The sequence below is a fragment of the Ammospiza caudacuta genome, chromosome 14, assembly GCF_027887145.1.
Source record: "Ammospiza caudacuta isolate bAmmCau1 chromosome 14, bAmmCau1.pri, whole genome shotgun sequence".
In the NCBI taxonomy this organism is placed as follows: Eukaryota; Metazoa; Chordata; class Aves; order Passeriformes; family Passerellidae; genus Ammospiza; species Ammospiza caudacuta.
The window spans coordinates 13,874,731-14,013,412 of NC_080606.1; the positions used below are offsets into that span (position 1 = coordinate 13,874,731).

Consider the following 138,682-nt stretch of genomic DNA (forward strand, 5'->3'; position numbering starts at 1 on the left):
AACAAGCATCAAATTACAGTGGTACAAATTTCTCTGGGACTTCATCTCCCACCTCCCTGCTCTGAAGTATGGTACAAACCCAGCAGCTGTAAAAGCCAGCAGGTCCCCTCCATGGGACAGGCACTGCAAGGGGAACTGTGAGTCTCATGACACTGTGATGGCCACTTGAGTTAGTGTGTTTTTGGGAGGCAGTGTCCTTTCAGGGCAGAAGCTGAGCTTTTCCTTCCCTTCTGGAGCAGAGCTCAGCACATGAGCACAGTGCAAGGAAAGGAGAAGTTTTCTGCAGAACTCCCTGTGACTTTCAGAAGAAAAATGTTCTGTTGCCAACAGGTTTTACTAGAAACATGGAAAACATGCTAAAGTAAAATAAAGAAATAATCACACACTTGTTACCCAGGGAAAAACACCTCAGCACTGGAGACAGGCTTCTAATGTTTCCACTCTTATGTTACTTGTGACCAAAGTCCTGTTGCTGCCCTAACTAGAGAAGTGACAACATGGAGTACATGGGGGCTGGACCATCTGGGTCCATCTGCTCCCCCTTTCTTAGCTCCTGTTGCCTTCTTCCTCTGTATCTTCTCCCAGGCTTCATGTCTTCTGAGGAAGGTGTCCAGACCTTGTCAGAGCAGATCAGTGCTGGGAGGAATCACAAGATGGAAAAACCCTGGTGTTACATACTCAATGAGTGAACCTGGAGCTCAGAGCTTTTAACAGCAGGAAATCTTGCACGAACTACCAAGCTAATTGAAAATGAATGAGGATTATATTTGGGGGGAAGGGAAAGGAGAGTGCCATGTCATGTGTTTTGGGCCTAGATTTGCTGAGGTAAGGATGGGGAAGCTGAGAAATTTTCAGTTCCCTTTTCACCCAGTACTGACCTTGCACCATATGCTACTGCCCTGCATGAGCATGGCTGCAGCTCTCCATTCCCCTCAAATCCTTTGTTCTGCACCACCCCTGGAACTGCTGATGCCAGCAGCTTCTGCAGCATGAGGTCTTCAGGGCTGGCTGCCGTGAGTCCCACAGGGACAGACTGGATCCTGTCTGCCTCCCTGGAGTGCAGCCTGGCAGCCAGCACAGCCCTCCCTGCATGGCTGTCACCATGCTTGTGAAGCCCTCACAATATAGGCAGGAGATTTTTTTTCTCTGATCTTTCCCAGCTCACATCCTGCAATTCAGAGCTGTTAAGGTAAAAGTGTGGCTCTACACAGCACTCAGGCCACAAACAGCAAAGTGACCCTGCTGTTAGGCTGCTGACCCAAACAGATGATTCATGGCCTTGTGGGTGAAGTCAGGGCCCAGCAGGAGGGTGTGTGTGACATGCTCAGCTGCTTCCCCATGCTTTCCTTGCTTCACCCACTGATATAAAAAAGCCAGTAATTCTTACAAATTTGGTGTGCTAAAGCCTCCCTGCCAAGTCCCTGGAGGACAAAGAGATGCTGGATGGAGGCACAGACAGAGAGGACAGAACTGACAGCAGCACTGCAGTCCAGGCAAGATGCAAACAATTAACAGTGACAAGGCAAATCAGGCTGCTGAGTGACAGTGTACTGTAGGGAATGCATTGCAGCTGAAGGCAGGAATTGCATCTACATGTTGCACAGTAATCACACAGATTGACTAACATCCCCCAGAGTAAATTGGTGTCAGCCTGTTGTATTCAGAGATTATCCAAATGCCTCAAATTTCTATTTTATCATGCCTCTGGCCCCCATACTGTAAAAATTAAATGCCAGCATTTCCTTCTACATCAGTTCTTGTTTTCCAGGAGAAAACCAGTGGGTGACAGTTCAGAGACTCATTCTCTCTCTCTGAGCACTGAGCTCCATTCTGATAGCAAAAATGGCATTCCTGGGACATCAACCTCCCCTCTGTGGTCCCTTTACCATGCTGTAACAACAACAACAACAAAAAGACTCAAGCACAGGCAGGATGTACAACCAGTATTTGCTGAACTGCAAAAGCCAGAGGATCTCCATTTCCAGCACAATCCTGGTTCCTTGCAGCCTGGGATGTCTTAACAGGAACACACATTGGAGAGTATCCCTTGCTAGTGTTACTGACTGGCAGCATTGCACAAACTACTCTTGGATTTACAGGCCAAAGAATTTCATGTTCTCACTCCTTCAGATCCTTTCTTCCTGCCCTGGGTCCTTCACGTTGCTCAGAAACAACTTGCTCTATAGAAGTGGGCAGGCAAACAGTTGGCTGGGGGTTTCTGCTCCTGCAGGCAGGGCCTGGTCTGCCAAAGACCAAAAGGTTATGCAGCTCCTCTGGGTTAAAGCAAGCAGTGAGAGCAGAACAGAGGGACAGCAGGAGGAAGAGTTTCCTTCTGCTGAGTTCACTATTCAGTACCTGCAGCCCTGCATGGCTGCTTATGTGGAAAAGCTGGTACTTTACAAAATTCCTTCTGTTTCATACTGAGATTCCATTGCAGTCACAAGGTTCTCATACTCAGGGCTTTTCCTGTCTTTCATGGTGGTCTTTTCAGGGCTAGAGTACATTTCCTCCTGTTGGCACTTAGCAGGGACTTCCACCTCAGGCTGCAGCAGGGCGACATCTGCAGTTCTGCAGCTGGGACAGAGAGACAGAGTGAGAGGGGACAACTAAAGATGGCACTTCATTTACACCTTAGAGACAAGATCTACCACATAATCTGTGAAACAGCAAAATTCATACTATTCTAGTGAGGGTCTGGGGGGCTCTGAAAGACACTAAAAAGTGTTGTTAAAAGAATTACACAAAAAGAAGCTCTGGTTAACAGTGGTACTATAAACTCTCGTGGCATTATGTTATACTCTAAAGTTACCAGTAGACAGTCCAGCCTTTGGAAAGTAAACACCAGGATTATTTGGGAAAAATTGCTACAGATGGCTGTGGCGTGTCTCTGAGTAGGAAAGCAATATGAAGGTGTTGAAGACTGAGATGAGGACAGGGCAGAAGATGTGTTTGTATAATCATATGCTAACAGAAACTCTACAAAGTAGTACTTGGCCAAGCACTAAGACATGTTTCTTATAGAGAAAGGCAAGTGTAGAGGGAACTTAAAGGAAGAGCTGAAAATTTCTGTCTTTTACTTTCCTAAATAATGGCAAAAATTTCCCACAGAGAACAGGTTTCCCATGGCATGTGACAGGCACAGCAAAGCACCCAGAGTATCCTTCAGTTTTTCTACCATATTAAAGAACAGTCTGGCTATCTCCTGCGACCACATGCTAAGTCCTCATGTTGCTAACTAAACTGCCAAGGTCTTCAGATCCTCCTCCTGTAAGGCAAATAAATCTTTGATTTTCCCTGAGCAAACAGGCTTTATAGGAACAGATACCAGTACAGTGCCCTCCGTCTTAATGCCCCAAGGAGAAAATTGTACTCACAAAGCAACTTCATAGAGAGGTACTGAAAAAGAAAAAAAAAAGAATCTAAGGTATGCATCTTGCTTTATGTGTCATAGAACAAAGCGTTTTTGGGAATAACCCTCCCACAGGCTTCTCTCTGGAAGGGATCAACCAGGGATGGCAATGATGGGGATGGGAGCGATGGAGATGGGAGTGATGGGGATGGGAACGATGGAGATGGGAGTGATGGGGATGGAAGTGATGGGGATGGGAACGATGGAGACGGGAGTGATGGGGATGGGAGTGATGGGGATGGGAACAATGGAGACAGGAGTGATGGGGATGGGAGTGATGGAGATGGGAGTGATGGGGATGGGACTGTCCCTCCCGCCCGCCCCCTTCTCCCGGGCTGTCCCACCGCCCGTCCCGGCTGGGTTTGTCGCTGCTCACCGTCCTTCCTCCGCCGCCGCCGCCAGCAGCCCAGCGCGGCCGCCAGCAGCGCGCCCAGCGCGGCGCCGCCCAGCGCGGCCGGCAGCCCGTACAGCAGCGGGGACGGGGTGAGCCGCTGGGAACCTGCGGGATGGGAGAATAGTGGATTTGTCTTTATAAACAAGCTGTGGGGCTGCTGGCAGATAAAACTAGCACTGGGAGATAAAAGAAACAATGGGGAAGATTCCACTGAATTGATGAACGGAAAAAGGTATGTGTTTTTGCCAATAAACTTTAGGTTGGCTGATAAATTTGATGTTGAAAGATGAAAGAAACAATGGAGAAGAAAAAACCCTAAATTCCATAAGAATTAAAAATTCAAAGAGAGGGTTATACATTAGAGGGGAATCTCTGGTATCAGGCGTATTGGGAAGTTTGTACCTCTCAAGTACCTCAGCCAATGGGGAAAGAGAGAAGGGAAATGTGGCTGGGAAATTGGGATAAAAAGAAGGCTGCATCCTCCAAAAATGTGAGAGATCACAGGGGAATGCCCCATGGCCTCTCCCTTTATTCGAATAAAGTGAGTCCTCTGTCTCCTTTTTGGACATAAACCTCTGGTATTTGTGGATTAACTTTCCTAATGGGGGGGACAGTGCTGTCACCACAGCCAGGGGACACGGTGGCTGGGAGCCGCCACTTCCCCCCTGCTTTGGACAGCCTTTAAATCCTAACTGAGAAGGGGCTGAGGCCACCTGGGGGTTCAGCACTTGCTGGCAGTCACTGAATGCCGGGATGGTTCAGTTTGGAAAGGCTCTTAAAGGGATAATCTCGTTCCACACCCTGCTGTGGGCAGGGACACCTCCCACCAACCAGACACTCCAAGCACCGTCTGACCTGGCCTTGGACACCTCCAGGGATGGGGCATCCCTGTGTGAAAACAAACAGCAAACTGCAGGCTGCAAACACCCCCACAACAGGCATGTGGGCAGGAGTCAGGAGTGCAGCTCCTGCCTGGATAAATGCCTGGGATTTGGCATTGCAGCTGTATCTGCCACAAGCACAGCAGCCAGATGTGGAGCTGGTCTGGGATGATGTTTGCCACCCTGCCCTTGCCAGTGCATTTCTGGTGTTTTCCAGCATGAGACTCCACTCACCTGTGTCTTGGAAAGGCCCCACTGGAGCAGTGTCCATCCTGGAGACCCGTGTGATTGGGACTGGACCTGTCAGTGGAGAATGGTGGATGCATTGCAGCCCCACTGGGCATCAGGAAAATGGGGTCTGCTCTGCCAGCCTAGACTCACCTGTTATCCTGTGTGTGTCTTGCCAGCTGGGGCAGCATTTGGCACTCATGTCCCCCTCCCTGAGCTTTGCCCCACAGGTTCCTGGCAGCCCTGGCTGATATGATGCATCATGCCTGGCTGCAGCATGGCCTGGGAATGCTTTGGCTTTGCCCTGCTGGCACTTCCCCAGATTTCCAGACTTCCCTCTCTCTCTCAGTCTCCTCGGGTGACTCCCTTGCTGGCCTGGGGGGCTTTGCCATCACCTGCACCATAAACTTCTGAGGTGTGGAGGCCTGTGCTAGGTCTCTTTCCTCAGGTGACCTCCTTCTGAACCTCTGCAGCCTCAGCAGTTCTGGTCCCAGGGGGACACAGAAAACATTTTCTTGTCCCCTCCCATCATCAGGCACATTCTCAAGTAGGGGTGCCAGCCTCTGGTGCTGCCTCTCTGGGTAACAATCAAGACACAATTCATACTCAGCATAAGCATCTGATCTCGCTGTGGAAGAGCAAACTCCCTGCCTTGGTCTTCTCCTGGCACAGAGGTGAATAACCCTGGCCTGGGCACTCACCTGTCACTGTATGCTCCATGTCACTACTGTCTTCCTGACTGGTGGTTGAGAGGTGTCTCCCCGTGGTTCCCACATTCCTCTGCAAGGCTGCTGTTGTTGTGGGCACATCTGCAAGGTGAGGGGGAGGAGAGGCTCACACAGGAAATCCACAAGCCCTCCCTCAAACTGCTGTCCCTGGTCAAGTACATGTTTTCTGTTGGGTCTCAGGAAGCTTTTGCAGCACTTGTGTCTGCCACTGGAGACACCACACCTGCCTCCCTTCAGCAGCTTCTATTCAGGATCAAATAACAGGCAAAAATACCCTTCAGAAAAGAACCAAACGCAGAATATCCCATCCCATATGATCTGCAGCTTAGGAAAAGGCATTTTCAGCAGTGCTAAGACGCATACAGTCCCTCCTACAAAGACAACATATTAGCCCTGCAAGGACTGGAAACTGAGGGAAGGAAGATCTACTTTCAGATACATCTGAGTTAAAAATTGAGGCATATGGACTGAAGTTCAGTAGGGTCAAGACTCTGTTCCTCAGCAATAAAACCACATCCAAGCACTGGTGGCACACTGCCCCAACACCCCTCCCCTGCCATCAGCTGCCACCGCTCTCACCCTGACCTGTGGTTGAGTGGAGTCCCCCCGTGGTTTCCACATTCCTCTGCAAGGCTGCTGTTGTTGTGGGCACATCTGCAAGGTGAGGAGAAGGAGAGGTTCACACAGGGGTCTGACCACCATGGAGATGCTGCTGTGGTGCAGAATTCCCCAGGCGTGGGAGCAGGAGGAAGCAGCCCCGTCCCAGCAGGCAGGAGGGGGATGCTGTGCCGGCGGCGCGGGGCAGCAGCTGCAGCACCGAGCCCCGTTCCTGTGCTGCTCCCTCCAGGGCGGCACTGCCGGGAAAAGCACCCAGGGCTTCACCAGAGCTCCGTGCCTGGGAGCTCAGCGGGCTCTGCCTCTCTCCCAGCCACTGGGAGGTGCCTGAGCCTGGCTCTGCCATCAGGGGCTTCACAGCTGGGCTGATCCAGTCACCAGCCAAAGAGAGCTGCAGGTTTTCCACCAGGCGCCCATCATGGAATTGAATAGACTGAAAAAGGCCTCTGAGGCCATTGAGTCCAACCTGTGACACACTGTCCTGCAGAGCCTGGAATGAAGTGCAGTGTGTCTCCCTGAGACACGCAGCCGGTGGTGGGGAGCAAAGGCCAGCTTGGTTTGTTCTGCCACTGAATTATCACTCCCTTCTTCCTGCTTCTCCAAATAAAGCCCCAACTCCTTGTCTAAACTTGCTGAAGTGCAGTGGGTAACTTTATAGAGGCAGGGAGAACTTCAAAAAACCCACAGAGGAATAAATAAATGAGTGTTTGAAGTAGAAATCCCGTTTTGCATCAGAAAAGAGCAGTTCCTCAAAGAGGAGGAAATTGAACGGAGGAAATGCAGCAGGACACAGGCTGGAGGCAGCGGGCAGGGCTGTGTCAGGGCGCTGAAGGCGCTTGGCATTTCCTCCTTGCCGGGCAGGGCAGGGCAGAGGCTGCGGTTCCTCGGCCCCTCGGCAGAGGGTTTGCCTGGCCGGCACTCACCTGTGACCGTCAGGCGCACGGCATCGCTGCGCTGCACGGCGCCGGCCCCGGCCCTGTTGTGCGCCTCGCAGAAGTACGTGCCGCTGTCCGAGGGCCGCAGGCTGCGCCAGGCCAGCTCGGCCCCGCTGCGCAGGAGCTCGGCCGTGCCCGCCGGGCCGCGGCGGAACCAGCGGTAGCTGATGGGAGGGGAGCCGCCGGCCTCGCAGCTCAGGCTGGTGCTGGCCCCGGCCGGCAGCGTCAGCCCCGGCTCCGCCGCTCTGATGATGGGCTTGGTGGCTGCCACTGCAACACAGAGCACAGGGGGGCCGGGTCACGGAGCCCTGGCTGGGCTGGCCACGCTCCCCCTGCCGCAGCAGATCTCGCTCCCGCTGGCGGTGCCTTCCCCGGAGGATTTAGCTTGGCTCTCACATCACCTCCCTGCCCAGGATGAGCTGAGGTAACCTGTGTGTTAATCCAGGTTGCACCAGCTGTGCCACCATTGCTGCCGCCCTTTCACAAAGTCCTGCTCTCTGGGGTGGGTGGCCCCCTTGCAGAAAGAGATTTTTCTAGCACACATTGAGGATGCTCGGGAGGAGAGAAGGCAGACTTGGCTCACACAACACCCACCTGCTACAAGAACCACAGAGATATTGGCTGCCTGCACAGAACCAGACCTAGATATTATCTCAAACATCATGGGTTCAACTGGCCCATAAACAGATCCAGCTTGGGGTGTACACTAACTGGCTCCCTTCCCCAGTTCATTCCTACACCTCCATGTGTTGGGAAGGATAACCAGCACAGCAAGGGAGGCAGATGCTTCAACCCCCAACCTAGTGTGGTGTGAAAGACTATTCACACCAACACTGGTCCCCCCACCTTCTTTTGGTTTAATCTGGCTGCACAAGAGCAGGACTTTACTGCTGGATTTACCTTTGACAACTTTAACTATAGTGGTCACCTCTTTTGTTATCAAGTTGTTATCTCTGGACCTCCAGACGATTTGACAAGTGTAGTGTCCACTGTCAGGCATTTCAAGGTTCTGAATGAGGAGCGAGGCATCCCCTGGGTTGTGCTTTGGGACGCTGACTCGGCCTCGGAATTTGGAGAGCAGGATGTGGTCACCAGTGCCGTCCCTGTGGAAGATGGTGGAGGTGCCGGAGCCCTGATCCACGCTCCAGCTGAGCGTTTGCTGGGTGAAATCTTCTGTAGGCACATAGGTACATGGGAGAGTGGTGGATGCCATCCAAGTGCCCGTGACCTGGTGGACAGTAGACAGATCCAGGAAGGCTGCAAGGAACAGCAGTGGAAGGGAAGAAATGAGAATGCAGCAGAGGAGGGAAACGTCCTCCAGAGAGACAGGACTCACCAGTGCCAGCACCTGGCCAGGTCTCAGATGTGCTGCACACCACAGCACCGAGCCAGCCCACGTCATCAGACATGGGGAAGTGAACATCTGCCTTGACCTCATGGCTATTTTTATTGAGTTTCTCTCTGGGCACTTGCCAGTTCTTAATTCTTTCTCGGTACAGACAGTCTCCTTGTGGGCAGGAACATTTAGGGGTATTCCCTGCAGTACTGAATCTGGAATAGGAATGGTAGACCAAAATCTATCCTTTTGCTTTAGCCTTGGAAAATTTCAGACCTGACCCAGATCAGCACCTGCCAAGTGTTCAGGTAGGCACAGGAGAAGAGTGGGCAGATTTTCTCCACACATTCTCCCAATTTCTCAGGCTGCCTGCCCATGGATCCCACACCTCCTCTGGCATGTGCCTCTTGTAAGTAGAAAATCACCTGAATTTCATTTGACTTGGCTCATCTCTCCCAGTACCTCTTATTCTTCTCCCCTTTCCCCTCCCCAGAAAGCCATTGGTTATATCCAGCAGCTTTAGCTCACAAGAAGTTGGTTGCGAGGCAGATCCCAGTAACTTGCAAAGCTGGGTTTTTTATGAAGAAATGGGTAATACATTTCAACCCAATTTTTTAAATGTCAGGAGCAATCCTATGCTTTTGTATACAATGTGTAAGAACACTTTTCTCCTATTTCCCAAAACTATCCTCTGCTGCTGCCAGTGTCAAACATGCCCTGAGAAAGGGTATATTCAGTCAGGGGAGTAGGAACTGAAGCCAAGGTCCCAGTCCCAGCTTTCCTGATGCAACCAGAGAGTCACTAGGCAGGAGATACCAAGAGGAATCAAATGTGCCAGCACCTGCTCTCACAGCTCCTCTTCTTCCCAGGGCCATGCTAACAGAACAATGAGGATGAGTTATTAAATTTAGAATGCATATTCCAGCTTCACCAAGACTGTTTTGAGAGCTGGACACCACAGTGGGTCCCTGCCAAGGGTCCCAAAAAGCTGTTTTCTGCTCTTGCCTTGGGGCAGGGAAGATGACTTGCCCAATACTGCCCCATTTGCTGCACTCTTGAAAGCACCTCATTGTATCTGATGCCAAAGGAGACTCTCATGAATTCTCAGGCTCTGTGGATAATACAATAAGCTAAAGACTTCCTAACTGACTTGTCAATTAAAAGATTAAAAAAAATAAATGCTATAATTCAAAAGATTTTTGCTATCCTCTTAGTACTCTGATTGTTTTTCTTATACATGGAAGCATTTACTCACCGTTGCAGCTGATGAAAGTCATCACAAACACCACTATCCATCCAACTTTTCCCATTCTCCCAGAGGTGCAGGTCTGTCCTCCTTTCCCCAAGAGACTCCCACCCTCCAGGGACCAGACTGCAAGTGAAGAACACTTCCCTTTATTCTGTTCTTTTTCATCTAGGATCCTCTTTCTGAAACATCACGAGTCCATTTCACTGCTGAGTTAGGTGGAGGGTGAAGGAAGGAGAAAGGCTCTATGGAACTTTCCAGTCCCATTTCCTGTCCGAAGGAGAAAGGCTCTATGGATCTTTCCAGTCCCATTTCCTGTCCCCATTCTCTTCTCTTGATGCACCAGGACCCAGCTGCCTTTCTGAGCTGCAAGTGCCCATTGCCAGATCATGTTGAGCATCACAGACTCTCCCAGCTCACATTTCTCCTGCAATAGTCCAGTTCATGGGCAAAATCATGTTCTGAAAGCACATATTGTGTTTGACAAGGAGGTGACTTCTGACTGGCAGCCAAGGGACATTCTGAGTGTGCTCTGTAGGATATCTTTGAAATTATTTCCAAGAATTATCCTGTGTGATACAGGATTGATCTGTGCTTACTAATTATTACCACAAGGTGAAGGACTTACAGAAAGATAAGAAACATGTAGAAAAGCAAATCTACTGACCTAGTGAATTCTGTTATAGGTGTTAATAGTCAGTAGAGCAGCTTTTTGGGATTTATTCAATAGCCATGCCTTAGCACATGGTTCTAACAGCTGCAAAACAGTATCTTTGAGCAGGAGGCAGATGTGTCTGAGGGACAGGGAGCTGTTTTCTACTGAAGATGGGAGAGAAAGGTAAATGGGATGGTTTTGCCACAGCCTCATCCCATCACAACAAATGCCTGTCTGCTGGGGCTGAAACATTCACCTTGCAGGTGAAGCCATCCCTGGAAGTGCTGCTCCATGGCAGTGACAGCCTATTCCCTCTCTGCTAGAGTAATGAGAGCTGGAGATTATCTTCATCATTTTCCCAGAGTCAGGAGGGTAATGAGAGCTGGGTGGATCTCATTTCAGTCCCAGGCAGAGGCATGCCCACCCGTGGCGCCCGTGCAGACTGGGATTCCAGGTTCCACCCTGCTGATCTCTGTGGTGGAACTTCTCTGGAGCAAAAAGCTAAATGTTGTGCTGCAGGACCTGGTGTAAGAAATTCATCCAGGGCTCTGAGAGCCACCACCAGCTGCCATCCTGCTGAGGAGGATGATGGGGGCAGCCATACCCATTCTTGTCTATGTAAGACATTGAAACTTGATTTTTGCTGACTTTTCTTCTTGACATCTTTGCTGCAGCTGCCAGTGGGGTACCAGTGTACGTGGCCTGGATCCATCTGCCCATGCAGCCCCTGAGAAGAATTTAGTAGTGTTTGAGTCCTGCCTAAAAGCAAGCAAACAAACAAAAAACCACTTGTTAAGTTGCTAGCTGTGTCAATCAAAGAGGGAAATGTGTCAGCTTTCATAGAGATGATTAAAACCCAAATCTTTCCACACTCTGATCCATAACTGGCAGTAGAGCCTTGTCCCAGACAAAGAATCTCCTCCACAAAACAGTTTAAGAGAAGTTGGGTTTTGGGGAACACGCCCTGAAAGAAGTTGAAAACCCAAGCTAAAACTGCTGATAGGATTATTTTTTGAACCGGACATGCAAGACTTCCTGAGGCTCTAATTATGCAGGATTAAAAAAAAAGACTATTTAACTAAAGCAGAGATGAATAACTGTAGTTCCCCAAATGTGATGTACATGACATCTTTCTCTGCCTGGACACGGACACAGCTCCCTGAGTCACACAGTCAGCCCATTCTCCCTTACTGAAAGGACTCCTCAGAGTTTTGTATCTGAACACAAGAAGAAAAACCTTCAATGTCTCAGCCATGCTGGCTAGATACCTGGTTTATTAAAATGCAGTATTTTATTCCAGTGTCTCTGCTCTGGGTTTAACTTGCTGCTCTCTCCCACGCAGTGCTGCAGGTGAGGCACTGCAGCCTGTCCCCCAGGTACCCACCTTCCTCCCACACACAGGACAGGACATTCTCTCCAGTGTCATTTCTTCAAGTGGCACAGCGCAGGCACTCTTTGTTCTGCCATTTCTGCTGCTCATCTTGGGCAATCTGCAAGTGACACAGTAAAGTCCCCTGGTCCCCCCATGGTGACTCAGACCCTGTTCATAGGGACCAGCTCTGCTGAGACTACATCTTACATTCATCTTCTGACAGAATTTGCCAATGGCCACAGAAGTTTGCTATCATTTTTCTGGTGATGAACAAGATTCTTAGCATTCAAGGAGATGAAATTCAATACTCAACTATGAGCAAATAATCAAAAAAGTAGATAATCTAAGAAGAAGGGTCTTAAAGTGCTCTTTCTCAACCATGTGCACTCAAAAAAGAAGCAATTTTTGCCTTAGACTTTCTTGTTTGGTCCAGCCATAGCTAACTGACAGATCTGACTCAACAGTGTATTTTGCTAAATAGTTTTTGGATGTCCCTCAGAAGCTGGTTGTGTGATCTCCCCCAGCCATTCACACCACAGTTCTGTCACATCAGATAATCATAGAGTCAGTCATCAAAACATGTCCTTGTTCCATTTCAAGAAACAGAAATTGGTGTAAATTAGCATTTCCCCTTAAAGCTTGTGTGACAGAAGAAACATGATGTACAAGTGCTCTCTCTGAAAAATTCACTTCCCTTCCCAGGAATTCCCAGGTCAATGACATTAGTTCTGGGTTGCTTTTAGCTTGGCCAAATCCTTGTAAACAGCTCCTGATTCCAGGAAAGTGCCCCATGTGTTCGATGCCTTCTGAGTTCTCGTTTCTTTCCTGGTGCTGCAGGTGGGCTGCACTCCCCAGGCACCACAGATGTCCCTTACCTGCAGTCACCACGCACCACTGCTGCTGCTCCCTGCAGGCTCACTCAGCACCAGCTGAGGCTGGCTTTTTGCAGGCTGCCCAGCTCCTCCTCCCAGTGCTCTGCAGAGGCTGGCTCAGCTCTGGGTTTAGTAAATCTGCTGCTCTGAGATGTGTCACAGACACATTCTATGAAAAATCCTTTTGTTAGGATCTTTTCTCCTGAGAAGCTGAGGGGCCTCAGAAACAAAATGTAAACAATGATTATCGGCTGCTGTGGAATGCAACAGGTGCATCTTTGATTGGTCTCATGTGGTTGTTTTTAATTAATGGCAAATCACAGTCCAGCTGTCTTGGACTCTGGTCAGTCACAATATTTTATTATCATTCAATTTCCTTTTCCTTTTCCCTTTCCTTTCGATGAAATACTTTCTTCTATTCTTTTAGTGTAGTTCTAATATATAATTTTCTTTTAATATAATATATATCATAAATAATAAATAAGCCTTCTGAAACGTGGAGTCAAGATTCTCATATCTTCCCTCATCCTGGGACCCCTGTGAACACCACCACAGGGATGAGCTGCTGTGACCTCAGCTCATCCTCTGCCACTGCCCAGGGTGCACAGCAGCTGCTCTTCACCCCAGGTACACCCCAGATCAAGCTGGACCTGGACCTTGTCCAGCTGTCCCACAGTGCATGCAGACACAAACCACATGGAGACCAGAATTCATGGAATTATTTTCAGTTTAATGAGCTTGCCTTACAACAGCTGTATTTAATATCATCAGCTCCTGCTGCTGGCTGTCCAGCCAGGATAACACTGCTGTTTAACCACACTGGGAGGGCTGCATTGCCTGTGGCTTTGCAGTGCAGCTGGAATGGAGTGATTTTGGGGCAAGCTGTGGGATTCCTTGCAGCCCTTACCCATGGGGTTCCAGCAGTGAGAGCTCAGTGTGACTGAGCACCCTGTCCCTCAGTGGGACACCCTGCATCTCTGCCTTCCCTCAGTGCTCCCTGCTCCTCTGGCTGGAGCTCTGGCCACATCAGAGCCCTCAGATGAAGAGCTCTGCGGGTCATTCCAGGTGGCCACATTCCCCCTCCAGTGGCCACAGCAGTCAGGCTGAGCTCAGGTGGATGGGCTGTGCTCCAGCTCCTGCCACATTTCCTTCCCACCCCTCTGACCTCACACAGCAGAACACGCACTCACACCTCTTTTCTCCACATCTGCAATAAGCTGCATGTACATGTTGGCAGTTTTCTCCATGACAGCACCAGTAGCTGCCATGTATTTCTTTTTCATTCAGAAATCAAGATTTCAGCCCTTGATTTTTAAGTATATTGTTAATAAAGAGAAATAAAACTTGTAGCACAGGAGAAAGGATAAGGTCATTGATAAGTGCCTGGTAGTTTGTGCATTCTGATGAACTTCTAATCATTAATTCCTCTAATTTCCCATTAGACCTCTGGCTCTCAGCCCTGGATGAGCAGCACTGTGTTCCACATTTATTTCTGTGTTGCATACAAAGAAGTGCTTTTCCTTGCCCCTTCGAAAGTGCTACCAGATAATTATCATTAATTTCTGCATCCTTTTCAGAGAAGCTGTAAACAAGCTGTAGCCTCTTCACCTTCTCAGCCCTGACCCCCATGGGCACTCTTTGCTCATTTGTTTCTTCTCTTTTTTCTAAGAGACTGTTGGCACAGATGTGGTTTTGTACCAATTATTATTCTTTACAACATTTCTCAGTAACTTTTCTTGCTCTGCTAAACCCAAGATGAGGCCAACATGCACACATAAGTTTGTGACATTCCATGGACTTTATAGTACCACAATCCAGGTTTTTGACCGGAATACCTTTCCATTAGCACCTCATACTCCGTTTGAATTCTGGTGAGTTTTGAACTGATGCTCAGAGGCCTGCAGATGCAGAGCTGTCCTGAGTGTGAGTAGCACAGCTGGGGGCCCATTAATCCAGTGTCTGTGTTACCAACATTTTGCTCATCCCTTGGGTCACTCCCTCTGTTTTACACCTGCCTGCATGGCTTTAATGGGACACAGAATTGCCCCGATTGTTATAAAAAGGTTCCTCCATAACTCTGCATAACAGATTAACTAAGGGCAGTAGAAATTATTCATAACTTACCCTTCAGGCCTTTTAAGCTGGGAGGAAAGTACTTCTTGAGTATCTAGTGTGGGGCTGTGAGTGGCTTGCTGGCATTCCAGAATGAGCCAGTTGTGCAGAAACGCACACAGCAAAATATGTGAGGCATGTGTAAGCAATCCTACTCCAGACTTATGGAAAAGTACCTAATTTCTTTCAAATATCCATCGTGCACTTAAAGAGAGAACAGAGAAGATGAGCTCAGTAAGAAAGTGCCTGGTTGCAGTGCCAGAAGCAGCCAGAGCTGTGGCCAGTGTGCCTGGACCTCACTGCAGGGCTTGCAGGGGGATCAAGGGCATCACAAGGACAGCAAGGACATTCCTGCTTCCTGCACTGCTTCTCCTGCTGTGGCAGGTTCCTGAGTTTCTCTTGGCTTTAATCTGCCTTCCATTGTTTCTAAAAAATCTGTTATATTAAATCTGTGCAGCATCAGGTGGGCAGGATGGGGGTCAGCCATTCCCAAGCCAGCCTCATCCTGCCCTGCTCACCCATGGGGAGGTTACACTGAGCACCCCTGGCTCTCCTCCCATCACACAAAGGCTGCAAACACTGCTCCTTTGGGACAGATACAGCAGTAAGTTCAGTACAGTACTCCTAGCCTGGGATCTGCAGCATTCAAAGGGCTTTAGTGGATACAGGTGTGAAAGGGAATCAAGGAAAACAAAATCAGAAATTCTATACAGCAGTCTGTAACTGAAGTTCCTGCATTTTCACTGCAGGGACTGTGGAGGGAGAGCAACCACTGCTTATCCAACCTATTTGTCAGGGGCAGAAGGGAAAATAAATATGTATTTTGCCTGGGTGAAGGTGCTCCTCAGGACTGGTATCTGAAGAGCATTGCTGGGTCTCAGGAAGTGTCCCCTACTTCATACTCAGATTCCTGGGCGTTTGCCACACAGCCAGACACATCCTTATTTACTTCTTCAGAGACTTTGCTTTCCCCAAGCTCCATCACATAGTGGTTTTCAGTGGCAGAGATGGGTTCCTCATAGTGACCTGTGCTTGAGGAAGCTGCTGCTCTTGAGTTGTGGCTGAAATTAAAAAAAAACAAAAAGAATAGCAACCAGAGTAAACAAAGCATCTCCAACCATCAGGATTTTGACAGTATTACAGTCTGACCCAAACCTGGGTAAACTTAGGCCACTGGACTATGGCAATATTCTGAAGGAGAGAGTTTTGTCCTTTGCTTTCTGGTGGGCATTGTAGCAGCATCGCTTCCAACCCTGAGAAAGTTTCCAGGGAGAGGCAGCAAAGGGCATGCAAGCAATGGATTACCACCATTTCTTGCAAAATCACCTAATTGCTGAAGAGAAAAAATATTTATAAAAAATATTGGAGGAAGTGTAAACTGAGAACTGAAAACAGCTCACATCCACTGTCTGGCTTATGGTATCTAATATTTTTAAAATTAAGGTAGAGCCTCTGAGGAGAAATGTAACCACAGCATTTGTTCCATTGATCAGGGTTCAAATGTTCTTTAAACTGCTGCCTTACACACTGCTAGGGAGGCCCAGCACTGGGATGCTGGCACAGCCCACTGTAATACTCAAATTAGCAGCACTTGATACCTAGAGAAGTGGTTCTGCTTGTATGTTTTGACCAGATTATGAGGCTTTTCAGTAAAACTTCCACAGGTTACAAGTGGATCAGGATGTGAAACCTGAGTTTAGAAATAGTTATAACTTCCTTCCTAGCTATGGTTAGAAGAAACAAATTCAGCCAGGGATGTTTTCAGGATAAAGCAGATTATAACCAGTGGTCTCCAGAAGCAGAGTTCCTTTCCTTTCACTTGCATTTGAAAAAACACTGGGAATTTAGCCTTGGAAAAACACAGAGAATTTAGCCTTGGCAACCATCTTCAGTAGCCTCCCCTGGGCTTAGGAGTCAAAGAGCAGCCCTTGCTCTCTTCTACAATTCTGATATTGCCATGAAAAAGGTCTTTCTTCTACATTATTTGTTGCTGTGGAAAACCCACAAGCCATTCTACAATGTGCTGTTGAGCTAACTATGAACTTCTTCACCCAGACTGCTTAAGGAGGTTTTCATTATGACAGCTAATACTATTTATTTCTGCTCTGATACCTCCCCCCAGGACCCATCAATGTGCCAGAGAAAGGGTTATACTCACAATTTTACATCATAGACTTGAGCTGGAAAAGAAAAATCAGAATTTTGTCAATAATTTATATTTACATTCCTTAAAAAAGAATTTGTTTAACTTCTTGGTTTAAGAAAATGACTTCTCAAGACAGAATAAAAATAACAGCCTTGGATATCATGTCAAGTGGGTGATGACTCAGTTTCCCAGGATTCAGTCCAAGAAAACAAAAACAACTCAGCTATCACACAACTGGGTTATTTTGACCCAATGTCAAAGATAAAGTTGAGGTTAGAAACTAGAAGTCCACAGTTTCCCTATTCATTAGAAGTCAATAAAGAACAGTTTTGAAAGTAGCTATTCTGGATTCCTTTAAAAAAAAGGGGAAGAAAAATAAGGAAAATGGTAAAATAAATATCTGACAATTTTATTATTAATTGGTAGCATGGAGTCGTAGAGGGGTCATTAGTGAAACAAAGGAGAAAATGAAGTCTGTGGGATCTCATAACTCAAAGCACATCTGTGTGCTCCCTGCACAGCTGGTGAGGAGAGGGCTTCAAGGAACATTTGGTCAAGGGGTTTCTGAGCATTCAGTGAATGGATCCTGTGATCAAAGACCAGAGAGGAAACAAATTCACATGGAACAGGGAGAATTGACAGTGACCTCTTCCCTGTGGGTGCCAACTGCAGGAACAGCTGAGCAGCACCTGCTGCCAAAGGCTCTTCCCAGCAGCAGGGCAGGATGAACCCTCCGCCAGGGACTTTAAAGATTTGGAACTGTGAACCTGGCCAGGCAGGTGAGTCTGAGCCCTGGGATGTCTGTGAGGAGCAGTGGGAAACAACAATCCCAAGGCTCTGTGGCAGAGTGAGCCACACACCTTGGGATGGGCTGCAGGGCAGGGATTCAGCTGCCCCAGAGCCAGAGCAGGGATGGAGGGTACAGCTCAAGTGCAGGTCAGAAACACCAGGGCCACTGCTGCCCCAATCCCACAGCTGGTGCATGGAAGACCCTCCTGGCTGCAAGGACTTCTCTGCCTCTTTGGGTCTCCCACCATCTGTGTCATCTCCTGCCTGCTGGTGGCTGCCAGCTCTGCTCCAGGCCCCAAAACTCATTAAAGGTAAAGCCATGCTGGGCATGTGTAAAACATTCAGCTTTTCCAGAACATTCTACTCACCTTCTTTGGGCTTTCTAATGCAAGCGATAAGAGAGATGATAAGGAAAACCACAGCACCACACACCACAGCAATCAGGATGACCATGTACAGGGACAAGCCAGTCCTCTGGAACTCTGAAGCAATACAACAGAGGGATTTCAGACAGGGGAGCCCTCCTGGGTGACAGCAGCAGCAGGGACATGACATTCACCATGTCCCCAAGGCCAGCCCTGCCTGAGCACATGGGGCTGTGTCCCCACAGAGCCTTGGTGCTGTGGTTGTGAGTGGTGTTATGTGTCCCAGCACTGTGTACACCTCACCAAGGGACCCCAGCTGTACAGACAGTGTCCATCCCATGCTGAGGTGCCCAAGGATGTGAGCTGGGCAGGATAACTGCACTGCATGTCATGAAATAAAGCTTGCCATTCAAGGATGCTGCTCAATTCTGTATGGGAAGTATCTAAACCATTCACAATGCTGCAAAGCTGGAGGATGTGTAGATCTGCTTGAGGCACACATTGAGGTTTTTCTGCTGTTTCAACTTAGACAGTCCAAGATAAAAATGGACTGACTGCTCAGGAACACAGCAACAATTCTCTGTGCCCCATATGTCAACATTTTTTAAAATTCTTCCATAAAAACATCCAGAATCTTTAAAAGAGTCACCATAAATTATCTGGGTCCTTAGAGAACAGCTGTTAATGCAGTTTGAAGCTAAAAAGGCAGAATACTAATTTTGACTACAGAGAATCTGATTTGGGCCCTTAATCTTTTTCTCAGTTTGGTTCTGCTCTTACCCTGAATTGTTTCATTCTTCCCTGGATATCCCACACCACTCTCAGAAGTTGTTGCTGTTATGGGCAGATCTGAAAAACAAAGATGAGTTAAAGTCTGACATTGCATTTCCAACCTCATTTTACCACCAGGAGATCTGGAAATGGAGCTGTAGGATCAGAAGAGAATGCCTCCAGCCCCTTTACAAGGCAAACTGCAGAAATAAGCACTATGAATACACTATAGAGTGCCTGTAGTACCATATGGTCATAGAATGGATACTATATGTAGTATATATACATACTTATGTATAACCAAACTGCATAGACACACACCAGGTACCTGTGTGCATTTGCATGTCTGCACACACACACCTGCAGTAGTGGTGGGGCCCCACAAAGTCCAGGAGATTGCTGAGATACCTCCAGACACCAGCTCTGTTTCAGGTTTTACTGTAAGAACAGTCAACACCTGTCAACAGCTTCCCTCAGCCTCCACAATCCCCACGTGGTTGCGGGGGCACCATAAATGTAAATGAAACATAATGCAACGAGCAGAACCGCTCTAGTCCAGGCAAAAATGCCCACATGCCACAAAAACAAATGGGAAACCACAACGCTCCCTCAAAACTGCTGTCCCTGGTCAAGTACATGTTTTCTGTTGGGTCTCAGGAGGCTTTTGCAGCACTTGTGTCTGCCACTGGAGACACCACACCTGCCTCCCCTCAGCAGCTTTTATTCAGGATCAAATAACAAGCTAAAATCCCTTTAGAAAAGAACCAAACGCAGAATATCCCATCCCATTTGATCTGCAGCTTAGGAAAAGGCATTTTCAGCAGTGCTAAGACGCATACAGTCCCTCCTACAAAGACAACATATTAGCCCTGCAAGGACTGGAAACTGAGGGAAGGAAGATCTACTTTCAGATACATCTGAGTTAAAAATTGAGGCATATGGACTGAAGTTCAGTAGGGTCAAGACTCTGTTCCTCAGCAATAAAACCACATCCAAGCACTGGTGGCACACTGCCCCAACACCCCTCCCCTGCCATCAGCTGCCACCGCTCTCACCCTGACCTGTGGTTGAGTGGAGTCCCCCCGTGGTTTCCACATTCCTCTGCAAGGCTGCTGTTGTTGTGGGCACATCTGCAAGGTGAGGAGAAGGAGAGGTTCACACAGGGGTCTGACCACCATGGAGATGCTGCTGTGGTGCAGAATTCCCCAGGCGTGGGAGCAGGAGGAAGCAGCCCCGTCCCAGCAGGCAGGAGGGGGATGCTGTGCCGGCGGCGCGGGGCAGCAGCTGCAGCACCGAGCCCCGTTCCTGTGCTGCTCCCTCCAGGGCGGCACTGCCGGGAAAAGCACCCAGGGCTTCACCAGAGCTCCGTGCCTGGGAGCTCAGCGGGCTCTGCCTCTCTCCCAGCCACTGGGAGGTGCCTGAGCCTGGCTCTGCCATCAGGGGCTTCACAGCTGGGCTGATCCAGTCACCAGCCAAAGAGAGCTGCAGGTTTTCCACCAGGCGCCCATCATGGAATTGAATAGACTGAAAAAGGCCTCTGAGGCCATTGAGTCCAACCTGTGACACACTGTCCTGCAGAGCCTGGAATGAAGTGCAGTGTGTCTCCCTGAGACACGCAGCCGGTGGTGGGGAGCAAAGGCCAGCTTGGTTTGTTCTGCCACTGAATTATCACTCCCTTCTTCCTGCTTCTCCAAATAAAGCCCCAACTCCTTGTCTAAACTTGCTGAAGTGCAGTGGGTAACTTTATAGAGGCAGGGAGAACTTCAAAAAACCCACAGAGGAATAAATAAATGAGTGTTTGAAGTAGAAATCCCGTTTTGCATCAGAAAAGAGCAGTTCCTCAAAGAGGAGGAAACTGAACGGAGGAAATGCAGCAGGACACAGGCTGGAGGCAGCGGGCAGGGCTGTGTCAGGGCGCTGAAGGCGCTTGGCATTTCCTCCTTGCCGGGCAGGGCAGGGCAGAGGCTGCGGTTCCTCGGCCCCTCGGCAGAGGGTTTGCCTGGCCGGCACTCACCTGTGACCGTCAGGCGCACGGCATCGCTGCGCTGCACGGCGCCGGCCCCGGCCCTGTTGTGCGCCTCGCAGAAGTACGTGCCGCTGTCCGAGGGCCGCAGGCTGCGCCAGGCCAGCTCGGCCCCGCTGCGCAGGAGCTCGGCCGTGCCCGCCGGGCCGCGGCGGAACCAGCGGTAGCTGATGGGAGGGGAGCCGCCGGCCTCGCAGCTCAGGCTGGTGCTGGCCCCGGCCGGCAGCGTCAGCCCCGGCTCCGCCGCTCTGATGATGGGCTTGGTGGCTGCCACTGCAACACAGAGCACAGGGGGGCCGGGTCACGGAGCCCTGGCTGGGCTGGCCACGCTCCCCCTGCCGCAGCAGCTCCCGCTTCCCAGGACGAAGGGTTTAGCTCGCCTTTAGCATCACCTCCCTGCACAGGATGAGTTCAGCTGTGCCGCACTGTAGCCATTATAATTGTATAATATATAATATTATATATTATATAATTATATATAATAATATAAAAATATATAATTATAACATTATATTTTATGAAAAAGCCTTTCCTTACGAAGTTTTCTCCTGAGAAGCTGAGAGGCCTCAGGAACAAAATGTAAACAAAGATTATCTGCTGCTGTGGGATGCAACAGGTGCATCTGTGATTGGTCTCATGTGGTTGTTTCTAATTAATGGCTAATCACAGTCCAGCTGTCCAGACTGTCTCGGTCAGTCACAAGACTTTGTTATCATTCTTTTTCTATTCTTAGGATTTCATCAGAAGGCTAGCTTTCTTCTATTCTTTTAGTATAATTTTAATATAATATATATCATAAAATAATAAATCAAGCCTTCTGAAACATGGAGTCAGATCCTCATCTCTTCCATCATCCTCAGACCCCTGTGAACATCACCACACCGCATGGGTGTCTGCAGCCTCTGTGCCCCTATAAACCCCCCACACTGGACAGAGGGAGGGCGAGCACATGCTGGTAAAATTTAGTGAAAGAACAGCAATACAGTATTCCTGGGACTTCCCCATTGCTGCATGCCACTGGGAAACATCGAGCCACTGGCTACAGATAGAGCCAGGGCTGAGCTGGTCCTTGAGGAGCCACAGGTCCTCCCTGAGCTGCAGGGTGCTGTGTCCTGGGCAGAATTCCTCTCTGACCTATTTGCTGTTTCTTGCTGGAGGCTGACACTGATCAGCAAAATGCTTCTGCATGCAAACATGCAGTCACTGCCTACCTGCTGTAATTCCCAAAAGCCTTTCTGAGCCAAGCCTTTCCCTCCTGAACAGCCTCCTTCCTGGATTTACCTTTAACAACCTCCAAGCTGGTGGTGATCTCCTTTGCTATCAGGCTGTTGTTGCTGTCTCTCCAGGTGACCTGGCAAGTGTAGGTTCCTTTGTCAGATATCTCCAGGCTCAGGATGATGAGAGACACATTTCCTGGGTCATCCTTCGGGATGCTGACTCTGTCTCTATACTCAGACAGGAGAACCTGGTCCCCGGAGTCATCCCTCCGGATGATGTCACCTGAACCCTCGTCATGCACCACAGTCCAGGTGAGGGTTTGCTGCACGAGGTCCTCCACAGGCACATAGGCACAAGGCAGAGTGACAGAGTCCTTCCAGACACCTTTGATCTCACTGGGGCCACTCAGCTCCAGAAAAGCTGCAGGAGGAAAGGAAGATGAAAATGAAGCCACAGAGCAGCCAGGGTGAAGGCAGCTCCCAGGTGGTGAAGCCCTAGCAAGAGCATGGCAAGGAGAGCCCACCAGATGAGAAACACCAGCAGGCAGTGGGGAGTGTGAGGGGTTGGGCTGCCCAAAAATCAGTGTGGCATGAGGATGGGAGGTGGCTGATGGCTGGGCTACTGACTCCTGCCATGGGGGCAGCCTGGCTCTCCTGCTCTGCCTGGTGCTTTCCTGCCACCACCGGCCCTGAGAAGAGCACAGGCTCAGAGTTATCCAATAACTCAGGCTTGGGGGAAGGAGCTGGTCTAAAGTCCAACTTGCAGCTCTCTGGTCTCAGCCAGTGTCTGCCCCCAACATCTCCCTTGGGCCTTCTGAGGAACAGCAAAGACTTCACTCCTCCACTGCCTCTTTCTGAAACACACCATTCTCTCAGCCTAAGCCGAACATTAGAAACTTAAACCACTGGGTAAAGAAACCAAAAACTCTTTTCCCTGTAAAAAAGCAGCCCATTGCCTTTGTGCCAGTACATTTCTCTCACTCTGAGGAGTGAATCTGAGCTCTTCCCGAAGCAGAGCTGCCCCTGCCCAGCACAGCCAGGGCAGGGCCCCGTGCCCAGCCCAGACTCACCATTGCAGTGCAGAAGGGAGCTCAGGAGCACGGCTGCTCGCAGCACCATTCCCATCCTTCCTGCAGGGCTGCTCCCCCTCCAGCCAGGCTGATCTGCCTTTCCCAGGCTGGAGTAAATCAGGAACACTTCCCTGCCTGCACTCTCTCTGCCACCGAGCATCCGGGACAACAGCTGCTGGTTTTTCCTTCCTCTTTATCAGAAAAGTGTCACAGTGACCACCAGAGGCGTGGGCAGAGCGGAAACCCTGAGGAAGGGTGCGAAGAAGAAAGTTCAGAAATTACATCTACGTTTTTTTGTATGTTCTGCTGAGTGTGTTTTTGCCCCTTCTGTTTTTATTTTTTTCCCCTTTATTTCTTTTGATTCCCAGGCAACCATTTCTTCCTCTTTTCCTCCTTGTGTTGCTTGCTAACAAATAAGGTTTAACATGAAATTACACACACCCACAGGTCTGAGAGAGGACTCATAGGGAGCTGAACCATCTAGGTCCTCATAATTCACTTTTTCACCAGCTTCTGTGACACCCACCACTATGCTTTAAGTTAAGGATCATGAAACCCTTTAAATCTTTGCATTACCAGTGCAAGACAGATTGCTGTAGACCTCTTCCAGCTGAAATACTCTATATCATTTATGAGAGGATGAATTCAGGTATACAGATCTAAAGCCAAAAGTTTCCCAAGAGCTGCAGGCATCTGAGCCATCAATCCCACTGCATCTCACAGATGGATCCTCCCTTCTCACAGAGCAATTTAGCTGCTTGGTTTAATTGGTTAATTGTTTTTAATTACAAGCCCTGATTGGGGCCATACATCCCTCCAGTGCCTTCAGATTACTTGGGAAACAGGTGAACATGGAGATGCCCAGAGAGAAAAAGAGGAGCTTGTCACAGTCAAAAATCTTTGAGACCATGAAATCATGGTTTCTTTACTGTAATGATATATTACTATTCATTAAATGTTATAGTTAATCTCTATAATTCAGTAATTGAGCACTAGCCATAAGAGAAGTATCTGTTTTTCACTGAAATATCCCTTTCAAGGGATTTCACTGCCTTTTGCTGTTTTCTACAGCTCTCAATTTTTCTTCTGCTCCAGTAAAAGAATCTCTTCTGCTTCCTCACATTCAGCTGAACTGAAATGAGCCTTTGCTGTTGTTACACCCAAATTCAACTAATTCAATGCAGCCAACCAAATCCTAGCCCCTGGTGTGGACACTCTTGTAGTGCTGGAGGGACATGGTTTGGCTCTGCAGTGGCACAGAGGGATCCTCCCTTGTGACCCTGTATTCCTCCACCAGAAATCTCCCATGAGATGCCAGAGCAGCCTGCAGCCACTGGGACAGGGGGAAGCAGCAAAAGCTGCCATGGGCTGCACTGTTCATGTTCTTCTTGGTTCAAGGAAGGAAAAGACCACGTTAAGGTAAATCACTGCAACTCCTTTGCAGGGAACAGAGCTTGCTGGAGGAGGGTAGAAGCCTACATTGACTTGAACTGAGTCGAAGACAGTGGTTTGGCTGGGGTAGAATTAACTGTCCTCACAGTGGCTAATATGGGGTTATGTTTGCATTTGTGCTGAACATGAGGCTGACAATACAGAGATATTTTTGTTATTGCTGATCAGTGTTTACACAGAGCCAAGGCTTTTTCTGCTTTTTGTATGGCCACACTGGTGAGGGGGCTGGGGACACAGGGGAGATGGGGAGGGGACACAGCCAGGACAGGTGACCCCAACTGACCCTGCCACATGATAGCATTGAAAGCTGGGGGGAAGGAGGGGGGACACATGGAGTGATGCGTTTGTCTTCCCAAGCCACCATTACACGTGATGGGGCTCTGCTCTCCTGGAGGTGTCTGAACACCTGCCTGCCCTGGGAAGCAGTGAATGAATCCTTTGTTTTTCCTTGCTTGTGTGCCAGCTTTCACTTTCACTATTAATGTCTTTATCTCAACCCAGGTGTTTTCCAGCTTCTACCTTTCTAATTCTCTCCACAATCTCACTGATGGGAGAGTGAGTGAGTGGCTGTGTGGTGCTTGATTGCTGGCTGGGGTGAAAACACAACAGGAATGTATCACTAGCAGGATCTGGACCAACCAGGAAGCTGAAACTCAAAGTGTGTGACTAAAAAAGATGTGTAGGTATTTTTTCATGTAATTACATTTACCCTGTTGGTTGGGGGGAATAGCGGCAGGAAAAGTTTTATCCTTTATAAAATGCAGCACCAGGCACCTGACTGTGGCAGCAACCCCTGGCTTCTGCTTTGGGCATCTGTGATACCATGATGCTGCTTTTCAAAACAAGAATCTTGTTTTAGGAGACAGCAAAACATTCTGAGCATGGATGGATGAGGTGGCATCACACAGCCCAGGAGAGACAGAGCAAAATCAGTTTTTCTTGTATTCTGGAAAGCTGTTAGCAAGCACACAGGAGATAGGAGCTGATGGCAAGGCTCCCACAGTTGGTGTGGGCAGGGCTGGGTCAGGACAGCGCGAGAGTAGATCTGAAAGGAGCTTGCAAGAGGAACTTGGCACTTTGTCAGTCTGCACCCACCACGCCTGGGAGTGTTCTGTGGATCCCCAACAAGTGAACGATAAGGGAGAGCAATCTTTCCTCCCCAGACACAGAGATAAAGCCAGGAGCCAGGCAGCAGCCACAGGCACTGATGTTGGACAAGGAAGGAAGCTGCTGCTGCAGCGGGGCCCTGCGGTCACAGTGACAAACTGGTGACACCTCAGGCTGCAGAGGGGCAGGGCCCCCACCCAGAATGGCACAGGGGCCTGGCCATGGCCCTCGGGCACAGCCTGGGCAGCAGCTGCACTGGGCTGCAGATTCAGCCAGCTTGTCACAGCAGAGGAGTCTGTCCACAGCTCCACATGGCAACTCCACGGCTGTGTCCTTGTCCCTATCCTGAAGAGCAGCATGTGCTGTATAAGATCCTTTTCCTTGGCAGTGGAAATGATCAACAGCTCCTTACTGCAAGGAAAATCCCACAAAAACTGTAATGCCAGTCACCCTGGGCAGAGTCTGCACAAGGGTGCCAGATCTGGGGTCTGCCTGATGCTACAGATGATCTGGGCTGTTCCATTTCCTTCCTTCCATTTCCATTCACTATCTCCAGTGAATATTTTAATCCATACCTTATGGAGCTGAGGGCCTTTCCTACTGGGGTCTGTGGTGAATAGGTGCAGGTGTGCCCTAAATCTGGTGTATTTTTCAGCACACATGGTATTTTGAGCTTTCACGTAAACTCTTTTGAAAAACCCAGTCCCAGGTGCTGTTCTCCCATGCTCTGGAAACAGGCACCAGGCTTTCCTCATCACCCTCATCCTGAACCAACAGCAGCTGTATCATGAGACCACGCCCCAGGAGCATGAAAGGTCTTAATTCTGAAGAAATCAGTAAACAGGTTTGAGAAACACTGGCACAAACAGGAACACAAAGAATGTACAAGAAACAGTAATCTTTTTGCAATTCTTGAGTTTAATTACTTCAGCATGTGGTTTTTTTTTGTTATTCAGTCTTCCCCTTTCCATTGCAATCTTTCTTAGGAAAGTTGCACAAATACTTTTCCCAGACCTGTACATGAACCAGACACATAGATTTACAAACTTTTTTTTTCTTTTTGCAATTTTTGTAAGCCTTGGTTTCTCAGCTTCTTAAGAGAGAAAGTGTATTAAAAACCCATGATGCACTCAGACCCAATACCTGACAGTGAGCTGCGCTGAGGGGAGATGACTGAGACAGAGGAACAGGACACTAATCCATCACAGAAATTACAGTCCAACCAGTGCAGGGAGTCAGAGGCACAGATCAGCCTCCCAAAGAACTCTGCTGTCTGCACGGTGCTGTCAAACAGCACACCACAAAAGCCTGGTTTTCACTGATTCACTCTTGGCAAAACTCTGGCCTTTGGGAAGGAATTAACAAACCAAACCTGACCTGGGACAGATGCAATATGCTCACCTCCCCCTCTCCCTTCAGCTCATGAACACTTGAGACTATTCAGCCCTTGACCTCAACAAGTCAGTGAAAGAAAGACTGAAGGCTTGAATAAGACAAACTTGACAAAAGGCAATTCAAAAGATGGAAACGAGAAGGGTCACGAGGTAAGAACAGGTACAGAAGCACAGAAATAAAATCACACTGAAGGTGTTACACACTCAGGAGCAGGACCTTCCTCTGCAACTCAGATTTGACAGTGAAGCACAAATCCAATGAAGTTGGGCCAGCACAGGTAACATGCATTATCTAGCAGGCTTCAGAATATCTACCTTGGATTCTCAAATATAGAAGAGCTCAGCACTTATTAGATCAGGAATATTAGAGAGAAAAAAGCCTGCAGGTAGCCTGAATTCCTAAAACTGGAAAAAATTTAATGTAGTTGTGCTGGCAGGTGATATTATCCAAGGGGGTTTCTACCTGCATCCAGGCCTCTTGCAGCCCCAGCTGTCACCTCAGCACAGAGCAGGTTTGTGTGGGCTGGTGGAGCTGTGCCAGGCTTGGAACCAGCACACACCCTGCTGCTCCACTGACACTGGGGCTGGGCTCCACAGGGCAGCTGCTCAGAGAACTTGGGAAACAGTGCCAAAAGAAACTTTGGGGAATGACTTTTTGGTGAAGTAGAATAGTTTGTGTAAATCATTGTCAAAAGACTCAGATGCATCTGGTTGATTTGGCTTTAAGATTCCACGGGCAGAAACTGCAGTGTGAAACCTGAGTCCATACAGGGGCAGGGAACAAAAGCTGCTACCAGCAGAGACACCTTAATGTGAGTCAGTGCAAGGCACCGCAGGGCTCCCCTTCTCATTTCAGGGACAGCTGCTGGCCTTTGCTAAACATGAATCAGTCCTAGTGACTATCTCCAAGGACACACAACCTGTGAACTGGGGGCAGGTTACCCCGGAACTGCCATGCAATGTGCATGAGAAATCAGCACTACACGGGAGGGCAAGCACGTCCTACCACAACTCCTACAATCCAGGGCAATGGATGTGTGCTAGCATGTTAAAAAATAATACTCCACAGTTAAATGTCATTTTCCATAGGAAAAATGTTCCCTAAACCTAGGAGCAAATCTAGGAGTATGAAAGTAATCTAAGCAGATGCAAACAATCGTAGCCAGTAACTATCAAAAAAAGAAATCTCAAATTAAAAACAAAATTTAACAACAACTTAATTTCAAAAAGTAGGCAAGCCACCTATTGAAGCAGACTCTCCAAAGAGTAAAACCCAGGTTTAAAATATTACACACCACATTACTATCCAGCTAATAAAAACAAACACCACCCCCCAACAAAAAAACCCAGCCAAACTTTACAAACAGGATACAAACAGATTTCCTCTTGCAATAAGAATATTGGATAAAAAGTTATGGAATACACTGTGGTATGTTTACAGGGTTGTTGTTCTTCCCCTCTGTCTGGTGCCTTCACTCCACTAGCTCTTGTTGTTGTTGAGCTTGTGTTCAGTTCTCCCAGATGTGCTCCCTGCTTGCAGCAAGAGAACTCCCATTTGTCTGTGCAGAGCAGGGTCCCCAGGAGCAGGTGAGGACCCAGCTCACACTTTTTGCTGCTTCACTCCTTTGATGGTTATTCCATAGCACTAAGCTGGTTACAGATGTTCTATGAGTTCAAGAAATTTCTATCTCAGAGGCCTCATCTATGAAGTTAGCAACAGGACTGAGAAGCAGGAGTGGAAACAGTTTATACTCTCCATTCCCATCTTCTGGGAGGAGAGGTGCATCACCCATTCCCAGAGTGTCCAGAGGCTCGGCCTGGCTTGCTGGAGCTGCAAGTGGCACCACAGTTCCACTGGCTGATGGAGGCTGGAGAGCAGGTTTCTCCTCCAGGGGAGGCAGCAGAAAGTCTTTGGGATCCTCTGCCTTCCCTGCAGCTTCACCTGAAGGCAGCTCTTCAAATAAGGAAAGCAGAGGGTTGGCCCTGTACTGGATCAGCTGCATATCTGAGGGAAAAACAAACAGTTCAAAGTGTTTCACCACCTGAAGGCTCTTATTCAAGGCAAGGAAACCTGGAGAGGTTGCTTCAGACTTGGTGCACAACAGGAAAGCCCAAGCTGGGCTGGGACAAACCCCACACCCCATGGCTGTCAGAGTGAAGCCAATGCCCCTAAGCCTGGAAACATCAGTGCCTGAAGGCCACTCCAAGCCCTGACTCCCACAGCATGCAATGGCAGCACTGCAGGGGAAACCTGAGCAGCTCTGCCTCTGGGTGATCACAGCCTGTGCAGATGTTGCCACAAGGGCATTTGCAAATCTGCTCCTCACTGTGGCACTCGTGTCACGTTTCCATATGAAAAGGGACACAGGATGGGACCCAGGTTTTCAGTGTGAAAAACCTCAGGGCATAGGACGGGCCTTTAAAGAGTGAGGCATAACTTCAAGATCAGTGAAACAGCACACTCTTCACAAAAAGCTTAAGCCCAGACCAAAGGAGCTATTATAGGCTCCAACAATTCCATTTCAAGATACAGTTTGCAAAGAGACTGGAGCTGCCACAGAGCTCAGTGTCCCTTCCTGCCCACCTTTGCTTCCTGCTGTTTCCCTCTCACTTGCTCCCAGACCTTCAGTGCTCTCTGCCAAGTTTGCCATCTGAAACAAAGCAGACAGAGAGTTATGACAGAATGTTTAACAACAACAAAATGGAAGTCTTTACTGACTTTACTGGTGAACAGAATTAGATGTGAAAGGAGGAGGAAAGAGAGATGGAGCAACCAAGCAGTGATCCTGTCACTGCACACAAAAGCCTGCACACAGCAGCTCTCAGAAGGAGGCAGAGTGAAATACAAACTTAATTTACTAAACAAAACAAGTTTCTGACTAGCAAATATTTGTTCTACCTTCCAAACCAGAAGTTTTATTATAATGGGTCTTGTTGGGATAACAGTTAAACACGATTTCATCATGTAATTGAATTCTGCAGGCATTGCTTAAACACAGCTGCATTTTCTATCAGTTGTAGTCAAAGCTCTTCTGACTGGGAAATCCTACTTTAAATATTATTTCAGGACTACAACAAAAATAACACTTGCAGGGCTATTTTTTTAGTAGTATGAATCAATTTTAGGAACTGCACCAAGAGAAGTAAGTTTGTGCTGAACTTCTGTGTATCTTCTGAAGAAATCCCACAGAGCTATGCTCAGAACAACTACAGTATATTGCATTACAGTTTTCATTTAGTACTTTTCTTTTAGTCTTTCTTCAGACAGGCATTCCAAGTGTATGACTGCACTAGGAATGTAGGACTGGAAATTATCATCTTGAGATCCCTCCTAAATTCCAACAAGCCAACATTGATAATTGAAAGCCTGGAGTCAGCTGGATGAGATGAACCAGCAGTGTCACCCTGTGCCACCAACCCTGTTCCCACCCTTGAGCTGCATCAAGCAAGGTTCAACTCCCAGCATCACATTTGTCTCCCCAGCACAGAAGTCAATCTTACTCTTACACTTTCAATACCAGGGGGAGTTTCCATCAAGTTCATATCCAGGGCTGGCAGCTCCGGATTAAATGTCTGAAAATAAAACCAGATCATATGTCAACCAATGAAGTTCTTGAAATAAAACTGCAGAGAACTCCTGAAAGCACTGCAGGACCCAGTGAGCTGCTCCTTCCACTGAAGCACAGGGACAGTGGCACCTCCATGGGCCTTCAGCTGGGAGCTTCAAGCTGTGGCAGTAAACTGAGGTCACAGGAGGAGAAAAGGTCACCCCATCTCCCAGTGATTCCAGGAGTACAGCTAAGTTTCACTCCATATCATCCAAATGGATCAAATACAAGGATGTATGTCAGGATGTGATGGTATGTGATTAGGCTTGAGAAGGGGAAATGAGGCAATTTTTTTCCTTTTTTCCCCTCCCTTCAGTTCTGTAGAACAGACCTGGAAAGACTCCCAGTATTACCTTGTACACTGTGAACACCTATAGATAATTCTATTTGTAACTATTTGCTTTTCAAGATGCTGCTGACTCTTACCCATTACAACATGAACTAAACTAGCAGCATTTCATGGCACAGCCTGAGCAGTATTTCTCAGAACAGTGGGAAGGCACTCACGTCGCTGAAGGCCTCGGCACTGAAGTTGTACTGCTTCCCTGACAGCATTGCCTGGAGCTCTTCAAGGCTGGCATCGATGCAGTTCAGAAAATCCTGAATTTCCTCTCTAAAAACACAGAATGACATAGCACTGTAAGGCACAGCTGGCAGGCAGAGCTTTCTCTTGCTCCACAGGGCAGGTTGGCTACAATCCAGAACAGCCAAATGGATGAAATCACATTCCCACATCACCTTTCACTCCCAGTTCTTTGAGGTACAGGTACAAGGGAAGGCTACCTGAATAGCAAGCACAGCTACAGCTACCAGGTCAAAAAGCAGCTCCTCCTTCCACACCTACTTCCTCCCTCATTTGAGTGCCTGCTGAATGTTCTCAGATCCCAGCATGTGCACCAGTATCTGTGTTTAAACAAAGGTCTGATGGCTTTGCCCTGGGACAATAAATGAAAAGCAAAGGGCTGGAAATATTCTGGGCCTGAAGGAACTCCACCTACTTTGAAACATCAGCTTGTTGCCAAACTGGACACGTTTCCAGGGACAGTGGGAAGGACATGAGGGACAGTGCAGAACCTGAGAGGCACTGCAGGCACAGCGCCCACACCGCATGTCTTGCTGTGCCATGAGGTGCTCCTGTACTGAATTCCCTGCATGAGGAATGGGCAGTTCCAAGGCACTGCCCCACATCCTGCAGTGCCAGGAGGGAAGGTACAGCAGGGCCTTCAGACAAGAGCGCTGGGACATCACCCCAGACCCTCCTACCTGCTGCAGACCACAGCAGAAGAGCTGCAGGAGCAAGGGTTAAAACTCTGTCCTTGGTACAGCTCCCTGCAGCCAGAGAGGGGCAGGAACCCACAGCCTGCACCCCTGATCTGTGTGGTCTGACAGGGCACATGGGAAACAGCTTTGTACAAATGAGGGGCAGAGGAGGAAAGGTACAGTGAGATGACCACCAGGACAATCCACCACCAGGAGCAAAGTGCCCACAATGCCAGCCTGAGATCAGTGCCCTGCACCTGCTGCTTGGCAGCACCTGGCAGTGACAGCAGCGGGCTGACGGGACACACTGACATGCACCGGCAGTCAGGCGCACGTGTCACCATGAAGGTGACAAAGACACTGGCCCTTTCTCAATGTGTGATGCCAACACTTGGCTTTTTCAAAGGTGTAGAGAATTCACTTTGTCAGTGACAATTCAAAAGCTAATTCCTTGTGTTGTGCCAAACAGCACACCCTCCAGAACTCTAACAGCATCCCACGAGGTGACAACAGCGTAACACCTTTCAGAAACAAGTTCATACCTGTCCAGCAAAGGATCATTTTGGTTTCCAGAGCTGCTCTCATTCAAGATGGAGTCAATTACTGACACAGGGTCCTCTGGAGCAGTTGGCTGTGCAGTGTGGAGCTCCACAGCAGCCGTGCCTATTTCACTGGGTTTGCTGACATCGTTTACAGGAATTGATGGGACAGGTTCTGCACAACTTAACTCACTTGGCTGTGATACTTGACAAAGAGGTAAGCCAGGATCTAGAGCTGCCTGTGGCTCTCTAAAATGTGACCCAAACAGAAACAACACAGAGGAGAATGTATCAACTGCATTACTATTCATTTCAGGTTTACTATCTCAAATCTAAGTAAGATTAGGCCAGTCAAGGATTCAAGTAACAAACTGGTTTTTAGAAAAAGCAGCAAAGTGGCAGATGAAGAATCTCTTACTACAGCTTATACAGAGACCATGTATAGAGCAAAATATCTCTTTTTCCCAGGTCAAAAGCAGCAATATAGTATATAGGAATTAGGCAGGAGGGAAACTCCTAACAGACAGACTCTAGAAAGAAAAAGATTACAAATCAGATTCCATATTTTACTCTGGGCATTAACAACTAAACAGTTTTCAGTAAAATCTCTTGCCTTCCCTAGGATATGATTAGTGAGAGCAGTATTGAAACTGGAGTTAAAACTGTACATCTTGATTTGTTAGCAATCTATATACATTTTCGATTATTAGAAACCTATATAAGCATTCAGGTCCCTGTTCAGTTGAAAAGTCAAGTATGTGTTCATTTGTTGAATAGACAGAAAAGCCTCAGCAAATTAAACCTGCAATGCCATCAGCCTGACAGGCCTCCAGGGACTCCTGAAGAGACATGAGCTCTGACAATGACCAATGCTACATGCTGCAGAAGAAAAGCCTACAACAGGCCTGTCTTGCACAAATGGACATTCAGAGAGCCATTCTGTTCCCCAGAACCCAGATGGATCATCAACATTAACAGAACTACCCAGTTATCAACCCAAGCATAAATACTTTATATATTTTGGACATACCTGGCTCTGCCACTTGTGTGTGCCACAGCAAGGAGGCCATTGGTGGCATTTTCCAGGGTGTCAGTGATATCTCGGATTATCAGACCTGTACCATTTCCATCCTCTTCAGCTGCACTATGTTCAGAAAAAGCCATCTGCAGACACAGCACAGAACGAGTAAACCACATGCTCTGACCTTTTCTCATACTGAAGCCCCATTCTCCTTGCAGCTTCTCTTTCCTGTTCACATTTTATCTGTGACCAGTTGCACTGATTTGCACAATTTTACAGCCAGAGCGTTGCTCTAAAGCTGCCCATTACAAAGGGAGAGCATTTGATTACCAAGTTAGGATATTTGTAGCTATGAGGAAGACTGATATCACTGTGTTTCATCCTGTCCAACCCACTGCCTGTGTCCCTGGGGAGACTTACAGCTTGGCCACTCTCCACAGGGATGCGCACATACTGACGGCTGTACTTGGAGGGTGAAGCACCCGCAGCATCCGTGAGAGACCTGAGACAGAGCAGAGCTTTAGTTCATCCTGCCTGCCACAGCAAGAGCTGCAGCACTGCCAAGGACAGGCAGCAATGGCTGTCACTCCTGCCTCCCAAGCAGCCTGGCTTTTGGGATTGTGTGTTGGGCAGGGTACTGCAGGCAGCCTGTCCTACACACACTGTGGTTGGGAAGAAGTCAGTCACATGTGCACATTTTGTGATTTATCATTTCTGATAACTGCGCCCTTTGGAATTGAAAATGTACAGAATATTCCCTTCCCACCTCTTTTAGTGATAATTATATTGTGCTTGACTGAACTTCCATCAGCTTTCTCAAGTTTGAATATAAAAGTGATAAAAATACCTGTCACACAATAGAAGCTGATTTATACCTACAATTCACATCTGGCACTGGTCTGGGACCTATTAAGTAATTACCTTTTTCTTTTGACCCCAACAATATAATTTCCTCGCATCAAACTTAGTATAAATTGAAGAATCTAAAAGGAAAGACAAAAGAAAACCAAAACCAAATGGTCAGCATAGCAATCCTAATAATTAATTATTAATTCAGATTTTACTATAAAATGATTTAGTTACATGACAGAAATGAACAGATATTTTAAAAAAACATTTGCAATTATATTTTAAAGAAGAAAGCAAGAGTTACAAACTGCATAGAAAAATTAGCTCACTTTGCACAGTTGGCTTTTTTTTTTTTTTGAAATGCAATATAGCAGCACAAGTCACTAGAGGATTCCAGACCAGAAACAGCTGAGGAATAAACCAGAGAAAATTTTTTCCAGCGTGCAAACTCCTACAGTTTCTGCGTTCCAAGTTCACTTCTCAAGTGGTCTAAGTGTATCCTGGTCCAAGATCTTTCACAGACTCCATTCCATGTGCCTGCAATCTCTCAAGTTCTGGGCTCCTGTTACCATGCACTGTCTCCACACACTGACATCCTACTATGACTTTTCCTTAGTGCTTTGCTCGTGGTTCTTTACTGTGCTACTTCTGGGACACTCAGGAACTGTGACCATTTTCTTTATGCTGTATTAATACAGCCTGTTCAGCTCTGTGTCATTTGTCATTCTACATAAGCAAAGAATGCCATGAAGTATCACAGAGGCAGGAATAAGGATGGTAGCACTGAAGATGCTGCAATGGTACCTTAGACAGCAGCTTCTGTTGTTGACTGTGCTTCTGCCTTAGAACTGCCACTTCTTTCCACAGGGCCTTATTTTCTCTGCAATGCAGAATAAATCAGAAGACAGAGGATGAACAGAGTTTACTTTATATGCTCTAGTTTTACAGCTTTTAAACTTTTAGAGTACCTTGCAGAACCAATGGCAACATTCCCTCTGTGGATAACTAACCCTCAGTTAATTCGATCCACTAACAAACTCTGGGTTAACTTAACTCCATTTTCCATCAGCAGCATGAAACACTCACTTAAAAAGACACCCTCATCCTCTGCTGCTCCACCAATAATCTTGATCTGAGGTATTCCTTCAAAGCTTCAAAGCTGTTGAATAAGGACTTTGTGTTACACTCAGCCTGTTTCCAAACACTGATAGCCTTGGGACAGATCTAAAGGTGGTGTTCAAAGGGCTTGGCTATTTTTTTTTTTAAGGAACAGAGAGAGAGAAAGGTATCTCCTGGACTCTGGTTGATATCTGCTGGCAAAGCAATGACCTGAATGAATTATCAGTGCCTATATGAAGGGGATCTGAGAGAACAGAGACAAGGATGTGCAAAGTCCACTTCCAGTTGGAAAGAAAACAAAACACCAATTGTCCCTCACTGCATCCAACCCTGTTTGTATTCAAAAAATGAAATGCTTTTATGGACCCAAAAACTACTACAGGTGCTGGCAACCAGAGTGAGATCTCAAGGCAGCCAACGAACACCCAGTCTAAATCTCCAGTCTGTAACTGAAGTACAAAACCAAACAAGATTCAGAATGTTGTGTGGGGTGGAATGGGCACTCTTAGGAAAAAATATGGCTTCACCTGTTTCCAGTTCAAATGAAACCCGTATTTAGCCAATCTCCATCAGATAAAAGCAACACTCAATGCATAAGCACCCCAAAACAGCCGAGTCTACCTCTTCATGTTAGCCAGCCTGACATCCATGTTGTTCTGCTGCTCTCTCATCTCCTGCACCTCAGACAGGACTTTGTGCAAATCTTCTGTGCAGACCTTGAGATCCTCAGTTCTCACTGCAGACACCTGGAATAGGTACACACACTTTACTACAAACAGTGCATGCTCCTTGGTGCAGGGAGAGTGCAGCCAGTCTGCAGGGCAGGACCAGGCCCCATTACAAGATCAGGTAAGGCTGCAATTCTTACATGGCACAAAACACCACAACTGCTACAGGTGACCATCCTTAGGACAGGCTGCACTGTATGAACAAAACAAGATGCCAATGAAAACATGAGATTAGCACTTTGTACCTGGAGAGAGTAGATTCCTGACTGTAATTCACAATAAAAACCACTGACTGTAAAGGGCATTCCCTGGGGGTTCCCTGCCAGGCCTGGTGACAGTTTGCCCTCTAGTGTCACAGAGTGAACACCAGCCAAAAAAACCCCACAGCTGACAGTGGAAGAACAAGATGATCATATTCCTTCTAGGTGTGGGTGAATCTGCCAGCAAAGGAGTAACAAATTTCCAGGAAGTTACCAGGAGATAAAGGTGTCTAGTTAGATGCATTCTACTCAATCTGAAAATTTATCCCACACCAGGTGAATTGCAGAGCCCCCTACTGGTGTTTCCTCTGCTACCTCTCTACTCAGTGACATTCCAAAGTTATGGAGACTTGGCTGCAGCAGGAAGAGTCCAAACCATCCTTCTGCTCACAGCACAATCTGTGAATGCTGCTGCTTCAAACGATGGTGGAATAGCCATCAGAGAGCAAAATGTTCACCATCCCCTTCCTGCACTTCTAAATTAAACATTTTCCAGTTCCTTCACCACCTCTCTCTGCAGCAGAAGCATTGTTGGCTGCAGCACAATTCAGGACTTGGAAAAAGACAGGTCTATAGTGCATCACATGCATATGTCTGAGTGACACATCCAGGTTTTGTGGGCATAATTTTGAACATCATTTTGCCAAATACTGACTATAATTGAGCCACATGGAGTAGTACCAGGTGTCCCTCCCAACCTACAGCCTGCTGGGAGTTTTCTTGTTACTCTGCTAAATTCCAAGGAGGATGTGAAAGCATCTCAGGTGGATTCCATGGGGGAGGTGAAAACACCAATGTGGTATTGGCCTGCTGAGGTGTGAGGTAACTCCTGTGCAGGCTGGCTCACACATCTTGTCTTCCAAAGGGGAGTGGAATGGTCAGAAATGAACCAATGGTGTTATAAACCAACATCCCATCCCTCTGTGCTGGAACAGAACACAGCTATTGTGCAATCACTTCTCAGACATGACTAATTACTTTCTTGACACAATCCCATGGTGCAAAGGATGGACTGAAGGGTCTGACAGTTCTCCTCCCTGTCTGCAGTCTAGATGCTCTGCTGTTTGCTGCAGTTAATAAATTATGCTAATGTACACGGGGTGCATCCCAAATGGAATTCAATGCTGTCTGATTTCTCTTCACATCACCCCTCAGTGGGAAGACAATGAATATTTGTAGGAACTGGATAGAAATTCCAAATGCAGCCAGCTGGCCTCCAAAAAAATTTGGCCAGTATAAATTTTGCCCAAGCACAAGGAACTGCTCTTCACAGTCCCTAACTGGCTAATCAGGGTGTCCAGTCCTTGGGTGCTGAGGCACTGGCACAGGCTGCCCAGGAAAATTTGGCAGTCCCATTCCCATCCCTGCCTGGATGGGGCTTGGAGCACCCTGGTGTAGTGAGAGCTGTCCCAGCCCATGGCAGTGGGTGGAACAAAATGAGCTCTAAGGTGCCAACCCAAACCAGTCTGGTATTCTGTGAACACACACAGGGTGTCTGCACACCAGCAGAGCTAAAAGTGGAAGGGAGGAAGTAAAGCAAGTCCTGCATTCAAACCTGCATTCCAGACAGAGGCTTGAAATACGGTCTAGAGTCAATACTGGAATATGGCCCCATTCCAGGCAGTAGAAGAGCAAGGAAATTAATGACTGCTTTACCAAAAAAATCACTAACATTTTTTGTGCAACAAAGAATATCTCTCACCAACCTATTCAACACTTCACACGAATATCCTTGGCACTGAGCAGAGCTTTTGTCTTTCCATCTAGAACACTCCACCCAGCGCACCGCCCCTGGGGCACATGGTGCCACACCTGACGTCAGGGTGCACCTGCCCTGCCAGGCGTGCAGGCTGGGACACGCTGGGCACACAGCAGGGGGGGACAGGCCCCAGGCAGTGCCACTGCATCGATCCTGGCTCCCAGCAGGGGCAGCTCAGTGAGGAATCAATCCAAACATCATTGTGCCTCTCCAGCCTATGCTGGGCTTTTATTGCCCTGGGCAATGCAGCCACACCTGACAACAGCCTAAAGAAAAGATCCTGCTGTTCAAATGTCAACGTGATGTATCATGATACTCTCTTCCTCAGGATATTATGGGCTGTAATGTGCCAATAGAGGATAAATATCTGTGCAGAAACAGGTCACACAAGGCCTGAACAGACAAAAGAAAAGCAGAGAGTGCTCATAAGGATGTAGCTTAGTGGCAACACAGTTTTGGAGGAGCAATATAATTTAAGCAAACTCATCTAAATGAACTGGTTACTGATATCTCTGCTAATTTTTAATGAGTGCCAAAAGGGAATGTATTTTTTTTTTTTTTCTTATTTTACTTTGTGCCTTTCTTGGATCTGGAGATGCTGACAGAACTGCAGACCATGGTCCTACCCCAGTTCAGAACCAAGAGCAGGGCAGGTTTTGTCTAAGCACTGGCACAAGGAAGCCCAGCCAAGCACTGGCCTGGCACGGTGAGGGAGCTACCTTGGCTCCCATGGTATTTGCTGGCTGTGTTTGGAACACCCATACAAACTCCTGATAAGCCACTTTTTGTTACCAAGTGAAGTAAACATGTGCTTAGACTGTACCTTGCGCTTGATGTTCTCCAGTAAATGTGCCTTCCCTTGCTTGAAGAAAGGGTGCTGGAACTCAATGACTGAGCTTTTCTCTGCTGTAATGATACCATTCTCCAGAGCAATCACCTTCCTGAAACCATCTGTGGAGAGGAAATCAACAAAGCCATTTCTTGCAGTTGAAAGCTGACTTGGAATACATACAGCTTAAGAAAGTCCAATGCTACCAAAACACCCACTGCACTACAGTTACTGGGGGCAGAAACTATGAAAAACAGCCAAGGTAGCCTTCCTGGTGCTCAATGCCAATGATTTCATTGCTCTGATTTTCCCAGCTAGAGGATATGTCCACTGCCTGCCCCTGGCAGGCTGCACAGCAGAGGCCAGCCATGAGCAAACCATCACAGCCACGTAAAAGCCTTCACAACAGTTAGTTAGAAATTAGATTTACTTTGACATCTTCAATAGAATCATGTCCCAGTGGATGCAGAGGAGTGGTACACTTTCCCTTTTATCCCTGACAACCATGGTCTACAGAATAAAGGAAGGCAGAGAAGTTAATTCCTTGCCTGCCCATGCAAACACCTGCAGCAGAGCAGCTTCTACATGCTAGACTGCCTGCACAAAGTAAGGCATTGCCAGTTCTATTTCCATCACTGCTCAAACACCACAGGGTAGAGATGCATGATTCAGCTGACAGACCAATCCACGTCTCTCCTCAGTCAAGGTTTTAACACAATTAATGCACTCCAACTATTATTAGAAAGCCAGGATAGATCCAGCAGGAAAAGCAGGCTGCCACTACATTCTACAGCTACATAGGAATATTTACTTTTTTTCATTTATCCTGGCTACAAGGGAAGAGGTGATTGTTTCTTTGGATTATCCTGTCACTCAAGTGATGGATCTCACAAATACAAGCACAGGACAGGAACAGAAATATCTACCCTCTGCCCAGAGACTAAACAGATGTGCTACAGGTTACAAAACTTACACAGGCATCAGCTAGAGAGATCAGGCAAACCTTCTGGGCAAGGACAGAGAGCTCCTCCCTCTCAGTCTGAAATTCTAACTAAGGCAGCACCTCCCATGCTGTTTGTGCCTCCACCGGTTCCAGAAGCTTCTGCAGTTACTCCTGTTGGTTGCTGCAGCCCTGCATGCTGCACTGTGCCCTTGAGCCACCCTCACTGCACCTCTCTGCCTGGCCACACTGCACATGTGCTGTGCAATGCTGCCACACAATGCTCTCAAGTTGAGCAGAGAAAACATAATGAGAAATGTAGTGCAGGACTGATCTGGTTCCCACACAGCAGAGCAGGCAACAGCAGTGGCAGCCCCAAAATCCAGGCAATTATTTTTTTCACATTCTAGATGTAAGGGTGCACACACAACCTCTTCTCCCTGGGTACACACCTATTTGCTGCAAGAGCAATGCTGGAGCTCAGGGAACCTCACACTACCTCCAGGCACCAGCACATGTTCTTGCAGCTGATACTCTAAAGAACTTGGAGCTAAAACACAAAACCCCAACACTAAACCACGCTCTACTATCAATCTTTTCTTCTGTAAAGCAAACTGAAGTCCAGGGCTTGGGTTTTTAGGGATGAAAAACTTGCCAAGTCCATTTGCTTGTTTAAAGAAATGCAAACCAAAGCCCAGTAGCCATGAACTTGGCAGAGGGAATGCAGAGGAAGCTGATGCTTACACATGTTGAGCTGCCGTATGAAGCTGGAGATATTGTTGTGTTTGAAGTACTTGGGGAGCAGCTCCTTGGCAAATCTCTGCTCATCCAGAATGCAGAAATTCTCGCCATTCTAGGAAACAAGCAGAAGCAACAGTGAATGAATAGCACAGCTTTTCTAAGGTGTTGCTCTTAAGTGAAGATCATAAATCAGCAAAGACTGTTTTGACAGCAGAGAAAAGCAAAAGACTTCACCAAGTGAACAGTCTGTGGGAACACTTGGGGCTGGACTAAAAAGTGTGAGTTCAAAAACACAATTACATAGAACACTTCTATTGAACAGGCAATTCTCTTAAAGCCCTGACACACTGATCTTAATCCAAAGCAAAATTTTTCTAAAAACTCACTCCCTTTGTCCCAAATAAACATAAGCATTGCACAAGCCCAATGGAATTCATGCCACTAAAGAGATTGCATCTCCTTTCATCAGCCTGCCCAGCTCCTGACAAGATTCTTCCATTGTATGTGCTATGTCATCACTAAAAATAACCACGTAACGTTGCTCAGTTACCGAAAGTTCAGACAACACAACCCAGCGGTGACCAGGGGTAAGTGTGACACCAGCAGTGCCAGATTTTTAATATGCCCAAGACCAAACTTCCTGGAAACAGGAAGAGCTTTTTGCATCACTTTTATATTGTTCATGAAGAGAACAAAAATACTGCGTTTCTTTTCATCTTTGTCTTTGTAAAGGGCAAACGGCTGGGAAAAAAATGGAGAAAACCCCTACGGATTTACAAATGACAGGGAACAAAACTAAACACAGTGCGCGTCTGGGTGCCTGGTCAGCGTGTCCGTGCCCTGTGCCCGCGGGGCACATCCGTCCCCGCTCCGGAAGGAAAGCGGGCAGTTAATGGCTCCTGACGGCGTCCTTGCCCCGCTCGGAGCGCTGAGCGGGGATTCGGGGCCGTCCCCGGGGATGTCCCACTGCGCCGGCCCCGCCGCCACCGCGGCCCGCACGTTGCCGGGGGGGCCGGGCAACGGGGGAGGGCCCGGCCACGGCCCCGCGCACGCCGGGCCGCCCGCACCCCCGCGAGGAGGGCGGGGAGGCGGGCTGGGCACGCTCCGGGCAGCCGGGGTCTCTCCGCCGCCGCCGCCCGCCGGGCTCCGCAGCCCCGGCCCGGCGCCCCCACCACCCTCGAGTCCTTCGCGCGGGCCTCCCCGGACCGGGCCCGAGCGGCCGCCTCACCCTGCTCCAGCAGATGACGTCGTCGCTGTCCGGATCCTCCAGCAAGGCCCAGAGCTTGGCCAGGAAGCCGGGCACGGCGCCGGGCCCGGGCGCGCCGGGGGCGGCGGGGCCGCGGGGCAGCGCGGGCGCCTCCCGCATCCTCGGACCGCGACGGGCCGCGCCAGCGGGGACGGGCCGCGCGCCGCCGCGCGACGCACCGGGGGGCGGGGCCGGCTCGCGGAGCAGCCGCTGATTGGCGGGAGCTGCCAAACCCCGCCCCTCGCCCCGGCGGCCGCGAGCGTGACTCTTGTTGTGCTCCCGGGGGAGCGCGCGGCTGCGTGACGTCACCGCAGGCATTTAAAGGGGCCGCAGCCACCGCCGCCCCCCCGGGAGGTCCCCGGGGAGCGCTCGCCCGGTGCCGCCGCCGGTCCTGCCCAGCAGGTGGGTGCTGCTGGCCGCGGCTCCGCCCGCGCTCCTGCCCGACTTCCCGGGGCTCCCCGCAACGGGAGCGAGCCCTGGGCAGGGCGGGGCGGGGCAGGCAGGTGCACGCCGCGGATCGGGCTCCGCGTGCGCGGCCGGGGCGCGGCCCGGCCCGGCAGAGGCGCTCCCGCAGGTGCGGGGCGGAGCAGCCCGGCCCGCCCTGTGGGCGGGAGCGGGCGCGGTCGGCGCTGCGGGGCCGGGCTCGGTCAGCCCGCGGAGGCAGAGCCCCTTTGTCCCTCCCGGGCTGGTCCCCGCCGTCGCTCCCGGTCCCGCTCCGCAGCCCCGCCGCGCCGCCTCCCGCTCCGCACGTAAGGGATGAGCCGTCCGTCCTCCTGCCTTCCTTCTGCTTTCCCCTCGCTCTCGGGCTGTGGTTTCCCTGCAGTCAGGTGTCGGGGAATATCCGTGCATCGTCTGCCTCGGTCAGATAGGAGTTGGATCCCATCACCCCGCCTGAAATCTGATTTCCCTTCATTCGCGATTCTTGTGCTGTCGGGGACCCGGTATAGGGCAGTCCTGGGGAGGATTCTGCTGTAAAGTACAAGATTCAGGGATGGATATAGTATAAAACTTGAGTTGGTTTTGGTTTTCTTTCTTTTTCTTTCCTTAATCAAGGCAAATATTAATATCAACAAAAATTTGAAACCAAAAACTTTTGAAACTAATTTAGTTACTTTGACGTTGCACTAATCGAGTAAATAAATGGTGATTAGTTACAGTGAAGGGTATGTGAGCACCGACTTTGTGACATCTGCTACCTCTCCATTCAGGGATATTTTTTGCTGTTCCCTAGAATTACCCTAGGGGTGTGTGCGATGTTGGTCAAACTCTAAGCAGAGTCCAGGTGGGACTCTTGTAAAGCCTTGGGAAGGCTGTGCCAGAGACCTGTCCTTGACTCACCCATGGCAGGGCACAGCGCTGGTGGCTGTGGGTGAGCCCGATGGGCGCCATGCGGGGTTCGGGGCGGTGAGCTGGGCTCTGGCACGGCGGGTTTGTGTTCATGGGCAGCTTTCCCTCCCAGCCTGGAGAGCCGCTGCTCTGCCATGCCGTGGTGCTGCCCGCACAGACCCCGGCCTGCCCCCGCTGCCCGCACAGACCCCGGCCTGTCCCGGCTGCCGGGCCTTGAAGAGGCCGCCCCCGGCGCCCGGAGCGGCCGCGAACTTTGCCCTGAGTTGACACGAAGGCCGCAGCTTGGGCTGAGTCAGGAGCATCCCGCTGCCCTTCCCTCGGGCTGGGTGGTGGCAGGCTGAGGGCTGCTGCTGCTGTTTCTTTCCGTATTGTTGTCACCATTGCCTTTTCCTGGTCTTCTGCCGTGTGAAACAGCACAGGTATGGCTTTCCAGGCTCCTTCCTTTGAGCCTACATTGGCATAGAATGAGTAAAAAAAGGTGTTTTAGCTCCCTGTGAACAGCAGCAGGGAATAAGCTGAGTGGTGTGTAGGGTGGGCATGAGCTGGTGTGCTGCTGTTGTTCCCACGCCGCTGAAGCTGCTCTGAAGGGGCTGTTCTGTACCTGAGTTTTATCAGGTCTATGACCAGGAGCTGCTGGTGGAGCCACTGGAGCAGAGCAATGCTGTGTTGATGGATCCAAAGCATCTCAGATTTAGCTCTCCCTACAGCTCCCTTCTGAGAAAGGAGGGAAAGATGTCTCTGAACTTTGTCCAATTTATTGACTGTTTGGAAACAGTAATTCTTGATTATCATTCGCTTCTGAGAATAGCACAGCATGTTTGAAAATCAAGAAGTGAAGCTTTGAAAGTGCTTAGTCCTTTGCCATGTGCTGGGGTTGAATCATGTCTGTTGGGTGTCAGATGTTAGAAGATGTTTCAAAGCAGCTCTGTGTGATGCTGTGCTGGCTGAAAGCTTACAGAACTTCCAGCTTTGCTGCAGACAAACCTTACTCGTTCATGTTGCTGTTACAAAGACAGTAAGAATAAGTAATGACAGTCTCTTTATGAAAAACCTTTGCCATGGTGCTGTGTCACTGTCCCTTTCTGTATGAAAAGGAAAACTGATTCTTCTGAGTTTTCTTGTTAGGTCATGCTTCTCATTCTGTTGCTTTCTGTTTCTCTCTGCAATTCTGAGTTGCTGTTGCAGGTCTCAAGGGCTGTGTCTCAACAGCTTGTTTAGGTGGGGTTTGTTTGCTGGCTACATCCAGCTTTGTTAAGGATATCATTGTATGAGAACTTCTGTAGTCATTTTCATGCGATTTTTAAATGCAGTTTAATCCTTCCTTATCTTTTGGTGTAATTCTACTGCCCATATTGCATCAGGCTCTCCTTCATGCAGGCGGTTCTTTGAGCCTTTATTCAACTGTATTTTGATTATTTCAGACAGTTTCCCCAACTATTTCCCAACTCTCTTTAGAGTATTTCTGGTGCTTAGTGCCAACAAGCTTGGTGTCAATTGGAAGTTTTATGAGTAAAACTGATCAAAATCATGGGGAAAAGAATGGAACAGAAAGGAAAAACTTTGTGCAGCCTATTTGAGATATACTCCTGGATTACACATAGCTGCTCCCTAAGAGCCATCTTTAAAGAAGTTAAAATTTAAAATTACTTCATAGTGACTAAACTGTACTTCCTCAGGTTACTTAAAATAGAGTGACCTTGGTGACAGTTTAAAGTGTACATATACCAGGACTGTTTTGAGCTTTGTATCTGGACCTGTAAGATGATTTGGAATGTGAGCAGTAGTGAAAAAAGGGTTAAATAAACTATTATGAGAGCAGCACATTTGCTATTGGGGGCTCATTACCAAGGCATGATCTCCATCCACCTTGTGTGTCAATTTTGTTACAGAGTGATTTCCTTCTTGAATATTTGAGTAATAATCCCAATAATACTTACACTTGATTTCTTCATACTCTCTCAAAATGTCTAGCACCTTCAAACCAAATGGTCATATCCTGTTTTATTCTTTTTGTCTTTCCCAAACAGGTGTAGCTTCCAAAAAAACCCTTCCCTCCAGGCTGAGATGGGCTCAGTCTGGTGGCTGCTGCTCTGCATCCCTCTGCTGTCACCCACATCTGCTGGGGGTGTGATCCGAGTTTATTACCTGGGAATCCACGAGGTGAACTGGAACTATGCTCCAACAGGGAGGAATGTGCTTGCTAACCAGAGTATTGCACGTAACAGGTACAGAACTTAGTCTGGGGCTGGCTTTGAGCTGTTTTTTGATGTGGAATTTAATGCAAGTTCTGTGGGGCATCTGAGCAAGCAAGAGACACACTCCTATAGATTCTGATCTTTATGAGCTTAATGTTTAACTTGTTTTATGCTCCTGTGGTAAAACCTGTGTCAGTGGGAAAAGGGATGGTTATTCTGGAGAGTCCAGAGCCCATACACTGGAGAGAAGGGTATGGAAAACAAACATAGAACAGAAAATGGAGCAGATGCAGAACAGATTGTTCTAAAATTGCCCAGATTTTGCAATGCTCTACCCTGAAGTTTCATTTTGCTTAGTTCCAGCTGGTGATCAGCTTGTTTATCCTGAAGCATGATGACTTTTCATCTTTATATAAATGACTTCACAGAGCCAGCTTGTTTTTGTTTCAGTGGAATTTCGAGCCTTAGACTTAATGGGACTTCCTGCATGGGATTTTAGGGGCTGCTTAAAAAACAATTTTGTTTCTCTTGTGAAAGTAAATCTGGAAACTGCAATAATTGGTTCAAGTTACTGCACAAATAGTATTTTGGGTTTAGCTTTCATAACATCAAGCCTTTTTCTTTGGTTGGTGTTTTTTTGTGTGCGTGGTTTGTTTTTTTTTAAAGGTTTCCATAGTATTTAAAAGGCATTTGTGCTTTTTTTCCTTGCTCCCATTTTCTGTGGCAAATAGCTGGTATTTTTTGACCTTCTCTCACTCCTTTATCCCTCCAAAATAACTAACACTCAGGTTCAGACACCTCCTTCAGAAACAGCACAACATTAACAGGAAGGGTGCACAGAAACATCAAGGTCTGTCAGTTTAGCATGGAAAAGTCTCTGTTCTCTGGAGATGCTGTGTAGATGTAAATAAGTACCCAGGAAACACCCCAAAATTGAGGGTTAACAAAGATGTTACTGCTGACTCCTAAAGTGGTAATGAATGCACCGGATTTTGTTTGGTTTCTCTCATTATAAATGAAGAGAAGGAAATGAAATTCAGGGCCATTGAACTTAAAAGCTATTTAAAAACTCTTGACACTGCAAACAATTAGTTAATGGGACCTGTTTGTCCAATGATTGCAGAAATGAAAGTGGCAATTAGAAAGGGATGAGATGTTGATATGATTGATAGGAGTAGTAAATTATTTCAAGGAGTTTTTTTTTGTTCAGAAGAAATGGACTGTGTGGAGAAAGAGGCACATCTGTAAAACGTCTTAAACTCTGCTGATAATGGCTGCAGGGATGACTTGGCAAAGGGCTGAACTCTGGATTGTGTAGCCAGAGCCAAGCCCTGCCTGTGTTTGAATGATGAGGCCAATGTTTAGTATTTGCAGCTCCACTATTCATTCTCTGAGATTTGCATCAGGGTTTTCCTCCCTTGCAGGGCTGCTCATGCTGGGGGTGATCAATCCCAAGGGGGAAGTGAGGGGAGTGACCTTGTCTCTCATTTAGGCTGGTTCCGGTAATACCTGGACTGTGATTCATCTCTTATCTATTAAGAATTACCCATAATGAGCAAATATGCTTGTGAGTTAAACTTTAGTGCCTGTAGGAGGTTTTAGCTCTGGAAGCTGGTTATGTGCTGGGTATGAACCTGCCTGATCCTTCTGCCACTCTGGAAGGAATTTGGAAACTGTTAAGTAGAATTTCAGACTTCAAATTTTCGCCAGGGAGCTCAGGACTCCACTCTCCCTGCCTTGTGATTTACTGGAAATGGCACAGAGGAATCAAAGTGAGTTTAGAAGAGCCCAGTGAAGGCTGAAGGAGGCATGAGAAGGGCTCTCCCTGTGACACCCACATGGGGTTGTCTGGGAAGCACTGTCGTTCCTGTGTCTTGTGTGCAGGGCACAGTTCAGGGAGCACTTTGTGTGTGTTGGTGAAGAGCTGGGGTTGAGGTTGTGGCCGTGTGTGGGTGGCTTAGAGCATCCCAGGGTCCTCTAATGCCAAAGCTTTCTGCTGTAGCCCAGAGAGTGGAGTGTCACCATCCCTGTGCTGCAGTATAGACCAGCTGTTGTGTAATGATGACTCATGGTGCCTTTCCCTTTGAATTCAACAGCCAGGCCTCAGCATTCCTGCAGTCTGGGAAGGACAGGGTGGGAAGTACCTACAAGAAAGCTGTCTACAAGCAGTACACAGACTCCACTTATACCACTGAGATCCCCAAGCCTGCCTGGCTGGGCTTCCTGGGGCCTGTCATCCGAGCAGAAGTGAGGGATACCATTCAAGTACACCTAAAAAATTTTGCTACTCGACCATATACAGTCCATCCTCATGGTGTTTTCTACAAAAAGGACTCTGAAGGTAAATGAGCTACTGCCATCATGGAGACAGATTTTTCTCACTGGGAATTTAGGAGTATGCATGAAGGAGAACTGTCCATAAAGCAACTGCATTTGGGTGTTTGGTGAAGACACCAAGCATTGGGTTAGCAGGGTCATGGGGCTGGAGTCCTGACCTGGGCCCAGATGTCTTGATTTTACAACCTCTAAAACACTGATCAGCTCTAGAGATTGTAGAGAGACTGGCTGTGGGGGCAGAGTGCAGAACTGAAGGCAAAGCAGCACTAGGCAGAATGGAAATAATCCTGCTGACTGTGTGCTGACCTGTTTACTGGGCAAGTTGCCTTACAGTGGCTCTGTGCCTCAGTGCCTCTTTGAGGAAGTGATGATTAAACACTCTTTCGGCCTTGGGATGGTGACGCTCAGCTCAGTATAAGGTGACATGTGTGGGCATCTTGGCTCTTCTTGAATGGATGTTGTGATTGCTCAATTGTTCTAGGATCCCTGTATCCTGATATGTCCCCCCAGGATCAGAAGAAGGATGATGCTGTTTTCCCAGGAAGGAATTACACCTATACTTGGACTGTCCCTGAAGATCACAGTCCAACTGATGATGACCCAAACTGCTTGACCTGGATCTACCACTCTCACATTGATGCTCCTAGGGACATTGCATCTGGATTAATTGGGCCTTTACTTACATGTAAAACAGGTAAAAACACCAAGAGAAAGCAGCTGAGGCCTGCATTGTGAGGACCAAATTGTAAAGGTCTTGTGGTGACATGAATAAGGATAGGATGTGAAGATACTCTGTGCAGCTCCCAGCTTCAGGGGGAAATGCAGCTTGGTTAGAGAGGACAGTACCTGGGCTCTGGCTGGATTCTGGTCATTGTATTCATTGCATTCTCCTTATCCCATAGTGGTTGGGCAGGTGAGCTTGCAGGCCTCTTGATCCAAGAGAGCTGCTTGAATCCATGTTAAAAGTAAGACTCTTGTCCAGGATCTAGTTTGTGTATGAAAATCATGGTGACTGGTTGGTTCCAGTGAGAAGACTGCAGGTGTTGTAGTTGAGGTGTGCAGTGGCAGAGCAGCTTGGGAGAGAGAGCTGTATTGGCAGGGATACATTGGAAAAGGGTGAGCTGTGAGGATGGTGGGAAAGCATCTGTCTCCAGCTCAGGTGAAAAGACTCTCTGCTGCTGTGGTTCTCATCTCTTGCCTGATGTGTGATTTTCTGCAGGAGTGATTTTCTGCATTCATTCCTCTCTCCTTTCACCTCAGGAACGCTGACTGGCAGCTCTCAAAGGCGCTCAGATGTGGATGTTGACTTTTTTCTGATGTTCAGTGTGGTGGATGAGAACCTAAGCTGGTACCTGGATGAGAACATTGCATCATTCTGCACAGATCCTGGCTCTGTGGACAAAGAAGATGAGGAATTTCAGGAGAGCAACAAAATGCATGGTCAGTGTCACCTCTGTGAGGCCACTGTGTCTGCTGAGACACTCAGGAGTGTCAGAGCTCCAGGATCTGTTCTGAGGTCATGTGCTTAGCAAATATCTCAGGGACAGGGCAACAGCTCCAGAAAATTGAAGTATTGTTTTGGTTTCTTATCTTTGGCTTGAGTGAGCTTTTATACCCTTTGCTTTAGGAATGAGCTGTGGAGCTGGGATCTCCAAAGGAGAAGAGGAGGAGGAGTTCTGCTTAGGTCCATCCTCCTGTTGTGTCTGTGCTGTCACCCACTGGCAGGAAGGCTCCTCTGAAGGCTCCTTTTCTGCTCTCTAATTTTGGCTTGCTTGTTTTTGCAGCTATTAATGGTTATGTGTTTGGCAACCTCCCCGAGCTGAAGATGTGTGCTGGGGATTCTGTTTCATGGTACCTCTTTGGGATGGGCAATGAGATTGATGTTCACACAGCCTACTTCCATGGAGAGACACTCAAAATCCGGGGCCACAGGACAGACGTGGCCAGCCTCTTCCCAGCCACTTTTGTCACAGCAGATATGATCCCCAGGAACCCCGGGAGATGGCTGCTGAGTTGCCAGGTCAATGATCACATACAAGGTAAGGCAGGGGGTGGAATATGTCGTGGACTCTGTGTCCTCTGGTTTTGATGTACGTGATGTACAGTGTGGTAGGGAACAGTGTCTTGGGTGTGGAAAAATGTCCCTATGACATTTTTCCCTATCACCCACAAATGAGTGGGTGATGCCTTGGACTTGATGATCTTAGAGGTCTCTTCCAACCTCATTATTCTGTGTGATTCTGTCTTGTAAAATTGGAGTAGGTTGGTTACTAATGTGCAAGGCAGCTTTGGTGGGAGTGACTTGTACCATGGTGTAATGTTTGATGTTGGGTACAGCTGAAAGCTGAGATGAGGCAGTGCCTTAAGAGCTCTGGTCTCTGTAAGAGGCACTTGCATGATAGATCTGAGGACAGCAGAAGACTCCAGTCACTCTAGGTCCATACTTCCATAGCATCCAATATCTAAGGTTGGAAGTTCTGCTCACAGAACTCCTTGCTGTGGAGTTTCTCACCATCTCCCATCCATGTGCCTTTTGGGACAGCAGAGGGGAGCTGGGACTGCCCATCAGGCTGGCTGGAGGGGCTAAGTGAGTGTCCACCTTCATGTTTTGGGCAGCTGGGATGGGGGCACTCTATGAGGTCCGGCCCTGCTCTCGGCAAGCTGCAGCCACCAGCCTGGGAGGGAGAGTTCGGAGATACTTCATAGCTGCCAAGGAGGTGCAGTGGGACTACGGCCCCTCAGCCCTCGACCAGCTCACTGGGAAGCAGCTCACTGACCCTGACAGGTGAGTGAGAGCCTACTGGGCTTGGGCAGGGTTTGGGGAGTCTGGCCTGCATCAGGAACACTACTTAAGAAAGTGTGGAATTTCTTTCTTTTCAAAATTCATGCCTGCTGCTCACATGGGGTGCATTTCCTGGGAAGGCAAATCAAACCCTGCTGTAGCTGGACTGCACTGAGAGCAGTACAGGTACCTTGGGGCCTTCCCATGAGAGGACTGTGTGGCACAGCTGTAGCCACAAGCAGCAGAAGTCCCAGCAGATGTACAACATGAGCTGCCACATTTGTCTCTGGGCTTCCTTTCTGTTTGCTGTGCCTAACCTAGGAACAGATTGATCTATTTGAGAAATTATTCAAAAAGCCCCTGGTGCAGCAGACACAGGGTGGCATTGCTGGCCTGCAGATGGGCCTCAGGCTGGTGTTGCTGCAGGATGCAATTTCTAGGAAATCAGATACCAGCACTTGGGTGGCAGCTCTCCATCCCATGATCAGGGCTATCAGTTGAGAGACTTCCTGTTCAGACTTTGGCTAACTGAAAGAGATTCTTCTCCTTCCCAGAGATGACGTCCCTTCCTTAGTAATCTGTGGGAGAGGATGTTCCTTATTCAGATGGAGAAGAGGAAATGTAGAGTGGTTAATTATTTACCCAATGTCATGCAGCAAACCTTGCAGACCTTAGACCTGTGAGCTGGCCTTGTAACTGCACTGCCTCTCTTGCAAGGTTGTTACTTATATTTGGTGAGCGTGGTAGTGGAGGAAATAAATACCTTTACAGATGCTTATTTTATTTGGGAATGGGGCTGTCCCCAGCTTCTGAAGAGGTTGGAGTTCTAGCACTGCCTGCCCACTGACTGCACTGCAGTTTTGTCATTCCTTCACACATCTTGTGTAGTGATGCTGATCTCACCTGGGAGAGGGCTTTGTGCTACAGGTGCTCCCTGAACACACGCACAGGTGATGAGTCTAAGAGCAAAAAGTTTTGTAGAATCAAAGCTGTGCTTGTTCCAAACTAGAGATGCTGTCCTTGTCTGAAATACTGCTTGATTTGGAGATGGTGATGGCCTTGCCAGTTGGGAGCAGGGGAGCAGGGCTCATTGTTCTGTGACATGGCCTGAAATTTGCTTTTTGCATTTAGTCCTGCTGAGCAGTATTTCCAGCGCAGCCTCTACCGCATTGGGGGCGTCTATTGGAAGGCAAAGTATGTGGAGTACACTGATGAGAGCTTTCGAGAGGAAAAGCAGCAAGCAGAAGAGGAGAAACACCTTGGAATACTTGGTGAGAATCCTCCAGGAATACAAATCCTCTGTCAGTGTCTGTCAGAAGGGTGCTGATGGTGGGACTGCCAGGTGGCTGTGCCTGCCTGCTCATTTTGGGGGGCAGGGAGGGGCACAAGAGCTGCTTCACAACAGTCACATCTGAGCAAGGCAAGGTGCAGGGTGGTAGAATGGACAGAATCACTTCAGGGGTCATTCTGAAGGTGTTCTAGAGGTAAAAGTGAGGGATACAGTACAGTTTGTGTGACTAGAGCTAAACAGATCACAGCAGTAGCTCCTGGTTATGTGTTTTTGACCAAGCCCCTTGAAGGCATGCTGCAAATCCCCTGTTCTCACAGAGAGCTTTCTCTCCTGGATGGGTGCTCAGGGGCAGGCATGGTGAAGGCTCATAGCTCCTTTCTGGCTGGTTGGGTTGTGAGCTTACAGACTCTGGTGGGCTTGGAGCATCTCACACCTCTGAAGCACGTGTTTTGGGTGGCTGAGGGGGCCATATATGGGTGGAGGAGAGACATGGGCTGATCCTGAGGGCATTCCAGCACATCTGCCTATTCTGTTACTTCCTTGTATGAAGGTGTGATGCCTCTCTGAGGTCTCCTGTGCACTCAAACTGCTTTCAGACAATCCCTGCCAGCCCCTGCTCCCATTGAGCTCCCTTCAGCAGCAACAAGGCCAGACCATCTGTTGCCTCTCATTTTTGGCCCTGCGGCTTGGAGGAAGGTGCCCTGTTTGCTTTGGTTTGTCTGATGGCCTGGGGAAGTGCTCTGTTGCTGATGTGCTCTCCCTGCTCTATTCTAGGTCCGGTGATCAAAGCTGAAGTTGGTGACACCATCCTGGTGACGTTTTTTAACAAAGCCTCCTGGCCCTTCAGCATCCATCCACATGGAGTGTCCTATGGGAAGGCATCAGAGGGGATGTGGTACCATGATGGTTGGTGGATCCCTTTCCTTGAGTACCCCCCATCAGAGGTGCTGGGTGTTTGGTTGACAGGAATGAAGTAGAGTCTGCTCTGAAAGTAGCTGCTGAGACAGTGTAACTGAATTTGTGCAGGGACTTGGGAATAATCCTGTAATCCCTGTTTTAAAGGCTTGTCCCAGAATGGGGTTTCTGTGGCACCACTGCACAACTTCACCTACCACTGGACTGTGCCAAGACACGTGGGGCCCACATCCAGTGACCCTCCCTGCCTCACCTGGATGTACAGCTCAGCTGCAAACCCTGTCAAAGACTCCAGCTCAGGCTTAGTGGGGCCTCTGCTCATCTGCAAGGCAGGCACTCTGGATGAAAACAACAAGCAGGTAAAGGGGTTTTCCTGCCCTGTTCATATCAGGGTTTTGCTTTCATGTAGAGAAAGGAAGCATCAGCAAAACATTAGGGAGCATATTAAAAACAAATGTGCAGTAGTGTGAGTCCAGGAGAGTCAAATCAAGGCCTTGTTTTTGGCCAAGTTGATGCTGGTACAACTGGTATCAGCTTTTTCCAGGCAAGTAGTGTTCTGGGCTCTCAAGGGCTGCCCTCAAAACAGTTCCTGAGCTCTGCTTTTAATTCACAGATAAACTTGGCTAAAGAACTGTATCTTGGAGTAGTTACTTTATCTCTTGCCCTGAGGCTTGTGTAGCAGGCTTTCAGAGAGGCACATCTTGTAGTCCCAGAAACACTGAAAAGGCATTTTTGCTTACAGGTGTTCTGCTTGGGTGATACAATGCTTTGAGGTTTGGGTGAGCCTCATTTATTCTGCCAGAGAAGTTAATTTTCAAGCAGAGCTGGCTATAAAAAAACATGTGAAAGTCCATGTCAGTCTTATGCTTTTGATGGAGTGGTGAAACCTCAAGGCAGCAGAACTTCCTCTTGGAATTTCACTCAGATTTCCTGGCAGTAAATCTAGGGAAGACAGTAAATTGATATCCCTGAGGAGGTACCAGACAGAGGAGGCGAGCTTTGTTCTAAAAGACAGCAGATGGCAAATCAAACCCCAACTGCTGTCCTGCAGTGTGGCTCAGGGACTGGTGACAGATCTGGGGACTGCTGTCCTCAGAGCCTTCCTGGGGGAGCTCACGGTCAGTGGGGACACTGTGTGACTAAATCAGGAGTGCAGAAGAAATCAATGTGCACCCAAGGTGGAAATGTGGGTCTGCTGAGCAGAGAGGATTGGGAATATATACAGCCCTTGAGGTGAAGGAGCTGTGATAATGATAAACATGAGCAGGTATTGGAAGCTTCTCAGCAGAAGAGACAGACCTTTGTGAATGTAAGACAGGGAAATCACCTGGGGTGGCAATTCTGGCTCCACAATCTCAGGCAAACCTTTAATGAATGTTTAATTGTGGAAGGTGCATGGCCATTCTGCTGTACCCATGTGCTGCAGCCTGGGAATGGCTCACCTCAGCAGGCTGGCTGCCTGTGTGCTGCTGGGGACAGTGACACCAGCAGGAGAGTCTGGACACCATCACAGTGTTCTTTTAGTGGGGAAACACCATGGTTTGGAGTGCATTTCTTATGAGAATTAACACTTTGAAGGATTTAGGGTAATTAAAAGATCCCCCAGTCCAGGTCTGTGATAGGAGGCGGGAAGGGTGTGGTGTGGTCATCAGCCTGCCTTGTGTCTGGGCTCTGGTCTTGGGACTGGTTTGGACAGACAGGTGTAGGGGAGGAAGGGGGCACTGACTTCATGGCCTTGACTGAGTTTTGTTCATTTTATTCATGTGAAATATAATGGAAAATGCACAAGTGATGCCTTTTGTGAAATAAAAGAGGAATGTTCAATATGAGTAAAGGCACAGAGTCCTGTCCCTCAATAAGCCATGTTTTAAAATAAAGGAGAATACAAGACCCAAGCAAAAGAGATTTAACTCTAAGGATACTTAATTGTTGCATTTTAAAAGTTAACAACCATCATTGTAATTATAGAAAGGGATCGACAAAGAATTTTTTCTTCTCTTCAACGTGTTTGACGAGAACCTCAGCTGGTATTTAAATGCCAACATAAAGTACTACTTGAGGATGGAAGAGACATCTGTGGAAAAGGATGATGACTTTGAGGAATCCAACAGGATGCATGGTATGGTTGGATGCTGCTCTCTGACAGCAGGGATGAAGCTGCAAAGCACGGGCTGATGTTCACCTAAAGGCTGAGCTGGGGGCTGGAAGGGCTGTGTGATGTTGGCCTGGAATCAAGCCAGGCTGGAGGCACCAGGAGAGCCATGGACAAGCAGCACAGCTGTCTGGAGAAGTGTGCTCTCAGTGTACCCAGGGGTGAATTACAAACAAGTTACCTTTCTTCTGACTGGCAGGCCTGTCCTGCAAGGTGTATGCTCAAAATCTCCTGGCTGACACCTGCCTGCAGAGAGTTAATTCCTTTCTCCTTTCCAGCCATCAATGGACTTATGTTTGGTAACGTGCCTGGGCTGGACGTGTGTGAAGGAGACAGAGTGTCCTGGCACCTCCTGGGCTTGGGCAGCGAGGCAGACGTCCATGGAGCTGTGTTCCAGGGCAACACCCTGCAGATCAACGGCATGCGGAGAGATTCAGCCAATCTGTTCCCACACACATTTGCCACTGCTTTCATGCAGCCTGATCACAGTGGTGAGTGCCTGCACAGCTGACTGGGCAGATGGAAGAGTCTCCCATTGTGGTATTTGCTCCTGTGACAGATTGTCTAGCATGGTATGAACTCTTACAGGGTCAGCTCTGCTACAGGTTCTTACTGTGTAGGAAAGCTTCCTGAGATGATGTTTGTGTAGCACTTTGTTGTGCCATTCCTGCTTGATTTCTCCAGTGACTCCTTTTAACCTTGGCCTGTGGCAGCCAAGCTCCCTAAGCGGCACAGAGATGCACCAAGTACATACTGACACCGGTCTGCCGGAATCTTCAAAAGCAACTAATTTCCTTGTTCATCCTGCCTCCCCCAGGGACTTTTGAGATCTACTGCCAGACGAGCAATCACTACCAGTCTGGGATGAGGCAGCAGTACAGCGTTTCCAGGTGTGGCAGGACGGGCTCTGCCCATCTCTACAGGGGAGTGAGGACGTTCTACATCGCGGCCGAGGAGCTGCTCTGGGACTACGCGCCCGACCGCAGCTGGGAGAGGGAGCGCCACAACCACTCTGCTCAGAGGTAGAGCCCACCCTCTGGGGAAGCCTCTGCCAGTGGCCCAGCTGACCCTGCTGGAGCCTGTTGGGTGTTTTGGTCACCCTGTGTGACCTGGTGCACGTGCTGGTGGTGCTGCTGGTGGGACCGCAGCCCTCTATGTCATTATGCTCGCATTTGCCACCCAGGCTGGCTCTGGGAAGCCCCTTCAGCTTGTGAACCCCCTGACACAAGTTAGTTGTTTGTTCCCCATGAGGTTTTGGTTTATCTCAGCACTTGTTTTGCATTTCCCAGCTATGCTGATGTGTTTCTGAGCAACGAGAATGGACTGCTTGGCTCCAGGTACAAGAAAGCAGTTTACAGGGAGTACACAGATGGCACTTTCCAAACCCCCAAGGCCAGGATAAGTGGTGAAGAGCACCTGGGGATACTGGGTAAGGATTTGTGCACAGGGTTCACCTTCCTCTCACACAGAAATGGGACTGGGGCTCTAAAGCTGCAGTGGCTCACAGCTGTAATGTGAAGGCTCACTGGATATTTAGGCATCTCCTGTGTCAGTGCAGAGAAATTGGGGCTGTCTCCTACTCATATCTGCCACCTTGGAGACAGCAGTTAAGAGGAGTCCTGTGCACAGCTTGTAGGAAAGTCTGGGCTTTTTCAGTTGCCTTTGCACCAGTGTTCTGTCATGGCTTGGGCAAAGCATGTTTCACAGCTGCATGTCTCTGACTATGGGACAGAAACAACCACTGACTTCTGGACAGGGGTCTGAGAAATAGAGGGGGAAATCTGTAGCTGTGAAAAATGCTTCTGGGGCAAGAGCAGGCAGCCTTGGGAAGTGGAGGAGCATTTTGCACTGACTAGTGGAGCTTTGTGGAGACAGAACTCTGAGTTATGAACCAAGGCTGTAAGTGGTGTCAGGGCAGCATCTGCAACTCAAAATAGACTGCAGCTCTGATTTGTGACACTGTCAGGCTCAGTTGAATATTGCCACATATTTTGAAACTGATAGCAGTGGGTGATCAAGATGTGACATTTAGCATAGCAGTATTCAGAAATCAAGCCTTAGCTGTGCTGGCCCCATTTAAGATGTGTAACCACCTTCATTGTCCTCTTTATGAAAATCAGTCTGGTTTCCTAAGACTTGGGTTGGGACTGACATCCAATTCTCTTTTTGGGAGGTAGCAAAGAGAAAGGGGAGCATCATAAATATTATAAGGTAATATTTCTGGGAAGAAGATGTTGAGAGAGGGGTGGGAATATCCCAGGAGATGTGCTGATGGATTTTGCTGGTCTCAGAGCTCACTCTTGCTGTCTCAAGGCCCTTTTCTGTGGGCGGAGGTGGGCGATATTCTGAACGTCGTGTTCAAGAACAACGCCTCACGACCCTACTCCATCCATGCACACGGGGTGCTGGAACAGCAGGCTGGACACCCCCAGGTGGCAAACCCTGGTAGGTCCCTTCTCTAGCTGCATTCCTGTGTGGGCTCACTCACACTGCTGATTTTATTCCAGAGCCACACTGGTTTCCTTCAGCAGCCTCAGATGTCCTGGTTTTGTTACAGTAGAGTGCTGGGACTGGGCAGTAACTGGTTTTTCAGGTCCAGCACAGTTTGTGGTACCATTTGTGTGGGGGTGGCAGCCCTCTGGGACATGGGTAGGACATTCTGTGTGCAGCCTTATCCCCCCACACTGAGTGTGGTCTGTCTGCGGGAAGGGGAGGGTGATGGCAGGTGACAGCTCAGCCACTCCTGGGATGGGGGAGTCTCTTCTTTGGGATGCATGAGCACAAAAGTATGAAAATGGGATGAAATGGGAGAAATGCACAATTGCTTGCCGGGATCTGACTGAAATGGCCACTTTGTCTCATGATCCAGATACCAGTGTATTTAATTTTTGGTCCCCTCCAGCTTGCACAAACTGTCCAAGCCACAGTCAGGCTGTCAGCCAGATCCTGTCTTTGTGAAATGGGCTGTTAATATGAAAAACGGATGATTTTAAACCCCAATTTGAATCAGCATCATAAATTCATTTCAAAGAGAAGAAAGATTATCTTAAGCCCCATGTGAATGAGCTTCCATGGTCATTTCCATGGTCAAGTCCAGTCTCAAAAGCAAATAAACCTATATTGTGCTGGTACCAGACAGTGTTTACATCCTGTGACTCCTTGGTCTTGCTCTGAGAAGGGATCTTCCAGCCTGCTTTGTGTTTGGGTGAGGCAGATGCAATATCTGGCAAATACAGAATTGAATTTGGGCTTTGGAGACAGGTTTTTCTTTTTTCATTTGATTTTGCTGCTGCCTGGTGAGTGGGTGTGTCACGGGGTGTGTGATGCTGCTCTGTCCCTCAGGTGACATTGTGACCTACCGCTGGGAAGTTCCTGAGAGAGCTGGGCCAGGGCCAAATGATTCAGCTTGTGTGCCTTGGATCTACTACTCTGCAGTGGACCCAGTAAAGGTAAAATAAAAGTTATAGCCAGAAAAGCATAATTAGATCAACTTTTTACCCTGTTTAGAAAACAATGTGAGTTGGGTACAATTTAGAGATTGGCCCAGGTAAGAGGTGGAAGAATCACCTGGTAACATGTCCAGCCTTCTCCATGGAGAGGAAATCATTTGAATTTTCCTGATGTCTGTCCTTATTTTTTCCTAACAAACCTTCATAAAACAATTCCATCGTCTCTCCTAGCTACTAACCTCCCTCCAGTTATTTGTATGCTTTTAGAACATCTCCCAGTTGATCATGGTTTGTACTGGTGAGAGCCATAGGGCTAATCTACAAAAGGCAGAAATTGTCCAAAATAAACCTCATGAATAAAGCAGGCAGATTTGACCATTGCTAGTAGTGTCATAGCACTAATTTCACAGGGCAACAACCTGGAGGGTCTTGCAGTAAACCATCACATTCAACCCAGAAATAATGGCCTTTTTATCTCAAGTTGCAGATGTTTTTGCAGTCACCAAGTGCAAAATACTTTGATACCATCCATATTTATGACTTTTGGATTTGCATTTATAAGAGCACGTACAATTCCTGTTCCTGTGCTTCAGTGGCTGATGCTCTCCAACAAGAATACTTGTACAGCAGCACTGGTTGTTTTAAGTGGGGTGATGGGGGAGTGGAAAATAATTGCTGAAAGGCAAAGAACTGCATAAAAGAGGGTGAGAAGGTCCCTGGCTCAGCTCTCCTTCCTTCTGCTCAGGACATGTACAGTGGGCTGATCGGGCCCCTGAAGGTCTGCCGGAGAGGGGCCCTGCGCTCCAGTGGGAGCAGGAAGGATGTGAAGAGGGAGTTTGCTCTGCTCTTCCTGGTTTTTGATGAAAATCAGTCCTGGTACTTGGAGGAGAATGTGGAACGTTTCAGTAAGGGAAATCACAACATCAACCTGCTAGATGAGAAATTTGTGGAAAGCAACAAAATGCACGGTAATGTTGGTGTTGATTCTGCAACCTCTCTAAGTAGGGAGCCTGACTTGTGGTGAATGTCCTCATCCTTTCCCATTATCAGTGGCACAGACAGAACTAAACTGTCTGTTCTCAATATTGCAGCACACCTACAGCCCTCATCTTTGATCTGCAGTGAAGGCTGATCATTGTGGCTGTCTCTGTAAGGAGGAACAGCAACATCCAAGCCAGAGAGGTTAATCTCTGATGTGTCTGAGTGACTCAGAAAAGGAAATAAAATCAAACATGAAATTAACTTGTCAGACAAATTTAATTCTGTTTGTCTCAGGGACCATCAGAGTATGTTAGGCTTCAAATTAATTTTCTGAGCTGTGTGGCTGCAAGATGTGGCTCGGTTGTTTTAGCTGTTTTAGGTTATTTCTACCATAGAAGGATGAACACATTTGTTTAAATTAGCATGTTGTTTATGTTAGTTTCTCTCCATATTATATCAAAGATAACCTCAGCAAAACAGGTCCCTTGACAGTTGTGGAAATAAGAATAGTGAGGAGTTGCATTTTGTGTACTGTCATTACTCCTGGTTTTGTATGGGAGATAAAGACTCCAAATACACATCCATGAAGGTGTAATTGTTAACCCTGTATTACAGCTAGCAGAACCACCATGCTGAACTTGGATACTTGTTTTAGGCTGCACAAATTATCCAGGTCAGACCTGGGAGTAAAAACCTGCTGCTCTGCCCTCAGATCCTGCCTCTTTCCATCTTACTCCCTCTGTTGTCATCTGAGCATGAAAGTCTCCATGTGTGTGCCATAGCAGTCAGCTCACTCACTGTTTTGATGTCTTTCCTATATGTGCAGTCACAGCAGAATTCCTTCTTGAGAAAGTAGGTAAATCCTACCCACTGGCAGGATTTACCCCTTTTCAGTGTTCATCAAGGAAATTGCTCAGACATTTATGTGCATGTAGATATATACACATTTCTCCATCATTGGGCTGTAAATGCCATTTTTATGCATTTTGACTTGTAGAAGCAACCACTACTGGCTGACTGCAGGTTTTCAGCAAAGGTGATTTTTGAGATTTATTTGAACTGAGCTACAGCATGGCCTTGAGTGCCAGTGACTTGTCTGTGAGCAGGGAGCATAAGTAGCTGAGCTGGGGGACACTGACTGCTGGTACACTGGGTGCTGTATGAGCTTTGTAGCTTCTAATATGTGCAGCACCCATACAATTTCACTGACAGCTGACAGCCTTTTCCCCTCTGTGTCATTCCCTCACAGCAATCAATGGCAGGCTCTATGCCACCTTACCTGGGCTGACCATGCATGAGGGAGAGAGGGTGAACTGGTACCTGCTGGGAATGGGTCACGAGGTTGATGTCCACACAGTCCATTTTCATGCTGAGACCTTCATATACAAGGTAAGAATATCTGCTGATGGTAAAGCAGATACTGACCACTGATACCAGCACTTCTACTTGTCTCTGTGTTTGAATGTATTTTAATGAGACTGCTGAAGCTCCACCCAGCTAGGGAAAGGATGTGGTTTTACACATCCCAGTCTGACTCCCTGAGCCTTTGTTGTGCTGAAATGTCCAGTTTAATCCTTGTTAGCGTTAGGCATTACAAGACTGTTTGCTTTCCAAGCTGGAGGCCTGGAGCTGCTTTTTGAAAGCTTTGGGGATTTTTGAGCATTAAAAAGCTGAAGTCCCCAGCAACACTGGCAGAATTTTCTTCCAGAGAAGATGCATTGAGCTTTGCTGCTAATGGCCTCCCTTTTCTGACAGAATGGCAAAAGCTACAGAGCAGATGTTGTGGATCTGTTCCCTGGGACCTTTGAAATGGTGGAGATGCTGGTTGGGAACCCTGGGACGTGGCTGCTTCACTGCCATGTGTCTGACCATATCCATGCTGGCATGGAGATCCTCTTCACTGTCCTGCCTAGAGGAGGTAGGGAGCTGTCACTGTGAAACATCCAGCAGCACTTCTGCTACTGCTGTGGAATTCTGAGTGTTTGTATCTCAACTCTCTCACATACTATAAAAAGCCAGTTAATGGAGCAGATAATTACTTAAGTGTTATTAAATTATGATATTCCCTTTAAATATGTTAATACCTGGAGCTGGAGTTAAAACAAATTGTTTTCTGGAGTTTACCTGTGTTGTTATTCTGAGTTTGATTTTTAGTTTGTGTGTGAAATGCTGTGTTCAGCTCTCAGCCAGTAACTGCTGTTACTGAGAACTGGGAGGTGCTCAGAGGTGAGTGACCCTCAGTACTGGAGCCCACATGGTGATATGGTTTTAGATGTTATTACCAAAACAGTGAATGCCCCAGTGTTTTAGCTGTAGGTGACCAGTGCCTGCCCAGTGTCAGGGCCATCTCTGGTTCTCCCTCAGCACTTTTCCTTCTGAAGGATGGAAAGGGTTGTGCACTGCAACTGGGGCTGCCTCTGGAGCAGGTGATAAAAAAATTCTCATGTCATGTATAGAGGGAAAATATGGGCAGGACAAAGGACAGCCTGCTAGTCCTGGAAAACCATGCTGCCTCTGGATTTGATTCTTGCCAGATGTGCCTTGTTCTGGGCTTTTCCTGTTCAGCCCAACACCTTCTCACCCTCCTTTTGTTTCCTTTCAGAGTCAGAGCTGGAAGACATCACTGCCACCCCAGGTATGGTGTGTACAGCCCTGCCAAGCTCTGTCTGTGGGAAGGGGAGAGGGCAATCCCTGAGCAACACAGAGGTTTGGGTCAGTGTAAGGGGAGGGAGGGACACACAGCACCCACAGCCTCTACTCTGCCAGCCTGGCAGGTCCTTGGTGTGAAGCCTTGCTTCAGTAGATAACAGGGAGGGCACCAGTCTGTCTGTCCTCTGGTGATAGAAATAAGGGAGTTGGGCTGGTTGGGTTTGTTTGCCTGTGTTAGGTGGGAAAGATTGCTGACCTCACACCCTGTTGTGCCTGCTGTGGATCTGAATGGATTCAGATTCAGAGTCTGAGCTTAGGTACTGGCGGAGATTTGGAGCAGGGTGCCTGGGATGGGTTGTCTTCCCTCTTTGCACTGTCAGTGACCCTGTGGTTTAAGGAAGTTTCACAATGATCTCTCCAAGCTGAAGGGATGGAGTCAGCATGCAAACAAGCACATCTGCCTTCTGCTCTGATGTTCCCCTGAGAAAAGAGCCCAAGCATGTGCCTGGAGTTTTTTGAATGTTGTAAAGAACAGATGTGAAAGGCATTTGGTTGAGCAGCACAGGGAGAAATGGAGTAGTAGATATGATGCCCTTGAAATTTTCTGTGGTAGAAGTCTGAATAATGTTCACTGGTGGTTTATTTTCCAGATTTTTCATCTTTCTTCACAACTCCATTTTTCAGCTGCTGTGAGGAAATTCAGCTGAGCTGATTTGAGAGCCAGTTCAGGCCAGCTGCAAATGCAGCCACTTACCTTCAACTCAGACTTTCTCCACTGTTATTTCAGTCATTTTCTCCCAATGTTTTCTTCACTCAAAATGGACAAACCAGAAGAGGAAATATGTGAGAGCAGTGGTGGCCATATATTAAACAATTTGGTTTCATACCATAAGCAGATATCAGCTTGTGTGTGCTCACCAGGCAGAAACCTTGGCCAACAGTTGTTGCCTGAGCAGACAGCCCTTTTTCTTAGGAGGTGGCTGCTACCTCTGTGGAGGCACAAGCAAGCTCAGGTGACTCAGCATGGGCATGGCTGTGTGAGTGCACTCAGGGGTGTGTAGGACAGCAGCCATGGGCACAGGGAGCCTGCACTGGGGCAGCTTGCAGCAGCCCCAGCCTGGACACGTGTTCTCATCTCTGGGCTGGGCACTGCAGTGGCTGACTGGGCCTGGACACCTCTGAGACACTGTCAGGTTCTGGGGTGGAGCAGGCTGGGGAAGGAACCATCCATCTCAAACCTCTGTGTGGGCTCAGGGATGAGTGTCTGACAATGGATGGCACTGGGGCCTCCTTTGAATCATTGAATAATTCAGTTTGTAAAAGACCTCCAAAATAATTGAGTACAGCCATGAACTCTGCACTGTCCTGTCTACCACTGAAACATGTCTCTAAGCTCCATATCTACACATCTTTTGAACATTTCCAGGGTTGGTGATTCCACTACTTTGCATGTTTTTCTTAATGCTCCTTTGTTGCATTTCTTGCAACCTTTCATTTCTGGTATTGCTGGCTGTTGTTGCAAATACCTTTCTGTTTGTCTCTCAGGGTTGGCACTTGAGGATGAGGATGGGTCCCAGAAGGTGATGCTGTTTGGATCTAAGGTGACCCAAGGACAGATAGAGGCCACAGTCATCTCTCTGGCTGTTGTGGGAGTGCTGCTGCTTGTGGCTGCTGGTGTGCTCCTGGGAGCAGTCATCCATCTGGAGAGGCAGAGGAGGCTACGGCGCAATCGCAGATCCATCCTGGATGATGGGTTCAAACTCATGTCTCAAAAGAATTCTGGGCTCTGAAAGCCACGTGCAAACACTGGGCTGTGTGCTTGGAGCTGGGCTGGATCCTTGTCCACAGCAAAGATTTTGGGGCCGCATTTCAATTGTGCACTGTGCTTCTAGAAGCTGAGGAGGGAAAGCTGGAGCCCTGACCTCTTCATATATTCTCCTCAGCCCTCTCTTCAGCCATCTCTCTCCAGGAGAGATCCAAGGGCACTTTGAACTGACTGAAGACAAAGAATGTTTAGAAAAGCTCCTTCTGGAATACTCTCCTTCCCCAAGGAAGAGAGGGGACATTTTCTTCTCTCCAGAACAGCTCCAATTGGTCTTTCCTAGCAGAATAGCTTAGGCCAGATTCCAGTCTTGCTTCATTGCCAGAACTGAGTTGGGAATTGTTTCCCAAGAAACTGTGAACCATTAATGTAATTAATTTGAAGGAAAGATAATATTTTGAATTTTGTGAATCAATGAAGAATACAGAAAAGAGATTGTTAATTTAGAGTTGGATTGCTGTTTTTGATGAGTAAGTGGGCAGACACAAATTCAGGGCACTGCATACCACTGTGAGAACCCCATCAAGGACCATGGTGAGCTGTGCCTCACTGTCAGCCTTGCTGTGACACATCCTTTTGCTCTTTGCTGGGGGTGGGTGGTGGGACCAGAGTTCTGTAGCTCACCTGTGGGCTGTGGTAGCCATTCTCCAGCATCAGTGTGCCCACACATCACCATAACATCCTCCTGCCCTGTGGGTCCAGTACTGGGCCCTTCCCTGTAAATACCTGTCCAGCTCCCTCCCCTGAATCCCCATTACCCAAATGGATGCAGGTTAGTGCCTCCATATTTCTGTGCCTGGTTTTAAAATGGAAAGAGCATAAAAGCAATCTGTTCTGGGTGGCTTTCAGAGGCAATTAAAGCAGCTAAGTGGCTCTAATTACAAGGGCCTGCTGAGGGCTCCTTAGGTATAACAGCACCATTTTCTTCAGAACAGTGGTTATCACATACATAATCATGTTCAATTCATATCAAGCCCCTGCATATTTCCAGCTGCCTTTTCCTTTGGCAGTGAGGACAAAGCTCATTCTTTTTCTTTCATTACACTTCATTAAGTCTGGTGAGGGGCTGGAGGGCTGTTGAATACTCTGAATACGGATGAACTTTGCTCAGATTCAAGGCTGGTTCAGTTGCTACTGCAAACCAGAGATTTCCAAACCCATCAGTTGCAGGGAATTTTAGAAGCTATGACATGAGAAATAAGAATGAAGAAAGAAGCCTTTATTTTATTTTTTACCCCTTGACTTGTTAAAAAATAGATCAAAAATGTTTTGGGCTTGAACTGAGACAAAGGAGTGAGTTTGAATGTATTCCCTTGCTTCAGGGCAGCAGAACAGGGAGATTGCCCTTCCTGCAGCTCTGCAGCCTGGGCTCAACCTGGGCTTTGGGTGCTGGCCCCAAGCAGGGCAGCAGAGGGTTAGGAGCTGGATTATGCACGTTCCATAAACAGCAGGCTGCCAAAATTCCTCCAGTGTAATGTTTTATGGGCCAAGTGGAGCATCAGTGGCAGAGGTGTCCTCTCCAGCAGGGGTTGTGAGGAACATTGGTGGGGGCAGGCTCTGGAGAAGCCTGTGATGTGAGGGCTGTGTCCTGTGAGCACCAATTCCTCCTCAAACTGAGAAGACTCAAGGGAAAGCTTTGGACAAAACAGAAACACATAAATTTCTTGGTGATCCAGACTGGCTGTGCAGCCTGTTTGCAATTTTGTTGGCATAGCAATTATAGGAATGATGGCAAGTCTGGAGTGATGTGCTCACAGACTGCCTGGGGAGAGGAATTTTGGCACAACAGTTGCCAAAACAAGGGGATCTGCAAGGTAAAATCAGAGGATGGATCTGAGCAGAAGAAAAAGCTGCATCTGGTGTGTTCATATGTGGAGTCTGGGATGTGGGATGCAGGAATAAGGCAGTGTGCTCACACGAGGTACCAGACCTGCTGCAGCACTTGGAAACAATCAATAAATTCAGTCACAGACTGTTCTGGGATGTGAGAAGAGCAGGACTGGGCATGAGATTGATCAAACAGCTGTTGCTGAAATTAGCATTTATGGTGTTAAAAATCAAAGCCAGCCTGTCTTGGAAATCAATTTGTTAATTTGCTCTTATTTTGGGGAAGTAAATATGTTGCTCACCAGGTGCTTTGTAAACCTAATATCCTTTGGTGTTCTTGAGAGACAGGTTTCATTCTGCATTCTTTAACTGTGGGAAGGATGGGTGAGATGAAACAGTCATCTATCCCTGAGGACGCACAAGGAAACAGTAAAGGAGTTCAGGCTGTTGGAAGAAGGTGTGGGCAGGGAACTTGCTGTGTAAAAGAGTTCAGTGCATGCTCTGCATGTCTGGTAGGCACAGGAGAGAGAAGTACTCTCTTATTCAGTGTCATCAAGTATAACAAAGAAGTTGTCTTACTTTGTGTGTGTCAGTATGGGAAGCTTTGCAGTCTGTCACTGTAAGGAGCTGACAGAAACCCAGCCTGTAAGACCTCCTTACTGGATCTTCATTTTTCATATTTAGTTTTTTTTATTTTCTTCCAAGGAAATGTTTCCTTTTTAGAGGCAAGTAAAGAGTAGCCATCTTCTTTGGGTCAGGCTGCCCTGCTTGGTGAGAAGCAAACAAGCCCAAAGCAAAGCTGGGGGTGGAAGTGAGCGCAGTGTGTCCCTGCCTGCCCGTGGGCTCCTGCTGCTGGGACTGCAGTGGCTCTGTGAGGGAATGGGGCTGGCAGTGAGACAGTTCTGTTCCCCATGTCACTGCCAAATGTAGGAAGGTCTAAAGCAAAATATAACATGCAGGAGAGGCCACTGGTGTGGGTGCTTTGAAGTGTCAGTCCCTCTAAGTTTGGTGTTCCCTCCCATCCTTTTGAAAATTTCCAGGTTGTTGCTCTTTGGAGCCAGTGAGGTAAGGGATGTGTAGCCAGATTTGGATGGGCTTATCAAAACTGAGCCTCTGGTACAAGGCTGAACATGAGAATTGTGACTAGTCCAATTTGCAGACTCTCATATTGTTAAACATCAAAAGAAGCCAAGGAGTGAGAGCAGCATGGGAATGAGGAGGTGACTGTTCAGCTGTGAGCTCTGCAGTGCTCCAGCAGGGCCAGGAGAGCTTGTTAGAGCTGAAACAATCCTCAACCTCCTTTCATCAATGCCCTGTGAATATACAGCTCAGTAGGTTACAGCTGGCATGTGACCTCAGAAAACTTCCCTTCTGCTTCATTTTCTCAATGCAAAAGAAAGAATTTTTCTTGGGAAGAGCTGCTCTTTGATTTATCTGCTCAATGGCACAGATGTTCGAGCTCATGCTGCTATAAACCTGCCTACTGATGTTCCTGGATACATGCACCTGGATTTTTGCACCAGCCCAGTGTACAATCCCTTATTCCAAGGGCTGTACAGCCACCAGGGAGGGGCCTCATAGGTTGTGCAGCTGCACAGGAGGGCTCTGTTACCCACTGCCAGCCCTGGAGCCCGTGGCTGGCTCCTGTCCTGCACCAGGGTCTGGCCACACTCTTGAACATGGAGCTCCTTGCAAAGCTGAGCATTTAAAACCATTTCCCACTGCTGAAGGCATGTCATGCCTTTAAGCTGTGATCTCTTGTTTCACAAAAATGTCAATGCACATTTCCTAACTGAAAGGTTTTGCTGCAATAAAGCTGGAACAGGCATTCCAGCTCTACTTTCTGAATATCTGAAGGAGATTTATGTCAAAACTACCCTCTTTCTTTTGAAGTCTTCACAGGGGAAAATGTAAATTATCCTTTCAGTTCACAAAGCTGTTTTGATGTGACCAGAATGATTAATTTGATTTTTACGAGATATGACTGAAACTATTAAAAAAATATATCGACCTTTTAGGTTCGGGCTAGAACCTGCAGTAACTGAAATGTGAGTTTGTCCCTTTGTCCAGTCATTGGCATAGACCCAAGGCAGCTGCCTGGGAAGGGCCAGAGATGGTCCTTAAGTGAAGCTGCCAGCCAAGTCCAAGCTGCCCTTTCCTTGTGAGCTCCTCCCTGCCCATCCTTGCTCCCTCTGAAGGTCTGGCTGCAAGTCTTGTGTCACAATGGATTGTGGCTCATGATTCTCTCTCTGCAGCCTTTAGAGATTTTTGGTCTGGGGGTGTTTTGTGGATTAGCTTGGAAGAACTGACCAGGATCCCCTGGCATTGCTAATTGCCAGTCTGAGAAGCCCAGTGGGTGAGGAGCCATGGCTTTAATGCCTTTGTTAATATTCCAGATGCACAGCTCAGAAATGGATCCTCTTGGCTCCTCAGTGAGTGGAACCCACAGACTTAAGGCAAATTTTAGGTGTAAAAATACCAGGTTTCACAGTTGCTTTATGAGGACCATCCCGGGAAATGGATTACTGGTGCTGTGGCAGAGTTTTGTGATTTCCCTTGGGTGAAGCTCTAGAAAGATTTGATAAAACTGATAGGAGTGTTTCATTAGCCAGCAAACTCCCAAAAGGCTGATCATCCAGCAGAGCATCAAATTACTGTCTGCAGTGATAGAGGATGGGAGACTGGGCCACAGCTTTTAATGCTTTGAGAAACTCAGATAAATCACTGTCAGGGTAAGTTATCATCTTCAGTCAAGTTGAGAGCCTGAAGACTGGTTACAAGTGGAGAGGCTGTGGGGAAGGATCTGGAATCATCAAGCTGAGCCACAGTAACACAGTGCTTGAAATGCCCAGGGGCATCACTTAGCATAATGGTTGGTGCCTACATGCTGTGACCTCAGGGTCTGTCAGGAAGCAGCTGGCATCTCAAAAGGCTTTGGGAGTAAATTGCTGCTGCTCCTTAATTTTCTAAGAATTTGAATAGAAGTAGGTGATGTTGGTATTTCACCCCATGTTTCAGACAGCAATTTCATTCAATACCCAGGGGGATATCAGTATTGCTGAAACACAAATTATATCCTAATTTGTGGGATTTTAATAGTCCAGTAAAATGGAACCAAGATTTAAAGTTCTTCTCATTTCAGTTTGCCCAAATATTGCCCAATCAAACCAAGCACCTCCTCAGACTTTGCCCATATTCAATCAATATCATCCAATTCTTGTGTCCTGAGCCACGTGGCTCCTGCACTTGATCTGTGACCTCTGACAGCTCTTTAGCTTCCCAGTCATGCTCTGTTAGGGCTTTCCTGTGCATCCTTTTCCCTGGGCTGCTTTGTGCTGCTTCATTTATCTGCCCTTCTGTGGTGGTGTTCACGGGGGTCTGAGGATGAGGGAAGATATGAGGATCTGACTCCATGTTTCAGAAGGGTTGACTTATTATTTTATGATATATATTATATTAAAACTATACTAAAAGAATAGAAGAAAGGATTTCATCAGAAGGCTAGCTAAGAATAGAAAAAGAAATGATAACAAAGGCTTGTGACTGACTGAGACAGTCTGGACAGCTGGACTGTGATTGGGCATTAATTAGAAACAACCACATAAGATCAATCGCAGCTCCACCTGTTGCATTCCACAGCAGCAGATAACCATTGTTTACATTTTGTTCCTGAAGCCTCTCAGCTTCTCGGTTGAAAAATTCCTAAGGAAATGATTTTTCAGAAAATATCATGGCTACACCCTTCCATAACCTCACTGCCTCAGTAGTGCTTCATGACACCAGCTGCTTTGAGGGTTCCATCCCTGCCTCCTCCCCAGGATTTGTCCCACTGACCCCCTCTCCCAGGGTGTCCTGGTGCTGCTCTACACACTCCATTGAGCAGCTGAGTCTCCTGCAGCACCCAGCTTTACTGCTGCTTCTGCCTGAATGCTGAGTCTCAGAAGAACAGAAAATCCATTTTATAAGAGTGTTGTCATGGCAATGCCACATCTGGATCTTGTACCTGTCTGTACCTGGACTGTACAGGTACGTCCTGTAACTGAGAGTCTGGGATCAGGGAGCAGATGAGGATTTTGATGCAATGGCAATAAGTTGGAAAGCACATTCTGAACATGTCCTGCACCTTTCTGGGTCTGTCCTTGTCTTGCCAGCTGACAGTCATGACCCAGCTTTCTGTAGGCTAAAGATACATAAATTACTAAAACAAATGGAGGAGAATCAATGAACCCCTGTATGTCTTAAGGTGATGGCAAATAAATGTCACAGTGTGGACTAGAAGGGCAACAAACCTTAACTGGATTCATACCTAGCACAACAAATTCCTGACTTCAGGACACAACCCCACACATGACAGAACTCAGGTGGGCTTCTCTGACATCCTGGTTTGTTTTGTGTGATAAGAAAAAATCTTTTCAGCAGGTTGCCTACCTGCTCCATCGACATTTCGATGCCAAACCTCTGTGAAGACAGAAGTAATTTGTTCTGTTCCTGCAGAGTGAGCCCCTCGCTGCTCCTGGCTGTGTGTCACACTGATATTGGCTGTGGCAAACGTGATCAGCCCAGGCTGGAGCACAGCACAGAGAGGGAATGTGAGAATTGATTGAGGGAAATCAGAGCTTTGCAAGGAAGGAGGGTCCCGAAGGAGCCTCAGTCAGGAATGTGAATTGCAGTTTGTGTGCTGGCTCAACCTCCTCTGTTTATCTGGGGTTTGTGGCAGTGGCCCCAGCTCAGGACTGTGGATTCCAGGCCTGGGTCACCACCCCCAGCCCTTGCCAGTGCACTCTCAAAACATCAGTGTTTGTGCTGATGCTCCTCACAAAGCCTGAGGTATTTTCATTGCTGTCAGATCATTTAGCACAGACATTAGCACACCTTCCATGTCCTGTGTGTAAGCTCTGGGAATTTGGCTGCGCAGAAAACAGGAAAAAAGTCATATTGTCCTAGATGCTGATTAGTAACAGATGGAGCAAGGTGGTGGCCAGAGGTTCAGGGCTGCTTTTGCCTGCTTTCTTGTGGCAAAAAAGACACTACAACAAACAAAACATCCTAAACCAGATGCTTGTGCAGAAGTAGTTTCTTTTGATTTTTGTTTCACACACATGGGGATGTTTTCAGTGTTTTTCTTGCAAATTTGGCTGGCTGCTTATGCTTACAACTGCTTCACCCTGCAACAGCTCCAGCTGCTCAGCAGTGGCTCCCAAAGTCCCTGCCCAGCATGGGTCAAAGCAGAACTATGGATCAGAGGACAGAAAGGCATCCTTTGTGTGCAGGGCTGCTTGTTTTGCTTCAGGTTGACTCATGCAAATGTTCCAGTGATTCAGAAAGAGACGATATTTGGTCATGTAGACCTGCTGTGCTGGGTCTGAGGTTCAGCAATTCTGTTGTTGATAATTGAACCTTTGTAATTAATAGCCACTTCCACTCAGGGCTCTCAAGGTTTTTGAGTGTTATCCTGTTAAGTTGGCAGCAGAAGAGGCTTGTAAGACTGCCAGGCACAAAATCCTCTGCTCAGCATGGGAGAAGTTTGGATGTGATTCAGGGCCACTTTGCTTCAGATGGACTATAATTAAAATTTCATAATACCTTCTGGAGGTCAGATTTATGTGCAAATCAGGTACCCAGGTTCATAAAAGCTTTTTGGCCAGTGTTAGAGGTGCTGAAAGGAGACAGCCTGTTCCCAAACAGCTCATTATTTTTGAACATTCATGGGGCTAAGTTCTGGGAAATTTTAGGAAAACACAAACAATAATAATACCATTCATTTTAAAGGGATCAGGATTAGAGCTAAAGACAGGAATAGCTGTGTAGACTTTTAAGCTACTTTTATAAAATTAAGTGCATTTCTCTATGTTTTGGGGCAGTCCTCAGCACCTTTAGAGCTGCTGGGATGTCAGGGTTTTTTTCTCCCTTGTTTCTTTTTTTCCCTCCTGTATTTCTCCCTTGTTACGCAGTGTTCCCATTCCAGAGTGATGTGTAATCACCCAAACCAAATCACTAAGTGATTGGAGAGAAACATTTCTAAATTAGATTATTTGGCTCCCAAATTGCATCTTCCCCCACAACTGATTTCAGGACAGCTGCAATTGCAGCCATGATCTATTGCTGACCAGAGGAGATGGAAGCCCTCAGAGAAGCTGCCTGTGTTTGATTGATGCCCAAATCTGTCCAGCCTAAGGAGAAGGTCCTTAACTAAAGTAAACAGCAGCAGAAAAAGAAAAAAAAAAAAAAAAAACAAAACAAAACAAAAAGAATTTGTAGTCTGTGTTGAAAACCTCACACACAGGAAACCTTCTCATAGACTTCTGTATTTTCTGTATTTCTTTTCAAATTCTGACTGTTAGAAAAGAGGTAATACAACCTCAAACTTAATTTCTTTCTCTTTTTCAGTTATCTCCTTTCAGGCATTTCTTCCAAGCTGAGAGCCCAGATACAATGGTAGTCTCTGAAGGAAAATAGTTGTGATGATGAATGCAGCCTTAGTGGCATTGTTCCTCCTTGACATTCTCCAGTATGAAAGAAATGAATGACATTACCTTAAAAAATATGTTCTGGAAGCAGGTGAGGTCTCATCAGCCTGATTCATCAAGCAAAGCCTTTAGGATACTTTGACTCAGACACTTTTTTCTTTCCCTAGTTCCCTGCACCAAGGAACTCCCATTCTCCGTGATTCAGTCCTTTGGAATGGCTTTATCTGTCCTTCAGAACATTTTTTTCCTTTATTGTTAGTTCCAGGACAGTGAAGGGTTCAGCACTTGCCAGTGGGTCTGGCTGAGCTGTGTTCCTTCAGCTTAACAGGGAACACATGAAGATGTTCTTGTCTCTTGCTTATTTTAGCTGGGTGAGGTTGACTTTTTTCTTTTCTTTTCCTTTTTTTTTCTTTTTTTTCCCCATACTCCTGTCACTCATGTTACATAGAAATAAAGAAGAACAAAGGCTGTCTCATTACACTTTCACTGCCAAGTAATTCATCTGGAATGTATTTGTGTTTCTGTAATGTGGAATGTTGCGTGCTGGGGAGAAAACAAGACCAGATAATTTCTACTCTGCTGATCACTGTCAGTTTACAGTATGGACCAGAACTTTAAATTACCAGTAACTTGGAAACTAAAAAAGTTTTGGGAAAGGTTTTAAAGGAGAAAGTGGTTTACTGGAGAAGAGTTTGAGACTGATGGGGTGATGGTGTTGGGACTGCAGAGGTTCCTGGTGCTGTCATGAGCTGAGGGTCAGCAGAGCAGTGCTGAGGTCAGTGCTGGGGCAGCAGCAGGGAGGATGTGCTGGCCACGTGCTCAGGCTGAGCTGCAGGAGGGTCAGTGCACCCATTCCTTGGGTGTCCTGGTGCCCACAGCTCCCTGATGCCCAGGTGAGGAGTGGGCAGTTCAGGCTGTGGTGCCCCAAGCTCCCCTGGCTGCCCTGGGCAGGTGATGGGCAGAGAGCAAGGTTCAACCTGGATGTTCGCTCTTCTGTCTTAAAAATACTTCTACACAGTAATTTATATAAACACCCCCTGTAATGCCCCACACTTTTGCCAAGTCACCTCATCAAATTACTGATGGTACCTTGAAAAAAGTGCAGTCCCCCCATACAGGGGGCTGTGCCAGGGCAGGGGATGGTGCCACAGCTCTGTATCCTGGTGCCAGCATCAGACCTCTGCAGCAGGAGACACACTGAGACTGAAGAGGAAAAAGGATACTTCCAAAGGGTTTTGCAGTTTTTCTAATATATCTTTATCTTTAGGACCAGCTCAAACAAACATCCCTTCCTGGATACACATTCAGCTTCTTTTCTTCCCAGCCTTCCTTCAAATCCAAGTGTTACATGGAGTCCCTCCAGACCGAGCTGCTGCCACCTGCACTGTGCTCACTTCAGGCTGGAGCTGCCAGGTGGGAGCTGTGGGACCACAGCAGGGGTGTGGTGGGTGGTTCCTGGCACCTGTGCCCAGCTTCTGCTCTCAGCTGGGAAGAGCTGCTCTGAGACCACCTCCTATTACACTACCCAAAGCCAAACCCAAGCAGTTTGGGCTCAGGTTTGTGCCCCTCCCAAGGCTCTCAGTTTCCCTGAACTGAGTGCTGACACCACCCACCTGGCTTCCCCCAGCACCAGCAACCAGGCAAAGAGAAGAAAGGCTGGGATGTTATGGAGAGAGGGTAGCAGCTGTGTAATTTTACATAACAGCACAGTTTTGGGAGGTTTCAGGTGATTGTGCCGTAAGAGCAGCTGGTTTTGAGCTGCAGTTGGTCTGTGCTCAGAAATGGGTCAGTCAGTGAGAGGAAGGAGCTATGAGGGCCATCACCCCTCCATCAGGGCAGCAGTGGGGCTGTGCATTTCACCCTGAGCCCTGCCCTTGGTTTCCATCCCTGTGAGGAGGTGCTGAGGCACAGGGTGGCAGGGTTGGGCTGGGAAATGGTCAAAACTCCTTTAACACCAGCTGTGCCCCTGCTGCACAGCAAGCAGTGCTGAGCAGGATCCTGCCAAGCTTTCCTCCAGCCCCAGCCCTTGTTTGGAGCTCACTTCTGAGCACTGACATCACTCCTGCGCTTGCCAAGGAGCCTCTGGGGCCCAGGGATCAGGAGGGCTCTCAGGAGGGGCACCAATGTGTTGGTGTGCCAGAGACAGGTTTGTCTTTGGGGTGTGTGCTGCCTCTGCCCCTGAAATCTGGATGTTGAGAAGAGATTTGGGCATTCACAGATCATCTGGGAACGTGGCAGCTGGCATCTAAAGGAAAAAGTACATGTAAATTTTTTCCCCCTTACAAGCCAGGAGTTGTAGTGAGTGCAGCTGGGGCTGTAAGGAGAGAAAACAAAGCCATGGATAATTCTGCTTTTCCTGGAGCTGTCAGATAAAGGGCAGTTGAAAGGAGAGAAGGGAATGAATGCAAGAAATGCTTTTCATACCAGGAATGCAAACTGACCCAAGCTGGAATCATCATCAGTGTTTCCAAAACTTAGCCCCTGAAATATCTGAAGAAATAAAAAAGAACAAACAAAATCCAAGAGGAAATAAGAGGCACTGAAAAAGGCTGTGAATGCTTTAAGGGCAAAAGAATCCCAGTGGGAGATGCCCAGACTGGCAATGATGTGAAGGGCACTGGGGAGTAGATGAGTGCTGGCAGGTGGGGTGAGGGCTGATCTCTTGGCTGAGCTGCTGCCAGAGCCAACCTCCCACACCTGAGACAAGGCCATTTTCTGTTTCTCACTGTCCTGGAGCACCACTGCCCTCCCTGAGGCACCCCTGATCAGGGCCACGTCCCCTGGAGCCATTGCCTCCTCCAGCTCTGTGCCAAGAGCCCAAACTCAGCAACTGAACTCTGGGCTGAGAGACTGAAGTTGGAAATTTTATTAATTTAGAGAAGTCTTTACTCCTGAAATATAGCAAAGTATTTTTAATTTTTTTTTTTTAATTGAATGAGGTAAAATATATTGTCCATAGCTAAAACTTCAGATGGTTGGTGATGGCATTTATGTCCTGGCTTTCATTCAGATTTTCAGTGAAAAACCAGCATTTTTTTCAGAATATCACCTATTCTCCAGTCACTCTCTCAAAAAGAAAGCTGCTGCTCATGGGTGGGTTTTGGGTATGTTCAGGGCTCATGGCATCCCTGTCTTCAGAAGTGTTTCCTTTCAAATCATACTTTATCTTCTGCATCACTTATTCAAGGACCCTGGCTCTTGATTTCTGTCTGAACACTTTAGCTGCTCTATAGTCAGTCTGTTTTTGTGGGGGTTTTTTGGGTTTTTTTTTTGTGTTTTTTGTTTTTTTTTTTTTGTTTTTTTTTTTTTTTTGTTTTTTTGGTTTTTTTTTTTTTTTTTTTTTTTTTTTTTTTTTTTTTTTTTTTTTTTTTTTTTTTTGTTATTTTTCAAAACTTCAAAGGAGTTTTCCTTCCAGAGGTGTTCCCTTCAAACTAAACTAAAAAGGCTTGACAGAGGCTTCAGGAGCAGCTGCCCACCCTTTGCCAGGGTCAGCTGGCTCTGGAACAACCCACCTGGAAAATCCACCTGGCCTTTTTCTCCTGGTATTGAATCCTCTAAAAAGTGAAAAACCCCCAACATTGCCTGAACCTGGCAGTGCTCACTCCTGTCTCCTGAGGGACCAGGAGTGACAGCTGCCATGTCACCTCCCCTGTACATCCTGTCTCCTCTGTGTCTGCTGAGCCTTCTTTGCCAAGGGCCAATCTTCTGCATTAGTGCATGTCTAATTCCATGTCCTGAGCCAATAGAGACTCCCTTGGCTTTACCTCACAGCCATTGGATAGCCATGGGGAATAAACTGAAGTTTTAGAATAGAACTCTGTGCTTTCAGCTGAGAACAGCTTGCCTCTGCCCTCCTCAAGTGCTTTGCTCTGTGTGCTGCTCCTCTCTGGGTGTCTGGCACATGGAATTAGAAATAATTGCAGCTACAGTAGAGAAGTCGTGGTAAACCTGCCAGGTACATTGTTTTGAGCTAGAGCTGACTCTTCCTCTGGCCCTGGGGAGTTTCTCGGGACACTCAGCTAAGCCAGGCTGCTCTCTAGGAAAGGACATGGTCCATTACAGTGCAGCAGTTGGCCCCAAGGCCATGCAGCTCCTCCCCAGTAATTCACTGTGAATAATTCTGATGTCAGGCTTCACTGCAGAAAGGCTGGCCTAGTGTGTCTGAAGAAGTTATTTCCAGCTCCTAAGTCAAGCATCAGCACCCTGGTATCCCACACATGTCCTCCATTGTTTGTTCCCTCTGTCTGTCTGTAGCATGAGAATCCAATTACACTGCTTCCAAGAAAGATCTGAGAATAAAACCTCAAATTCTCTTTCAAGGGGATATAATTCAGTATCTGGCAGAGACAGTTTGTGCCTAGCAGCTTCCTTCCACATTTTTCCCCCAAACAGGGATTTTTCTCAGGGAAAAAACAAGAGCCATTGGGACTGGTAAATTGACCACACTAAGAGTGGTAAATGTTATGATTTTGCCCAAAAGTCTGCCCTCATTAAGTGAAAATGTTTTGTAAAAGCTGGGTTATAGCTGCAATGGCTCCCATATATCAGGAGGGAGCACACAGTGATTGATGTGAGTGGGATGGAGGAACACACAGATGACCCTCGTGTTGCTGGAGCTGAGCAGAATTTTCCCTCCCCAGAAGCCAAACCTTGGCTCACCTGCACAGAAAGGCATGGTGTGTAGTGTGGTTTTGAATGGTTAGCACCTGTCTGAATTACAGAGCTGCTTTATTTAGTGTATTACTGGGGTATTCACTCTGTCATCACCAAATGTGGGTTATTTATTATGATCAAGTCCATGAAATGTCCTGTAAAATTCCTGTTCCTGTTCGTCCCACGTTTTCTGAGTCACAAAAGCAGGAATAAGCATTGCAAATGGAGAAGAATACAGTGTCCCAAGTGCATTAAAGCAAATATGAAAAGAGAAAATGTTGCAGATTCATGGTATGTAAGGAACATCCAGACCTTTATTTCTAACACACCTTTTGAGTGAAATAAAATGTCAAGGGTTGTTCTATAGCTCTTGTTGTTTCTGTTATTTATCAAACTTTTATTTCACATAGAAAAAAGTAAACTATGAAACTCTCTAGGGCAGAGAAGTCTTGCAAGAAGGTGAATGATGCAACAAACACATTGAATTGAATTTTCCTCATTTGGACTTGACAATTTCAGCTGTTGAATTTTCTCCCTTTGGATGAGGCTCAGGCACTGAAACTTCCTGCCTGCTTCCAGCTGCTTTCAGCTCTGAATGGCAGAGCAGAGACACTTTCTTTTTCAGCCCAGAAATCTGATTATTGCAGCAGCAGACCTTGGTTTAGCTTTGCCAGGATCCCAGCTCCCAGCTGGCAGGAGAGGATTCTCTCAGAGGCTGGAATCTCCTGGCGGGTGCTCTGGGCATCAGCTCTGGGGGTCCTGAGTGCAGACCCAAAGCAGAGCAGCACTTCATCTCCAGCAGCTCTCACCTCCTTTCCTGATGACATGGGGACCCCACACTCAGCATCAGGAGTGGAGCTCAGGGAAGGATGGATGGAGAAGACCAAGGCAAGAAACCCAAAAAATCCGCAGCTGGAACATGATGGGAATATCTGCATTAGGGAAAGTTTTAATGCAGTGGCCTCGGGTTCACAGAATTTCCCATCTGCCGTCTTGTGAAGTCTTTACAAACCTCATAAATATGAAACATAACAATCTGCAGGGACCTGTGGGGACAACTTTATTCAGTTTTTGAGCTCAATACTCCAGTGATGAAGGCATTTTCTGTACATCTTCGTGGGAGCAGACGGGCAAGCATTTGAAAGCATGTACTGACTGAGCCTGTAGTAACAGCCTGCAGAGAAAATCTCCACTGCTATTATGATTTGCCTCATCAATAAATTTTGTCCAGTAGTGGAGATGAATCATGTCTTTAGAATTAATTTCCTTAAAATAAGCCTAAATTCAGGTGCAGGTGCAAGCAGCCTCGACCCTGGATGCTTTTACATGCTGTACAATGAGTGTGACTGCTGAATTATCTCACTTCTCTCTGTCAGGCAGGAAAAACTCCCTGGAGGGAAGTAGAGGAAAGATTCCATGAACCCACTGAGCTCAGGGACTTGTTCCCAACAGGCCCCTTGGCCTCCATGAGCAAAGGCAATGCACCATGGCAATGTCCTGTGAAAATGCTTGAAATCTGGTGATTTAATGTTCCCAAGGATCTGAATTTTTATAGTATAGCTCTGATTTCTCTGGCCCTCATCAACATTGATCTGCTGATGAGATTACATTAGATCTGTTCGGAAGGTGGATATGCATCTCAAATGACATTTCAGCAATCTGGTATTTCTTTTCAAAAGAGCACTACTAACAAGGAGAATGCTAAATAATCTCACAAAAATGAAAATTTCCAATAATTTGTGTCTCAAGTAGTGTCAACAAGCCAAAAATCTTCTACAGAAACAAGGGGTGGCACAATTCACCTGGATGGCTTGGCAAAAGTGCATTTCTCCTATGCTTTGTCTGTCTGCCTGAGAGGAGCCAGCACCAATGCATTATGAGCCCCAAATCCTGCTTTGACCATCTCAGAATGTTTGCAAGTGAATAATAACTGCAGCAAACCAGCGTGTGATTGCTGAAGTATTTGTACCTGCAAGAGAATAAATCTGTTCTGCAGGAATATGGGATGAGAGTCACCCCCTCTAGCACCTGGGACATCTCACTGCTGTTGGGTTCATGCATGTGCATGTTTCCTCCTCAAATCCCAGTTTCTGGAACCTGTACTGTTTTGAGACTCAGGGAGCAGAGGGGAGAAGTGCAGCTTTTGTGGCAGTGGACAAAACACAAGTGCTGCTGTGCCCCCTCTCCCTCCTGATGCACAGCAGGGAAAAGGCAGGGAAATGCAAAGGGGCCTGTTGGGGCCATATACAGCAAAGGAGCCCAGGGATGGAGCCCTGTGTGTTCCTGCACCTCTGCCAGGCTGCTGCAGAGATGCCAGAGGTGCCTGAGTGCCCCGGGGTCAGCACAGACCCCAGCCCAGCCGGGATGCAGAGAGTGGCCATTCTGAGTGCCCCCTGTACATGCAGGGCTGCTGCTCCTATTGTCAGATTGCATTTCACTTTTCACTCTGTCCTCTGCACCACATGAGAGCAGGAAGGGGCTGGGGCCAAGCACAAGGCCCTCAGATGTTCTCTGCTAAATCTCTGGGATGAAGAGAAAGAGAGGTGCCATAGAGCAGTGAAGATGCTTCATCCCCACGCAGCAGTTGTGCTGGGGGTCCAGAGAAGAGCAGAGAGCAGACAGGGGAGATCATAGCACATCCACCCTCTCTCTATGTTTTGCTGCTCTCTGGATCTGCACATGTCAGGCTGTGCTGTTGCCCACGTGTGGGTTGTGATACACCTCAGGAAAAACTGGGAAGAGATCTGCCATTGGCTCCTTCCTGTGCAGTGTGTCATCTGGCAGCTGTGTATATCACAGGGAACACAGGGACCATTCTGCTGCTCAGCAAAGCAGATTCACTGAGTTGTCAGAGATACTTGGAGGGGGGAAAGCAGAGCGAAAGACAGCCCTTGATTTTTTGTTTCTGCCAAGCTCTGAAAACTCTTGGGAAACAGAAACGTGATGGATTAAGGACTGTGTGGAGAACTACTAAAGCAGATTTCTGAGGATAAGTTGCAGATTGAAGAAGAACAGTGCCCAAAAGGAATTATTCACTAAGATTTCTTCCTTGGTGCAGAGAGAAAGTGTTTGGGGATCTCTGATATTTCAGCCTCTGAATCAGCATCTCTGAGGGGGACATATGGGACTTAAGGACAGCCTACAGGGAGCCTCTGAGGTGAAGCTGATGTGTCCCTAGTACAGGCAGAAGGACCCATTTATCAATCCTTTTCTCTAATTTGCAACCATGGGGCATATTTTGAAAAGGCAAGTGTGTGTGTTCCCTCCTGCAACCACTGGCTTTAGCAGCTGAGCTGGCAGAAGGCGCTGACGAGTGTGGCTGAACCAGGGCTCAGCTGCCCCAGCCATGAGACAGCACACCTGGTTCCCCTTGCAGTACATGCCCAAGCCCTTCTGGAGAGCAGAGAACCACAACACCACCAGCTTCTTCTCTGCACTGTATGGCTTCCCCAACCAGTCCTTCTTCCACAGTGACTTGAACCTGGAGGACCTGGGCGACTTTGACAGCGGAGCCAAGTACGAGGGCGAGTCCCAGAGCCGGACAGTGCAGGCGCTGCTGATCGTCGCCTACTCTGTGATCATCTGCATCTCCCTCTTTGGCAACATCCTGGTGTGCCACGTGGTCATCAAGAACAAGAGGATGCACTCTGCCACCAACCTGTTCATCGTCAACCTGGCTGTTGCTGATGTGATGATCACCACCCTGAACACCCCCTTCACACTGGTGAGCCCCGTCCAGCCAGTGTGTGTGTGTGCCTGTCAGCTGTGTGCACTGGGATTGAGGGGCAGGGACCAGGCTGGGATACAGACTTACTTTTGCCCCCATTCCCCTTTTGCCTCCTGGAGAGGGTGCAGTCATGGCCCCCATCCCAAAGACCCCCTGAGCAAGCGGAGCTGGGGGCTCACATCCCCTCCAATCCATTGCAGGGCTCTCTCTGCTGCAGCCTTCCCCCTCTGCCTGGGCAAGGCACAGATCTGGGAGCTCTTTTTGCCTGTACATGGGGAAGGAAGTGAGGACAAGTTTGACACAAGAAAGTCCAGCTAATGGCTGGTTTCCTATGGAAACAACATGAACCAGGTCAGTCCCTGTGCAACATCTCAGGGAAGTGCTCAGGCTGCACTGAACAGTGTCGGTGGCATGTCCCTCCCTCGGCCACTACAGACAGTGCTTCCTGGGGTTAATGGTCCTTTTCTTATTTTCAGTGACTAAAATATAGATGAGATAAAAGAATATTATAAATATATTATATAAAAGACTATTAAATGAATGAGGTGGGAAAAATGAAAGATTTATTTCTTGCCCCACTGTCACAGACTATACATGCCCTGTACACAGGACTCTGCTCCTGGATTTAACCCAGCACTCCAGTTCAAAATCCTCCTGCTTCATCCCTGCCCAGAGCACTCTTTAGCCTTCCAAAAGCAGGTTTTGAATTAGTTATTGGAATTCATCCTTTCTTAAACTGATGCTGTTTCTTTGGTGGCACTTCTCTGCCTTGCTCTGATGGGATTTGCATTCTGTAATTTGTTCAGGGAGAGCCTGGTGCCCTCTTGTGTGTTCACACACAAACAGCCACACACTGGGCACGTGTAATTAAATTTCTATCAGCTCTCTCAGGAATGAGCTTTGCACCAGCTCCAGAGATCCAGCACACTGCTGCAGTTCAGTGACAGTCAATGCTGCAAGAGTCACCCCTACAGGGAAATTAATTAGACTAATTGAAAACAGATTAGCTAGTCTAATTTTCTGTGGACAGATGCTTTGTAGTAAATATACTTTACTTCAAATTAGCTTAATCTGCAGGAAAATGAGTAACATTAATTTGTAATTAATATTACACAGTCAGGAATAACAAGGTAATGAGGCAATTTGGCACATTCTCCTATGCAGAAAAGCCATCATCAGTAAGACCTCTCTGGGAACAGGTGAGATGGATTCCATGGATTTCTCTCACTAAGTTTGGAGACTGTGCAGCTTTCAGCATCCAAAGGTATAATGTTTTCTGGGAGGCACCTAGTGTGCCCTGCAGAGCTTTAGCCTCAGAGCTAAGATTTCTTTATGTGTTTCAGAAGGGCCATGGTAAATTTACAAGTGCACACATGTACACAACATACACAGAGCACTGCTCAAGCCATGGGTTTGCACAGTGCAGTAAGTCTCACCTCACTTTGAGACCCTCTTGCACAGTCATTGTTTCCCTAGGAAAAAAGGAGGATAAAGCACCTCCAAAGCCTCAGGAAGCTGTATTAAAGCACTTGGGAAGCCAATTTGCTTCTCTTCAGTACTGCTCTTCTTAATCTGATGTTGTCTGTTCTCCAGGTGAGGTTTGTGAGCAGCACCTGGGTGTTTGGAAAGCTGATGTGTCACATCAGCAGGTTTGTTCAGTACTGCTCTGTCCACGTGTCTGTGCTCACCCTCGCTGCCATCGCACTGGACCGGCACCAGGTATGTTGAAGACACCGCTCCTGTGCTTGCTGCAAAATAATGTGCTAAATACACAGTTGTTTCCTCCTCAAATCCCAGTGCCTGAAACCTGCACTGTTTTGAGACTCAGGGAACAGAGGGGAGAACTCCAGCTTCCATGGCAGTGGACAAAACACTCGTGTTTTTTACAGTGAGGGTGATGAAATACTGCAATGGGCTGTCCAGAGAGGTTGTGGTTAGTGGGAGTCTCTGTTCTTGGAGATTCTGAAAACTCAGATCAGTGTCAGACAGCCTGGTCCAGCCCTGCTCTGCCTGAGCCATTGGGCTTGTGGGCTCCCTGCCCTCCTCAGCCCTGCCTCAGAGCACAGGGAATGAGTGCTGAATTCAAACATCAGCCAGCCCACACCATCTCTGCACACAGATTTATGAGAGTCTGTTCTGATGCTTGCCCCATTCCTTGCCTTAGGCTGGAAACAGTAAGAACTGTGTTAACTCATCCAGCTCAAGGTGATAAATTCTCTCCTCCTCCAGCCCTGATACCAGCCAGGAAAAACTTTCAAGTCAAGCAATCAGTACAGACTGAAGTGTTTCCTTGAGTGAAACAGAGTTTGTAATTTGTTTTTTAGCTGATGAGTGCTGAGTGCTGGGAGGCCAGATCCATCAAGGTGAACTCTCAGGTAGTTTGGATTTCTTGCAGTGCTGGAGTCACTGAAACAGTTGCTACAGAAAAGCAACTTGGTGATAAATGCCGTGGCTGGATGAACTTCAGACCAGTAACTGGCTCCACCTGGTGTCAGAGAATCACGGGGACTGCCAAAGCAGAAATCAGCTACTTCTGTCCCTTTTACCACAAAGAGTTTGACAGTCTGCCCATTTCATGTGCAATATTACGGCTCCTGAAATCAAAGCACTTTGACAGTGATTCATTTTAATCAGTAGATTCTGGGTTGATTGCAAGGCATGGCTTGGTATCAATAAGTGTTTAATTAAGGGCAAACAATACATGCCCTTAAATTCAGTGGAGGGGGTTCCTCAGGGCTGGAATGAATTAGTATGGCCCAAGGAGATAAAGGCAGAAGTGAGGAGATGTCCTGGACTAAAGAGAAGCCAACAATTGCCTCTATAAATATTGCTAATCCTGAGAAATTCCATAGCAGACAGATACTCTGGAGGAGCTGTACTACTTGATTAAGAAGGTATTTATAATGGGACTAGAAATGACGTGCATAAAATACCGAAGAACCTCATCAGCCAAGAGATCATCTGGATGGCATGATAGGTCTATTTTTAATTACTGTTTCATTGCCTAAGGTAATCCTCCAGAGTGCATATAGCTCTACAGAGATCTCACCGTGATCTCTGGAGTCTCTGAGGGGTCACACAGAATCTGTGCTCAGGCTCTGGGCCAGCAGTAACATCCAATACACACTCAACTTCGTGCATTTTCCTTGTGCTCCCTGAAATCCTGCAAAGTGAGTCTCTCTGCCTTTTAACACTGAAGAGATGTGGAGCTGCTGCTGCATGTCACATGCAAGACGGGGCTCAAAGAGTGACCCAGACACTGTAAATCCTCAGGAGTTGCTGTTCTCTGCAGGTGATCATGCACCCTCTCAAGCCACGCATGTCCATGGTGAAAGGAGGGATTTGCATCATCATCATCTGGGTCATGGCCAGCTGCTTCTCACTGCCCCACGCCATTTATCAGACTCTGACAAGGTTTTATATTGGGTAAGACATTTACATATTTTTTGTTGTATGATATTTGCAAAGCCCCAGATAAGCCAAGGCCACACCCCTCCATCCATGTTATTAGAGCAGAAAGGGTGGTGAAAACAGAGAAGTCTTAGGTCCCTTCACATGGGTGCTGTGTCTGTCACAAAGGGACAATGAAAATCAATGGAATTGCTTCCAGGTTGGTTCATTAGCTGTTTTGGGCTCAGAGGTTCAACCAGGTAACTTGGGGCAGGCACAGGGGAGAGAGCCCCTTTGTCAGCAGAGGATACGGATGCCAATATGGATGATTTCTTTCTTTTCCTGGGGATTTGTTTAAGATAACCTTCACTGGAGCCAAAGGTCAGACCTAGAGTAAAATTTTCCATTGAAAGTGGCACCTTCCTATGACATCAAATGAGTTCTGCCACCTGTACCTGTACTGAAACTTGTCTGAATGTCTGGGCTGTTTGTCCTCAGATGTGTGCAGCTGCTAGTGGAATTGAGAGCTCTTTCTCTTTGATCTCCAGAAACAGAACCATCCGAATGGTCTGCCTCCCCAGCTTCCCTCCTCCTGCTGATCTTTTCTGGAAGTACCTGGACCTGACTACGTTTGTTCTCTTGTACGTTCTCCCCTTGCTTGTGATCTCCATTACCTACACCATAGTGGCCAAAAAGCTGTGGCTGAGGAACGCCATCGGGGACCTCACCATGGAGCAATACTATGCCCACCAGAGGAAGAAGAAGATGACGCTGAAGATGCTGATGGTGGTGGTGGTTGTGTTTGCCGTGTGCTGGTTCCCCCTCAACTGCTACGTGGTGCTGCTCTCCTGCAGGGCCATCCACAGCAGCAACGCTCTGTACTTTGCTTTCCACTGGTTCGCCATGAGCAGCACCTGCTACAACCCCTTCATCTACTGCTGGCTGAATGAGAGCTTCCGCGCGGAGCTGCGCTGCCTGCTGTGCGTGTGCCGCCGCCGGAGCTCAGCGCAGGGCCACGCTCTGCAGCCCCTCTCCCCCCTGTTCCACCGGGCCAAGCCTGAGAACTGCCCCTGCAGGAGGAGCAGCACGTGCCAGACGGCACAGGCACCCCCACAGAGGAACTCCGCAAGGACCGACATATCCAGCGTGCAGCCGATCGTGGCGGAAAGCTGAACCTTTCATCTGACAGCTGGGCAGCATCACACAGGGATTGCAAAATCATGGGGAAACTGGTTGGGAAAGGGCTCTGGAGACCATCAACTCAACCAACAGCATGCAAACTTCAACCTTTGACTGGGTCATTCAGGACCTTGTTCTCTCAGGTATCACAATTCTCTAGGGATGAATTGCCCACTTGTGGGCTCTGGAATGAGGGGTGTTGAGTGAATTTTTCATTGGAACAGCTCCATCAGTCAGCAAAAAATGAAAAGAATTGTTTAACAGCACACAAAGCCTTTCATGGGGAAGCTACACTGGTTATACACACACCAGCTACACACTGCGGCTTGATGTAAACTGTTAGGGCTTTAACTTTGTGAATTGACATTTCTTTGGCATAAAATCTAAATTATTTTCACTTTCAATAGTATTTTATTTTTTACCAGTCCTCAAGAGCTGTGTTCTTTGTGGCTTCTGTGCCAGCCTGGCAGCCCTTCCCCTCTGGGTCAGCCTGTCTCTCTGTCCTGTAGTTATCTTGTGGGCAGCAGCAGCAGCAGCCTTCAAGCAGCTATGGGATTGAGGATTCTGCCTTTGAGATGGAACCAGCAGACCAGACCTGCAGCTTTTCAACTCAAAAGGCAGGAGATGGAAGAAGTTTAACCTGTAACATGTAAACAGTAATGTACTCCCTGCCCAATTAAACTGAGCATCTGACAATGTGCCACAGCATTCGCCTCAAGCACGAATCCTTGTGTTCCAGCTACATCGCCAGTGGCAGGGTGCACCGATGCTGGTCCTGGTCCAAATAGTGCCTCTGGAATTCAAGAGATAGCTGGGATTCCTGGGGGTGTGTGTGCCTGACAGCTGGCACCAGCAGCTGCTGCTCTGGGGGCTCACAGTGGAGCCAGCCACCACATTTCAGAGCTGGGTTTGGGTCACTAGAAAGAGATGAGAGCACGTGGCCAGCTTCAGCCTGTGGCTATGAAAAGCCACCAAAGTTGTGTTCTCCTCTTTCTCAGAAAGAATAACCAGTTTCTTTGTATCCATTCTGCACTGGCTCAGCCCTTTTGTTGGTAAAGGGTTGAGCTTCAAAAGACAGTGAAAAGGAAATGAGCTTGTCTTCCCATGCAAAATACTCTAAATTACACCTCTTTAGCTGAGCATTTCCACCCAGACTGGCAGCATGTCACAGCTGCAGGCCTTCGTGAAAAGTTGCTTCAATTTGGAAATCAAGATGCTTTGATGGGTGCAAAAATGCGTGACCTGAGAATGTATTTGTATTTCAAAAAGAAACTGTGAAGGGGAGGAAGGAGTAAGAGTAACACTAACCTTGCTTTTTCCTAAGTTATTGTGGGAAGGAGGACAACTACAGCTGGGGCAGGGACCTGGCATGGCTTGGGACGCTGCAAATCCCAGTGGCATTGACAGCACTAAGGCTTCAGGTCTGTGCTGCCATCTGAGGCACAGCAATTTCTTTTCCTTCACATCTGCAGGAATTACTTTGCAGAGGATTTGCTATGGGGAGGAAATGGAATTAGAAACATCTCCTCAGAGAGCAAATACCCAGGGCTCAAGTATTGGCTCTGACCAGATGAACCTTTGATTTGGTTCCAGTGGAGTGGAGTCCTGCCTGGAGCTGGCACCACAGAGGCAGTACCAAAACCTTTAATTCTGTGGTACAAGTAAATTACAGCATTAACCAGACATTACTCCTAACTGTGTGTTTTACTGTCTGGAAAACGGGGAATCCATGACTCTGCAAATGGCATTTCCCTACTATTACTATCTGGAAGTTTCTATAAACAAGATGTCTCTTCTTAAAAAAACAAACCAATCACAAATGCAAATAAACATTGTTACTGTAACTTAGTAAAACTTATTCAAATGTTCTTCTCTTTACATAGGAAAAAAATCAATAAAAACAAATAATGCAGTTTGCATGCATATCCCAACCCACTCCCAGAGATCTGTCAAACTCCTTACTCTGGGCTAAATAAATCAGAGTCTGTTCTTGCTCCTCATCCCTCAGCAGGACAGCACGCTGGCTCAGCATCCCTCAGCCCTGTGTGAATGGATGGATGGTGCAGGCCAAGGTCAAAGCCACAGGCTGCCCATCTTCCCATGGCAGCAGGGAGACATCATCCCTCACCTGCCAGCACCATCCCTCACCTGGCAGCGTCATCCCTCACCTGTCAGCACCATCCCTCACCTGGCAGCATCATCCCTCACTTGCCAGCATCATCCCTCACCTGTCAACATCATCCCTCACCTGTCAGCATCATCCCTCACCTGGCAACATCATCCCTCACCTGGCAGCATCATCCCTCACCTGGCAGCACCATCCCTCACCTGCCAGCATCATCCTTCACCTGTCAGCATCATCGCTCACCTGGCAACATCATCCCTCACCTGGCAGCATCATCGCTCACCTGGCAACATCATCCCTCACCTGGCAGCATCATCCCTCACCTGGCAGCGTCATCGCTCACCTGGCAGCATCATCCCTCACCTGGAAACAGCTCTCCAAGGATCGGTTTGCCCCCAGATGAAAAGCTGACATTGCTTCCTCAGAGCACATCCATCCCATGCTGATCCTTGCACAGCAGTGCTTTCCTCAGTAGGAGTTTGCAGTCTGGCAGTGTTGAGCTGCCTTAAAAAACATCATTTCTTTGAGGTGAGTGTTTCTGTAAAAGTCTGGCAAACTTCCTCCTGATTACACACAACCTCCCACCGGATGCTCTGCTTTAATACGCGCTCTGTTAAAATATCTGTGTGGTTGTAATAGAGTAAGATTTGATCCACCAATGTTCATTGGGGCTAACAGTCAAATAAAATACTGGTTCAGCACCCCCTCTCTCCTCTGGATTTTGTGCAACTTTTGAGTTGTGAAAAGGACATGATATTCCCTCTTACAAGAGGATTAGCAAAAAAGCACAGACTGCTGCCCATGGCAGACATAAACACATGACCAAAACTTTTGTCTCCACGTGTCTTGACTTCTTTCAGCATGAAAAGCCCATTGCACAAAGAAGTGCTGTGGTTACCCAGGTGAGGAGTCAGCCATGGATGTGCCCTGATTGCAAATGCTGTTTCATTGCCATGTGCTTCCCTGCAGCTCACGCAGTCTATGGCTGCTCCCAGCAGCACTTTTAGCCTGGCACGTTGGTCCAGGCAGGAGCATGGCATACTTTGAGGTTTCCTTGGATTTGTTGTTCTCCAATAAACACTTCCATGAAGAGAAGCAGAGCCCGATCAATTCCTTGTGCATTTCTCCACGGTGCTCTTGCTGGGATGCTCAGCCATCCCCTTGTGCTCTCCCTCAATGAGTGCAAGCAAAGAGGGCAGGAACCCTGCAGAGCAAGTCTGCTACAGCTCTGCCACACATGAAAACTGATCACCAAAGTCAGATTTGTTTGGAAGGGGCTGCTCAGTAACAACACGTGTGCTGTGACTGTGCCAGACCCAGGCTGCCTGGGAAAGCTGCAAGTGGGGCAGCAAGAGCTCGGGCAGGTAACTGGTTACCAAAGATGATACATCATTTTCCAGCTATACATCTACTGAAAACCAGCAATATGTGTAATACAGAGCCCTGCAACTACATTAAAATAACTCTTTAGCATTCAAAGTGTTAAAATCAGGTGACTTCACCAAAAGAAGAGAAGGTTTTTATTGCCCTCTCTGAAGAGCTGTTTCTTATCTCTCCTTTTGAAGAAACTTTCCAAGCAGAATAATGAACCTGCAGCTGTGAATCATTTAACCAGCCCTGATGAGCTTTGTGCAGCTCCACAGAGGGCTCACGGGCTTTTTGAGTCACTTCTGAGTGATTAAAATGAAAGCTGTTAAATGGGTTCACTTCAACATCACCCAAAGCACTGCAGCACCCTCTGAACCCAGACCAAATGACTTCAGTTTGAAAAACACGGGGATGTAGGGGCAGGAGTGTGTAAGTCAGAGGAATGGGAACGACATCCCTCCTTGGAGGGTTCCTCTCTCTTTGGCTTTAACTGTGGTAAGAAGACACCTGAGAGTCTTCTCATAGGGTGCTCTGTCCCCCAAAACACAGTGCTGAACACACCAGAGGGGTCACCCGAGCTGGTACTCAGTTTGGGATTGCTGCTATTGTCAAAGAGCCCAGTGCTCATTGTGCAGGAGTTAAACTTGCCAGTGAAGTAATTATTAGCTAACTGAATAACTATTAAGCTGGTAAAACCAAGTTACTTGGTCTGACACTTTACTGCTACTGTGGACTTTGATCATTTCAAAAATTTTTTACCCCTGACTCAGGTACAGGAATTTCTTCTTCTTGGTAATTTTTCCATACAAGAGAGGTGTTAACTCACACAGTGCAATTGTTTGCACAGAGACTGGTACTTTGGTGGAGAATGGGCCTGGTCTCTTACACATCAAAATGAGAACCAACTCTTTTCATTTTTTCACAGGAGGACAAAATTCAGCTTTCTCAAGAGTAAAATCCTCTTCTCTGGCATATGCCTTGAGTTGTAAATGATCCCAAATTCATTTAAATCTTTAATATTCCTCTGTCACTATGCAGACAAGAGTAAGTGGGGTTTGTCTTGACATTCACCTCACAGAAACCTGGTGTAAAGCGTCTCCCAGGCTGTGTGTGGGCAAGGGGCTGGGCATGGGTGGCTGCCACAGAGAAGGGAGAGGGCCTTCAAGCACAGGGACACTGCAGGAGCAGGATGGGACAGAGGGACAGAGGGACCGAGCTGCTGGCGGCTTTTGGGAAGGCTGAGGATCCAGAGAGAGGCACATGAGACAGGCTGTGTCCTGTCCCATCTCCCACCCAGGAAAGAGTGAGAATCACCAAAGGCCGGGAAGAGCAGAGTATTTTTCAGTTAGAATGTGTCACACTGAGGTCCTGTCATTGCTGAAGGCCTTATGACTCTTCATAAGATCTGCATTGTAACAGGGCTTTATACAGGAGCGTCATACACCTGCGCTGGCTCAGCTGCTTCACCCCTGCCTGTATGTGAAATGCAGGAATTGATGTCACCAGTGACATAAATTTTTATTTTTATTTTTATTTTTATTTTTATTTTTATTTTTATTTTTATTTTTTATTTTTATTTTTTATTTTTTATTTTTATTTTATCCCTGGAGGTTTGCTTCGCTGTGTTCCAGAATGTGAGGTGCGGAGAAAGTGCCTCCACCTCTGCCCACTCAAACACCGTAACCAGGACGTGTCCTGTGGGTTTTCCCCCGCACATCCCAGCTCGCTCGGCTGCTCCTGTGCCAAAGGAAGTTTTGAGTTCAATGAGCAGGAAATTCCGCACGGGTCTCATGGCCACGGGGGTGCGGGGAGCCCAGGGCTGGGGTGCCGCCATCTGATGGCCGGTGCAGACCGACAGCCACCGGGAAGGGCCACGGTAGCGTCGTTAAATGGGAAAAATGAGCCGGGAGAGGGCACCGGGAGATCGGGAACGGCGGCGGGAGCGAAGACAGGGCACCGGGAGCTCGGGAGAGGCGGCGGGAGCGGGGAGAGGGCACCGGGAGATCGGGAGCGGCTCCGGGAGATCGGGAGCGGCGGCAAGAGCCAGCAGGGGGCGCTGTGTCCCCGCCCCGCCGTCAGGGCGCCCACGCGGCCCCGCAGCGCCCCCTGGCGGCCCGCCGGTCCCGCCCTGCCCGGCTGCGGCGCCCCGAAGGGAAAAAGGCCCCGGGACCGTCGGGACCGGGCAGGGAGAGCCCGAGAGGGTGTCCGTGCCACGGGGTGGGCCCGCCAGGAGTGCCCGTGACCCGGGGAGGGCCCGAGAGGGGTGCCCGGGACCGGGGTGGGCCGCCGGGTTCGTCCTCAACCGCTCACCCAGTGAGCACCCAGGCCTCACTGAATGCCGAGTGAACGGGGAGTCTCTCGGAGAATTTGAAAAATCAAATAAAAATGTAATTCAGGGTTTGAGAAACACCGTACAGACTTGGGCACCGGTCTGAGCTTCTCAGTCATTGCTACAGGAGAGAAGAATGTGAGATGCGATAAAAAGTGCGGTGCATGTGCCCGTCGGTCCCTGGGGGTTCACCTGCTATTCCAGAGGCCCCAGGTGCGATAAACCACGTACCCTGCTCGATTGGGATGTGGCACAGTGACATTGCAGGATGTGGCGCAGGGACACTGCACCCTGCTCGTTTGGGGTGTGCCACAGTGACACTGCAGGATGTGGCACAGGGACACTGCACCCTGCTTGATTGGGATGTGGCACAGGGACACTGCAGGATGTGCCACAGTGACACTGCACCCTGCTCCTTTGGGATGTGACACAGGGACACTGCAGGATGTGGTGCAGGAACACTGCACCTTGTTCCTTTGGGATGTGACACAGGGACACTGCAGGATGTGCCACAGGGACACTGCACCTTGTTCCTTTGGGATGTGACACAGGGACACTGCAGGATGTGCCACAGGGACACTGCACCCTGCTCTGTTGGGATGTGCCACAGTGATGCTCGTGCTGATGCTGGTGGTCTGGAGCTGTGCTGGTGCCTTGGCAGGGACCCCTTGAGCCTCAGACACAGCAATGGTGGAGGAGTTTGCTGTCTCAGCTGACAGGACAGAGCCAAACAAACGAGACAAGGCACCCTGAGCTGAAGCTGCAGTCACTGCCCCGAGCCCTGGGCTGCACAGATCAGCCAAGGAAGGGCAGCAGTTGTGTCCCCTGACAAACCCCAGCTGCCAGCCTGGCAGGGGGCTGGGGGGAATGCAGAGGGATTGTGCCAGGGCTGTGACTCCCACAGCCACATCAGTAGAAGGTGGAAGTGCCCGGACCCTGGCTGAGCCCCAAGTAAGCACAGACCCCCCCCAGTTGGAGCCACTTCCATGGGGAGGCTGTGGGCAGAGGAGATGTGACTCACAGCACACCCTGGGATGGAGAGCTCAGAGCTAAGGAACAAATCAAACACTTGCAAACAAGCCCCTTTGAGTGCCACTGCCACATTCCTGTTGAGGCTCAGGACATTTCAGGATCCACTCCAAAATCCTTCGTTATTCATGTGTCTAAAAATAGCTTTTGACGCCTTGCAGTGGTCAGCCAGAGCAGAGTAGCCAAATACCTCTGATACATTGAACTTAAATCTTCAGACTCTTCCAAAAAAGACCAGGGAGGTGACAGATTTCCGGTGAAACTGAAGCAAATGCTGGGGGTGTCAGTTTTCGTCCTCTGACATAATGTCTCTCCTTTCCAGCTGATGATTTGTGAGTAATAATATTGCACCTAATATACATGAAAGCCCACAGCTAAAAAACACTTGCCCTGGCAAAGTTAAAACAAACAGGTCAATCCCACAGATATTTTTCCCAGTCATTATCCTCTTCCAGAATGTCATCACTGCTCTGAAGGATGGTTTGAACAACGTGTCATCTTTTTTTCTCAATTTCTGCTCATGAGTCAGCATCCTGTCTTTTGTTCACTCTTCTCCTGAGGTAGCAGAATCAGACCATCAATAAACCGCTATAAATCATTACTTGTTTCCATGGCTTTCAGAGAAGCAATGGAACCTTTCCCTGGCTGTGTAACTGAGTTCATGGAGCCAGTGTGTGCAGCCAAGCACACGTTTTCTGGAGATGCCCCAGAGCCTCACACAGCAGGTCAGCCTGCTGGGATCAGGCACCTGAGCACCCAGACAGAGCAGCAGGTGTCACTCAGCCTGAGGCAATTTTAACCTAATCCTGTAGAGCATCATGCACTGAGTACCCCTGGCTGTGAACTAAAGGTTATTTATTGGCTGTGTTACTGCCTGTAGTATGTTACCCACACACTGAAAAGTGTGAGTCCAGGTACAACTGGCTAAGTGAAACTCAAGGACCATTTGCCTTTCCCCATGTCCTCAAGAACCAGGCTTGGCCGTGTTCTGGGAGCCTCTTCCTGGGATTAGGGATGTGCTTTGGTGTTTTGCTTCCAGCTGAGGAGAGCTGGCTGCCATCCCAGGGGCTGCTGCTGGGGCTGGAAGGTAACCTGATAATTTTGCTTCAATTGTCAAATTGTCATGCTTCTTTTGAGCAGAATCCCCCTTCAGTCTTGCCCCAGAACATTTATTTCCTGGGAGTTATTTTTGGTCTGTTTTAGCCTTTTCTGTTTGAATCCTGGCTGTGACTCAGTCACCCTTATCTGAAATACAGCTTTTCTTTAGTGGATCTCCTGGGCAGCAGTGCCCAAAGCCAGGTACCCAGGACAGGCAGTTTTTGGCATCTTCAGCCTAGGGAACTCCTCTGATGTGCTCATGTCTTGGTATTTAGTGTGTGTGTAGAAATGTCAGCTCAATTTTCCGGGTGATCGAGGTGTTTTAGATGAACTAAATTACCTCATTCTTTCCTGTGATAGCAAATGTCTAGCTGTCTGTTAAAACATTTTTTGCCCTCTTTTCCTTGGCAATTTTCACCCTGAACTGCTGGAGATTTCAAAAGTCTGGCATTCAAAATGGAAAGAGCTCTGTTTTTTGTTCCCTGTATGACAATTTTTTAAATGAAGTTGAAAAGAAAGGAAAGCTAGAACGTGGCAGGTGTGTTTAAACAAAGCAAAAATCATCTCAAATCTGAAATTAGGGGTTTCTCTCTTTTTCTGAAAACAGACAGTTTTCTTTAACAGCTGTTCTTGCTATTTCTAGAAACATTGAGTGGAAAACATAAACTTCTGCCTCTGGATAAAGAAAGATTCCAACTGTAATTTTTTTTCTGAATTCTTTACCTGCCTGAAACCCAAGCTAGCACACCACAGAGAAGAGCCCTGGTTGAAAATGAGAACCTGTTCCCTTCAGCAGACTCTTATTTCAGCACTGTCTGCTGGAGATGATCATGATCTAAAACTACCACGTGGGGTGAAGGAAGGGATCCCAGGGGTTCTGCTGCTACTCTGCTGGGAGCTTTTAACCAAAATCCCTGAGATAATTCAAACACAAGGAAGGAGATGACAGGGATAAAAGAAGAGAGTCTGTGATGCCAGTATGACAGCTGTCAGTCACACAAGGCTTCCAAAGTGTTTTATGGAAAATGCCAGTTTCAGAGGAGATCCAGTCAGCAAAAGGATTTGCCAATTGCTATTGGAATATCAAAATGTTTTAGCTTAAAATACAAGCTAGCCCTGTCAATCTGAAATTGAAAAAATCTTGGGTGAAAAATATTTTCCAGTAGCAAATTAAGAAGTATACATTTTGCACTATTTTCCTATTGCAGGCAACTTTGTGTTTGCATGTTTTTGTATGGAAATCTCCTCCTGTTGCTGTCACAGGGCTGGCTGGTGCATTTCTGTCACTGGGACATGGACATCAAAGCAGGGGAACAAAAATGAGGCAGTATTTTCTTTGTTTCCATTCCAACTGTGTGTGCTCAGGCTGCTGCCCAAGGCTCTGTGTCTGGACCCACCTGCAGGCTCACATCACCAACCCCACTGACCTTGCTTCAAAGGTTTCCTCATTTTGATGAGTCCCTGGAGAAAGACCCTTGCCTGTGCCTGGTGCTGACCAGACCATGTTCCTGCTGAGCAGAGCTGTTCCACGGGAAGCTGCTTCCCCAGGACTGCCTGAGCACCCTGCCTGGGGCTCACCCCATCCTCTCCCAAAGCCTGGACAGCGTTAAAGGTGCTGGATGTATCACACTTTGGTAGTTTTAAGACATTCAAGCTTGGTATTAATGCCTTCACCAATGATCCTGACAAACCTGTAAGAGTGTGAGTGAGTCTCCTCTTAATTTCTCAGAGAGCATTTGGTAAATACAGTGTAAGCCACAGAAAGGTCTGGAATGTTAAATATATTTTCACATTTTCTTTCTTTCATCAATTCTTTCCTCCCATATATACAATGGGAAGAAAGAATTGTAAAGCTAGTGGTGGGGTTTTGCTAGGCCTGGCTGTTCAATGGGAGGGTCCCCCAGCCTGTTACTACTTGGTTTTGTGTTTTAAAGACTATTGGAGCAAATTGCAATCAGCTCTGGGCTGATCAGGGCTTGCAGGTACCACCCTTTCATGGGACCTTGCAAATTAGAGTAAATATTCACTGATTTGATCCTTCTGGGCATTTTCCCTGCTCAGTCATACCCAGAGGCTCTTCTCTGGTATCACTAACTTTATTTTAAGAGTAATCACAGATTCTACCAGTTTCTAGAAACTGAGATGTGAAGCCCAAGCCATGTGAAGGAACTTTTTCCTCAGCAGCTTTATCTACTGTCCTGATCTGTTTAACTGGAGCTCATGCTGGGTAAATCCCAGCTGGTGGAGAACAGCACAGGCACTGAACTGAGGCACTCACTGCAGCACTGCAGGGGTTGGGTACTGGTGAGACAGCAGTGGCCATAGCAATAAGCACAGCTCATTGGAAACTGGGAGGGTGTGTGGCAGCCAGGGAGATCTCTCAGATGAGGCAACAGGAGCCTGCTCAGCCCAGGCTCAGAACTGCTCATGTCTTGGCAGTCCTTTCCCACTGTCTATTTATTTTTTTTCTGAATCAGGCAAAGGTTTAGTTGTTTTCTAATACTTTTAGGTCTGGAAGACTTGTGAGCATTTGCATGCTGCTTCCCATCTATCTCATCCCTTGAAGTGACTTTCCCCTAGTGGCATCCACTTCCCCACATCTTTGGTGGGACCCAATCTTCTCCAGCTCCTCTCCCCTTTCTTCTTTCCTGATGATGCTGAACTAGTCATCCTGGGAATAAAGCCATTGGGGGAGGAGGTCACAATGTTCCTGTGCAGTGATTAATGGGAAGTGTTCTTGGAGCAAAGAGAAGTGAGCTGACTCTTTAAAATAACATTCATCAAAGGCAAGAGCCTGCTGGTTGCTAATTTTTGAGGGATAGTCAGTATCCTCCCTCTGTGGGCTGATAATCCAGAACTGACTCACTGACTAAAGTTGTCTAAACCATCATATTTCTAAAGTGTTGCATTTCAGAGCAGGGTTTGAAGGGCCAGGAGCAGGGCTGGCTGATACCCTTAGGTATGTGTCACCATCCAGTTTGAGGGAACATTACAACCACAGGAGCAATCTCTGAAAGCTCCAGCCATTAAAAGCTGCCTCTCCAGTTGCTCCCAATAACCCCCCCTGTTTTCACACAGTAGCCATGTGCTTTGGAAAGAGGCAGTGTGCTTGGGAAGCCAGTAACTGGAGAGGACACAGAAAATGGATTCTCCCACCAGTGTTTTTGAGGGACTTGATCAGGCAGACTCTCAGAGGCAATGCCAGACACAGAACTGGAATGATCCTCACAGCCATGCATGTCTTGAAACCATGCAATGAAATCCTGGCCCAGCAAGTGGAAGGCTTCCTCCTTGGTGGGAAAAGCTCCTCCTGAGCTGGGGGCTGTGGCCAGTATACCTCCATCCTCCAAAAACACCTTTGCCTCCAGCAGTCACCACATGGAAACACTGTTTGAAGCACAGGCCTTCCTGCAGAAGCTCTTCTACTTCAGTGGTGTGTCTAAGTTAAAAATCATCTAAAACAATAATTAGTTCCTCTGCAGTTCAGTAGGGAACTGCTCAGATCTCTTCACCACCATCACCAAAGTAGGGGGAGATGCATCAACTGCAAGTGGGGCTGAGCAGGCACTCACAACCCCACAGGAGGCACCGAGGGACACAGGAAGCACTGAGAAATGCTTCAGTCTTTCACAGGAATGTACATGTCTGAGACCTTGGCAAGGATCAAAACTTGCTTTTCTAAGCCCAGCTCCAGAGTTCCTCTCCTGCTTGTCCCAGCTCCATGGGCACTTTTCCAGGGAGAGGGACATCTGGCAGCTTTGGCAGTGACACAATTTGTGCTGGGTGAAATGGGAGCCTGGACTCTGCCCCGCATCCAGTGTTCAGCCTTTGCTCTCTCCAGGCAGAGCCACCTGCAGGGAAAACAGGTGGAGGAGCAGGGTTCCCATGCAGGGCAATGCTCTTCACCCTGTCCTGTGTCCCCTCACTGTGCTCCAGCCAGGTGTCCCCAGGACCACCAACAGCCTGAGTGCTTCTGTGTGCTGCTGTTCAAACATGGAAAAAATCTTAAAACAATCAAAGAACAATCAGGAAAGCCTGTCTTTGTTGGAGTCTTACCCAGTTTTCTGCAAATTGCTTGACACGAATTAAAGTGTTTTTAAATGATCCCAAAAATGCTATGAATTATATGTTTGGGTTTCTTGGTAGCCCAGGAATGGAAGACTGCTGCAACCCCATTCTGCTATTATTAATGCTATTTTAACTTTCACCTCTTGAGTGGAAAAAGCATTTTATGTCTTGAATACTTCCTCTTGCCCTGGTCATGCAGGAATTCTGAATATTGGCGGTCTCATTAATTGTGCTTAGCCTTCAGCAATCAGTCAGGCAGCTGACAAGGGCTTTTGGCAGAGGAATTTTTGGTGATAAAGTCATACTTTGGGCTACAGACAAAATAATTCTTTTAAGGGACACATTTATTGGAAAATTCAACACATATTCAGAAGACCAGGAAAACTGCAGTAGAGAAATAGTCTCCTCCAAAATAAAAATCTCCAACCACCAAAGATACCTCTGTGGTGACTTCTAATAATGCCAGTTTTCTGTTCTTCCATAAAACCCACATGCATTTTGCAGGGAAGAGAAAAGGAAAATACAGTGTCAGTCAGATAACTGTCCCTTCTCCCAAGCCTCAGTAAATATCTGAGGTATTAGTATCAGGAAAGCGTGTTCCTTGAATGTGTGCTCTGATTTATCTCTTGGTTCTGTCTGGTCAGTGCAGGATCCTGTGTGCACAGCAACATTTATCTTCTACACAAAGAGCTTTTCGTAGTAATTGCACTTCACTGACTGAGCTTGTCCAGAACTTCAAAAATATCTTTCCTAACACCTCTCCATGCTGAGATGGAGAGTTGGACAGTCTGGGATTCTGCTAGCTGAGATAGGAGTTTCCAGTACATGTACCATTAAAAAGGGGAAAGGCTGTTTTGTGCCAGTGTCGAGTGCTGTTGGCACGTTTGCTGCAGCTCAGCCATGCAACAGCTGGGACTGTGGGTCAGATCAACCCTCTGTGGGTCAGACATGTCCCCTGGTAAAAATAAAAGTAGCTGAGAAAGCCCTGCCTTCAGGGCACAGCCAGGTCTGCTCCCCTGTCACAGCCTGGATGCTGTCGGGGCAGGGTTAGAGTTTCACCCTGGTGAGATGTGCAGGGTTTGTGCCAGTGTGTTCCAGAGATGTGGCAGTGCCCCTGTGATGCCCAGGGGGTGTGCAGGAGTGCCCATGGCACACAGCAGTGTGTCCATGGTGTGTGGCAGTGTCCGTGGCACACAGCAGTGTGTCCATGGTGTGTGGCAGTGCCCATGGCACACAGCAGTGTGCCCATGGTGTGTGGCAGTGTCCCTGTGATGCCCAGGAGGTGTGCAGGAGTGCCCGTGGCACACAGCAGTGTGTCCATGGTGTGTGGCAGTGTCCGTGGCACACAGCAGTGTGTCCATGGTGTGTGGCAGTGCCCAAGGCACACAGCAGTGTGTCCATGGTGTGTGGCAGTGCCCATGGCACACAGCAGTGTGCCCATGGTGTGTGGCAGTGCCCCTGTGATGCCCAGGAGGTGTGCAGGAGTGCCCATGGCACACAGCAGTGTGTCTACAGTGTGTGGCAGTGCCCATGGCACACAGCAGTGTGTCCATGGTGTGTGGCAGTGCCCAAGGCACACAGCAGCGTGCCCATGGTGTGTGGCAGTGTCCGTGGCACACAGCAGCGTGCCCATGGTGTGTGGCAGTGCCCGTGGTGCCTGTGGTAAATGTGTTGGTGCTCAGATCTGCCCCAGCTGCCCCTGCAGTGTGAGGACAAAGCCCAGTGACCAGCCCCAGGTGAGGGCCAGGGGTGTTCTCCCTCTGCAGGCCCTTGGTGTCACCTTCAGGCTGAGGAAAAGGGGCTCTGAGTGCAGGGGCTCTGCAGGGCAGGCAAGGGAGGGAAGGCAGGGTGGCTTCCCTTGTTGATCTAGTGCCTGGGCAACCCTGGTGTTTATTGAGAAGGTTGTGTTGAATGAAACAGAAGAGCAGATGGGAGTGAAGCATAAATGAAGAAGCCATGCACGTCTCTGCTGGCCACCCAAAAAAGGATGCCTGGCACTGCTCTGCTGAGGAGAGGGGTAGCTCCATCTTTGAGCTCTCACTCCCACATTAACACCAGTTTTCCCTCTTTGCCATCAGCAAATATTTTCTCTTTTCGTTCCATAAAGTGAAGTTAATGATACCAATTTCTCTGCTTCACAGGAGGGCTGGTATGAATTAATATTTGTCAAATAATATGAGACATTAAAAACAAATATTTATGTGGAATGAAACTTCGGCAGAGGAAATGCAGTTTTGAAATTTTTGGGATCTCAGGAATGAAATAGCTGGACATGATGAGTCTAGACTGAGGAACACAAATTAATGTCAGAAATATTTGTGAGTTCATGTGATCTGGAATGCCTGGTGGCTGGTGTGGTGAGAGCACAAGGGTTGTGGAGCAGGGTACTGTTTTTCTGCAGAGCACAGAAGAGAGTTCTGTCACTGGGAGTCCAGAGGAGACCCCAAGGGAGCAGCAGGGATCCTAGTGACGGGCTTCATGTCCCTTTTTGCACCAGCATGTGAGCATTACACGTCAGGACTCTAACATAAACATTGCCAGCAGCTGACAAACCTCTCCCTTGGAAAGCCTGGTCCAGCATTTATCCCTGTGCCAGCACTGAAGTGGAAAAGATAAATGAAGAATTCATATTGTTGGACTAGAGTATGTTCGTCAATAATTCCAAGTAGTGCCTGAATTAGGCTATTACTAATTATCTATTTTCACCATAATTGGGAGGACAAGGGGTTCTGGCAGGCAGTGCATGAGACATACAGGAGAAAATGATTAAAGCAGTGCCAAAAATATCACCATACTGGAGTCATGACTCAGATCCTGACCTTTCAAATAGCACTGCAGAGAGCCTGAGCTCATTTGGATGGGATCCCAGGGATCCAGGTGAGAGTGACAGCATGGTTCAGCATGGCCAGCTCTGGAGAGAGGGAAGAAACTGGGGATGTCCTGAAAGGGGGACAGAAAACTAAATGGCACGAGGAGTTTCAGATGAATGTGTTTCTCCTACTCTGTCTCTGGTCTTCCTGAAGAAAAGGGTAATTCCACGCTCTTGAGCTTAACTGTTTTACCTGTCAGCACTCCTCATCACTCCCTGCAAAGAATGTGCATTCTCTGGTTAATGTGATTATCAGCAGTAATTAATTCCAGCTTCCAGTAATGAATTACAGCTTCTTCTTGATCAGCTTTTAAAAGCTCTTTAAGCTTGTGTCAAGTCGTGTTTGCTCAGAAAGAGGAGTTATCCATCACTCCTATGGAACTCACGATTCCTTGTGGATTGCTGCAACTGCAAGAGATTTAATTTCAGAGGCAAAGTGCCCGGTGTGAGACTGGCACAGAACTCCAAACCTGGCTCTGAAGGGACAGATGCAGGTGGACCCTCATCAGGGCTGAGGATGCTCCATGTCAGGCTTTATAACACTGAGCTGCTGTGCAGAGAAGGAGAGCAAAAGCCTTATCGTGAGCAGGGATCTGTGGGATTCTCCATAATGCTCTGTCTGAGGGCTCTTTTGGGGAAGCTGCTGTGCAGAGTATGAGAGGAAAAACCTTATCGTGAGCAGGGATCTGTGGGATTCTCCATCCTGCTCTGTCTGAGGGCTCTTTTGGGGAAGCTGCTGTGCAGAGAATGAGAGGAAAAACCTTATCCTGAGCAGGGATCTGTGGGATTCTCCATCCTGCTCTGTCTGAGGGCTCTTTTGGGGAAGCTGCTGCAGGGGGAAAGCCTGGCTCTGACACCAGGAGGGCACCCAGCCCCGCACAGGAGTGTGTGTCCCCTTGGTGCTCCCTCCCAAGGCAGCTGGCGCAGGGGGCAGGAGTGTCTGTGCCCTGTATCAGGGGGAGCTGTGGCCCAGCTGAGCTCTGTCCATCCCCTGCCCTCCCACTGCCTGGGATGTGGCTCCTGCCAAGCCACACAGACGCCTGCCAGCAGCACAGGAATATTTGTCTGCGTGCATTCCTTGTTAATAAAAATAAATCTTTTTTTAAGGTCGTAGGCAGAGGAGTTGTCATGTCACATCCTGTTCTGTGTCTCCACAGCAACTCCAAACTTCCCAAACAGGGAGCAGAGCAGGGATGGTGTGCCTGCAGTGCATGAACTCTTGGGCTGTCCTGCCTGTGTCACCACTGGCCCCCTTCCCAGAGTGGGAGCATGCAGAACAGCGTGGGTGGCAAACTGGCACGGTGCTGCCTCAATGGTGATCTCTGCTTCACTGCCCTGGGACCAGGGAGATGCTGCCTGTGCATCCCAGCAGAGCCCACAGGGTCCCCTCAATGGCAGGTGAAAAAATAAATATTGCCTCTCAATATTTGGCTCCCATGTCCAGAGTCACTCACTCACTCACCCTGGGATATACAGGTGTTTGACCATGGGTGTTTCACAGGATCATGGGCACTATTTTCTCTCTCCTAAGAGAAAATTGCTCAGCCAGATAAAACAAGCAAAAAATGCTGGTTGTGCTGATTCATAAGGAAACAATTTCCCTTCTATTTTAGCACTGTACAGCAGGAAATTGCAGAGTGATTTGCTGGAGGAGCAAGAAAATCAGGATAGGACAGACTGTACAGCATTTTCTGAGGGTCAGATAATTCTTCACCGCCTTAGAATCCGTGAGCAGGTTTGTGCTGCATGATATGGTGTAGACTAGAGATTCATCCCCATCTTCAGTAAGCTCCAGCTTCAGAAGAAGCATAAATGAAGAAGTCTGGATCTCAGTGGATCTTATTTGTACCACTGGAAAATGATATCTGAGGGGCACAAATCCTTGTGTGCTCCTGGCTGCACTGGCTGTGCTGGGGTTTGTGCATGAGCTGTTGGGCATTTAATAAACCTTGAATTGCCCTTGGAGGGTGGTTTTGGCACCCAAGCCCAGCAGGTTTGTGAAGGGCTGAGGCCCAGGAGGTTTGGGAAGGTTCTGGCTCTGTGGGTGCAGGGATCTGGTTTGGTGGGTCTGTGTCCAGAGCTGATTTCTCTGGGCTGTGGGGAGCTGGGGGGCACATCAGGGTCTGGCTGTATCTGCTCCGTGTTTCTGGCCTCCTCCAGCTTGGTACTCATGCTGGCCAGGGGCTCTGCTCCTCACAGGGATGTGGTTGAAGTTCCATTTCCCAGATCTTGAAGTACTTAGGGATTTCAGGAAAAGTTTAGGCTTCATTTTGCACCTAAAAGCCTGATTTGCTGCCCTAGCAGTATAATTGCCTATTCTTGTCTGCTTTTCAGAGTTTTGAAGTGATTTCTCCCTCCAGGGAATCCTTCTATATCTCTCTCTCCTGTGCTGCTGGTCAGGCTGTTCCACAGCTCTCCCTTCCCTGAGTGTCACTGCACTCCTGTGAGGGTTCAATGGCATCTGATTATTCTGCCCATTTTCCTTCTCATAGTCCAAATGATCTGCAGGAAAGACACTATTTTGTGATGCTTGGAAATGCCAGTTCAGAACTCCTGAAATTTCAGAACTCCTGAGGGTTTGCCCCCCATCCTTTTGCACTTTGAACAGCATCTTGATGAAGGATTAGCTCAGCTGCAGTTACCTTCACTTTTTGCTTCTGAGATCACGGTCATCCCTGTCTGTGTGCAGTTTTTCATGCTGAGGGAACATTAAGCCAAGCATGTGCTCATATATGGAAAAACAAACCCATGGAGGACAGGGGGTGTTAAAGATCACAAAGAGAATGAGGCTGTGCTGGGCAGAGGGGATGGAAGGAGCAGCACAGCCACCTCAGAGGTGCCTCTCCCTCCCTGTGTCGCCCTGCTCAGGAGGTTGGCACCAGGAGCTGTCCCCTCTGGCCATCCTTGCAAACCTTTGCATCTTAATAAATTTCTCAAGAAAAGTTTGCTCTGTCTTTCCTGGCTGGGGAAGAAACCCAGTGCAAAAGGGCATAGGAATGGGGATGCTGTTTCCTGGCATTTCAATGAAGCAAATCCTACAAGCTATCTGAAGAGGTTCTAGGAAACCTCTGTCCTCACCAAGGGATAAACTGCCTGAGTGTCCAGGAAGAGTTTTCTTGAGGCAACTCTAAAGGCAGGTTCCCAGCCTGTGAAGAGCTGCCCCTTGTCTTCTGGTTCCTCTTATGTTCTTATTGCCAGGGATTGGTGTTAATTGCTGAGCCCTGTGGAAAGGGAGTGCTTGGATGGTTTGGAGTGCCTGCAGAAGGAGTGTCACATATTTCAAAGTGTTTGATAAGCAGGGGAGCAAAGGCAGATAACAGCATCAAAGCCTGTGTTGGGCTCTCCTGGTGTAGCAGGCAGCTTTTGAGAGAGGGAGCAGACTGCTGAAAGCCATCATATTACTGGGGAACATGAACCTGCTTGACTGGTGACCCCCAGAAGCCCCAGCATGTGATGGGCAGCACAGAGAGAGGCACCAGGAGGACAATTACACTTCACACCTTTTTCTTTAATGCACTGACCCCTAGAAAGGAGGTGGGAGCAAACGTGGAGGAAAAAACCATTGTTGTGTCTAGATTTGGAGTTCTGAATATTCATTGTTCTTCTCCAGACCACTCTGGTGTTTCAAGTATGAGAGCTACAGGTTGATTCAAAGCTTTTATTAGAAAATTAGATTCATTTGAATCAAAATGCCTGTGTAAGAAATTTTAATATCATCCAGCAGAAAGTGTCTGTCATGTCCTGGCAGCTCATTCTCAGAATGTAGCTGCATATTGATGAAGGGCTCATTGAATAAGAATTATTCAGTCCTGGAGAAGAAACAGAAGTCCTGAAGGAGAACTGCAAAAGCAGACTGTCATCAGACATGGACCAATCAGGGTTCATGTTGCTCAAGAGATCTTCATTCTGGTCATACCCATTAGTGCTGCTCTGGCTCTGAGCCTTAGTGAGGGCTCTGCTGAGGCACCTGCCCATGGCTGCAATTGCAGGTGAGCCTGGAACAATCCTGAGCTGGGAGAGGATGCTCTGAGCCTGTGGTGCCTGTTTGCTGTGCTGCAGGAGCCTGAGCTGCCCCTGCTCCTGCAACACCTACAGCTGGAACCCCCCAGACCCAGGGCATGGTTTATGTTACAGTGTCACAGACACATTTTATGAAAAATCCTTTCCTTAGGATTTTTTCTCCTGAGAAGCTGGAGGCCTCAGGAGCAAAATGCAAACAATGATTATCTGCTGCTGTGGAGTGCAACAGGTGCATCTGTGATTGGTCTCATGTGATTGTTTCTAATTAATGCCCAATCACAGTCCAGCTGTCCTGACTGTCTCAGTCACAAGTCTTTGTTATCATTCTTTGCTATTCTATTCTTAGCCAGCCTTCTGATTAAATCCTTTCTTCTATTCTTTTAGTATAGTTTTAATATAATATATATCATAAAATAATAAATCAGCCTTCTGAAACATGGAGTCAGATCCTCGTCTCGTCCATGTTGGGGGTGCCTGCAAAACACCACCACATTACAGAACTCCTGAAATTTGTTATTGTGCTGTTCCTGTTTCCCCACACATACACACAACAGAGTTTTCTGTTTTAAGCCTTTCTTTAAGCTGTTGGTGTGTTTGAGCCCAATCACATGCTAAGGAGGGAAGAGAGAAGACTTCTCACTGAGCAGCCTGGCAAAGAATCTCCCTGCTGAAGGTCCCTCCTTGTCACAGCAACAAAGGCACTGGGGCCTTCCAGCGCTCTGTGTCAGGGCTGATTGACTGGAGTACAAAACACAGGCTGGTGGTCAGGGATGTAGGATTGTGGCTGCCTCCAGAGCCACACTGAGTTTTAGCACATCAATGAGCTTCTGCTACATGGGGAATCTGCCACTTTATTGTCACCTGAGCTGCAAGCAAAGCAGAATCACGTCAGCTCATCTTTGCTCACATCTGCTACACAACTGCAACACTGAGTTCTGTTCTTTCCCTCTTCCCAGGGAATTCAGGATTTTCTCCTGAATCAGAATGAGAGGACTTAGACTGCCAAAATGAGGAGCCAGCCCAATACCTGTGCAGGATCTCCACTCTCAAATGAGGTCTTCAGTGCTGACAACAGGTTGTTTTCTTCACAGGAGTATTTTAGGGTTCAGGTCCACACATCAGTTTAGACTGGTCTAAGCCAGCTGTCTCTCCATCCCAGCAAACCACATCAGGGCTACTGACCTGCACTTACTAGTTTCACTTAGATTATACCCCTGTTGATTAGCACAAATGAGCTGAATAGAAAGTGGAAAATGCCTCTTTGAGCCCAGCACTTGGCATTGAATTCTCTATACAAAAAGGAAATGCCTGTCTCCTGAGTTTCCTTTCAGTTTTTTGTTCACAAATTCTTAAGTGAACAAAAACAGGCTCCTGCTTCTCCTTCTTTGCAGCCATTCATTTGCCTCTGGGAAAGGTTTAGCTTCTGTGCTTGCCAAACTAGTCAAGGAAACAGAAAACACAGAACATTAGTGCATTTAAATCCCAGGCACTCTAAAGTCTTAAGAAAATAGAAAAAATATTTGGCAGATACATCCACCTGATGCCCACGGCCTCGAGGGCCTCGGTTGGGAAAATCTAACAGAAGGGGCTTCTTTGAGGTGAAGCTTCCTGAATGAGTTATCATCTAGAGCAGGAAGAAACTGGAAGAAAAATGAGAGAACCTGAGTCCCAGATTGGATAAGCCCCAAATACAGAAATTAATCAATCACCCAGTGTAATTAAGCACTGTGAACCAGAGAAATCCAGGGAGGATCTGGGCAGGGTTGCTGGAGGTCCCAAGGGGGATGGCATTGAACCAAACAAAGGCTTTGAGATCCTTCTCTGTGTTTCCTCCTGGGAAAAGCCTCAGCAGCAGCAGCAGTAACATTTCCCTTGGTCCCCCCACTTTTGCCCAGCAGGAGCCCCTGCCATGTGTGGGTCTCTGTGCCACCAAAGGCTCTGCAGCCCCATGGTCAGGGTTTCGGGGTTTCAGGGATTTGGAGATGTGCTGGGCAGGAAGCAAGGGCAGCCCCTGCCAGCATTCTCTCCCCATCCCTGCTCCTTCCAGCCCTGGCCCAGTGGTCCCTGCCCCAGCAGCAGCCCTGGGGTGTTTGGGCCTCCTATCCTTGGTGAACTTCTCAAAAGCAAGAAGAGGTTTCGTAATTTTTCCTCTTACACCTGGAAAGGGAGAAACCCCACAAAACTGTGATTTAGATCAGTTCCTGGAGCAAGAAAGCTGAGCAGAAGCAAGAAATCAGCATTTCTGAAACCTCTCCTGGTACCTGAGGTACCTTAGCTCTGGAGCAGAGGAACAATCCCTCCTCTGTTCTGACAGGTGTTGCACCCTCAGCAGAGCTCCATGAATCCAGGAGAAGCCCAGAAATTTCAAAATATAGCCAAGCTTCATTTTGGCAAGGAGAACATTTCCTGCCATGGCTGGGGAGGGGCCCAGCCCCTGCAGAACCCAAATCCAAGGGGCAGTAACTGGGCTGCAGCAAGCAGCTCCTGCCCAGCGCCAGCTGAGGGGCTGAGATGTGACCTCACTGCCACTGTCACAGCCTGGGAGGCTTCATTAGCTGAGCTCTCTGATAGTAAGTTAGTTATTCTTGTGTTTGTTTGTTTGTTTGTGGTTTGTTTTTGTGAAAACCTAATCTTCTGGTTTAATAAATAACATGCTGCAGGAGAGGTTCCAGTGGCTAGGGGCCAAGTGATGCTGGTGGCTGGAAACCAAAGGAACTGGTAAGAAGAAGACACCTTCAGGTATGTCCTTTCTGGTTCTGCTGATTCCTGAACTTGCTCTGCAGTCACAGGTCCAGAGGATTTAATACAAAAGTTTTTGCTAGAAATAGTGTATTACTATTGTGAAGTGGAAAAAACCTGCCTTGACTTTACCCAGCTGTGAAATGCACATTGATGGGCCTTGACTTCACCCTGTGGGCCCGTTTCCATTTAAGTTGATCAAAATTCTGCTGATGAACCAGCCAGAGCTGGCACAGGTAACGTGTTTTGCTGGATAATTGCAGCTGGGAGCAGAGATGCTGGCTGGCAGTGTTCTGCAGCCATATGCTGGCTGGCTGGTTTGTGTGTTCATTTCTTGCCTGGGTTGTTTAGAATTCTACACCAGTAAGTAAAGAAATGGAAAATTACTGCCTTGTCTACAGTTGTTACAGAAAACGAAGTCTCCAAGTGGCCCTGGAAATCTTTGTGCTGCTTGATCCTAGGGCCAGAGCTCACTGCTCAGTGCTCTTGTCTAGCTCCTGACAGAGTTTGGAGGCTCCAATTATCTGCAGTACCAGGCTTTGGTGAGTCACCCCAGTGCTGTCTGGCTGCTCCAGGGGCAGAGGGGCAGCGTGGGGCTGCACAGGGAGCTGCCTGAGCAATCCCAGCACTACCCAGTTGTGCACAGCAGTGAGAAATGCCCCTTTCATTCTAAACCTGCCCAGCCATTCCTCTTTGTTGCAGTTCCCTGAAGTTGTCCCGTGGCCATCCATGTGTCCTGTGCAGAGAGGCAGCCAGTCACTCTCTGTCCATCCTCAAGGCTGCCCTGTGCCCACCCTCCCACCCACATCAGCCTCTTCAAGAGCTTTTGCAGGGGAAACCAGTGGAAATCCTCCTAGGGATCCAAAGGGAAAGGTCCTCTTTATCCATGGTGGCCTCCTTCCAGCAAGGGGGTCCTTTCTCTGACACGTCTGCATGCTCCAATAAATCACATTCCTCCAGAATGTATTAATCCTTTTATTTCAGGCTGCTTGGAAGGGAATTTGGATGTAAAAAAAAACAGGATTGCCCCTGGAGTCCCTTTCAAGAAGGATGCCCTACTGGCCATCTTTTGTTCCCTTGGTGGTAAAATAGTTAAACTTATAATTTAAGAGCAAGATAATCACTACTTTTGTGTTTGAGCTCCTTAGACCTCCCAGGAAAGTGCCAATTGGATTATGCTCTTCAGATTTTTATTGCTGTAATTTCACAACCTCTTTTAACTGAATGAGCTGAAAATTGAGTTTTAAATGCTTCAGCACAAGTGTCTGTCAGAACTGCCCCTCCTTTCCTGGCCGTTTGTGCTCCTGCTTCTTCCACGCATTTGCAAACCCAGAGGGAGGGACCTTGGCAGCCTGCTGGGAGCTGCTGCAGCTCAGCTTTGCAGAGGCTCCTGCCGACAGTGCCCCCAGCATCAGCTGCTGGTGCCTGTGGTTGTTCTGCCTCAGCATCCTCCATCCTCTGGCGGAGCTGCTCCCCAGTCCTGGCTGCCCTGGGTTGGGTGGCAGAGCTGCACCCCTGGCAGGGGCACCCAGGGGGTGACACAGGAAGGTACCTGTCACCAGTGCTGCTGCTGGCTGAACCATTCCTCCCAAACCCAGAAACTGGGCAAACACAGGGATCCTGGGGGATCCTTCCTGGGATCCATGAGGGATCCTTCCAGCTGAGGGAGGCATGGAGCTGTCACCAGAGCTCCACAGCTCAGGGGCTTTCTGAGCTGACACACAGATATTTGCCACACGGTGAGGCCCCTGAATCAGAGCCCTGGTGGGTGATTTGTCCCCAGATAGAACATATCTGGATTTGTCCCCACATAGAATCCCTCAGCAGGATGCTACAGCTGCCATCAGCCTCTGCACGACTGTCCCTTCCTGGATCAGGAACTTCAGCCTTGGTCACATCTCTTCCTTTGGTCAGAGCTGCACAAAGGACAGAGTTTTGAAGTAATTGTATATTGTACCAATACTTTAAAGTCCTGTCTTCATTCCTCCCTTCCTTTGGTGTGTGAGTCATCCCAGCAAACCTATCATGCTTTAAATTAATTGGGTCTTGGAAGGGGACAGAGATAATGAGCCATTCCAGGACGGCATTTCTTAAAAGCCAGGGGATGTACAGCACAGGGGAGGGTGCTGCCTGAGCCTTCCTCACCTTGTCAAACATATCCAGCTCTTTCCTGAGCTTGTGGCAGGGTCTGTGCAGTGTCTGACAGCTGCTGGCCTCCACTCCAGACACCTCTGAAGGGAAGCTGCTCTGACAAAGCCCTGCTTGCAGAGCTGCAGCTCCCTGGCCTCAAACCAGCAATGTGCCCACACAGGGGCTGGGCTCAGACCCTGGGAGAGATGTGTGAGTTTTGAACTGTTCAGCAAAGGTTGTTGTGAGCTCAGTGCAGTGGGGATGTGAGTGTGGGTGGCACACGGTCCCACCTGGGTGTGGGGGTGTCTCTGCTCACTGTTCCTGTACCTCAAAGAAGCTCTGGCTGGTGCCCCTGCAGAGTGAGCTGCAGGCAGGGATGAAGGAATTAATATCCTAAATAACAGCCCCCATGCACACCACACACAGAGAGTGACTTCCCTCTCCTACTCTTTGTCAAGACCCTTTCATTAGCAAAGAGTTTTCTGTTAAGGAAAACAGGATTTTATTGGGTTTTGTTTGTTTGTTTATTTGTTTTTCTGTCTTGACTACCACACAAAGGGAGGAGAACCACCTCCTAAAAAGAAAACACCGTACGGAGTGTTCAAGGCTCAGAGGCTTCTGAAGCAGAGAGTTCACCCCAGCAAAGGACAATGAAATGGATGGGTCTAACTCCCACACAGATGGGCTGCACCAAAGCAAAGGGCAGACTTTGATGGGCCAAGCCACGGCCAGGCTGGAGCACAGGTGGGAGCTGGCTGTCACTGCTGCCTGCTAGGGTTTCACATCCCACTGAAAATCAGGGGGCCAGCAATCAGACAGGAACTGGGTGTGCTGTCAGTCATTCTGTATGATATTTTTCCAAGGAGAAGAAAAACAAAACAGAAGAACTCTGAAGATCCAGCCCCAGTGGGCCACTAGACAAAGGCCATCAGAGTGGGGAGGGGGCACAGTTACAATGGAAGATTGTAATAGATAGATAAAATTGTAGTTCTCTTTTGTTCTGTCACCCAAACCTTACAGCTGAACCTCAAGGACTATCAAATCCATTATAAAGCTTTTCTTTTCCAAATACCCTGAAGCTGCACTATTAGTAGCTATTATGTAATTGCCATTTGTATTTTGAATAATGAATTCTAAATTGTAACTGTTCACAGGACATCGATTTCCATTGCTATGGCATTGTTGCTCTTTTCTTATTTCTCCTTTTGAAGCCCATTTTGTACAAGGTGCCCCTCCACCCACTCGCCTGTGCTGAATCTCAGAGCCAGTCAGAGCCCATGATAAAGGCAGCTCTGACCTGACCTAATGCACATGAAGCACTGCTCCCATGTCAGTGGCAATTGATGCCAGATCACACTCTGACCCTGGGGGAATTGAGGTTTGGTTATCATGGATGACTATTTACACTTCCCAGTTCCTGCCTCCTGAATTTTAATTTAAGTTGGAATATGAGTTTAAAATTTGGTTGCAGTTTCTGTTTTAGATGTGCAATGTCCATTGTTTAGAAATCTGGTGTGTTCATGCCACGTGAGAGGAGCCTGAAAGCCTCCGTGAGGCTGCTGAAAGCTCGGATGGGAGGAAGGTTCCAGAAGCTCTCAGAGAGCCAGGCTCAGGTGGGAGTGCCTGGTCCCAAAGCTCTCAGCCTGACCTGTGCACATTGGTAGCACATGCAATATAAATCTTGGTAATTAATATTTCAGGGGCTCAGCTACACTTTCTGTGCCCTAAAATCTAACAGACATCAGTGTCTGAGGACAAAAGGAGTAGTTCTGCAGCTCCTCAGTTCCAAAGCCTCTGGTGCCTGTGTATCTGCACTTTTATTATTTTCTGTCCAGAGGGAAACCAGCCCTCCACAAAACAAAAGGACCTTCTGACATTTAAGTGTAAGACACAAGAATGAAAGGCACTGAATACCTTTAATACCTCCTGCATTCAGTCTCCTCAGAGACAGGCAGGTAACTGGAATTTTGCTCAAGAAGGGCAGGGAGAAAACTCTAACTATATTATTCCACAACACAACCATTCCTGCTCCTGAAGTGTTTTCTGACAGCTAAGAACCAGAGGAGCATCAGCCAGAGACTTGTCTGATGGCATGGAACACACGGGGCTGGCAGCTCCATCAGGGGTCCAAGGCACGAGAGGCTGGTTGGGATTATTGCTCTGTAAGGGATCAAGTCTTAACTCCTCAGCCAGTGAGGGCCTGAGTGTTTCAGTAGGCTCTAGCACACACTGTAGTTTGATAATTTGCACCTGGGGAAAGCTAACATGCCTGGGTTTTTGCTGGAAATATGATTAGACTAAACTCACAGCTCTCCTCTACTGAGCTTGCAGCTCTAAAGCCAGTGACAAGGTTTGCCAGCAAGAACAGCATGGGAGGATAATGAAACAGCTCTTTGGATGCACAAGAATCTCACAGCCACAGTGAGAATGGCTTCAGGGGGACTGAAAAATAGCAGAAACCTCCCAGATCATCTTGCTATAGTGGTAATAAACATCCAGTGTGTCTTTTCTGTAGCTCTCAGGCAAGAAACTCCAGAGAGCAACTGCAAAGCTCATTCTGCTTCTGCTGAAGGCAGCTGGAGCTCTGGCACAGTCAGGAACTGGTGCATCTCTTACACCTGTGGATCCATAAGTACAAAATTCTGAGCCAAGAACCAGTTCCTTAGAAATACACACCAAATATACAAATAATTTCCTCCTCTCTTCATCTGGACTCTTTTTCTACTATTTGCCAGGAAGATCTTCATTAGTCTCTCTAAAAGCCTATGGCTGACACAGTGCAAGCTGGGATGCCCGGTTTGCTCCATGGCAAATAGCCCCCAAAACTAGGAAAAATCTAACATTATACCTGTCATCATGGTTTATGTGCCCTGATAGAGGTTACAAATGCCAGGTACCAGGAGAGACATCAGGCTTGCAAACAACATTTAAAAATGCATTATTAACTGGAATTAGGAAAAATTAGATAATTTGGAAAATGTAAGTGTTCTTATCATTGGAACACACAGGATGACTGCAGGTGTTTATTGAACTGCACTGGGCTGTTAAACCCCACACTGACCATGAAAGTGAATTCTTGGCTCCTCGTGTCAGCATGGGACCTTTTTACTCAGAAGCAGGATTTGGAGTCTGGCAAGAGGCACATTCTCTGTGTCCCATGTCCCGTGTCCCTCCCATGTGTTCCCCATCCTGTAGCTACTCCCCTGCCTTAGTCCTTGCATGGCCTGGCCACAGCATGTACATGGACAGAGGAAGGAGATGATGCAGGTGACTGGAAATGGACAGGGAAAAAAAACCCCTTTAGATATATATAATAAGGAATAAATGACACATATGGAATGCAAAATGAGAAATATGGTACTATCTCGTTTAAAAATATGTTGCCTAAACTCTTTGAAACCTAAACTGTCTTCTGTGTCAGCACCTGTCAAGAGTGATCCAGCCGTGAGAAAAACACTTATCAAAAAACAAGCTCTGAAACTCCATCGGGAGCCTTTCCGCAAAGATTCGGGCCGGGAGAGCTTTTTGAAGGTGGTTTTCCCCTTTTCCCGTTAAGGCAGGGAAAGGGACGCTCCGTGTGGTGGGCATTGCCCTCTGCCCCTGCCTGCAGCAGCCCCGCTGGCTACCGAGGGACCGGTACCGGCGGATGCGCGCAGGGACCCGCGGCACGGATTCAGCCCCGGTAACGACTCTCGGGCCCCGCCCGTGCCGATTTATGAATGGAGCAGCTCCGCCCCCCGAGCTCCGCCCCGAGCGGCGGCTCCGGCCCCGCCGGCGGCACGTGCGGGCGGGCCGGGGGTGCGCGGGGGGCGCGGTGCGGGGCGGAGAGTGCGCGGGGTGCGCAAGGTGCGGGGGTGCGGTGAGAGGGGTGTGCAAGGTGCGGGGGTGCGGTGAGAGGAGTGTGCAAGGTGCAGGGGTGCGGTGAGAGGGGTGTGCAAGGTGCGGGGCGGAGAGTGCGCGGGGTGCGCAAGGTGCGGGGGTGCGGTGAGAGGGGTGTGCAAGGTGCAGGGGTGCGGTGAGAGGGGTGCGCAAGGTGCGCGGGGTGCGGTGAGAGGGGTGCGCAAGGTGCGGGGGTGCGGTGAGAGGGGGGTGCAAGGTGCGCGGGGTGTGTGCGGTGCAGGGGTGCGGTGCGGGGTGTGTGCGGAGTGCGTTGAGAGTGGTGTGTGTGCGGTGCGGAAGGTGCGCGGGGTGCGGCGGTGAGTGCAGAGTGTGCGGTGCGGGGTGTGCGGTGCAGGGTGTGTGCAGTGCGCGGTGTGCGGTGCGCGGTGTCCAGCGCAGAAGCCGGAGGAGCCGCTGCTGCCCCTCGGGACCGGGCACGGTCGGGAACAAACACGGCCGGGCAGTGCGAGGTAAGTGAGAGGGGGTAAGGGTAGGAGTTAGGGAGGGGAATTTGGTTTCTCCTCGTGGCTGGGGTGTAATCATGCTGTGATGTATGCAGTGTCACATACAGACCTGTCTGATTTGGAAGTGAAATGTTGGTTTCTATTCAAAATTCACATCGTTGCTGGAAAGACGTCTTTGGATTTGTTTAGAGCGGAAGGTGACGTTTCTGCATTGGGAAGAAGTTCCTGCGACAGCAGCACAGGATGTTCAGGCAGCCTGCCTGAGCCCAGAGCTCACCTGTGAAGTTTTTGCTCTTCCTGCTGTGTGAGAGAGTGTGTGGTCCCAAATCAACCCCTTTCTGACACACCATTGGTATTGCTCCTCAGCATGGAAAACTGGGGTCAACCTACCATGCCTCGCTCACTGCTCCAGCCATCCAAGTCACAGGTGACAGGGTTTCTTGAGGAGTTTGACCATTACTCTTCCATGGCCAAACTCATGTCCATCTACCACGCAACAAACAGGAGCATCTTCAACTGGACAGAGAGCCGCATTGTTGAGTGGGAGAAATTTGCTGAGCTGGCTAAATATGAGCCAGAATCCCAGAAGCCAACAGTGAAAGCGCTGCTGATCGTGGCCTACTCGGTCATTATCGTCATGTCTCTCTTTGGGAACATGCTGGTGTGCCACGTGGTGCTGAAGAACAAGAGGATGCACTCAGCCACCAGCCTCTTCATCGTCAACCTGGCAGTGTCAGACATCATGATCACGCTGCTCAACACACCTTTCACCTTGGTAAGTAGCTGGTATTGCTGTCCCTTCAAGCAGGACAGGAACCTCCCACCCACCAGAGCTATGCCTGGTGGTCATGGGCTTTCCATGCCCTCTCTCCTAGGGCTGAGGTGGGAGCCCAACCCCACCAAGCCTAACTGATAACTCTGCCAGGCAAGCAAAACACTGTTCAGCAACCTGTGGGCTCTCTGTTGCTCTGTTAGACTCTGTAACTCCTAGAAACTCCAAAGTCTCTCACAATGTGTGCTACCAAACCCCAGCAAGAGCTTCTTGGGGAATGAGAACAAGTTCCTGTGTTTTTAATGTTCATGCAGCAGAGCACTAGAGAGTCCCTTAGTGGGTCAGAACAGTCTGAATGCCAGTCATACTGGGTGACTGGAAGAAAATAGTCAAGCATTTCAGAGATGCCAGCTGGATAAAGGCTTCAATGAAAGCATTCCAAATCTGACAGTGGGGTTGATATCAAACCTTGGTTCACTATTTCCAAATATAGTTGTTAGCGTAATAAAAAATTTTACCACTGTTCACAGTGTCTGTAGAACCGGCCAGAAGGGCTGTGGCATCACCACTTCACAATCAGCAGGGTTTGACCCTATAAACTCTTCTGTAAAGGTGTTTCAGAGACCAGCATAGCTGATCTTTCTATAAGTTCCGGGTGAAGCTGCCCAACCAGTCAGCACCCCTGAGCCAGCTCGGGTTCCAGCTATAGGACTTGTAGGAAAACAAACCAGACCCCCATGGGTTTGTTTTCAGCACATTTCCTGGCTGATGAGGTGTTGTTTCGCCCCAGGTCCGCTTTGTGAACAGCACGTGGATCTTTGGGAAGGCCATGTGCCACATCAGCCGCTTTGTGCAGTACTGCTCCCTGCACGTGTCCACGCTGACCCTGACGGCCATCGCCCTCGACAGGCACCAGGTGACACTGCCTGCCCCCTTCTCCAAGGCTCTGGGAGGAGACTGGAGCTATGAAAAGTTTTTCTGTCCCTCCCTGGCCATGGCAAACGCTGGCTCTGTGTCCAGTGCAAGGCAGCAAGGACAGCCCAGGCCATGTGCTTGTCCCCAGCAATCACTCCCCTTTCACTTGCTATTGGCAAATAGTAAGTTCCAGACTATCAGATTTTATCAGCTTAAAGATCTAACAAAGTAAATCTCATGAAAGGTGAATTTCTCCTCAGCAGAGGGGAGGAAAGCTCAGCTTCACAGGCCCAGCTGGAACAAGAGACATTTCTTATGTAGTTCCTATAGAATAAAAAAACATACCCTTGAGTGAAGACACTTGGGTAGATCTCTTCCTTTTTTTTTTTTTTTTTTTTTTTTTTTTTTTTTTTTTTTTTTTTTTTTTACCTAATGTAACCTCCAGCTTAAGGAAAACAGTTCTCACATAACAAGATTGAGGATAAAGTTTGAAAGCTCTTCTGAGCAAACTGAGAAGTTCAACATTTCCCATTTTCCAGGTCACTCTAATGAACAGGACATTTTCCTAATCATGGCTGTCATTTTCCTATCATTAGCTGTGTTAGGTTATGTCACAATCTGCCCACTCCTCTTGTGGGCTGTGAGGGCTTTTGCTTCCTGTGGGAGAGGAGTCATGACAGAGTCTCTGTTGCAGGTCATCCTGAACCCACTGAAGCAGAGGATGTCCCTGACAAAGGGAGCTCTGAGCATCTCTGTCATCTGGCTGATGGCAACCTGTTTCTCCCTGCCCCATGCTGTCTATCAAAAACTTTTCCAGTATAACTACAGGTGAGTGATCTCCCCTTCCCAGGGAGTGTGTGGAGGTCTGGCAGCTCTTGTGCAGTGCCTTGCTCAGCAGGGAGGGCACCTGAGTGTCCCAGGGCGATGTGGGATGAGAGGCAGTTGGTGTATGGGTGACATCCCCCTTCTCCCAGCAGAGGCTGGGGCTGTGGAAGAGCTGCCTGGCCTGCCCTCTGCCTGGCCTGCTGGCCAGGGCTTGCTCTCACCACCTCCCACATGCCCAGATGAGGCTCTGGGGCAGTCCCAGGCACAGCCTGGCTGGGGCCCAGCTGTTGGCAGCACACACCTCCTCCAGTGCCATGGCCTGGCCAGGAGAGGCTCTGTCCTGAGAAGGTAACTTTCTCCTGAGGGACTTTCCTCTTCCCTCCTTTTGCCTGCTCAGCTCCTCAGACCAAGCCCATCTAACTCACTCAGGCAGGGAGGAGAGAGAGTCAAACTGCAGTTTGAAAAAGAAAGAAAATAAACTTCCTGTTGGGAATACCTGTGCTGACATCACCAAGGCTCTGCAGGGAGCACGAGCAGGGGACCACTCTGGTTTACTCATCCCTCTTCCCCAGGATTTCCTACACTGAGTCTCAGGTTGTGACTTCCCTGTATTTCATCCATGTGGATTCACAAAGCAGGACCAGCCTTCCCTGAAGCTTGAGGTTCCTCTGTCCAGTGTTACACTAACAGAAAAACATAGAGAACAGATATTCTACATGAAGCAGGGCTGTGGGGGACCAGGGTGGGACAGGTGAGGGACCAGTGCTTTGGCAGGAACCTGAGCTGGTCTGGTGTGCCATGGTGCCTCTCCTCAGGAAAGGGAACTCTTGGCTTGGCTGAACACAATGACTGCAGATGAAGTGAAATTTCACATCAACATAAGGACTGAAATACCAGGAAAAAAAAAAAAAAAAAAAAAAAAGAAGGTTCTAATGTAGAGGGAAAGAAAGAAAAAGAAAAAAAAAAAAAATAAAAGCAGAAACTTATCTCCTCACAAAGGCCCAGAAGTGGCACTTGTCTCTGCTGTCACCCTCTGCCAGGGAGAAATACAAACCCCAAACTCTGAGTTCTTTTCCCTCTCAGTCCTTTCCTCTGTGGTACCCAACTTGTTCTGTCCCTCCTGTCCCCAGCAGCCTGTGGCATTGCTGTGACCTCTCTTGTCTAGAAAACAGTCTGTAACAGTACCCAAGTGGGATTTCTGTGGCAGGTGTCACGCTGCTGGTGCTGCCCTTCGCAGGAATGCCAGCCTTGAGGCCAAGGGGATAATCTTACCATGACCTGTATTTTCAGGCTGAGATCAGCATCCCAGGGAGTGGGGCAAGGAGACACTGACAGGCAGCAGGAATGAGATTTCTATTGTAGACATTGACCTTCTGTATAGAGGACAAATCTAATTTCCTGCAGCCCAGCCAGATCCTTCCTGTTGGTGAGGCAGGAGGGTGTGAGTGCCTGCCTGGGCTGTCACTGTTTTGGTGTCTGAGGGGCTGCAAGTGGGACGGGGGCTTCACAGCCCTCCCCTGCCTGTGCTTGTGCCCGATGTGGCTGACATAGCCAGGGGATATCATACCCATAACTGCACAGACTGTAAACACAGGGCAGGGTTACTCTGTGCTTGCATTGCTCTGCAGCTGTGCTTGGGGATTAGGGAACGAATTGCTCATGAATGAAGGAACCCTACGATCTGTTTCGGGGCACCTGTCTCTGCTCATCCCTTGGCATGGCCAGAGGAAACCGAGCCCTGGGCTGGCACGAGGCAGCTCAGCAATATAAGGACTTCCAGGACATGCTATTCCTGTCCCTGCTTTCCATTGAAAAAAAAAATCACAGTTGTAATATTGCTTGTAATAGCTCCTGCAGGGTCAGGGCTCCTGGGATGGCTACCAGGGAGTGGTTAGGGTTCTGGGATGGGAAACAGGGGCTCCAGCAACATCCATCTCTGGCTGCACTGCACAGCAGCCATCTGAGTCCCTGGTCATGTCAGGATTCACCAAAACACTGTCCTGTCACATCCCCTTTGGCATCCCCTGTGGTGAGGTCCCCCAGATCCAGGGGAGGAAGAGCCAAGACTGCAGTTCAGAAAAGATGATTCTCCCTTCTGCGTCAGTTCCCATCTCGAGTGGCATCTCCAGGCCCTCCGTACTCGGTGGACCCATTGTCACTGCTCTGACCTCATCCCCTGCTTCAGCTGCCTGTTCTCAGCAGTCTCCTATTTGTGGCACAAAAGGCAGCTCCAGCAGTTGAAAACAGGATATTAAAGATATTAATCAATACTGCAGTGAATAGTACAGCTTGATGGGAGCTAAAATCTGTGCTGGATAGAGGAGAACCGAGGATGAGGGATGAAGAGAGAAGAGTAAAATGGAATTAGAGGAAGAAAAAGAGAGGGGAAAAGAAAGAAAAGGAGAAAACATCCACTGGAAATAAATTCCATTACACCAGCTGCAGGGTGTGGAGGGGACACATGCAGTGCAGTGAAGGGTGAGGGATGAGAGCCACTGCAGGCCAGGCAGTGGGAACACACCCAGATCCTGGGGCTGGATGGGATGGGACAGGTGTGAGAGGTTGTTAAAATGAGCTGTTGTGTATGGTTACACTTTCTTTTGTTAGTTCACTGTCAGTGGTTCAACTGGAGCCAAGTGAGTAATCATCACAGCAGTTTTAAGAGGTAGCAGGAAGGTTGTAGGAGCTGATGCAAGGGAATGGTGGGTAGGGAAGGGAAGTGAGGTGGGCTTGTCATGCCTTTGAGGCTTTCTCACTGCCTCCAGCCCTTCCCTCCCCTCCAGAGCAGCTTTGGCTTGGAGCTGCTGCAGTGGCTGTGGCTGAGGGATCCTGTGCTGGGGACTGTGCCGGGGCAAGGGGTCCTGGCTGCTGGGGGACACAGCAGGGTGGGTGCTGCCATGGAGGGCAGGGGCTGCAGCTCCACCTGAGAGAGACATGCCAGAGCTGTGGCTCTGTGTCCTCCCTCTGTCCCCACTACACCTCTGAGCAGGTGGCTGTGGGCAGTGTGGTTTGCTGAGCCAGCAGCACCCACGGGACAGCAATGGCCACACGCCATATCTGTATTTCCTGTTTTCAAGGGAAGCCACCGTCCGGAGTCTGTGCCTCCCTGACTTCCCCGAGCCTGCAGAGCTGGTCTGGAAGTATCTGGACCTGTCTACCTTCCTCCTTCTTTACCTCCTGCCCCTGCTGATCATCACCGTCACCTACCTGCGCCTGGCCAAGAAGCTGTGGCTGCGCAACGCCATCGGGGACGTCACCACGCAGCAGTACGTCACCCACCACAGGAACAAGAAGAAGAGCATCAAGATGCTGATGCTGGTGGTGGTGGTCTTTGCAGTCTGCTGGTTCCCCCTGAACTGCTACGTGGTGCTGATCTCCAGCCTGGGCATCAGGACCAAGAACTCGCTCTATTTTGCTCTGCACTGGTTCGCCATGAGCAGCACCTGCTACAACCCCTTCATCTACTGCTGGCTGAACGAGAGCTTCCGCGCGGGGCTGCGCTCCCTGCTCTGCATCTGCCACAGGGTGCCCCAGCCCCGGGAGCAGGCGCTGCCCCCCAGGGCCCTGTCCTGCCGTGAGGCGTGGCTGGAGCAGGCCAGGTGCAGGAAGGGACCGGCCTGCCAGGCCAGCTGCTCCGCCAGGAACCTCCCGATGGCCAGCACGGACCTGTGAGCTGAGGGAGTCACCTGGTGTGGGAGGCACCAAAGGGCATCTCTCAGGCTCTCCTCAGGAGCCAGCATGGCTGCTCTGTTGTTTTACTGCTGATTTTTTGGCTTGTCTTACTATAGCCCCTCCTCTGCTTGGCATGGTGGGCACACAGCCTCTCTAGCACCAGTAAAACCCACGCTGCAGCTGGCCCAGGGGGCAGGAATATGTACAGGGGACGTGGAGCTTCTCAGACATCGTGATCTGCTTTCAGGGTTTCCCATTCATTGCTATCAGAGGGAGTGGACCCAGGTTTCTGTCACTGGCTGTAACACGTGCCATAACGTGGGGCTCTGCACAGCAGCAGGAACAAATCCATGATGACAGCTGTTTGAAGGAAGGACTTGGACATGCAGATGAACTCCATCCACAGGGAGCCTCACCAGTTAGTGTATAGCAAAGCCTCCAGCAGAGGTAAGGATTGTTGACAGCGATTTTGCTCTCAGATTCTGCTGCTCCTCCTGCCCTGTCTGTCCCACCCACAGCAGCTGGAAGCCAGCCCCAGACAAGGGGAGCAGGGATGCACCCCAGGAGCCATGGCCACAGGCTCAGATGGCACAATGACAGATTAATGCAGTCCACTGAGAAGTTATTTTTATTATAAATACATTAATTCAGTAAAGAGAGCTACACTGGCACTTTGTAAAAGGCCACAAAATATTTCATCAGGGCTGTAGCATTCACTCACTGAAGAATGGAATCATTCTGCATTGTTGCTAGTTGCTGTAAAAGTCTCATTTAAACAACAGGAGGGCAAGAAGGGGCCAGAAGGGATGTCCTGTGAGGAGCCACCAAGGACTCTGGAGCTGTCTGGTTGGTGCAAACCAGGTGATAGATTTCAGTAGCCCAAGGGCAGCTGTGTCTGCTGGGGGGCTCCTGGTCTGCCCTGGTGATACCCAGACAGATCCTCAGCCCAGAGAGGCAGTGGAGGCCTGGGTGGCTTGAGGGAATAAGAATTCCCAGCACCTTCCCAGGGGAGAATAAGCCAGACCAAAGAAGGGAAACTAAGGACTGATTTTTATGTTTTTTTTTTTTTTTTGTTATTTTCCATTTTTGCAGTGGGAAGGAAAAGGACAGAAAGGAGGGGGATCCTTGCTTCAGGCTTCACTTGACCCCAGCTGGGCACCTTGGGTGGGCACTGCAGTGCCTGCACCAGAAGAAAACAGCAGAACACAAGGAGTGGCAGCAGGAGTGGGTGAATACTCTGTCCCTGAGGCACTTTGCTTGGAGCTCACCATTATTGAACATGGGAATTCAAAGCTGTCTGTGCTGGTTGCCAGCGCTGTGCTCCCTCAGTGTACACAAGGGTTTGTTTTCAGTCAAAAAACATCACTGTGAGTTTCTCAAAATGTTAAGATAATCTCTAATTAATAAGCATCACCTCATTTAATTAGTTAAAGAAGCTATCATTTGTTTTTTTACTGTTCCTCACTAGCTTTTGGTGAGCAGCTGTCAAACTGCCATGTATTTTCTTTAATATTTGTTAGGTTTGTTTTCCTTCCTTTCTTTCTTTAAATGGCTGAATAACCTTTTTCTGGAGGAGTCCAAGCCCTTACTCCAAAGAAGGGGTCTCTCCACACTCCCTGGATCTTCTGCTAATCCCTGTAGTTATCTATCTCTTGCTGTCAGAAATAACCTGGCTGGTTTTCCTTGGATCTGTCGATCACAACATCTCCTCATTGCTGAATTTTTCTCCCCTAAATGGGCAGGATGCAAGAGCTGACTGTATCGAATCTCTGTAATGGCTCAGCTATCTGGACTGATAATTATCAATGCCTGAGTGAGATTCAGAGCTTCACACACTTCATCCAGTGCCTCAAGGTTCCTGTATCACTCGAGGGTGCCCTGACTCCCAGCAGCTCTCAGGCAAACACAGAATGCACAATATATATATAAAAAAGTATAACTTGAGTGTTGTTTGATCAGTGCCTGGAGGGCAGGAGGCTGCATCTCTGCTGACTCCAAGCCAGGCTCTGGAAAAGGGAATCTCTGAAATTCAGCTTCTGCTGGGTCTGAGTTAGCTCAGCACATAAATAGCTGCTTAAACATTCCTTATAAACATTCCTCAATCTGTCTCCATCCCGCCGGGCACCTGTGGAAATGTCATCCTGAGCAGTGCTGGGATCCCAGGAGAGCTCCCAGGGACAGGAGCAAGGCTGTGCTCGGCTCTGCCCAGACAGGGCTGCTGGGGCAGCACCACCAGAGCTCTTTGCTCCCTGCACACCAGCCTGGGACCCCAGAGGAGTGCAGGGTGCCAGGAGAACCCTCTGCCATCAGGAGACCCCTCCCTATTGATGCAGGCAAAGCCCCTCAGGAGGCAGAACCGAGGGTGAGTTTGGAGGGCAAATGACTGAAACACTGAGTCACCACAAGTCTACTCCCGGGGAAACTATTTGAGCACACAGAAATCAGCGTGCAAAGATCCAGCGAGACATGTCTGAGTGATTAACAGCCTGAATTTATTAAGGTTAGCTCATGCCAAATGCAGCAGAGTGCCTTCAGCAGAGTTGCTGATGAAGACGATAACAGGGAGCGCAGCGCAGGGGATACCTGAATTCCAGAGACAAATCCTCTTATATAGCCCCACCACATAATGAACAAAGAAACCACAACATGCCAACTAGATTAACAAAAAGCTAGCAGAAAAACCCCCACAATGAGTCAGAAAATTAGCTCAGGAAGGAGAAACAGAATACAATTATCATCACTTAGCTCTTCAAGTGGAAAACAGCACGGAGGGGCTGGCCAAAGCACGCTGCAGGGATAAGGGGGAATGTCCTCAGTTAAATCCAGCTTGAGGCCTGAATGTTGGGGTGTAGGTGGGTCAGAGTCAAACCATCATAACTCAGCATCTTAGGTCAATCACAGAGCAGGGGAGGAAGAGGGAGGAAGGAGCCTTGCCCTTACCTGGGAGCCTGGATGTGAGGGCACACCCCGAATTCCCGCGTGGGAGAGGATGTGCAGCCGCCCTGTGCCCCAGGCAGCAGCCAAGGCTCTCCCTGGAGCAGGACACACAGCTCTGCTCTCTCACTGACTGTGGAGACAGCCTGCCTGCCCCCCAAGGATGCCACCTGCCCCCACAGAGCCCACCTGCCCCCCAAAGGATTCACCTGCCCCCCAAAGGACTCACCTGTGCCCACAGACCCCGCCTGCTCTCCCCCGCTGCTCCTCCCTCCCCACCCCTGCTCTGCGGTGGGCAAAGGAACGTGTCTGATCTCCCAGGCTTTGGAGGAGCCCAGGCAGGAGTAGCAGCAAGTGAGGACAGGTTTAGCACCAGGCACGGGCTGCAGACAGCGCTTGGTTTGCAGACTGATGGCATTTCACAGGCTGCCCTGTCCCACCAGTGCTCAGCAGTGATCCCCACCCCAGTTCCAGGGTCTGCTCCTCTGAGGTGATACCAGAGCACTCCCAGAGCTTGGCTCAGCCCAGTCTGAGCTGAGCAGGTACATTGGAGGTGTCCCCTTGCCCAGATGTGGTGCAGATGCTGGGTTTCTGCACTGCAGCAGGGCTGATGTTCTTTGGGGTCCCTGATGGGATGGGGCAGGGGGCAGCAGCAGGAACCCAGGGCTGCTCTGAGCAGCCAGAGCAGGCAGAGGTGTGGGTGCTGTGCCTGGGGCTGTGCTGGAACCAGCCCTCCCTCGGGAGCTCACATGGAGCAGATCAAAAGCACCTCTTGCCCTGCTCCCCATCCCTGGTGTTTTGTTGTTGTTTGCCCTGGTAATAAGGGCTGAATTAATGCACTTGGTCCTTGATTGATGTTTCACTCCCCCAGCAGCCCACGCTGGCTGATGCTGCTCAGTTCAGTAGTGCCAAATTGTAGAAGTGGAGAGCAGCTGTCACTTAGCCAGACGTGAGAAGGCAAAAATAGTAATAAACACCCTCAAAGCCACAGGCTGAGCTCTGCAGGAACCAGGTCTGCTTGTACAACACAATAGTCTGTCACTTGAAGAGACTTCTCCATGGCAGGCCCATAAAAGTCTCCTTGGCAGATGAGACCAGACTAATTGCTTTATAAAATCAGATGAATGGAGCATCTAATGCATCTGCTGGAGACAATGCCAATTGCTTTATGGGGCACTGTAAGGGGCAAGTACAGGGAGTGTCCCCATTAATGGAATTCCTGCTCATTACTTCACAATTAATGGGGCTTCAGAGCATATAAAGGTTTATATCCTCGATATCATTCCCACATGCTTGCATTGCATACATCTGCATCCCATCCATGCTGTGTCCTGCAGGCTGTGGGACCTTGGTGGTCTCCTGTTTCCAAATTTTCCACCCTGCAGTTGGTGGAGCTGACAGCAACAACAGGGATTTTCAAAGCCTCATTTTGACCATTTCTTGCTGTTCCTACAGCACTGCAGAAGTCAATTCCATTTAAAGCCCACACTTGGAGCCAAGCTGAACACCACCATCAGTGTGATTCCAGGTGCCCAGACTGTGTGTACTGTTAGGATATAATTTATGATACCTCAAATAATGATGGCAGCAAGTTTCAGAGCAGCAGATTTTGTTCCTGTTTTTGAGACAGACAATGTTTTTTTTGCAGCCACATCCTCCTTCAGGCAGTTTTCCACAGGAATTAAGCAATCAATTAATCAATGGCCTTAACATTTTGCAGCTTTCTGCTCCTTCCACGGCTTATTTTGACCTTTTACTGGTGATACATGCCAAACATGGCAGAATTCAGAGCACAAGGAGTGCCTGGATCACTTCCATGATGGATTTACCACAGTTCCATCAGTGGGGAGTTGCAGTAGGCTGGGTGGCTCTGGGCTGTTTTGGACAGTTTCATTTGCTTCTGAACTGTGATACACTGCTCAGACCTTTCACATTCAGGTTAATAAACCAAGTCTTTCCTAAAGGCTGGAAAGGAATTGAGTTTTAGTTTTTAGCATTACAGTTTTACTTTCACAGTACATGGTCATTCCTGAACTCCTCTTCACAGTTCAGTTATTTAAGTGTTTGTCTCCATTTCCCACCCTGTTCTGGAATTAAACCCACCAGTTGCTCGTGCTGAGGAGCAGTGACTGATGCTGACTGTTCCCTCATGGAGATGGCAATGGCTGCACTCCAAATAAAGTCTTTATTTCAGTGTCCCTTTCCTCTTTATTTTCATGTTTCTATGGCAGGATATGAATTTTTCTCCCTTTATTAAATTTGACACACTCTGTGTTCTATTTAACAGAATTGCACTAACTTGCCTTCCTTTGCCTTCCATTCAGGAGAATATAAGTATTATTAGTAATATTCAGGAGAATATAAGTATTTTGCTGTCTTGCACAGCTTGCAGGGCAGGATGTAGGGAAATTCATTCTTCAGGAGAACTGTTATGATTAGCAGAGCTAATAAAGACCACGAATATTTAGCAACATGTTCAGGCATTTCAGCTATAAATGGGAACATCTTCACCACTTGACTAATTCTCAGCTTCTTTGTGAAGCCAAGTTGTCAGATTGTTTGTTTTGCCTTTGTTTCTCCTGGTCACTGTGAAGGAAGGAGGGATTGAGGGGGAAGGAAGGACAAGGGTCCATTTTCCTGTTTGCAGTGTTGAGCGTTGCTAACCCATTCTCTGCTCTCCTCCCTGTACAAAGTGGGGACAGGAGCATTTCCCCCATTCCATTCCTGTCTGCACTGATGTGTTTGTGTCCACACACACTCTCTGCGTGCGCAGGTGCCATTTCTAATGCTTTCCATGGCACAGGTGGCACAGGGCAGGGGCACAGCCCTGTTGGTGCCCAGGGCAGAGGGTGGGGGGCACGTCTTTGGGAGGAACCTCTGGACAGGACCAGGATGAGAGCATGGAGCAGAGCAGCTCCCAGCCCACCTGCTCCCACTGGGGATGTCCTGGGGCTGGGGCAGGATGGGAGCCCCAGCCTGGGGTCGTGTCTGCCTTGTGTGACCTTGGAGGTGGCCAGGGCACAGACCTGGGGCATTGTGTGCTCCTTGCTCTGACATGTGAATAGGAACTGTAGGAGGTAAGGAATGATGGACATTGGCTCTCTTGTTATTGCACTTGATTGGGGTATTTATTTGTAATCCTGTGATCCCTTCAGGCCAGCTCTGAGGAGAATGAGGGGGAGTGTGAAGAGGTATTTAAGGGGTTGTATAAACACTTTTATTCTTTTGCTAAAATTCCATCCCTATTGCTGCTGCATTGGAAGGCAAACCAGCCCAGCACCCAGGCTTTGAGCTCCCATTAATTGTCACGGAGAAACAGCCTGGCCAGGCTGAAAAACCTCATTTACCACCAGGGCTCATGGCAGGAATATAGCAATTCCATTTGGGATGATAATGTAGTTTTGAAGGATAATAATAATTATTGGCATCAGGTTGTCCCCAAAGACAGAGTTTTTTTGCCTCCAGCACAGCTCTGGCATTGGAACTGGATTTGTTTCCCCTTAGAAATGAACATCTGCTGCCAATAAAAAGAATAAGGACTTTTGTTTTGTTTTGTTTTGTTTTGTTTTGTGGTGGATGTTGCTCACAGTTTGGTCCTAGATGAGATGGTTTGCTCTCATTAATGATGTTCCCAGTTCCCCAGAGCCTGGTGGCTGTTTTGCCCGCAGAGGGTGATGGTGGCACTCCCTGCACAGGCACCCTGCAGCCCCAAACAATCTCTGTGCAGCTTTTCAGCTGCTTTCTGAAAGCCCCTGTGAGTGACCTGACAGGTTGGGAAGGTGAGTGTGGAAGGCAGAAGAACAGCAGATTTCTGCCTCCTGGCAAGCACATCCACTTCAATAATGCGCTGTGAAATGTGAGTTTTCCTTCGCTTGTGCTTGCCCTCGTGTCCTGCAGAGACACAATGAGGTAAGAACTGAGTGTGCAGGGGAAGCCTGGGAGAAACACAGAATGAGAAAATCAGAGAAGGAACAGTGAAAACACCACCTGTGGGGAAGGAAAGTGGAGAAGGAAAGGAACTTGGGTATGGAAATTCATGTCTCTCTAATGGATTTCAGTCTTCAGTTTTAGCAATGGAAATTTATCTGCCTGTCCCCCAGCCCCCATGCTGGGCCCAGGGGCACATGGAGGGCAGGTGTTTAAGGTTTCTTCACTGGTGAGCCTCCTGGTTATGGTTAGGCAAGGAAATGAAGGGTGAAAGCAGGGAAGCTGTTTAGCAGAGCACTCCAGAGCTGTCAGTCTCATTCCTGCCCTTTTCTCACTAAATGCTACAGCTCAGACTCCCCTGAGGACTGTGTGCTTACCCTCTCCTGCACAGAAAAGGGCAGCCATCCTCTCCCTGTAACTACAGAATTTCAATCAGTGTTTTAACAAAATATTGCTCTTATTCCAGGTCATCTCAGCCCAAAGCAAACACAGGGCTTTAATAAAAAGTGCAACTGTGAAATCTCCTGCTCTGTGCCTCCAGAACCTGCACACGAGGGAGATCCTAGAAAGCTCCTCTGACTTCACTGCCATAGACCATGCAGTCCTTGTTAACACAGGGCTCATTAATTAATCTGGTTCCAAGCAGGATCCCACCTGGAATGCTTCATTAGTGGGAACACCTCCTAACCCTAACCCTAACCCTAACTCCTGTGCTCATGGGGAGAAGGACGTGCCCTCAGAGAGGGGTCTCCTGTGAGAAGGATGCAAAGACCTCCTGTGACTGCAATCTCACCCCAGCAGCTCTGAGATGAGCTCTGCTCAGGGGTCCCTGTCCACACAAGGAGATGGCCACGGTCCCCACCTCTGCAGGTAATTTCAGGGCATGCAGGTAATGTGTCCACACCCCACACATTTCACTTGCGTTATTCAGAGCAAAACCCCATGGGTCAGGAAAATCTCAGCAGGACTGCTGGCTGTGGTGTGTGACTGCTGGGAGCAGCAGGACAGACATCTGTCTGTCCACAGACAGCTCAGAAGAGGGCCCTGTGTGTGCCTGGTGGGGCCAAGCAGCATTCCCTGGCATTGCCTGTGCAGCTGGAGGCTCTCCAAGCTGTCAGTGCCTGTCCTCAGCTCTGCAGCCCAGCTGGAGATGTTCTTGCTGGAGGAGCTGAGGTAAGGACTGGGTGCCTCAGCACCCTGACCTGCTGCCAGCCTTGTGAAGAGAGGCTGAGGTGGCACCAGGAGCAGGGATGGGAGCCAGCCTTGCTCTGCCCACCAAGGAGAGGCTCCTCAGCCAACACTTGTCTGCTCACATGGAGCATGTGTGTTTCTCTGCCAGGAGCTGCCTCTTATCCCAGCATGGAGAATCCCAAGTACTGAGAGGGGAGCAGGATTGATTTATCATTGCTCCTTGGGCTCCTGCCAAAAACAAGGCAAGACCAGACAGCACAAGAGTCTGAGGTGAGGAGCAGAGGGGGTGTGAAGCTCTTGATCACTGGGAGTTCCTGCCTTGGGTGGGAGCATCTGCTCTGCATGGGAGGGGCAGCCCTGCTCTTCCTGAAGAACAGAGCTGAGCTGTGGCCAAACCCATCCCCATTTTGCCTCCTGCAGTATGGAATCACCTGGGAATGCAGAGTGTGGATGGGCACAACCCCAGAGCCAGGGTCACTCAAAGGTAAGGCCTGGCATACACTGAATTCCCATCCCAAAGGTGTGCAGGAAGCTGCTCTCCCAATGGACGCTTCTGGCCCTCTCCTCCTGCAGTGACAGAGGCCTCAGCCAAGTGACAGGCACAGGCAGAGCTTTGGAAGGCCACAGCACTGTGCCCACAGCACCCCACCCATGGGCTGGTGCAGGCAGGGCCTCTGGGATCATCACCCCTGGCAGGCTCTGGTGAGATTGGGCACTGGGAACACCTGGGCTGCACCATGAACAGCCCCTGTGCCAGCAGCTCCAGGCACCACACCCTGCTCAGAAAAGGCTTCTTTGGAAACTGTGGATGCTGAATACCCCCACCTCTGCCATGGCTTTGTGTTTGGTGGTGGATGGGTGGTTCTTGTGGGCCCTGACTGCAGAGCTGTGCTGTCCATAGCTGTGCTGTGACAGAGGCACACACAGCACTGCATGGGGATCCTCACAGAGCTGCAGCACTGCAGGCACTCACAGAGCCTGCCAGAGTTTGGACAAATATCACAACTTTAATTAGAACAGAAAACACCCTTGATGCTAATAATTATTTTAAACACACCAGCAGAAGGGCATGAGCTCTGTAATTACCAAGGTTAAACAGCAGCTGCTCCTCAGCAAAGCTTTGGGAATGGGAGCTCCTTGGGCATCATTGAGGGGTCTCTGCTCCCCCTGACCCCAGGCCATGCAGTGAACCACACCTGAGCCTTGGCCACTCTGGGGAACGTGAAACCCATATGAAAACTAAAGCTGATGCCCTGGTGGGGGCAGGCACAGCACCACGGCCACACCACCCAGCACCACCACTGCAGCCCCTCCTGCCCCTTCCCACACCAGAGCTGAGGCTGCTGCAGCATCTCTGAGCAGCCCTGCCAGACAGGGCCAGCCCCCTCCCAGCCCCCCTGGCCCCTCAGCATCAGCCCCCAGCAGCAGGTGGGCAGGGGGCCCACAGCAATGCCGAGAGGAATCAAAACTCACCAAGCGTCACCGTGTCTGGCACCAAATTTATTGAACTACAAACACACATCACTCAAGAGCACCAGGTCTGGAGGAATGTGAGGGACCAAGCCCCTGCCACTAACAGGGGGCAGGAGCGTCAGCTTCTGCTTGATTTGAACACAGACAACACCCCAAACCCAACAGAAATAATGCTACAGCAGAATTACAACGGTAATGGCACAGAATTTACAAAAATATAAATAACCTATTCGTAACCTTAAAGAAAAATAACATCTACCATAAAAAACCACACATATTCCCTTGGGTAAACCATGGCTACAGAAATGTAGTGATTTGTGTTGTTGAAAAGCACCAGAGTCTGAAGTATTAAACAATCCAACACAGAGGGGGTATCTCCCCCCAACACTTGCAGACTCTTCCAAGAAGTGTGCCCAGATCAGTAACATCAAGTCTTCTTCAGTATTGCTATTTCTGTAAAAGCACATTGGAGGGAGAGCTCTCATGAGCCCCCTGTTCAGGAACAGCACCCGAGGGATGTTCACCAATTGTTCACCAGAATAAACACTTTAACAACAGTGAAGTATGTGCCTATTTTAAGTCTATGCTTAAGAGCTTCCCAGAACAGGGCTAGATTTAAACTTATCATACAAATTCCTCTTCAAATCAGACTTCCAGGCAAGACTGGTGTGGAAACCAATCACTTGTTAAAAAATAGCCCCACTGCACTGGAGTGTTCCCACTGTTCAGTCCTAGGTCAAGTTTGCACAGATTTCAGAGTTATTTGATTTGTTTCACCTCTCTGTGAGCCATGCCAGCTTGGCACAAATGGCTTCCTGAGGCTGTGACATGAGATCCAGCACTACAGGAATTTCCCTACCTTACATTCTATGTGCTATGTTGAAAATACTATTAAAAAGCAAGTCAAGTATGAATTCCATTGGTTCCCCAGTGAAGCAGCTCCCTGCTCAGGGATCACTGTTGTTCTGATGTCTGAGTCACAGCATTTCCCTGTTTTCAAGGTTCTCATGGTTCCCTGAGGGCTCTGGCTGGGCTCGAGGCAGCCTGGCCAGGTGGTTTTAGGGTGGGCTAAAGGCTCCCTGTTGAACTTTTGGCCCTTGTAAACACAGCTGGGTTTGTCACCACAGCTGAAGGAAGGTTTCTGCCACGAGCACAGTGAGAGTGGGGAGCAGCCTTTGCCTGGGAGCTGGGGGAGCCTCACTGCTGCAAAGCCACGTCCTGCAGGGCTCCTGTGCAGTGCCCAGCCCTGCTGGAGCACCAGCCAGTGAGGCTCGCACTGACACCACAAGTGAGCCTCTTGGGGGAACCCAGAACAGCTCAAACACACAGAAAACCAGCCCCTGCCACACCCTGTGGCACAGCCAGGGCCTGAGGGGCAGCACCATGGGGCAGGGGCTGGGCCATGGCACACACCCCGTATGGCACAGCCCATACCCACACCCAGCACAGCACACACCCTCTGTGCTGCACCCTCGAGGCAGGGGGTGAGTTTTGAGTACAAGTAATATTGCTCAGACATCAAACATTTGAAAAATAAGTTTACCTTAAAAGCTATGAAGAAAACGAGGTTGATTTCATTATAAAAGTGAGAAAAACCCCTAAACAAAAGAACTAAATCCTCACTTCACTTGCTTGGCCCAGAGGCCCACTCTGGCACACCAATGGAGCTGCCCAGCATGTGAGGAGATTTGCAGCACACACCTGTGGCATGCCACCATCATCCACAGCTCTAATTCACCAGCCCTTCCTGCCCATCTCCTGCTCCTGACAGGGGCAGGCTGGCACTGCCATCCTGCCTGGCCGCCACTGCTCTGTGCACTCCAAGTGACCACACACTGGTGACACAGAGCACACGGGACAAGCTGCCCAGTCCAGTTCCAACTTCAAAGCCAGGGCCAGCAAACTGAGCTGCAGGGAGGCTCTTACTCAGAGGCAGTGGGTGAAGTTATTTTCCTTCCCACTGGAAGTGACTATGTCCACAGAGGGATTAAATATTTATTGGATTTTGCGAGGTGATTAAACCCAGCACTCTCCCTTCCACAGAAAAGCCTCAAACAGGAAATCCCTGGCCCCAGGCTGTGTGTGCTATAGCAACACTCCCTAACAGTCCAAGAGTCTGACTAATCCTGGCCCCACATGGCTCAAAGTTCAATGCTGTAGGTCTTGGGGAGCAAAGAGCAATAAAACGACCTTGACTGTGGAAGAAACAAGCAGAGAGGGAAAGTGCCAGCTCCAGCTCCAACTGCCCATGCCTTTGTTTATCTGAGCACATCCTGGGTGTGTTCAAGCCCCAACATCTTTAAACATGGAAAGAAAACACCAGCAGCTATTGCTCCCTGGGGTGTGGGGGAGATCTGCCTTCCTAGAAGGGCACTCACTTCTCTGAGGTACAGATAAAGGAGAATTCTGTGGGGTCTGGGAGGGGCAGCAGGCAGTGGGGTAACAGTGCCACTTGCTGGTGACCACCACAGCACCGGCTCGTGCTGAGACCCCGGTGACAGGCAGGACAGCAGAGAGCAGCCCCAGCCACACAGTGAGGGACAAAGCAAGTGTCACCAGCTCAGCTCAGCCCCAGCGATGCTGTCTGCGAGCCTCGGGGTGCCTCCGGTGACACCACATCACAGAACACCCTGAGTTGGAAGGGACCACAAAGATCACAGAGTTTAACTCTGAAGTAAATGGCTCACAGAGGCATTGAGCCCTCAGCCCTGGTGTGACCAGCAGCATGCTCTGCTGGGAGCTGAGCCACAGCCACAGCCCTGCTGGCAGCTGCCCTGCCTGTGACCCCCGGCGTGCTCAGCCGCCCCCACACTGCTCTGCCCCGCTCAGGAACGTGTCCTGCAGCCCCTGCTCCCTTCCAGGGCCACCAGCACAGCCCCATGGCCAGGGCACACCGAGAACAGCCCAGCTGCCTGCAGCCCCCAGCCTCAGGCACAACACTGAAATCAGGGTGACAGCAAGGCCATGGCAAGTCATGACAAATCCCCCAGGGTGAAATACCAAGCAGAAGGGTGCTCCCCCTTCCCAGTAGCAGCTCCCAGGAATGAGAAATCAGGCCATTTTTAGGCAGGAAAAAAAAAAAAAAAAAAAAGAAAAATGTTATTTTAAAAGAGGAGGAGCTTCCGGAGGAGCTCCTGCTGTGGCTGACACAGGAATGTCACCGCTGCCTGTGACCACAGCCACAGCTTCAGCCTCAGCTGCCACCCATGGGGCACTGTCCCTGCCCCTGACACCCTGTGCAACCACAGGTGGTTTGTGAAGCCTTGGAGGCAATGGGCAGTGAACAGCCATGGGGCTGGGGTGAGCCAGCACCTGCCCATGGCCAACAGCCACAGCCCAACAGGGGCTTACATCAGCTCATCATGAGAGTCAGCCTGAAACTTGTGCCAGGATGCTACACTGCACCACAAAGGGGCACGAGAGGAAGGTGCCAGGGTGGCACAGAGGGACAAAGGATGGAGCCTGGCACATCAGCCATGGTCAGGTCCTCTGCCAAGGAAGTCGCAGCACAGAGGAAGAGAAGCAATTGAAAAGTAAACTGAGAAAACAGCAACTGGCACCCAGAGGAAGGATGGAAAAGCTGGAATGGAAGGGAGGAGATGGCTGGGCTCATAGGAGGGCACTACCCGTGGACAGTGAGCCCCATGGCTGAGGAACCCCATGGCAACAGTGGGGCAGGACAGGGCTCACTGCAGAGCCAGAGCACCACAGTAACCAACAGGGAAGGGTGCCACAACTAGAGCAAAAACAGCCTCTGGAGGGGCCTGAGCAAGGAAAAGGCACAGCTGTGCTTCCCGAACCCCTGTGCAGAGGCGCCCATCATGTCCATTCCACGACGCAAAAACCATCTCTGTGTCCTCCTGCCCAGGGAGGTTCTGTGCCTGCAGGCCACAGTTTCAGCAGTGCCTGGAGTCCCTGTGTCCCCGGGTGTCCCCTAGCGCTGGCGGTCGGGCGCGGGGCTCAGCGTGAAGTGGTCACAGAGCAGCAGCAGGGCGTCGACGCGCTGGAGCCGCTGCAGCACCCGCGCCAGCAGAGGGACGGTGACCACGGCTCCTGCAGAGGTGAAGTGTGCCACCAGCTGCTCAAAGCCCGAGATCCGCCCCAGCAGCTGCGGCATCAGCCCCAGCTCCAGAGCCACGTGGCTGAAGTTCTTTACTCCGTTCAAGGAAGGGTCCAATAGGAAGGCCAGAGACTGCACCAAGGAATGGGGCAGCTCTGCTATGGGGAGACCTGGGGACAGCAACACAGCAAAGGTGGGTTAGGACACATCCTAGGCAAATAGGAAAAGGGCTAAGAGAACAGCCTCCAGCCTCAGGCCCTGCTGAGCAGGTGAAAGGCCACCCTGCCAGGGCAGGGATCTCCTCCAACATCGCTTTTAGAGCGCAGCAACATGGAGCTGGCTCAGTCCTGGTGAAGCTGGTAACTGGTGACAGCTGGGCCACCTGCCCACAGGCCACTCGAGGCAGCATCAAAGAAAATATACCCTGTGGACCAAAGGCCACAAGTCAGGTGAGTCCCTGGTGGGCTTCTGGAGGAGCTCCCTTCCAAGAACCTGCCTCTGATATGCCCATACTTGGAGCACAAAGAGGAGACTGAAGGTCACTTACCACTGGCCGTGCTGCTGATCTGAGTCACCAGGCTCTGGGCATCATCCACCTGGCAAGACAAAGACCCCAAGGTTGGTGGCAGTCCCCTGAGAACAGCCAAGCCTGGCTCTGCTCCCAGGGCTCACACAGGGGCTCAGGGAATGGTGCTCCTTCTCCAGCCTCTCCACCCCATATTAACACAACTCAGTCCATATTCCTACCCCTATGTCAAGCCCTCTGTGCCTGAGCCCTTGGGCAACTGGCAGCAGTTCTGAGCAGTCATAAGGCAGGAGGAACTCACCGGCTGCTCCCCAGGTGGGGTTTCAGCTGTGGGCAGGTGATGAGCCCTCTCCTGCACCCCAGCACTGCTCTCTGCTGGAATCCTCCTCCCAGCCCGGCCGGCAGTGTCCTCCAGCCGCTCAGCACCCACAAACTCCGCCTGGCTGGAGAACTTCTGCAGGTCCAGCTCAGTGCACTCCACGGGCGCGTGGGGCCACTTGTGCTGCATCTCGGAGGCGCAGGAGGAGAGGGGGGCCAGGGCCTCCACCGTGCCCTGCCTGGGGGCGGGGGGCGGCAGGACCCCCTCCAGGCAGTCCCCATGGCCCGAGGCCCGGATCAGGGGCTGGCTTTCCAGCAGGCTCCTGCCCAGCTGGGCCTTGGAGGCAGTGCTGGCTGCGATGGCTGGTGGCAAGTCCATCTCTGGCTGGAGAGAGGGGAGCTGGAGACCCACGGCTTCCCCATCAGAAATGAACTGCACCGCTTCCACGGGGCCTGGAACAGAAACCAGCACTCATCGGTGAAGCTCAGCATCCAGTCCATCCTTCCTGCCTCAGGGCTTCTCATCCTGGAGCCCAGCACCATCCTCCCTTCCCCAGGGCAAGAACAAGAGCAGGTACCTTCTGCCTGCCTGTAGCAAGGGCTCAAATTCTTCACACCCAGGCAGCAGGGTCCAGACATCTGCTCCTCACACAGGAACCTGCCAGGAGCTGCTGCAGTTGGGAACGTTGCTCGCTGGCCTGAGAAGTTCTGAGTCCTCAGGAAGACTTGGAGGAAAGAGGAGAAACAGCCTGAGCAAAGGCTTGGCTCGCTTCCCTAGCATGTGCTCAGCCCTGTGGTATGTCTGCCAGCGAGGAGCTGGAGCCCAGCAGCTCCCTGGCATGCTGCTGGATGCCATCCTGCCCCAACCCTGGCCACCACACCTACAGCCCTCCTCATTCTGCAGCAAAGAGCCACCCAAGCAGAAAAACCTCAGAGGGGAGGGTTGCCAGTTCTGACAGTGAAATGGCCTCCTCCTCCTGATGGCCCTAAGAAGGAGGAAGGCTCCTCTGTCACTGAGCAGGTAAAGCACACACAGAGGCCCTGCAGGCATGAAAAGCAGGATGAGGTGTCTATTCTGTGTGAGCTGAGGAACAGCTGGGTCACTGTGCTGTGAATTCAGCAATGCCCTACACTGCAAGAAGGGGCCACAGGCACAGGTGAGTGGCACAGCAGGGAGGAGAGCACCAACTCACCTCTCTGGCACTGGCTTTTCCAGAATCGCTTGCAGTAGATGATGGAAAGTGCCAGAAGCACCAGGACGATGATGACCAGGGCACTGCTGGTCAGTGCAAGAAGGGCTGTGTCCTGTGGTGGTACAGTAGGGACAGCGACCTTCACCAGGTTTGTTCTGGAGCGACCTGCAAACATCCACACAGCATTGGAGCCAAACTCCGAGGCTTGGACCACCCTTCCCTGCCCATCCCTCACCCCATGCCTGGCTGTGCCTCCCCCAGCAGGGCTGTGGCTCCCCTGTGCCCATGTCACCTGCCCTGAGCCCAGCAGGGTGGGACACCTACACTGTGGCTCGGAGGACGGCGTCTGCTTGGTGCAGGGGATGCACTCCCACTCCAGCTGCCCGCTGATCCGCGCCTTCCTGTAGAACCTGGAACACAGCACACGGGCTCAGCTTAGCCTGGTAACCCGTGTGTTACACCACCCTGCTGTGCAGCCAGCTGTGCCACCCACCCCACAGCACAGGGGACAGCTATCCTGCACCCCACAGCACAGGGGACAGCTATCCTGCACCCCTGCCTGGCTGGCAACAGGAGCAACAGGGCTCTCATTGCTGGCTGGAGCCACACCACACCTACTAGCTCATGTCTAGACATTTGTCAAGAAGCAACATCTTTCCAAGAGCCCTCCCTCCCCAGCATGTCTGCTGAAGTGGATTTTAATGGTTAATAGCTCCCTACAGGGCTGGGAACACCCCAGCTATGGCTCTGTCTGAGAAGAGACTCTACACTGGAGCTGGCCAGCAGTGTCTGCAGCACAGGCTATCTGTATGCAGCCATTTCATTTCAGTAACCCCTTAAACCCCCTCTTTGGGGACTACTAACCGTAGTGGTCTACAACACTTCATCTTCCAGAGCTCAGCCACCCCGGTGTCTACAGAACAATGTGAGTCTGGAAGTTTTCTTTCACAGCTCATTTATGTGAACCTCCAGGTTTCCTTCTCTGGAGCTACAACAGGACCCTCCAGAGGGGTCTGACTTCCACACCATTAGCAGCGTCCTCACAGAGACACCACTGGGTCACCAGGCTCCTCTTGGGTGCCATGTAGGACCCTGGGTGGCCCCCTGTGCCCAGCCCCTCCCTGCCTGCCCCAGGTGTGGCTGTGCTGGCCCAGCCCTGCTCACCCCGGCAGGCACTCCCCGCAGACAGCGTCGGCCGTGGCTGTGCAGTTGGATTTCTGCACGCGGTTGATGAGGGCACAGGACAGGCAGGGCTTGCAGCCGTGGTGTCCCCAGCGGTCCTTGAACTTCCTGGGAGGGCAGGCCACGCACTGCGCGTCCCCGCCGCTGCCATCACCGCAGTCCTGCAAGGGGACAGGGTGGGGACATGAGGTGAGGGGCCACCGTTGCTCAAAATGGTGCTGAGTGTCCCTTCTTTGGGGGCTGAGGGCCACCGTTCACGTGGGGTCCTCAGAACCCAGCTGAGAGCAGCCACCACCAGTGCAGCTCCCAGGAGACACTAAGGGACCCTGTCTGCTCCCAGCTGGGGCCCATCGGTGTGCTCTGGGTGTTGGAAAGCACCAGCAGCACCACCAGGTGAACCCTGCTGCTTCCCACCGATCAAACCTCCCACCAACCCAAACCTCCCACCACTGAGACCCCCTGGAGCAGTGTCCTGCTGGCACCCACCCTGATGCAGCCCAGCCACGCAGCGTGACTTTGCTCAGGGCTATAGCCCAAACGAAATTTAGACTTCCACCAGCAAAAAAGGAAATCAGGTTGTTTCTTGTGCTGCCTTAAATCCCTCATCACCTCCTGCTTCCACTGTCTCACATTTCTACCAGGGTAAGTGAAACAAGCCACCATCCCATCCTGCCAAGTCTCAGCTCTTCCCAACATGCTGGGACCTAAGATCACCTTTCTGAAGGGAGGCTGGCAGAGGATTAACCCAGCTGTGCCACCCATGATCATCTCTACTCCTTACAGAGAAGTCAATTTACCTTGGAAAGCTCCTGCCCGGGCATGCACTTCCTGCAGGGGACACATTTCTTCTGGTCATCCAGGTACTCGCTCTCTTGGCAGGCCATTGTGCTGAGAGGGGAGCTTGGGGATGAGAGGAAGAGAAGGCAGAAAGATCAAAACCAGCCCTAACACATTTGGGATGAGCAGTGTGCCCATCTCTGGGTAGACATCTCCACCTGGCCAGGACAGCAGCCAGCACTGCTGAGCACTGTGGGTGGGACTTGGGCAGGAGGGAACTCCTGCTCCTTCCACATGGCTCCATCAGCCCCAGGCTGGTCATGGGCTGCCCCATTCTGCTGCCATTTCACAGCCTCACAATGCAGCAAATGAAATTTCAGTCACAGCATTGAAGTGTGACCACGAACTTCTCGGGTCACCAGTGCATTCTGCCAGCCCCAGCTGTGGCTCTGGGTACCAGAGACAATCAGGAGAGAGCCTGGCCCCAGCAAAGGCTCAGCAAAAAAAAAAAAAGCCTGGAGCTGTGCAATCTCTCAGGCTCTTGCTCCATGCACATTTCATCTCTGCATGGTGTCACTCACAGCAAACAGAACAAGCTCCCACCTCCCTCTGAAACACCTCCAGAGCCTTCCCCAGGTGCATGAATAGCTCAGCAGAAGGTAACACCAGAACCAGCCCAGGACCAGCATCTCAATCAGAGCAAGCAGTTCAGACTGACGCTGCAAATCTGAGCAATATTTATGTGGAGTTTTGGGGCTGCCTGATTATTTCTGCAGATTCTAGATGGGTGCTTCCCATGACGACAGACAGGGAATAAAATCCATTTTCACTATACCAATCTCCACTTTGCTTTTCCTATTACCTCGTGCAGAAAGTCAGGAGAGAAACTGTTCAACCTGCCTTGGGAGCAAGTTCTCAACACCCATCAGGAATAGTGAACACATTTTGGAGGACACCAGCCTGGACTGCCTGGAGAACCAGAGCTGTCCTCTGGGAGGGAAGCTTGGCCAGATGTCTGGCTCTTGCAGCAGAGGGGGGATCATCTACAGAGCCCCCACACCTCCTGCCACAGCTCCTTCCCCTCCCACAGCAGCATTCCTCTGCAGGCTTTTTCTGCCTAATCCCACCACTCCCTTGCCGGTGCCTTTTGGAAGAGGACACTTGGCTGGGCTCCCCCGGCTCTGGAGGGCCGAGATTCATGGGAGATGAGGTCTGCCCAGACGAGCACAGAGCATGAGTCACACTCCCTCCTGCTCACAGCACATGGGCTGATGCAGGATCAGCAGCCAAGCCCATGGGGACAGGCCAGCAGGGGCTCAAGGGACTCGGGAGGGGCACGGGCACAGCTTGTAACTGGCATAAAGGTCCTGACACCACTGAATAAAAGAAGATTTGTCACCATCTCAGAAGGTGGTGATCCCAGTGTCTCTGTCTCAAGCACAGGACTGGGTGTCAGGGTTCAGCTACAGGTTGAGTGCAGGGGGGAAAATAAAAAGCAGGGAAGCAGGTCCCAGATGAATGACACACAGCTCCTCTGGGGGCTGGCACACTGGGCAGGTGCCACCCAGCTGATCCAGGAGCCCAGCATGCCACAGGACTGGAGTTGGGTCAGGCTTTTGC

At 49.0% G+C, this 138,682-nt stretch overlaps 7 protein-coding genes across 11 annotated transcripts; 3 read left to right on the forward strand and 4 right to left on the reverse strand.

Annotated features, from left to right (window-relative positions):
• Positions 1-402: 402 nt before the first annotated feature.
• On the reverse strand, positions 403-9,926 carry LOC131563973 (V-set and immunoglobulin domain-containing protein 4-like). Of its 3 annotated transcripts, none has more exons than XM_058814219.1 (9): positions 9,782-9,926; positions 8,091-8,447; positions 7,179-7,460; positions 6,226-6,294; positions 5,614-5,703; positions 4,919-4,984; positions 3,786-3,908; positions 3,375-3,396; positions 403-2,574 (listed from the first exon to the last, which is right to left on the reverse strand). In XM_058814219.1, the coding sequence occupies exons 1-9, from the start codon at positions 9,834-9,836 to the stop codon at positions 2,397-2,399; spliced, it is 1,242 nt and encodes a 413-aa protein (XP_058670202.1). In that variant the 5' UTR covers positions 9,837-9,926; the 3' UTR covers positions 403-2,396. The 3 variants fall into 3 exon arrangements, with proteins under 3 accessions (XP_058670202.1, XP_058670201.1, XP_058670200.1); XM_058814218.1 differs by having other exon boundaries at positions 403-2,568; positions 5,614-5,721; XM_058814217.1 differs by having other exon boundaries at positions 5,614-5,721.
• A 3,492-nt stretch (positions 9,927-13,418) lies between these two features.
• Positions 13,419-23,875, reverse strand: LOC131563918 (V-set and immunoglobulin domain-containing protein 4-like). 2 transcript variants are annotated; one of them, XM_058814134.1, is made up of 9 exons: positions 23,741-23,875; positions 23,165-23,409; positions 22,159-22,515; positions 20,869-21,150; positions 19,916-19,984; positions 18,864-18,932; positions 18,087-18,200; positions 16,942-16,963; positions 13,419-15,844 (listed from the first exon to the last, which is right to left on the reverse strand). In XM_058814134.1, the coding sequence occupies exons 2-9, from the start codon at positions 23,322-23,324 to the stop codon at positions 15,661-15,663; spliced, it is 1,257 nt and encodes a 418-aa protein (XP_058670117.1). In that variant the 5' UTR covers positions 23,325-23,409; positions 23,741-23,875; the 3' UTR covers positions 13,419-15,660. The 2 variants fall into 2 exon arrangements, with proteins under 2 accessions (XP_058670117.1, XP_058670116.1); XM_058814133.1 differs by having other exon boundaries at positions 19,910-19,984.
• A 2,765-nt stretch (positions 23,876-26,640) lies between these two features.
• Positions 26,641-42,151, reverse strand: LOC131563801 (heat shock factor protein 3-like). 2 transcript variants are annotated; one of them, XM_058813955.1, is made up of 13 exons: positions 41,999-42,151; positions 40,774-40,882; positions 39,084-39,211; positions 36,135-36,259; positions 35,199-35,274; positions 34,467-34,528; positions 33,966-34,047; positions 33,555-33,688; positions 32,528-32,773; positions 31,233-31,338; positions 30,625-30,690; positions 29,702-29,768; positions 26,641-29,122 (listed from the first exon to the last, which is right to left on the reverse strand). In XM_058813955.1, the coding sequence occupies exons 1-13, from the start codon at positions 42,134-42,136 to the stop codon at positions 28,791-28,793; spliced, it is 1,671 nt and encodes a 556-aa protein (XP_058669938.1). In that variant the 5' UTR covers positions 42,137-42,151; the 3' UTR covers positions 26,641-28,790. The 2 variants fall into 2 exon arrangements, with proteins under 2 accessions (XP_058669938.1, XP_058669937.1); XM_058813954.1 differs by having other exon boundaries at positions 30,619-30,690.
• A 571-nt stretch (positions 42,152-42,722) lies between these two features.
• HEPH (hephaestin) lies at positions 42,723-64,350 on the forward strand. The gene is made up of 21 exons (XM_058813980.1): positions 42,723-42,765; positions 45,391-45,588; positions 47,655-47,899; positions 48,377-48,589; positions 49,156-49,335; positions 49,680-49,934; positions 50,512-50,680; positions 51,809-51,948; positions 52,743-52,874; positions 53,031-53,242; positions 54,852-55,002; positions 55,314-55,526; positions 55,853-56,057; positions 56,325-56,464; positions 57,349-57,480; positions 58,378-58,484; positions 59,230-59,452; positions 60,715-60,854; positions 61,221-61,383; positions 62,068-62,100; positions 63,660-64,350. The coding sequence occupies exons 2-21, from the start codon at positions 45,428-45,430 to the stop codon at positions 63,902-63,904; spliced, it is 3,459 nt and encodes a 1,152-aa protein (XP_058669963.1). The 5' UTR covers positions 42,723-42,765; positions 45,391-45,427; the 3' UTR covers positions 63,905-64,350.
• A 15,879-nt stretch (positions 64,351-80,229) lies between these two features.
• On the forward strand, positions 80,230-85,173 carry LOC131563987 (G-protein coupled receptor 83-like). Its single transcript, XM_058814237.1, has 4 exons — positions 80,230-80,607; positions 82,204-82,329; positions 83,903-84,036; positions 84,549-85,173. The coding sequence occupies exons 1-4, from the start codon at positions 80,230-80,232 to the stop codon at positions 85,171-85,173; spliced, it is 1,263 nt and encodes a 420-aa protein (XP_058670220.1).
• Positions 85,174-113,688: 28,515 nt separating this feature from the next.
• LOC131563984 (G-protein coupled receptor 83-like) lies at positions 113,689-119,481 on the forward strand. Its single transcript, XM_058814235.1, has 4 exons — positions 113,689-114,072; positions 114,860-114,985; positions 115,679-115,812; positions 118,887-119,481. Exons 1-4 carry the CDS (start codon positions 113,689-113,691, stop codon positions 119,479-119,481), a joined length of 1,239 nt encoding a protein of 412 aa, XP_058670218.1.
• Positions 119,482-132,940: 13,459 nt separating this feature from the next.
• Positions 132,941-137,169, reverse strand: EDA2R (ectodysplasin A2 receptor). The gene is made up of 8 exons (XM_058813990.1): positions 137,083-137,169; positions 136,268-136,446; positions 135,428-135,513; positions 135,104-135,268; positions 134,489-134,635; positions 133,894-134,363; positions 133,614-133,662; positions 132,941-133,236 (listed from the first exon to the last, which is right to left on the reverse strand). Exons 1-8 carry the CDS (start codon positions 137,167-137,169, stop codon positions 132,941-132,943), a joined length of 1,479 nt encoding a protein of 492 aa, XP_058669973.1.
• Between the last annotated feature and the right edge of the window lie 1,513 nt (positions 137,170-138,682).

What these genes read in the sequence shown, in the direction of transcription:
- LOC131563973 (XM_058814217.1), bottom strand. Translation starts at nt 9,836, where the DNA reads ATGGGAAAAGTTGGATGGATAGTGGTGTTTGTGATGACTTTCATCAGC. An exon ending in GACTTTCATCAGCTGCAACG is followed by an intron (nt 8,448 to 9,781) that starts GTGAGTAAATGC and finishes TGTTCCTTGCAG; the next exon opens with CCTTCCTGGATCTGTCTACT. An exon ending in GGGACTCCACTCAACCACAG is followed by an intron (nt 5,722 to 6,225) that starts GTCAGGGTGAGA and finishes CTCACCTTGCAG; the next exon opens with ATGTGCCCACAACAACAGCA.
- LOC131563918 (XM_058814133.1), bottom strand. Translation starts at nt 23,324, where the DNA reads ATGCTCGGTGGCAGAGAGAGTGCAGGCAGGGAAGTGTTCCTGATTTAC. An exon ending in CAGCTTGGAGGTTGTTAAAG is followed by an intron (nt 21,151 to 22,158) that starts GTAAATCCAGGA and finishes TCTGTGTTGCAG; the next exon opens with TGGCAGCCACCAAGCCCATC. An exon ending in CGTGCGCCTGACGGTCACAG is followed by an intron (nt 19,985 to 20,868) that starts GTGAGTGCCGGC and finishes CTCACCTTGCAG; the next exon opens with ATGTGCCCACAACAACAGCA.
- LOC131563801 (XM_058813954.1), bottom strand. Translation starts at nt 42,136, where the DNA reads ATGCGGGAGGCGCCCGCGCTGCCCCGCGGCCCCGCCGCCCCCGGCGCG. An exon ending in ACGTCATCTGCTGGAGCAGG is followed by an intron (nt 40,883 to 41,998) that starts GTGAGGCGGCCG and finishes CTTGTTTCCTAG; the next exon opens with AATGGCGAGAATTTCTGCAT. An exon ending in AACAGAAGCTGCTGTCTAAG is followed by an intron (nt 34,529 to 35,198) that starts GTACCATTGCAG and finishes CTTTCCTTTTAG; the next exon opens with ATTCTTCAATTTATACTAAG.
- HEPH (XM_058813980.1), top strand. Translation starts at nt 45,428, where the DNA reads ATGGGCTCAGTCTGGTGGCTGCTGCTCTGCATCCCTCTGCTGTCACCC. An exon ending in GGAATCCAACAGGATGCATG is followed by an intron (nt 55,003 to 55,313) that starts GTATGGTTGGAT and finishes TCTCCTTTCCAG; the next exon opens with CCATCAATGGACTTATGTTT. An exon ending in GGAAAGCAACAAAATGCACG is followed by an intron (nt 59,453 to 60,714) that starts GTAATGTTGGTG and finishes ATTCCCTCACAG; the next exon opens with CAATCAATGGCAGGCTCTAT.
- LOC131563987 (XM_058814237.1), top strand. Translation starts at nt 80,230, where the DNA reads ATGAGACAGCACACCTGGTTCCCCTTGCAGTACATGCCCAAGCCCTTC. An exon ending in TCGCACTGGACCGGCACCAG is followed by an intron (nt 82,330 to 83,902) that starts GTATGTTGAAGA and finishes TGTTCTCTGCAG; the next exon opens with GTGATCATGCACCCTCTCAA. An exon ending in CTGACAAGGTTTTATATTGG is followed by an intron (nt 84,037 to 84,548) that starts GTAAGACATTTA and finishes TTTGATCTCCAG; the next exon opens with AAACAGAACCATCCGAATGG.
- LOC131563984 (XM_058814235.1), top strand. Translation starts at nt 113,689, where the DNA reads ATGCCTCGCTCACTGCTCCAGCCATCCAAGTCACAGGTGACAGGGTTT. An exon ending in TCAACACACCTTTCACCTTG is followed by an intron (nt 114,073 to 114,859) that starts GTAAGTAGCTGG and finishes GTTTCGCCCCAG; the next exon opens with GTCCGCTTTGTGAACAGCAC. An exon ending in TCGCCCTCGACAGGCACCAG is followed by an intron (nt 114,986 to 115,678) that starts GTGACACTGCCT and finishes TCTCTGTTGCAG; the next exon opens with GTCATCCTGAACCCACTGAA.
- EDA2R (XM_058813990.1), bottom strand. Translation starts at nt 137,169, where the DNA reads ATGGCCTGCCAAGAGAGCGAGTACCTGGATGACCAGAAGAAATGTGTC. An exon ending in TGCGGGGAGTGCCTGCCGGG is followed by an intron (nt 135,514 to 136,267) that starts GTGAGCAGGGCT and finishes GCTGTGTTCCAG; the next exon opens with GTTCTACAGGAAGGCGCGGA. An exon ending in GCCGTCCTCCGAGCCACAGT is followed by an intron (nt 135,269 to 135,427) that starts GTAGGTGTCCCA and finishes GGATGTTTGCAG; the next exon opens with GTCGCTCCAGAACAAACCTG.